Source organism: Ambystoma mexicanum, chromosome 6q (genome assembly GCF_040938575.1).
Source record: "Ambystoma mexicanum isolate Mex_15411 chromosome 6q, UKY_AmexF1_1, whole genome shotgun sequence".
Classification (NCBI taxonomy): domain Eukaryota; kingdom Metazoa; phylum Chordata; class Amphibia; order Caudata; family Ambystomatidae; genus Ambystoma; species Ambystoma mexicanum.
Genome location: NC_090937.1, coordinates 528,841,008 through 528,985,186, shown reverse-complemented (window position 1 = coordinate 528,985,186; position 144,179 = coordinate 528,841,008).

Sequence of the window (144,179 nt, the reverse complement as noted above, 5' to 3'; positions counted from 1 at the left end):
ATTGCCCACGAGGCTGGACTTGAGGCAATTGAATGGATTATACTCAGATCTGACAAATGCCAAGGGGACCGACTGTTTGTTCTCACCCTCTTACAATTGGTACTCAACAATAATTTCTTTTATTCAAACATCAGGAACTAGCATGGGTGCAGCCATGGCTCTGTGCTATGCTAAAGCCTTTATATATTATTTAGAACACAAACATGACTTAACTTCACCAAGATGGATGAGACATCTAGCACTGTATGTAAGATACATTGATGACGTCTTCGGTATATGGACAGGACCCCAAGATGAATCGGAAGAATTCTTTATAATGATGAATGCCATGAATCCGCGTATCAAGTTCACAACAGAGACAAGTATGACAAGCATCCATTTCCTCGATGTAGAAATGTATGTAGCCGAAGCCAAACTGGAGACTTGGATCTACACTAAACAAAATGACAGGAACAGTCTAATACTTGGCAGAAGTTTTCACCCAAAATGAACTATTGATAGTGTTCCTCTGAGCCAATTTTTACGTTATAGAAGGAACATTTCAGAGAATACGTAGTATGAATGCCAAGCGAGTGCATTGGAAACCAAATTTACAGCAAGAGGATACAACGCTACATTAATTTCCGACGTAGCAGGCAAGGTCAGAAATATAAATCGAGATACCCTATTGGTACCCAAACCAACCAAGCTCGGAGAACCACTGGTATACGTCACCACCTACTCGGTACAGAGCATCAGAATGAAGAGAGCTATTAAAAAGAATTGGCCAATGCTACAATTAGAAGAAAAAAGAGCCATCCTGTCGCGCTTCTCAAATAAGGGTATATGTTGGCACAAGTAATAAGTTATGCAGGAAGTAATTTATTTGTAAATTTCAAGTCTCAAAGTATGAACACGTATGTGACAAACAGGTCTTGAATAGGGAAGAAAAAGAAAAAGTGGACAGTTGAACACAAATGAAAAAATAGTCTTATTCAGATTTAAGTCTTATCAGGATTAAGTATTTTGTCCATGCAGGAATGTATTGTCCTTAGTTGGATTGCACTAAGCCAATGATGAATTCCTGATTGATTTATATTCACTTGTACTGCGATGAAAGTCCAATCAATTTCCAGACTTTGATGTCCTTAGTTGTTTGCACTAGGCATTGAAAATATGGTACAAGTTACAGAAAAGAAAGCTTGCAGATTGGTCGAGGCTTGAGATAACCTTAGTTGCTTTCACTAGGTTAGAATGAAGGTTGTGGATTAGCTGAGACTTGGAATATGCTTAGTTGCTGTCACTAAGTCAGGCTTGCAGAAATGGATTCATAAATTTGGCTGTGGCCTGAGTGGTTGATTGATCTTTATTTCCGATATGAGTACAATTGTTTTTTTTTAGTTTAAATATTGCTGTTGAAAGGAGGGTCCTGTGTTGGACTCAGTGTGGAGGGTATAGAGCAGAACTAAATGATATAATTCCTCAACACGTGTTTCCCTGTCGTGTAATTAAGGCGGTTCTTCAAGAGGATTGTTGGATGAGTTGGTACTGTTATAGCCTAAGAGGAAGAAGGAAGAAGTGGAGGTCAAATGAGGGGGAGCATTAAGTCTAGTGCTTCATACGAACAATGTAACCCTATGCGATGACAAGTCTATAACATTAGGTACGTACATGTTTGTGGAATAAATGTTGTCAATATGGTGAATTCTGTTTGATCAAAAGTAATCTGTCATGGTCTTTAGCTCAAAATATGTCTGTAAAAAACATAAGTATTGTTTATAGAAAGAATTTTATATATCAAAATGCTAACAGTCCTAAGTGCTGAGCTGGACATATATGTTCGTTTTGTACATAGAATTTATAGACCAGTTGCTTGTAAAGAAGCATTATAATGCTTGAAAATAATGGCAGAGAAAGGTTGGACTTAGATGAAAGGAGAAGATGAGTTCTAACCGCTATGTCAGAATGAATGTCCTTCCCGTTCGGTTTTCTGCTGCCCTACTGAAGAGGTGCAGTGTTTTTATAGTAGAAATTTTGCGGTAAAACGCATGCGCGACGACGCCACACGCACGCGCGATGACGTCACGCGCACCCATGCTTCCGCGTGATGACGTCACCGTGCACACACACCGCCGCACTATTGTGGTCTTACTAATTAATAGAATGTTATGTTGCTAGACATATGTATATTTGAATAAATTAGTGGATGTGGATGACACATCCACAGGTTTTCCAACTATTAGGTAAGCTGAGCTAAAGGGATGAGTCAGTTGAATTTGAGGCACACAAGATGTATGGCCTGGTGATGGCTGTGATAGCTGTGAATATACTTAAAGGTAGATGATGGCAATAGGTGTAAACAAGGAGTCCAAAAGAAAAGGGGAGAAAATTGTATTGGAATCAAGGTAGATAAAATGATAGGACGCCAATAAATTGTGATTAATAACTGAAGGCACGAGACATGCTCGATATGAGTGAGCTTGGACTGTTACATAAAGGTTCATGTGGGATAAGATAGAGTTGACTACAAAGGTGATTCATAGCATCTTAGCTTTGCTACATATATGAAAAAAGGTCATGTGTTTGAAGGAGAGTGTAGGTGAAACGGAGAGGGTAATGGGGAACAAGTTGAATAGGTATGAACAGTTCTGGTTTAGTGTATATTGTATGTCCCAAGTGGTCTTGTGACTCCAGCCCGTTTGCACCTGAAATAGTATCAATACCCCTTCACTTAATCTGCTATTAGTTGCTCTGTATTTCTTTTACAGTATTCTCTCAGAAACTACACAAATCGCCTTTGATCTAATAAGCTCTGCACTCCCGCCCCTACTTTTCTCATTGACTTCAAAACCATTCTATGCCAAGTGAGGAAGATAAACTGCAAAGTAAGAAGTCTGTGAGAAGTGAAAATCCTCAGAGCTTTGACCACAAATTGTTAGATTTCTTGGTATATGAAGATGATGGAAGTGTACAAGGCTTAGTGACGGAGCTCCCTCCAAAACTAGACATTGAGAATTTAGTCCAGCAGGAACTTTTAGAGGAAACCAAATTGAGAGTAAATCGGTGTAAGTCAACTGCTCACGTCACGGTTCAACGCTTCTAGACTTTTGAAGGGAAAAGATTGGTAAGCTGATACATTATTTAAAAATAGAGAGAGTTCCGACATAAAATACTGGAAAATGTGAGAAAGAGAAATGCTTATGAACGGGTGTGTAATTGCGGGAAGACAACAATCATCTCCACACTGGCTGGTTCGCTAAGAAAAAGGAAAGATCTGCAGAAAGCCCCTTCCAGAACTATCCTGAAAGAGAACCAATGGGCTGGCATAAAATGAACAAGGTCGATTCTACTCTAGCCCCCACGAATCGGGTTGCCATCAAAGGTGGATGAGATAAAGCCCCAACATTAGATGAAAAAAAGTGGGCTAATAGGGTGACTTTGGAAAGAATCTTAGATAGAATCTTGGAAAGAATCTTGTCAGAGGATGGGTTGATGTTAAATCACACTAATGTTCTACAACTATTTCAACATGTACCAAAACTATGTGCAATAGATTCTGGAGACATAGCAGCAGTCAAATTCCCAAGAGCTAATCAATATGATCATGTTTGTTTATATATAAGCTCCTATGTGATCTGTAATCTTTTGTTGGAATCAGCAGAGGCTGTATGGCCTATGGGATTTGACATTAGAGAAAATGGTGATTCTCAGCAGGAGCAATTTGCAGCAAGGGGAGCATCTAATGCCCGGGTGTACCGCTGAAATTATGAGAAGCTAGTGGGTTCTGACAAGCAAGAAGCTGTACACGGTAGCTCAGCCTCTAGTGTTGAAAATGACTACGTCATAGAGGGTGATTGCCTTGAAAACAGGATACCGTTAAAGGTAACATTTAATCAGCAACCAGATTCAAAAAGATTGATAATTGCACAAGACCACTCCAAACAGAATTTAAGTGATGAAGAGAATGGGGGTGGATGTCTAAGGCTTTGAATGCCAATACAAACCATTTATGCTTAGAGTCATCCACTAGGTATCTTATTTGCACTTGCTGATCTCTTGCAACATTATGTGTTCAGTACTGACCTCTGCAACTTGATGTGCTCTCTCCACTTGCTTATGTGCTCTATAACACTGTATTTCACCAGCTTTGCTTCTTCCACTCTTTTACCACACTCACTGCTTCTCAGTATTCTCTTCCTCTACCTGTCTTTCCCCTCTCTCTTCACCCCCCTGCCCTCACTATATTCTATGCACTTACCATATCAGAATTGTTGTCAGACCTAGTATGATAGTCGCTTGTTATATTCCTCTCCCTGCTTTCCCTCAATTTCTGTCATTCCCCTGCACTACCAGAAATGTTGTCAGGCCTAGTACGATAGTCATTTGTTTTTTGTTCCTCCCCTCACCTTTTGTCAATGTGCAGCATTACCAAAAATGTGGTCAGGCCTAGTACGATAGTTGCTTGTTTTGTTCCTCTCCCCCCTCTCCTTCACCTTTTGTCAATCTCCAGCAGTATCAGAAACGTCGTCAGGCCTAGTATGATATTTGCTTGTTTTGACCCTCTCCCCCTAACCTCACATTTTGTCATTCCCCTGCACTACCAGAAAGGTTGTCAGGCCTAGCATGATATTTGTTGTCTGTCTTCTCTCCTACCTCCCCATCCCTCCCCTACTTATCATTGTCAAAGCTCTTGCATTATCTTAAATGGCGTCCGGCCTAGTACGATAGTTAATTTCACATTCTTAATGTCTCAAGGCCTTGTAAGAATGCCATGTATTTTCCCTTGATCCCTCCCTTGCCTTGAAGTGCTTTGAAACATGTGTGAGTGTATAGGCGCTATACAAATAAACTATCAATATCAATATCAATTTTGTTTGGTTGCTGGGAAACCAGAGGATGCACCCATGTTTTCAATAATTTGAAGGGCAATTTACAAAATGATGATATTTTATGCCGCCAAAAAACATGGCTGTCGACCACCCCATTGGTTGATGGTTTTAGTCTTTTCTTAAATCCAGCTAACAAAGGTGTGAAGGGTAGTCCAACCACCTGATTATTAACACTGATAAGGAATGTTGTGGTTATGAGAGTGGTGAAAACAAGAAACCTGAACCCTTATATGCAATTGCTCACTATAGAAATGGAACAGCATAATGATTTAGCTACCAGCTTTCTAGTAATTATTTATTTATACTGGAACCCGTTGGTTTGGAAGGACACATATTTTGTAGACTCTGTAATGTCGTTGATAGACAACGTTAATGTCCATCTCCCAGATCCCTTGATAATTCTCTGCAGAAACTGTAATATAGTATGGGGAAAGAATTGCAAGACTTAGGGTTGCAGTGTGGGGCGAATGCGAAAAAAAAATCAAGGACGATGACTTTGCTGAGGGATTTAGAGGATTGAAATGTCCACTTGCTGAGTAGACAGACATCAAGGGATACACCAAGGACAACCACCTGAGGGAGAAGAAAGCAGCACACCACCTTAGACTACTTCTTTGTCTCATCAAGTGTGCCCTCCTTGATAAAATCTGTAGAAGTCATTCCAATGGAGTACAGTGACCATGATTTAATAAAATTGGTATTGAGGTTATCGACTCAAAGGAATGAGGAATTGTGGGGGAACAAAATCATTGTAGGACAGGGAAGAAATAGGTTGCATTTGAAACTCAGTGATGTGTTGTTACTTAACAATGGATATGTTGTTACTTTGGGTAAACCGAGTAGAGGTTTGGATTATGTACCTTTGCTCAGTGACTTTAAGGAGGTTAAATCATGTGGGTGGAAACATCAATTTAAACCAAAGCACAATTGTGTCTATGAATGCCAACTACATGGTGACATTAGGAAATTGTACCATCTAATAGGGTTAGCTGGAATGGCACAGATTAAAAAGCATAGACAACAGTATAAAAACTAGTTGATCTTGCATAAAAATATTATGCTGCAAGGCGATGCTGGACAAATGTTAAAAACCCTCACTTCTAATGATTCTAGAACCTTGCTGGTGCTGAACAAGGCTGGGGAAATCATAGGGCATTACAATGTACAAGAAGCCAATAGGGTTATTTCTTTTGTGCCCTGTTTGCAAGTCCTCCAGCAATGATGAACATTGTCCTGACCTTCTCTGATGAGAAGCATTGGAACTTGTGATTTGACAGGTAGCAGGTTGCAGACCCGATTAAAAAGGCAAGTAATTCATGGGCCCTGGGTCCAGATGGTCTCTCAAACTATATTCTGAAGGGTGCTCCTGATCAATGGCCGGACCTTTGTATTACCATTTTCACAGAAATGTTGACACGGAAGAAGGTCCTAGACTCATGGAAGATGACTGTAGTGGTCCCGATTTGTATGAAGGTCAATAGGGCAGATCCAAAAAATGATCTCCCTATTGCCCTCCTTGATGTATTGGGAAAAGTGTTTGCACCCCTTATCTTGACCAAATTGAAGAAGTGGGTGGTTGTTTCAGGGCATAACGATCACAGACAAACTGCTATTATAAAATAAGAGGTGTAGTTTGAACCTATTTTGATAAATGTGATCAAGCACAGGGCCTTAATGGAGGGAAAAACAATCTATATTGCATTTACGATCTTGTGACAGCCCACTGTTCCGCATTACATTCACACGTTTCATGATAGCTGCACTCAGAGGGCGATTGCACAGGAGGCAGCTAGACATGTGTAGTAGATTCAGGAAGTGATAGTCAGTAGTCATATATTTAGCATCTGCAGGATGCTACGGTTGTCATCTATGGTTGTCGTTTGTCCGCAAGCAATAATTACTATCCAATGTAATGTCATTGAAGTCGTGGTCCATGGTGATGTAGGGTTTCGACAGCTCTAGATGGTCTTAATCAGGTTTACGGAAAGAGACAGGTTTTTAGAGCTTTGCGGCAGGCCATGTAGTCTTGGGTCTGTCTTATGTGTGGGGGGAGTGAGTTCCACAGAGTTGGAGCCAAGGTTGAGAAGGTGGATCTTCCAATTCTGACTGAATTGGAGATTGAAATCACTAGTAAGAGGGCAGTGCTTGATTTTAGGGTATGTGATGGCAGGTAGGGTTTAATCTTGTCTTGTAGGTACGTTGAGCCGGACTTGTGCATTGCTCGGTGGGTAATGCACAGGGTTTTGATGGTGGCCCTTCATCCAACCGGGAGCCAGTGAAGGGTGCCAAGGGTGGGAGAGATGTGTTCTCTGTGCCCCAGGGTGAGGAGCAGCTTGGCAGCAGCATTTTGGGTTCTTTGGAGTTTGTTAAGTTGCTATGCTGGTGTTCCCAGGTATAAGGAGTTGGCGTAGTCCAGTCTTGACATAACAATGGACATAACAGTAGCATGTCTGTTGGGATAGGGGATGTAAGGGAAAATTCATCTAGGAGTTTGAGGTGGTAGTGACAGGATTTTGATACATTATTGATCTGACGGTAGAGGGTCCATAGTGCAGCCAAGGTTTTTGACTATTTTGGAGGGAGGGGGATGGTGCCGAGGGAGGGGGACCATGGGAGTGGTTGCTGGAGAAGGGCAGTGTCGCTGCACACCATGATTTCAGTTTTATCTGGGTTCAGAAGGAGGTGGTTTCTTGTAATCCATCAATCAATATCACTGACACAAGCTTTAAGGTCGGGACGAGGGTTGCTGCTTGTTTTGGGATTCTTAGGATGATTTGGGTATCGTCAGCGTAGATGTAACAGGAGAGGTTGTGTGTGCCGATGATTCCTGGTAGAGGGGGCAGATAGAGGTTGAAAAGGAGAGCAGAGAGGCAGGTGCCTTGTGGTACTCCAATGTTCAAAGCATGGGCAGTTGAGACAAAAGGGGAGAGGAAAGTGATTTGTTTCCTGTTACTGGGGAAGGAGGTAATCCATGTGTATGCTGAGCTATGGATTCCTATGGAGTGGAGGCGGTCAAGGAGGATAGAATGGTCAACAGTGTCAAGGACTGCTGACAGATCAAGGAGAATTAGTGATGCAGAACCCACAGAGTCTACTATGACCTTAAGATCATCCTATATCAAGATAAGAGTGGCTTCTGTTCCATGGCACAGCCTGAAGCCTGATTGTGCAGGGTCGAGTAGATTGTTGGATTCTACAAAGCAGTTGAGCTGGGAGTATGCAACCCGGTCAATGAGTTTTGCGACAAATCTGGTGTTGGAGATTGGCCTGTAATTCTTACGGTCAAGGGGGTCGAGGGATGCCTTTTTTAGAAGCAGTTTGACATGCACTATTTTAAAGGCCTCTGGAAAGTTGCCAGAGGTAAGGGAGTCATTTAGTATGGACCTTGCATGTTCTACTGTGCCAGTAAAGGAGAATATTTCTTTCAGAAGAGAGGCAGGACAGTGGTCAAGGGGGGATCCGGACGGTCTGCTGTCGGATAGTAGATCTAGGAACTCTTTTCTTGAGATGGGTTGGAAAGAGTGGAAGGTTGGCATTGAGTCGTCGTTGCAATGAGATCAGAGGGTTAGTTGTGGGGCAGGGGGTGAGGGTAGAGAGTTTGGTGTTAGGGTGTTCTGTCCTGTTAAGTGCAGTGTTGTAGAGTGTTGTAGAAATGTAGCCAGAGGAAATAGTAGAGCATTTGCGTGGGGGTGGTTTGTGCAGAGGTGCAAGTAGGTTTCACAAAATCAGAGATGATCATGTGGAGTTCTTTGCTCCTGCTGCCGCAGTTCAGAATTTGTTTATTTTAATAGGCCTTTTTGGCCTTTCGGATCTTGGATTTTTAATTACGGTGGTGGTGGGTGAACATAGATCTGCTGAGAGCTGTTTCAGATGCTTGCCATTTGTGCTCAAGAGAGTTAATTTGACATTTGAAAGTCTTCAAATGGGGCATGAAAAATTTGGGGGATGATCCTCTGTGTGAGGCTGCAGGGCGTGAGGGGGTGAGAGGAATTAGTGATTCTTTAAGCCAGGTGTCACAGGATGTGATGGTTAAGGGTCTACCACTGGTCAGCATTGCAGGGGGACAGAGTAGCAGGGTTTTTGCTAGGGCTCAGAGTACCTTGACTTTGTTCCATCATTTCTGATCAAAAGTGGGGGCAGGGGGAGCTTTGTGAGGGGGGCTGGTATGTGGATAGAGAAAGGGATGGCAGAGTGGTCTGTACAGATAAGTGGTTTGGGACTGGATATAGAGACAAGGTCATAGGTGCTAAAGATCGCATCAAGGGTGTGACCTCCTGAGGGAGTTGGACCAGTGTTATGTCGGGTGAGGTTGAGTGCCTCAAGACTGTCAACCAGGGGTAGTGTCATGGGGTTATTGGGCATATCAAACCAGATATTGTGATCTCTCAATAGTTTTAGAGTTGGGTGATTTACCTGAATGGTAGCTATTAAGCCACAGATATTGTTGGCAAAAAGGCTGTCATATCCAGGGGGTCTGTAGATGAGTAGGAAGCTGTGCGTGAGTGTTGATGATAGCAAGAGTTTTACTAGGAGTGATTCACAGGTAGCGTTGCATGTTTGGGATTCGATATTTGAGATGGATAAATGAGGTTTGTAGTGGATTGATACTCTGCCACCTCTGGAAGGTCTGTTGTGGGCGATAAGCAAGTTGCGGGGGAAGGCCTCCTGCATGACTGGGGCAAAATCGTCGGAGAACCAAGTTTCAGGTCAGGGTTGTCAGATGATAGGAGGTCAAAGATGCTATATCTGTTTCTCGCAACGGAGGGGGCATTAAAAAGGAGGCATGTGACTTCGTGAGGGGAGGTGATTTTCATGACGCTCGTCGCTGGGAGTGCTTGGTGGACATGGGTGCCCAGTGAGATGGGAGGTGTGGTAGAGTGGTTGAGTGATTGAGGGGGCTAGTGGGGGATCTGGATGCATGTACTCTTTGTGGGTCAGGTGAGTGGGATAGGTTGCTGGTGAGCAGGAAGAATAGGCAGGCTGTGGTAGGTATGCGAGAGACGTGGTGGGGAGGATCGGCGGAGGTGAGTGGTGCAAATGTGCTGTGAGAGGTTGGGCAAGTTGGTTTTTGTTCAAGTCTGGAGGGCAGTAGGGGTTTAGGTGTGCTGGGTTAGAAGTCGAGAACAAGGGGGGGAGATGGGGAGAAGGGGAGGGTATGATGGTAGGGTTGGGAGAGATGGGAGGTTGGACCGATGGAGAACTGATAAAGTGTGGAGAGTCAAGGCAGAAGGCTGCTCATCCTTTCTGGGTTTTGTGGGTTTGGCTCCCAGAGAGGTGTGAGAGAGGGTACGAGGGTCAGAGGGAGAATCCAATGAAGCAACTGTTTTGGGAAAGGCGAGACGTGCTACTTACAGGAAAGGGAAGGGGTATGAACATGTGGTTCTGTAGGCGGGGGTCAAGTAACAGCGGGGGGAGCAGATGGTGTGGGATGTAGGGTGAGATGGTTTTGCAGGTGCAGATGGGGGGTGGCAGGCAGTGCGGAGAGGCGGGCTGTGGTTGTCCTCGAGGGATTATGCTGTCAAGGGGACGTTGGCTTTTTTCAAGGTAGAGGTGTTGGGATGAGGAAGTGTCAGACTGAGGTAGGGGGTGTGGATGGACAGGGTGTCAGAGGAGGGGTGATGATGTTGGAGTGACACAGAGCTCTACAAGAGTGGTTGTGTGGTAGTGTGGGTGTCAGAGAGGGATTGGCAGTTGCAGGGAGGGTTGAGGTGGAGGTGTTGGACTGAGGGAGGAGTTCCTGAGAGAGTGCAGAGAAGCCGCGGTAGTGGCTGGGGACTTGTTTTGTTTGCAGCACCAGAGAGCTCCTCTGGCTTGTGAGTTTGAGATTGTGTGGGGTGTATGGACAGGGATAGGGGGTTGTACTTAATAGATGCCAGGGGGTAGAGGGATGATGATATGGGTGGGTTGAGGTGTGTGGGATGACAATTTGGGGCGTGTGTTGGATGGCACGCCAGAGTGCTCCTCTGATTATAGAGTTCGAGGCGGGACGATGATTGGGAGGTGGGCGAGGTGGGTCAGAGCATATTGGTGTTCGGGGGCAAGGGTCATAGGTGGTGACCAGCTGTGGGATATAGAGGGGTTCATGAAGTTCGGTGCTAGAGCAGAGGATATGCACCGGGAGGGGTGAGTTATGGGGGGTGGGTATGGTGCAGAAGGTGAGGGGATGAGGGGTCGGAGAGGTGGACTTTGTTGATGTGGTATCTCCATCCGGGAGAGGTGGTCAGTCACGGATGTGGGATGCATCAGGGCAATGTGGGGCTCAGAGAGTGGCTGCTCGTCTAGAGGGCAGGGATGGACGGTATCTGTGACGTGGTACCAAGATTAAGATTGTAGAGGGTGTATTGAGTGGTAATACAATAGCAGCACCTTGAGTTTGAGTCACCTGGATAGAGGGAGAAAGGGCCTAAAACAGGGGACAACAGAAAATGAGAACAGTAGATGTAATATTAGCGCTAGATTTGGGACACCTGGATAGAGGGAGAAACGTCCTAACAGAGGGGACAACAGTAAATCCAATAACAGTAACTGCAGCAACAGAGGATGTAATACCAACGACCTAGATTTCGGACACTTGAATAGAGGGAGAAAGGGCCTAACAAAGTGGACAACAGTAAAAACAATAACAGAGGGAGAAAGGGCCTAACACAGGGAACAACAGTGCATCCAAAATCAGTAAATGTAATGTCAGTGCCTAGACACCTGGATAGAGGGAGAAAGGGCCTAACAAGGGGGGCGGTACTAAGTACAATATCAGCAGTAAGAAGAACACAGAAGACAGGAGCGCTACATACGTAAGGCTAGGGTTGGAATAGATAGAAGGATAGGACTCAGCAGGTGGGGTTAAATGCTTTTTTCGATGTGCTTGGACAATTTACAGGGGAGCATCAAGTGTTCGTCTCCTACCTGGTCGGATGCTGCTGGTTGACGGGTGCAGGCACCACAGACTAATACAAGCCAACACGGTGTGGAGCTGCTTCATCAGGAGCTGGAGTCCTTGCCTGGGGGTCCTTAGCCGCAGGGTCTGCACGGACAAGGGGCTGCCCTGGGTGAATGTCTTAAGTGGGGTGTCCTCCATCAATCAGGGAAGCCAAAGAGGTTCCACAGTAGCAGCCAATCAGGGGAGGTGGCAGGATGGGAGGGCAGTTGGAAGAGGGATGTTAATTCTGCCTATCAGGACCCGGGGGTGGGTCAAGAGGCAGGAACAGCTTTGGGAATCAAGGAAATGGGTTGGGCAGGAGTGGGGAGGCACGGGGCGAAATCGGCCTGCAAGCGGACTCTCAAGGGGTGAAACAACACAAAATGGGGGCACAGGATGTGGAGGGCAACACTCACCTGTGCAATCAAGACAAAGTGGCAAGTTGGGACACCTGGATGCTGGGTTTAACCCTCAGTGTAGCTGTATGTTAATTCAACCAATCAGGGCACAGGGTGGGTTTAGAGGTGGGAACTGCCTCAGGAATCAAGGAAACGGGGCAGGAAGAAGTGGGGAGGAGCAGAGGTAGAGGGGCCTGCAAGGGGACTCTCAAGGGGTGAAACAACGCAAAATGAGGGCACAGGATACAGAGGGCAAAACTCACCTGCGCAATCAAGACAAAGAGAGTGAGTTCGGACGGCGGCACACTGGGTTTAACCTTCAGTGTAGCTGGGTGTTAATTCAGCCAATCAGGCCCAGGGTGGGTCTAGAGGCGGGAACAGCCTCGGGAATCAAGGAAATGGGTCTGGAGGGAGTTTGGAGACATGGGGTGAAACTAGCCTGCAAGGGGACTCTCAAGGGGTGAAACAACACAAAATGGGGACACAGGATGCGTAGGGCAACACTTACCTGCACAATCAAGCCAAAGTGGTGAGGTGGGACGCCTGGAAATTGGGTTTAACCATTGGTGTAGCTGGATATTAATTCAGCCAATCAGGGCACGGGGTGGGTCTAGAGGTGGGAACTGCCTCAGGAATCAAGGAAATGGGTCAGGAAGGAGTTGGGAGGTGTAGAGCAAAAGCAGCCTACAAGGGTACTCTGAAGGGGTGGAACGGCACAAAATGGGGGCACAGGATGAAGAGGAAAGCATTCACCTGCACAGTCAAGCCAAAGTGGTGAGGTGAGACGTCTGGACACCATGTTTAACCCTCAGTGTAGCTGGATGTTAATTCAGCCATTCAGGACCTGGGTTGGGTTGAGAAGCAGGAGTACAGAATGGGGGCACAGGATGTGGAGGGCAACACTCACCTGCGCAATCAAGCCAAAGTGGTGAGGTGGGATGCCGGGACACCAGGGTTTAATCCTCTGTGTAACTGGATGTTAATTCAGCCAATCAGGGCCGGGGTGGGTCTAGAGGCAGGAACAGCCTTGGGAATCAAGGACATGGGTTGGGAGGGAGTGGGGAAGCGTGGGGCAAAAGTGGCCTGCAAGGAGACCCTCAAAAAGTGAAACAACGCAAAATTGGGTCACAGAATGCAGAGGGCAACACTCACCTGCGCAATCCAGCCAAAGTGGCGAGGTGGGACGCCTGGACACGGGGTTTAACCCTCGGTGTAGCTGGATGTTAATTCAGCCAATCAGGGCACAGGGTGTGTCTAGAGGCGGGAACAGCCTCAGGAATCAAGGAAACAGGTCAGGAGGGAGTGAAGAGGCGCAGGGCGAAAGCAGGCTGAAAGGGGACTCTCATTGGGTGAAACAACCAAAAATGGGTGCACCGGATGCAGAAGGCAAAACTTACCTCTGCAATCAAGCTAAAGTGGCGAGGTGGGATACCTTTACACTGGTTTTAATCCTCAGTGTAGATGGATGTAAATTCAGCCAATCAGGGCACAGGGGTGGGTCTAGAGATGGGAACTGCCTCAGGAATCAAGGAAATGGTTCAGGAGTGAGTGGGGAGGGGTGGGGCAAATGTAGCCTGCACGGGGACTCTCTAGAGGTGAAAGAATGCAAAATGGGGGCACATGATGCAGATGACAACACTCCCCTGTGCTATCAAGCCAAAGTGGTAGGTGGGACCGCTGGACACCAGGTTCATCCCTCGGTGTAGATGGATGTTAATTCAGTCAGTCAGGGCACGGGGGTCGGTCTAGAGGTGGGAACAGGGCAGAAATCAAGGAAATAGGGCAAGAAGGATTTGGGAGGCGTGGGGCGAAAGCAGCCTGCAAGGGGACACTCAAGGGGTGGAACAGCGCAAAATCAGGGCACAGGATGTAGAGGACAACACTCACCTGTACAATCAAGCCAAAATGGTGAGGTTAGACACCTGGACACCGGGTTTAACCCTCAGTGTAGCTGGATGTTAATTCAGCCATTCAGGGCCCGGTTGGGTCGAGAGGCAAGAGCGCAGAATGGGGGCACAGGATGCAGAGGGCAACACTCACCTGCGCAATCAAGCCCAAGTGGCGAGGTGGGATGCCTGGACACCGAGTTTAACCCTCAGTGTAGCTGGATGTTAATTCAGCCAATCAGGGCATGGGGTTGGTGAAGAGGCAGGAACAGCCTCAGGAATCAAGGAAATTGGTTGGGAGGGAGTTGGGAGGCGCAGGGTGAAAGTGGCCTACAAGGGGGCTCCCAAGGGGTGAAACAACGCAAAATGGGGGCACAGGATTTGGACGGAAACACTCACCTGCACAATCAAGCCAAAGTGGCAAGGTGGGACACCTGAACACAGGGTTTAATCCTCAGTGCAGCAGGATGTAACTTCAGCCATTCAGGGCCCGGGTTGGGTCGAGAGGCAAGAGCGCAGAATGGGGGCACAGGATGCGGAGGGCAAAACTCACCTGCGCGATCAAAAGATTCAGATCAGAGAATTTGGCCCAGTCAAGAATCACATCATGGTCATTAGCATTGCAGGGATTTCCAGTGGAAGTTAGATATGGACAGAAAAAAAGAGCCCAGTTGCTCAAGGGATAGTAGATTTACATGATTGTGCAGCCATCTGAAAACTGGAAGAATTAGAAACAAATTTAAATGATTTTGAGCAATTCCCACACAAGCCTTTGAATGAAGAAACGTGCAGGGATCTCCCAACTGTGTATGTAGATGGATCTGCATACCACGTGCAAGGTGATTCTGAAAGAAGAACTAGGGGCAGGAATAGAAAACTGGTGGCCTAAATGCAATGGCATTCCAAGAGTAAGCATGAGGTTAAGTTCTAAAAGCAGTTAAGTTGCAGAATTGGCTGCCATTTATGAGGAGCAGAAAATAAACTTAAAGACATAGATGTAGTCACTGATTCTGATTATGCAGAAAATAGTTTTGTAGTAGAATATTTACCCATCTGGAAATTAAGAGGAATGTTAATAACTTTTGACTCGAGTAGCGCAATTGGCCGAAATTTCAAAAGTTATTATAAGTCTGTGCCACCCCCCTCCAGATTGCAAAGTTCCCTAAAGATTTGTTTAAAAATTTTTTAAAAAGTTATTAAGCTTTGGTTCTTTTTTCCCCCCAAAAGGGCAGCGTACTTCCTATTTATTTTCCCATTGACAGAAAAAATACATTTTTGCCAAGGCGCACAGCCCAAATCGTTGGACGGATTTGGACCAGGTCTGAAACAACTTGGGCACGAAGCATTGACTCACGACCCATGCATGCTTTGAGGTCATTCCATGCCGTAGTTATTTTAAGATTTGACGGAGAAGGGGGTGTCCCTTCCCCAAAAATTATAATTCAGATTGGTGAATTGCAGGATAATGGTTTTAAGAAATGAAATGACCGCCATCTTGTTTTTCTCTCGATGCAAGAGATATTTGCGTCTATAGCTGAGGTTATGAGAAAATGAAATGCAGTAAAAAGCTATTTGCATGTCAAAAAACATACACATGCCATCAAAGTAGAGTTGTGAGGATGGCTAGAGGTCAATGAGTGAAAGCGGGAGTTGGAGGGGGAACGGGACCGAGTTTGCCAACACAAAGATTTCCGTAGAATCGGCTATATCCGTGAATAGCCGACATCTCAAAGCAAACTGTGTCACAGAAGCAGTGTGTGTTGTGGGGGGAATGGGAGAGGGCAGGGGAGGTGAGGAGGCCATCTGGGGATTGGGGGAGCTGGCACAGATAAGGGGACACTTAGTAAGGTGCATCGGGGCAGAAAAAAGTTATTTTTTTTGGCAGTTTTGCCTATATTTGTGGCTATATCCGAGGCTACAAAGAATTACAGATAGCCAAGGGTATGTGTAGTTCGTCATCCGCCGTATATAGTTTGGAGTGTCAGTGATTTATACTACTTTTTTTGGGTATAGTGACATCAGGTGTAAAAAGTGACCTGGTAGATATTAGAGAGTCTTTTTTATGTTGGATGTGTGTTTTCAGACTTTTGAGCATGTCAGACTTTGGAGAAAGATATAAGAAAACAGTTTAACACAATTAATTTAAAACAGAGCAATTGTAGTCTAAGTTTAGATGCACCATACAATGTATTTTAGGTGGTGTGTTCTCACTTATGGTATTATGTTGTGTGGGTGTAGCAATGTTTGCCTATCTAGTTTGCTGTTATGAATTTTTCTATGGTTTCTTATTTTTAAGTTACTGTTTTGCTGTTATGAAGGAACACTGCATTTACCATGTAGAACTGTATGTTGTTGTTCGTAATCAATAATTGGTTGTTGTTTGTCATGAATGTTGAAAGTGCTTTATTAACGTTTCCCTGGGATTTCTCAATTTTACCATTAAATCTAGTGGTCCATCTCTATGTTTGCATCTCTGAGTGTGATACGAAAAGATAATGATGGTTTTAGGAAAAGGTTCCATTAGTTTTCCCATGTCTTGTTTCATCATTAAAGCAAGGGACACCCCTTGTACTTTCCCCAAATCTTTGCATCCACCATGAATTAGTATGACGTCTCGGTGCCCTTTACTTCTCAGATTTAACAATTTTGGAAAAACCTGGAACCAACTCATTCCACACAATCCAAACCATTTAATTGTACTATCTCTCAAACCTAGGTCTATATTAATATTTAGTTTCTCACATAATAGCGAGCAACCAAAACAGCCAACTGTCTGTAATCAGCTACACAGTTTTCAAACCAGCCATGATATCTGCATTATTTCTCAGTTTCTAGGGAAATAACTAGTTTGAATATTTCTAGTAGTTTGTATGAGCAGGTTATGTGTGATGAGTGTGTGTTGTACTTTCGAATTGGACGATGGTGCTGTTGTTATTATTTGCGGCTATCCAAAAACTGCCCAGTGTGCGGCATTGCTATTCACAAGTAGATCCTCACCCCAGCCACTGCCCCCAAACCGTTGCAGCCATGGCTAATTCTGTGTGGGGTGGCATCTTATATGCATTTGAGTGTTTTGGGGGACAGTGAGAGACTAGGGGAGTGGAAGAGGACTAAGAGAAGTGGAGGGGGGCTGGTAGGCATGTGGAGGACAGTTTTTGGGGTATGGTGGAGTGAAAAGGCAATTTTTAATTTTTAGTCTTTGCCAATAGCCACAGTTATCAACAAATGTTTAGGAGGGGATCTTTCATAGCCGAATCTATAAAAAGCATTGTGTGTAGGTGCATCAATATTATTCTGCTTTTCAATTGTTGCGGGTGGAACCATGGGTATTTAATGTTGCATCTATAAATATAAATGTTCTGTGCAATAATCGTATGTTCATATGGATAATACAGTAGAACATTATATTTGTGTGTGTTATTTTATGTACTTAGCTGTTCACTTATTTGATTTGATGGTTTGAAGGCCAATTTAGTTTGCTTTTGGGCTTGCAGAAAACTGTGCGTGTAGCCGCAGATACAAATCAAGATCTGTAGCCATGTCAAACAGCCGCGTCTATGAAAGATGATAGGTGGGGTAAAAATGTGTGTGTGTCAGTTTCATTGTATGTTATTCGTTTTTGTTACTTTTGCATTTGTGTAGGGCTTAGTGATGGGTTGTGCTGAAAATGTGTCAGCAATCTTAGTAGTTTTATTGGTTTAGAGTTCTCTTTATTTGGTGGTGTTTTAGAAGGTATAAACGCCACAATTTTCTGTAGTTTTGTCCTTCTGATTCCTGAACTCTGACTGTGCACATGGCAACAGTGTGGTTGATGTGAAAGTAAGTATTAATCTTTATTTACACATTTGAAGGTTTAGTTGAAGTGTTGTATGTGTTAGTTGTAGTGACCATTGCTATCAGATGGTGTTCATTATTATTTTCTTAACTTGCTGTGTTTGAGTGGCAAGTATTTTTTTAATGTATTTTTTAAGTTTAAAAAATGTGGGCATGTAGCTTTTGTATTTGATATTACGGTTGAAGGTTATTTGATTGTACTTCTTGCACTTTTAAGGTATTTTGAGGTATGCAGTACTTTAAGGTGTTTGGAGTGTTGTTTTGTGAGGTTGTTCAATTGCTGGTGTTGTACGCTACAGGTGTTGTACGCTGTAGAGCATTGACCCACATGGGTACTACGTGCAGATTATTTGTTGACTATATGACGGTGGTCGGGGACTTTGTTGCTTGTGCTGTGTGCTTTTGGGTGTACTACATGCACACTGTTGGTTACAGTTTGTGCACAGCCACAGAGATTAGGGGTGTATCGACCACTTTTGCTCCCTTTAAAAACATGGCAAATACTTGGTGGAAATTAAAATATTGAGTACAAATACCCCCTATTTCCAGTATGAAAGAGACATGTGTAACTTTGCATCCATGCTTTCACACTCACAGTAACATGGATAGGTTTCTGCTACTAGTGCACGCAGTACCACAGGAAGACAATCGTATTTTGACTGCCTGATTGGAAGAGGTTAACATCTAGCATTTGATGGCCATGAATAACTAGGTGCTAAGAAATTAATGTTAATGCATTTTTTCTGTTCAAATGTATTTTTACCGGCTTATGAATTTCTCACCTTTGTGAATTGAAATTGCATTTTTAAAGGTTCTAAAATCATTTTACTCACAATTTTCAAAGTTGTGAGTACAGTACTCCCACTTATGAATTTCATCTGGGTCTCTGTTTGTGCATCTTGTTTTATGTCTAATGGTTGCACAAAATTTGACTCTACCAGAGACACATTTTCAGGGTGTTATTATGGGCACGGAGGATAAGCCCCAATTCATCATTGAATGGCACCTAAGATGTGCCCACAATGAGTGCTCCACAGGGGCAAGTTATGTGAAGTATGATTGTACCAGCTGGGTGCGTGCAGCCTTTGCGTGTGCCCTTTGGCCAACCAAGGGCAAGGGTGGTGCCTGTTGGTGTGGGAGATGTCCCACCTGCATTTCCAATGTTACGCCATGTCGGGTGGCGAAAATTTGCAGTACACATGCTGCCACTATGATTTTACATACTACTGGTGGTGCATATAGCCACTCCCCACCAGAGTGGTCAAGGGGGTGGAACCGTGACTTCAGCACTCCAAATGTGTGCTAAACTGGGAGGAAATGGTGGGTGATGATAAGTCATCTGCCCACTCCCTGACGAGGTGTAGGATTAAATGGTGGGGACCTGTACCTAGCATATACCTGGTCATCCGGCATTCCAAACAGTGTGATGCGTTGTGTGAAGATCCGGGCCATGGGCATCTTCCTCCTCCTGCTGTGTCTGTGCATGTTAGCTCCTACTGGGTTCATTGTATCTCTATATGTTAGTTTGGTGTGCATTGTGTGCTTTATTCAGATTGGTTCCTATGCACATTTAAGTTTACACCTGCTATCATGTGGCGGATAGATCATGGGGTTGGCATGTACCTTTTCAAAACTCAATTTTGAGTGCTGAGATCCATGAAAACATTTGGGTTTCTGTGGGAAATAGCATGCAATTGCTTAGCCGTTGACTTGAGTTGCAGTCGTTGGCCAAGAGACATTTAAGTGATGTCCATTCCACATGTGGAGTATGAAAGGTTCAGTGGTGATGCAAGTGCATACTAGTCATGTCCATGCTGCACTCTCCTCACACATGGTTGAGATGAATCGGCCCAGGGAAATTTGGCAATGGGGATTATTGCAACACATATGCCTCCTTGAATGTTTGGTCAGAAGTAGCATTGATACATATGTATGTTGCAAGTACATACTTGCCAACCCTACCGATTTAGGCGGTAGGATACCGCTTTTTAAGCAGTCCTACCGCCTACCGATTTTTTGACATGAAATACCGATTTTTTTTTGTAAAAAAAAAAAAAAAAAAAAAAAAATTTTTTTACATTTTTTTTTTTTTGACCACGCCAGCTCGGGGAGTCTTTCAAGGGCTCCCCCGAGCTGGCGCACCGGGAGAATGCCCGGAATGCAGGCTTTTAATGTCAAAGGCACCCACGGCGGTGGGCTAAAAGCACCCTTCCGCCGCGGGTGCCTTTGACAAAAGGCGCCATTAGCCCCCCACCACGCCAACTCGGGGAGTCTTTCAAGGACTTCCCCGAGCTGGCGTAGCGGGAGAAGGCGCAGCATGCAGGCTTTTAATGTCAAAGGCACCCACGGCGGTGGGCTAAAAGCGCCCTTCCGCCGCGGGTGCCTTTGGCAAAAGGCGCCATTAGCCCCCCACCACGCCAACTCGGGGAGTCTTTCAAGGACTTCCCCGAGCTGGTGTAGCGGGAGAAGGCGCGGCATGCAGGCTGTTAACGTCAAAGGCACCCACGGCGGTGGGCTAAAAGCACCCTTCCGCTGCGGGTGCCTTTGGCAAAAGGCGCCATTAGCCCCCCACCACGCCAACTCGGGGAGTTTTTCAAGGACTTCCCCGAGCTGGCGTAGCGGGAGAAGGCGCAGCATGCAGGCTTTTAATGTCAAAGGCACCCACGGCGGTGGGCTAAAAGCGCCCTTCCGCCGCGGGTGCCTTTGACAAAAGGCGCCATTAGCCCCCCACCACGCCAACTCGGGGAGTCTTTCAAGGACTTCCCCGAGCTGGCGTAGCGGGAGAAGGCGCAGCATGCAGGCTTTTAATGTCAAAGGCACCCACGGCGGTGGGCTAAAAGCGCCCTTCCGCCGCGGGTGCCTTTGGCAAAAGGCGCCATTAGCCCCCCACCACGCCAACTCGGGGAGTCTTTCAAGGACTTCCCCGAGCTGGTGTAGCGGGAGAAGGCGCGGCATGCAGGCTGTTAACGTCAAAGGCACCCACGGCGGTGGGCTAAAAGCACCCTTCCGCTGCGGGTGCCTTTGGCAAAAGGCGCCATTAGCCCCCCACCACGCCAACTCGGGGAGTTTTTCAAGGACTTCCCCGAGCTGGCGTAGCGGGAGAAGGCGCAGCATGCAGGCTTTTAATGTCAAAGGCACCCACGGCGGTGGGCTAAAAGCGCCCCTCCACCGCGGGTGCCTTTTGGTCAAAGGCGCCATTAGCCCCCCACCACGCCAGCTCGGGGGAGTCTTTCAAGGACTTCCCCGAGCTGGCGTAGCGGGAGAAGGCGCAGCATGCAGGCTTTTAATGTCAAAGGCACCCACGGCGGTGGGCTAAAAGCGCCCCTCCACCGCGGGTGCCTTTTGGTCAAAGGCGCCATTAGCCCCCCACCACGCCAGCTCGGGGGAGTCTTTCAAGGACTTCCCCGAGCTGGCGTAGCGGGAGAAGGCGCAGCATGCAGGCCTTTGATGTAAAAGGCGTCCACGGCGGTGGGCTAAAGGCGCCCCTCCGCCGCGAGTGCCTTTCACAAAAGGCGCCATTAGCCCCCCCACCACGTCAACTCTGGTGAGTCTTTCAAGGGCTCCCCCGAGCTGGCGTGATGGCAGAAGGCGTGGCAGGCGCCTCATTGTCATTGAATGCACCCGCGGCGGCGGGCTCATTCAATGACAATGGGCTGCTGACGCGCCCTATTCCTATCATTACCTCCTCGACTGACTATTTTTGAAACTTTAAGATTCCTACAGATTTTTGGTCACAGAATGTTGGCATGTATGCAAGTAGACAGGGTTGAAATAGAGTAGGGGCTCAGCAATGATGGATGGACCTCCATCTGTCCACTGGTAGCACTTCCACTCTCATACATGTCTGTATGTATGTATGTTCTCTTACTCCTCCAAACTATGGCATGATGCAGGGTCTCATATGCACCAATATGATTGTACAGGTCATCGAATGTCAGGCATCTGTGCCTTTCAAGTTACTGTGTACCCAATTTCAATGTGTAATGTATGTGTGGCTTTCCCTATTGTATCTCTATGCATTGTAATTGACATATGGATGTTCATCCAGGTAGATATTCCTCTGGATATTGTTGTTGTCTGTCTTTGTACAGGTGATGATTCAGTGAATGGGTGGAGGAGGAAAAGGAGGAGGTTTAGGATGATGAACAACCATCCACCAGCACAGCCCAGGACTCTGTGCCCAATGAAAATCCCCTCATGATTCAGAGAATCATCAGCAGGCCTGCAGACTCTTCTGATGATGCTACCAAATCTGATGTGGAGGGCATATTGAGGGACATGGTGGAGGGTCCACCACTGAGTAGTCCATATGCCATGGAGCCTCTTGAGTTCCTTGCAAATGCTGAGTCAGAGGAGTAGAGCCAGGAGATACTGGGGCTGGCTGTTGGAAGCCCTGCATCAATGGTGGATTCAGTGTCTCCAATTTTGCCATCGCCCATATTCGAACCACCACCGGAGGCTGGTGACAACCTGAGGGTTGGAGACTGTCAGCCAATGACAGTGCACTTAATGCAACATGCCTTTTTTTCAGCATCCTGGCTTGATAGGCCCCGCACAGGTGGTGGATGTGTGCTTGCCGGGCACTCACAGTGGGAGGAATAGTTGCTGTGTGCAAGTGCCCAATGAGGCGAGGTCCTGCAGGAGATGGCCCGGGACATTTATTGCCTGACTGAAAATGTCATCTCCTCAACTGCTGTAGAGACGAACAAACTCCACCTACTGTGCCAGAAGGGGAGAGAGGACATGCAACAACTGAGGCAGATAATTCAGAAGGATGATGTGGCTCTCAGGCAATCCCTGCATGATGTGTTTTGGCCTCCAGGGACCACCAGCAGCAGCTGATGGACCCTTGAGGGAAACAGTTCATGTGGATATGTTGGCCTCAAGGGAATTCCACCATCAAGACTCAGGGGCCCAGAGTAAATTCCTGCAGGCAGAGATGATGGCTTTAAGGGAATCCCACCATCAATACACAGACAACTTAAGGCAGTCTCTTCATGATTAAATGTTTGCTACAAGGGGCATCCACCACCGCATCCACCACCAAGAGATGTATTCCTTGAGCCACTCTATCAATATGCTGTTCGAGACATTTAAGGTTAACATGCATGATGGGTTTTTGGCCACTGGCGATGTGCATCACTAGAACCTTGTAGCTATTCGGACCCTCATGCACGCATCCCTCTCATGAGTGGTTGTAGCCAATGAAGACCAGGCTTTGGCACTGCATGGTCAGAGTGCACATATCCGAGTATCCACCACAGGATGTTGTTCCTAGTTAAACTGTGTAGGTGTTTCTATTGTCCACATCCACACACACCTCTATCCTCTAGCCACCACCACCTCTTCTCCATGCACCTTCGTGTCCCTGAGCCTGCAGCTGCAGAAGCAACATGCTTATCTACTTTATGTCTTGCCATTTTTAGCACAGGGTGGACTATTTTTATTTTTTCCCATTAGGAGTGTTGCCCCCTTCCAAATTGGACTACATTTTATTTTTGTGTTCATCAAAGGTGTACTGTATTTGTTTTTCTCCCCCCGTCCAAGGTGGACTATATTTTATTTGTGTCCACGTGCAAGGTATATAGTGTCATTATTATGTTTCCCTCATGTCAGGGCCATTGCCCTTTCAAGGGCATTTCATTCTGGAGGACTGGACATGCGGCCATGACCAGCCGAGTCAACTGACATGGCCCTGTGGACTACTACAGCCTTACACATACAGGTGCAGATTCCATTCCACATTGATGTGTATGTGAAAGTTATGTGTGACTGACACCTGTAGCTGTTACACATGAATGGCCTGTGCTATTTCAGTTTTCTTTCCTCATTCAGTGCCCACATTCCCTGAGAGGATCCCTTAGAACCCTATTTTAACCCAAGTCCACATTCCCTCAGCTGGACATTGGCCCTCCTGAAACCAAAGCCGAGCCTGTTAGGTTGAGGTGGTGAGTGATTCAAAGCACCACAGCTGTACAAGCAGGTCCGTTTGTGCACTGTCAATTTTGTTCCTGCCTGGTGAGATATGCATCCCAATAAAGGCATGTTGTGACACACTTAGGGTTTGCATGGATGATGTGATTTGGTGGTGTTTGGGTGGCCACTGTCACTGAAGATGTGAGTTGACCTACATGGATCAGTGTGTGCATGTCTCCTTGATCAGCTATGCATGTGGTTTGGGTTGCTGGTTGCACATTCATGACTTGCTGCTTAGAAACAGTCTCCTTCTGTTATTCCTGTGCACATTTGAATTTGAATTTGAATTTTGAATTTGAATTTAAATTTGAATTTGAATTTGAATTTCTTCATTTGTAAAGCGTGCCTTGCCCTCGGGCATCTGGGTGCATATCTTAGATAGGTAAAGATACATAAATACAGCATATAGTACAGCAAGGAACTTGAGACATATATAATAACAATTTACAGACATTTTCAGTGGGGGGATATACAAGTCATAAGCATAAAAGTTTTACTTTAGCAGGAAAGTACAGAGATGGAATCAGAATATGGTGGGAAGTAGGGCCGCTGCTTAATTGTCGTTGAACTGAAGCCACAGTTTTGTTTTACATTTAAAGGCATGAGAGGAGGGTTCGGACCTGAGTGTGGAGGGCAATGAGTTCCATAATTTGGTTGCTAGCACCGGTAAGCTGCAACCACCCGCTTTCTGTTGCTTGAAGCTGGGGAGGGTGAGACACTTGGCTTGGGCAGATCGCTGCGGATGAGTGGATGTGTGGGGTGTAAATTGATTGGAAAGGTATGTTGGAGCCCGCTTAGAGAGACACCTATGAGTGAGTAGGGTTTTTAGTGAGATTCTTTGGGCTACAGAGATCCAGCCCAGGTTGTGTCTGCTGTCTGAGATGTGGTTGCTTCTTGGAATATTAAGAGCTGCTCTGATGACGTTGTTTTGGGTGATCTGCAGCTTGTTTAGGTTCCGTTGGCTGGTTCCCAGATAAAGAGCATTGCAGTAGTCGATCTTGAACATAACAAGAGTTCTGGCTAAGATAATGCAGTTAACCGTGGAGAGAAAGGGACGACAAGCGGTAATCAGTTTGCACGTGTAGGCGGAGGCAGATGTAACAGGGTTGGTTTGTCTGGAGAGAGACAGGGTGGAATCAAGATAGATACCGAGGGTTTTGGTGTCATTAGAGACCTTGATGGTGTTGCCATCAATGATGAAAGATTTGAAGGCAGGATCAAGTTTGCTTAGGGGATATTGTGAGTCAAGGATGAGGAGCTCAGTCTTATCATGATTGAGGCATAGCTTATATTGCACCATCCAGGCCTGTATGACCAGGTAGATGTCATTCAATGATTTGGTGTCCGCCAAAACATCTCCCGTGATATGATATGATATGATATGATATTTGTAACGCGCCTATACACAAGTGTTTCAAGGCGCGACGAGGCAGGGGGGGAACAAGGGGAGACAGACAACGATCCTACTAGGCCAGGTGTCATTCAGATCGCGCAAGTAGGGGGACTGGGAAAAGTGCAGGGGAAGGGGAGAGGGGAAGTGCAGTACATGGTTAGTAGAAAACAAGATAAATAAAAGGGCCAACTGGTGGCAGGTGCAAGGAAAGTGCGGTACATGGTTAATAGAATACGAGATAAATAGTAGGGCCAGCTGGTGGCAAGTGCAAGGTAAGTGCCGGGAGAAGGGGCTGTAGGATACAGAACAGTCCCGTAATGCAGGTAGGCAGTGCAGGGAAGAGTGGCTGGGCCAGGACACGAGATCAGTGAGTGGCCCAGTTGCAGATTCAGTGCAGGTTCGGTGATTTTAGCAGGGGAGAGAGGGAGAGAAAGCAGAGGCAAAGAATAAGGTTTTGAGGGCTTCCGGAACTGGAGATGGTTCTCCTCAAGTTTCAGGGAGGCAGGAAGGCTGTTCCAGAGGGACGCCCCAGCTACAGCGAGAGATCTACCCCCAGCTCGTTGCTTGGAGAAGCGGCTGACCCTGAGGTGGTTGGAGGTGGATGAGCGAAGGGCTCGAGAAGGAAGATATTTAGGAAGAGAGAGTGGCAGGTATTTTAGCCCAAGGCCCCAGAAGGCCTTGTGGACAATGCAGAGGGTTTTGAACTTAATACTTGCAGCCACTGGGAGCCAGTGTAGTCATTTCAGTCCTGGAGAGATACGGTCCCTGGGCTTGAGGCCAAGGACAAGTCTCGCAGTCCTGTTCTGGATGAGTTGCAAAGGGCGCGGCGTAGAGGCAGGAAGATTTAGATAGAGGCTGTTACAGTAGTCCAGCCTAGAGAGAACCAGAGCTCTGGAGACAGTGAGCTTCTGGGGGAAGGAGAGGAAAGGAAGGATACCTCTGAAGAGGTGTAGCCGGTAGTGTGACTTCTAAGAGACGTTGGAGATGTGAGGAGAGAAGGAGAGTGTGGAGTCGAATATGACCCTGAGGTTTTTTGCCGTGCATGTAGGAGTAGGAAGAGGGCCAAGGGATGCCAGCCAGAGAGCTGCAGGGAAGGAGGAAGTGGGTGTGCCGATAAGTAGAATCTCAGTCTTACTGGCATTAAATCAGAGGTCGTTGGCGGCACACCATTCCTGGATAGCAGAAAGACAGTCAGAGATGAGGGAAGTGGAAGAGGAGGCCCGAGGGTAGCCTGAAAATGAGCTGGGTATCATCTGCATAGCACTGAAAGTTGGGACAGAGAGCGGCGATGCGGTGAGCAAGAAGTGCCAGATACTGGTTCAACAACCAGGGGGAGAGGTTAGATCACTGGGGGACCACCACAAGTAGACAAAAAGATGTCAGAGAGGAAGGAACCCAGTTGGACCTGGGAGGGTCGATTGGAGAGGAAGGAGGACAGCCACGCCAGAGCTTGACCAGTGATACCCAGGTTATCACGGAGACGGTTGAGCAGGATGGTGTGGTTAACAGTGTCAAAGGCAGAAGAGAGGTCAAGCAAGATGAGAACACAAGGGGTGTTAGAGTCAAGGTTTGAGAGCAGGTTCTCACAGATGTTCAGGAGAGCAGTTTCCGTGCTTCTGGCAGCTCTGAAGCCAGACTGATGGTCATGAAGACTACCAACAGATTCAGCATGGAGATTAAGCTGGGAGATGGCCAGTTTCTCCAGGAGCTTGCCCAGGAAGGGAGTGATAGAGATTGGGCGATAGTTAGCTGGGCAGGAGGGGTCGGAGGAAGGTTTCTTAAGAAGGGGGTGCACAAGGGAGTGCTTGAGGGGGGGTGGGAAGACTCCAGAGGCGAAGGAGTGATTGTAGAAGTCAGCCAGGGCAGGCGCCAGGGAGTCGATGTGGTCCTTGATAGTTTTGGAGGAACAGGTGTGGACCTGCTTTGACGAGACTTTCATAAATCGGACTTGTCTCGAAACCTCGTCAGCAGAAAAAAGGGGAAAGGCAGAGAAGGAGGGAAGAGGGGTGGCTGTAGAAAGGCCAGAGGGAGAGCAGGGAATAGGGGAGGAGAGGTGATAGGAGGAGAGTGAGGACAGGATGTCTTGAGTTTTTGAAATGAAGTGAGAAGCCATTGCCGTGCAGAGGGCCTGGGAGGGGACAGGAGAGGTGGAGACTGCAGCAGGGTTGGCCAGCTCCTTGCAGATTTTAAAGAGTTCGGCCGAATTGTTAGATGCCGCAGAGATGCGGGCTTGGATAAGGGCTCTCTTCTTAGTGAGAACGGAGAGCCGGTATTGCCTTTGGAGCAGGCGGCAGGCCAGTTTGTCAGAGGATGAACATGAAGCACGCCATTTCCTCTCTGCCACCCTGCACTTGCGTTTAAGGGTGACGAGATCCGAGTCATACCAGGAGTTACATTTGGCTTTGGGCTTCAGGCGGATTCTCATGACAGGGGCAAGGATATCAAGGGTATCAGATATAGCAGAGTGGAGAGTGGAGAGGGCTGTGTCAGGGTGGGAGTCAGCCGAAGGGGGAGGGAGGGCGAGAAGGTGGTAGTGAAAGCCTCAACTGACACGCGCTTCATGGGTCGGATGACCGCGAAGGTGGGTGGCAGTGATGAGGGTGGCTTTGTCTGTGGGGTAGGGAGGGTGAGGTGGGAGGATAGGAGAAAGTGATCACTCCAGGAGAGAGGAGTGGAGAGAGAGACAGAGAGGGGAAGGTCAGAAGAGATCAGAGCATCAAGAGTGTGCCCTGCAGAATGGAGATGAGTATCTGGGTGTCATCGGCATAATTTGTGTACGTGACACCCAGATAATCAAGAATATCAAAGAGAGGTTTGGTGAACACGTTGTATAATGTGGGGGATACACATGAGCCCTGAGGACAGATGAAGGTTCGGCGGCTGCGGTGGGGGAGAATCCTCGCATGGATCTATTTTCGAGGAATTATCTAATCCAGTAGCTGGCAGAGTCTAAGAAATTGGCGGCTGACGAGAGGTGTTGACAGAGGATGCGGTGGTTAACAAGGTCGAAGGCTGCAGATAGGTCTAATAGGAGCAAAAGAGCCAGTTTCCCTTTGTCTTTAATGTCCTTGATTTGTGTTTTCAAATCGATAAGGGCAGTTTCTGTCCCGTGCATGGGCCTGAAGCCTGATTGCCTAAGACCAAGGAGTTTGTTCGATTTGAGGTATTCCTGAATCTAGAGGTAAGCCGCGCGATCAAGGCTTTAATTAAGAATGGTACCGTGCTAAAGGGTAATAGTTGGTAGGTGCACACGGGTCAAGAGTGGGCTTTTTAAGTAAGGGGATGACCCAGGCATCTTTTAGATTGTTAGAGAAAATGCCTGTTTTGAAGGATGTGTTGATGAAGGTGGTGATAAAAGGGGCTAGTTCGTGTGCCGCTTCCTTAATGTTAGAGGGCGGGGCAAAGGTCACCTTGGCCGTTGGTCAGTTTAAGCTTGTTGATGATGTTTTCAACCTCAATGGTACTGAGGGCTGTGAAGCTGAAAGGCTTGTGGGTAGTGCCGGGGGAGGTGGTGCGAGTGGGGGGAGGAAGCTGGTTGTCAGTCCGGAGACAAGATAGTTTGCCATTAATTTTGGCCTAGAGAGTGGTATTTTTGCCCAGGAGGGCAGCTTGTATGTTTGTGCACCACAAGCTGTTCTTACTGCATGTGTCTGGGGCGTAGAGGGATGTTCACATTCTTTGAGAATCTTGAAGAGCTCTTTGGTGTTGGATTTGACTTCCATGATGCAGCCATTGTAAGTGTCATTTTTTGCCTGGAAGATAGCTTCTTTGTAGTTGAGGGCGGCAATGGTTAAGTAGTCTTTGTTGGCGTCGGAGTGGTGACTTTTCCATTGGAATTAGGCAGAGCGTTTTACTTTGCGGAGTTCTCTTAGTTGTGGGGTGAACCACGAGTTGAGGTGGGCCCGGGGTTTAGGTTTCCTTAGTTTGATTGGGGCAATGACATTCAGTGCTTTAAGGATGGACTGGATGAAGGTGTCAACTAGAGCAGCAGGATCTGTGCATGAGGACGCAATGTTATTTAATAGGAGAGGAGAATAAGGGGGAGAGGTTTTGCCTTTGTAATGTCTCTTCTGTTTCTAGTCTGTGTTGCTGGGGCGTGTTCTTGTTTGGGGCATTGGCTGGATGCTTTAATATTGAAGATGATTGTGTGATGGTCTGACCATGCACACGGTGTGTTGTCCTGGAGGTTGATGATGCAGTTAGATTCAGCTAGCCAATCGAGGGTTCTCCCTTTGGAGTGAGTGGGTTCCATAATGTGGTGGGTGAAGCCCCGTTCAGTTAACCTGTTAGCCAGGTCTAGCGCTGCAGGGTCATTGGGGTCTTGGAATCCCCGATTGAAGTCACCAAGCAAGATGATTTGTGATTTGGTTTTGGCTTTATCAGCTATGATGGACATGATGTCATCTGAAAAGGTGGAGATGGGTCCAGGTGGTCGGTATATGAGGTGAAGTGTGGCCATTTGATTAGGGGAGATAGGAAGTTTGACCGTAAGTAGTTCTGCAAATGGGATTTGTTGGTTGTTAATGCTTCTGATGCCAATGGAGATTTTGTGGATGACAGCGACACCACCGCCTTTAGATTGGTTGGTATTGCGGTTGCATTGGATAATAGTGTAACCAGCGGGAATGGCGAGAGATAGTAGTGGTCCTGGATGGCATGTAACCAGGTCTCAGTTATGGCCAAGAAGTCAAGGTCTTGTGTTATAATTAGGTCAGCAATATCTAAGGCGTGTGCAGGGAGTGACCTGGCATTGATCAAGGCACCTTTGATAAGCGTTGCTTTAGGGGGGTTATTGGGTGGTGAGTGTATATCGTTACTACGAGGAGATTGTGTGGATGAAGGACTCTGTGGTGGCTGGGAGAGTCTCTGGGGTGTGGGTATGGCGGAGGAATCTTGAACCTAGTCTTGCGTTCCTTAAGGTCACTGAGCAGGGTTGATTGAGTGTTGGTTTGGTGGCAAAGTGTTCCAGCCACAGTGCAGGTGAGTTCAAATAAAGATTGTGCAGAGTCAAGGTGGCATGGGTAGGGGCGGGTCTCTTGTGATCTTGGGGCAGGAGGTGAGTCGGCGTGCCGGATGAGTGTGACATGGTGAGCTTAGATGTCACGCAGAACTTGTGTTGGGTGGGGGGGCCGTATAAACTAGTATAAGCAATAGTGATGAGGAGAGGGAGTAGCCAGATGATGTTAAACAAGAAGAGGTGCTGATGCATAATGAGTAGCAAGCTGAGTCACGATGAGCAAAGGTGCTTGCGTGATAAAATCAGGATGGTATTTAGTCTAGGCAATTTAGATTGATAGCATACAAAATACAAATGAATATGAATTTACATGCAATAAGCATGTGGTCAGACAGTTAAGAAGTCGCGAACATCAGTTGGCAGTGCAGTAATGTCAATATGGCACACTAGGGTAGTATATAGAGAGCATGAGCATAGCAGTAGGGCTGAGGTAGTGCCTTTAATGCAGGTGAGCTATGTAGGATTTAGATGCAAGTATGGGGGCACGGGGTAAAGCAACACAACTCAGATAAAGGCTTTTGCTGATTTGGCAGGTTTCATCACAATACAAGAATCGGAACCAGTGAAGGGCAGAGTAACACTAGAGAGTGGTGAAGGCAGATACAGGCTTGATGGGTTAAGTTAGATACAGCATTTGGAAATCATGAGGGCAGCGCAAGGCTATGCAAAATGATAAAGGTTAGATACATACTTGACGTGTTAAGTTAATGTGTAAAAACATGCGCAATGAGAGGGTATTACTAAATCAGACCACAGGCAATGTAGGGCGAAATGCGAGGCTATTACCAAAACAGTACACAGGCAATGCAGGGCGCAATGGGAGACAAAGGGCGACATGCATTTGGTGAGGGCTGATGCAGTGGCTTCAATTTGTGTCTGGCATTCCATTTGCACTCCTGTCATGTCAGCCTTGCATTCCATCTCCTGCCATGTGTCTTGTCCAGTAGCCACTCCATGTTCAGGGGTGAACTGGCCTATTGGGTACTCTGGTAATTTCACAGTGGTCTCTTGCTCCCTGGGTCTTGATTATGTGTGGTTCCACATGTTCTTATGGGAATCAGTTTGGCCTTGTAGTTGAAGTGTGATATGGGGTCGCTTTGGGTATCATTTCCATGGCCTCTTTATTTCCCAGTCCACCCCTGTCCATGTTGAATGCGATGAAAAACACCTGACTGTCTCATTCAACATAGGTGGATGATCCAGTTGAAACGTATGCATGTGGATGATGCATGTAGTGTGAAGTGCATTGCTGGTGAGGTGCAGGGTTTCAGATGCTGGCATTGCATTTTCATGTGTCATGTGTCATGTTGCTGATGTGTTCCCATTAATATGGTCAAGGACTGTTAAGGGGTGGAGGGGGTGTTACCTTTTTATTTATGTTTTTCTATATTGTGGTTGGCTAGTTTGCTATCAGGTATTTGTGGAGACCATCTTCATGACTGGACATGGGACATGTTGAGGGTATCAGAGACATGAATGCAGAGAGGGTGAGTGGGCAGCTGTTAACTGTCCCCATTGCAGGAGCACATACATTACAGTGGTGTGTGGAGGTGTGCAGGAGCAGCAAGAATTGTGCAGATGGATACATCATCAAAATGGCAGTTAGGTGAGCCATTTCTTGCACTTGGTGCATGCCACTCAGGGGAACACATGGTATGGTGACATTGTGCCTGGGGATGGCTTCACTGTTTAGGATTGTGTGCCTGTGACAAGGATACTTTTATTTCCACTTGCTATGACTGTGTTGGTGCTTTTTGCACTTCATGCGATGGATGTCGATGGGTTGGCATTGTGGTTTTCGTGTTATAGGGCACAAACAGTTTGCGCCTCACAGGCAAACATTCTCATGGTGTTGTTGTTTGCAAGCTGCATTGATCTGATTGCATCATTGAAGGGCATCAGGGATGTGGTGTCAATGGGTGTGCTCCACAGGGAATGCAATTCAGGTGAAGTATGTTTGCAGAACCTGATTGCTTGTGTCCTGTCCCTGTGCCCTTTGGCCTACTTAGGGAATGGGTGGTGCCTGTGGATGAATGTGGTTACCCTCCTGTAACTCTATTGCTATGCCACTATGTGTGATAATATTTTCAGAACACCACATGCCACAATGATCGTGAATACTACAGGGGGTGCATAGAGCAATACCCCACCTGAGTGGTCAAGGGAGCGGAAGCATGACTTCAACACTCTGAATAAGCACTCCAATATGCCCCTAGTGGCTATGTGTGCTATGTTTTTGCTTGCCTCATCTGGGTTGCCTGGATTCCTGATGGCTGTCAACAGGAATGGTAAGAGCAGGTAGGCACTGTTGGCTGCAAAGGGGGAAATGGATGTTGTTTGCATCTATTGTCATTTCTTATGTTCCTGTGTTTCATGTGACTGCTTGTGTGTGTGTGATATTTTAAACTCACCCAGAAGTCAAGTGTTTCCAAATGTTCCTGATGCAAGGGCCTGATATATGGGTGAATGTCAGTAGATGTAGCTGTCATGTGTGCATCCTGGGTAGTTGGCATTTACATGCATGATGTGTCCCTTGGAATCACAGATCACATGGGCATTGATGGAGTGCAAATGTTTCCTGTTGTGATATATGTGCTTGTCTCTTGTGGGAGGCCTGCAGTGCTACATATGTGGAATCAATGGCTCCCGGGACCGACGGAAAGTGTGCGTATAATTCCTGACATACTATCTGCCTTGCCTGCAGTGTGCATGGCATGTATATGTGCTGATGCACACATGCTAGAATGCTGTACAATACCTGGTGGAGGGTCCTTGATTGTGTGGGCTGCAATATGCCCCCGATAATAGCTGTGGTGTGCTGGAATGATCCCGTAGCCAGGAAATGTACGGCGGATAGTACTTTCACCAGGGGTGTCACTGTCCGTGAGCAGATGGTGGGTGATATCAGGTAATTCTCCCAATCCCTGACCATGTCTAGGATGACAACGGGAGCAAATCAGTTTCTTCCATAAACCTCCTCATCTGGCATCACAAATAATGTATTTTGTGGATGGACAATTCTGACCCTCCTCATCATCCTCCTCCTTCTTCTTGCATGTAGTAGGATCACGGCTAGTAATGCAGGTTCCGGCATATGGTCCTATGTTCAATGTGGTTGCATTGCCCTTTTATAAGTCAGATTTGATTGTTCTTTGTGTTTTGCTACATGTAATGAGTGGTGGTAAGATCAAGAGATGTGTGTTCTCCTTTGCGCTCCATACAATTGTGTGATAGCTTCTGTGAATAGGGTTTCCTTAAAGCTTGATAGGTTGTGCTCGTTGTTTGGATGGTGCCTCTGTCACCATGCCCATGTTCTTCCTCATGTTCTGCCTCGAATGGGAATTTTGCATGTTCCACCCCTATGCAGTTGTTTGTGCCTGCCCTTTCCATGTGTTGCGCTCTGTGTCGTGTAAAGCGCGCCAGAACAACGCATACCAGGAAGGACTTCTTTAGGCATAATATTTTGACAGAAAATCGGTAGCTACATTCGATTCATGAGGCCCGTCCATTACGCAGAAAACGTGTATTTTATGTTGCGTGAGAACTGGAATAATTAAGTTTCTAACACAAGGTTTGGGGGGGTTTCGATCACAAACAAAGAATAAACCCATACTCAATAATTTTCCTTTGCCCATACATAAACGTTTTTAGACACATTAATGATTGAAATCACAGAGCTCTCTACCTGCCATAAGCCTGTCTCATATTTGAAAAATGCCTTGTTGTATTCCATGTTCGTGATTTGTCTGATGTTTCGGTGGTCTGCATGATCCTTTTTGGGGCCCCATCAGTCAAAAAAACCAGCCTGAGTGATGTTGTGTATTTCATTATACAGATTTAATTGATCATTTTCAGACTCACTAGAAGTGGTATCTGAAGGAGACACCCGTTTCTTTTTGGTAGTTTGTTTAAAAGTAACTTTGTAGTTCTTTCTCTGCAATTAACTTGCTGAATAATAAAAAACATATCTCTTTTTTTAAACTTGATAAATCTTTCTTCAATGTATCCAACATGAAACCGTGTTCTACACTGCAATTTCTTCGGCTATATTTTTCTGAATCATGGAGTGGTAGTAATCGTCCACATGACCCAATTGTGACTACATGAAGTAGCAACTTGTGCAAAACACATTGTACACATCTAGGAAAAGGCCTGGTTAATTTGTTTTACCTGAAGACCCAGAGGAAAAATGTTTCCTTTTAAATATTATTTAAGTAAGTATCTGCGCTTTTCATTGTGAAATAGCTTATTTTTATATTCAAAGGAACTAATTCACAGTGCATTTTTCAATGGTTGTGCGCCATTATAAAATGTTTCTGTTAATTAGGTCCAAAATAAGGTCAGTTGATACTTTTACTTATCGGTTTTATCAGTATATAAATTGTCCAAAACAGACAGACCACTAATTGCTTCTTCTATTTCTTCATCAGTAATCATCAAAACATCAGAATTAGCTATATTGGATGACTTGCAAAGTGGGAAAACTCATATTATCTGAATGTTTACCAAATTCAATTGTTTTATTCAAAGAACATAATAATCCCAAACTCGCAAAGATCTGTTGTTGGGGAGAAGCTGGACCCCCACCAGGGCTGTGGGGGGCCAGCAGCCATACCCTCACCAGCTATGGGAGACCCCAACACCTCCCATATGGCCCACAGAAATGCAACAGAGACCACAGCAGGCAGCCACATGTTCCAAACTGCGTTTATTTCTGGGCAGCAAAAAAGAAAAAAACATGCAGAGCATCGTGCACATCGAGAGTTCAGGCGCCTTCTCCCCCGGGGCTGGCTTGCAAGCCAGCTTTGTAATCACACTGCAGGCTGACCTCACAGAATTGGATCAGCTCCCAGAAACCTATCTCCTCCTGCTATTGGCTGCTAAGTGATAGGTTACCTATGTAGCCCTTATAGAGAGCCTGACAATTGGATGTTAGCCTTTTGCGTCAGTGGGTTGGTTTAGCTGTGCCAGCCCCCCATTACCTAATTCTAACTTGTTGCATTATGACTTTGTTCCCATAACTTTTTTAGCTGAAGCAAGCATTTTGCACCTGAGCTCTGAGCGCTCATAGGCTGGGCTGAGCCATTCTAGTTACAATTATGTTTCTAATGTTGTGCGAGTCTTTGCGAAAATGTCTTTCTTTCCCAGAAAGAAAAGAAAAAAACACACTGGGTTGCTGTGGCTTACTCGCATTTGTGGAGAATTAAAAATGTTTGTCTGCAGAAAGCAATCTTATCTTGAATGCGCAACCTTGGCTGCTCGTGGGTTTTGCGAGGAGCATTGCTGAAGGCTTCTGCAGCCAGTGTTCAGTGAGAGAAATGAACTTGGCTGTAATTTTCCTGAAACATGGCTTTACACTGTGCAATTAGACCATGTTAATTCATATAGGCATTTGCAAGCCTTTAAGCAGGGATTTTTGTGTTTGTAGATTCTGATATTGCAGCATTGATTCTAATGTAGCATGGAAGTTGCACTGTTGGTGAAGTGGGTGTGTTTCAGTATATTTGTCACCCATGGGTGTGCTGGGGCCTGGTTCAAATGATAAGTGCGCTCCTTGTTCTTCCTGCTGTTCTTCTGTACATGCGCCTGGGGTGAGGGGGCATGGGTTTGATCTCGATTTTCCCTCTTCACTGTACTAACATCACACTAATCATTTTGGACTGCCCCATAATTCGTGTCATACAGGGAAACTAACCAACATAGGAAGACAGGGTAAACAAAACATGATGGAAAACTGTCAGAAAAACTCCTGACAATCAATGCTTCAAAGGCAGCACTGACATAACAATACCACACTCAATCCAGGGTGCTGACCACTGGAGTCACTTTGAAGTCAGCAGGCATGCGGAGGAGGCAGAGTTAGAGTAGCCAGAAGGAAGAGGTGGGCAGAGAGAGGGGTTCCACACTCTTGGTTTCTATTAGTGATCTATCCCTCTTCCGAACCCTCCTCATTTCCACCTCAAAGTTTATTAACCTTATGAAGGTCACTAAACTCCTTCTGACTTGCAAAATGCTTATAATGCGCAGTAGGGTGTACATCATTACTTCATACCGCATATACAATGTGCTAATTGATTTTGTATTAGCTAAAGTACTTAGGGTATTTTGGAAGATAATATACTATTTTCTTTTTCATTGTTGCAGCATTTAATTATAATATAGCAATAGTTGAACAATTACATTTTTGTCAGATGAATAATTACTTTTGTGGAAAATGTTACAGGGATATGCACGGGGTAGTTTTATTTTACTTAATATCATATATTTATTTTTTTTTGTTTAATGAATTTTCTGTTAATGACTGCAAAGGGACCTCTGTCTGTTCCTTAGTATAATGTAAGAGATCTTCCATTTGCTGATCATATAATCAATATAGAACTTTTTTGGGATTTGAAAAAGCAAAAATGCGGCTCATATTATGCCACAGAGAAATAGTTGAAGCAGTTAAATGTATCAAAAAAAAAGTTCATTTTGGTATTTAAAATAGGTAACGTGTGGATTCTTGCTCACGTGAGTTAAACTGCAGCAGTGCACAAATTGAACATTCTTCCATAAACAGTTCCTTGAAATACCAGCTGCAATGTGTTACAGAAAGCTACTCTGCAAGCAAGGAATTTGAAAAGCTTGTCATTGCTTTAATTGACTGTTGCAGTGACAGTTGATGTTCTCTCTACTGGCACACATAGGAGGCATTATGACGTCAAAATGAGCCTGTAATAAGAACATTATTTCAAGGTTTGCATACAGATATTGCAGGTTGCCATGCATTATAAGAATATGATATGCATATAGTTCTACTGATGGAAGGCTTTCGTGCACTGGTTGATGCAGCAAACACAACTAACTCGCTTATCATAAGGCGATCCCTTCACTGCTAAGGGCATATATTGTACTTCTGAATTACAGAGGAAATCATTTTAAGCTGTGCTCACTCTTGCATGTTTAAATATTAGGTATTGTTCTTACCCAAATTAATGGTGTTCAGTTTATCGATCTTAGAAGGATGTGCTGGCTTGTCTGAAAATGTGCATATGTGTGATACATGGGCGTAGGGCATGGGAGGACGGGGGACAAACCCCTCCCACAATTTTAAGTGGAGGGTATAATAGCTTTTATCCCCCCCAGAATTTGTGTCTCTGCAGCATGTAAAATACGACTGGAGCCTGCACTGCAGTCTGCTGTTGTCATGTCAGGTTGTAAAAGTTAAAGCAGACTGTCTGCAAGGAACTTCTGCTGCTCGCTCATGTGTGCCCACCCGCGCCTGCACATAATGAATGTGCCCAGGCCTGGGAACAAACTGCACGTGCCCTGCCTGTGCAGTGCACTGCTGCACAGCCTCAGCCTTTGTTTAACGAAGGAGAAGCCAGGCAGCGACGCATGCTCCAATGACTTTGTGACAGCGTGTGTTATTGAGGGAGACAGACTGAGAAAGACTCCAAGTCCGACTGCGACTTGACCTCCTCCACCTGAGACCTCAGCTACCGTAAGCTAAGTCAGTCAAGTGGCCCCCCTCTCCCAGGTGCAGGGCGGCATGGGGAGGAATGGGAATGTGTGCCAACGTCAGATATACAGTTTCTAAACAGGTGTGGCATGTTGCAAAACAGTTTGCAACACGCTGCACATGTTTAAAAACTGTATATCTGACGTTGGAACACTTTCATGAATTGAAAAACCTGAGGCCCTGCTGCCCTCAGTTTTTTCAATTCTTGAAAATGTGCCCTTGCCAACGAGGAACATCATATTTGGAACGGCTCTTCGTTCCTTACTGATGGGCAGCCAGGGCTTACATTTAAGCTCCAAGCATTGGCCAACAAGGGCTTGCAAGGCCGCACAAACAAAATACGGAGGCCATTTACCGATACAGCAGAGGATCAAGAGGGCACAATGGGAGCCGGTATTGACATGTAAATACAAATGTCACAACACAGTTTCATATATTATGTATTGCCTTTTTTAATGAGAAGGGCTTGATGATTATTTTTGCTGCTTACACTATACTATTGCCACTAAACCGTCAGGTTAATTTGAGATTGTTTCTAGTTTATTTCGTTGACGTTGGATCACGCTGACTGCACCTGACAAGTTTCTCTGCAAAAAAACATAAATATTCTATGAATGTATCTATAACTGCTTCCCAAAATGAAACCTGGTCCCCCAGCTGGAGGTGACATCTATTGGTGTGACACTTTGTCCCTCTTTGCACTCACTCAAAATGCTTAGGATACATGGAGCAACAAGAAACTCTGTTAGAACATTTACGATTGAGGCATTTTGTTATAGTGTACACTGCCAACTGAGTCTCTTTAGGTGATCCCAAGAAAACATATAGAGAAAATAATGCACAGTAAGGGGGTCACATGATTCTCCCAGGATCATACAATCTGGCGAAGACTGGATTTTCTCCAAGATGTCCCTGTACCCAGGCCTGGTTTGCAGAGTGCAGACACTGCCTGAGATATTAGCCTGACATTGTATACGAAATCCTCATGAAACCGTATAAAGTAAAATGAGGATGAGCCAATCTCAAGAAGGGCCGCTAGGTGGGATGTGTGCTCTTTTCCATAGTAATGTCTAAGGTATGCAAGGGAAAACACTTGATGCATACTCTAATATCAGTAGCATCCACTTAAGGCACACCCCTCCACCTCTTCCCACCAATACGCACCTGCTTGAAGTTTGGATGGTACCACACCTAATGCTTGGTCTCTGACAGGAGGGCTACCTGCATTTTGCTAGTTCAAACCCAGCAGCAGGGTCCAATTAACCTTTCAAGAATTCAGTACTGTTCAAATGTGGGTAATAATACCTGCTATTACATTGCCTAGAAGCTGAAAGCATCTAGGATGAAGCGCTATGACCAAAGTGTTATAATCCATAAAATAAACTATTACCAGCAACGACCTGAACTCTGTCTCTGCCCAAAATAAACCAGTTGTTGGTGCCCATCTTGCACATCTCTCAAAAGAAATCAAGCACTAATCTTCTGTTGGTCTTGGCTAAGCTTCACCCTGTTTTTTTCAGCCTAGCTGTTTCTGTCAGCGTACTTGAGAGTGGTTGCAGTGCAATCAGATTTTGGGGGTACAGCCTCTGCAGTACGTGGATTAAGTGACTTTTGTGTCTGTCCCCCCTTCCAAAAATCCATGCTCCTGACTATTTCTTAAGAGTTAATGCTTGCACGTATCAATGATCCCTTTTAAGGTCATGGATCTGGCATGCCTGTTCCAGCTTATTCTGAGAAGTTATATGGAGTGGTTGTTCATGCAAGGAGTGCAAGAGGAAACCTGTGAAATGTAAGCCAGGATATCGAGGGTGCTCTGAAGACTGAGGAGAACGTTCTGAGTAAGTGTAGATGAGAGTTCTGGGGTGCCGTGGGGGAATGGGAAGCGAGGGACTGGGGTGCAGTAGAGTGTGGAACTGCAAAGTGAAAAAGGGTAGAAAGGGTGCAGAGTACAGAAAAAGAGAGGAGCAAGGGAGGGGAGAGTTGGGAACAAGAACAGAGTGCAGATGAAAGATAGGGATGGTTTGCAGCACGGGGTGACCAGTGTGTGCAGGGGAGAGAGGGCTGCAGGAAAGACCAGAACACAGGGTGAGTGGTGTAGGGCAGAAATGGCATAGGAGGTGCTTCGGGTTTTGCAAATGAGAGAGAAGTACAAACAAGTGAGAAAGTGTAGAGGGCAGTGTTCAGAGGAGTGACTTGGTGTCGGGGGCAGGGAAGGGACTTGGGAGAAAAGGGTACAGCAGACGAGAATGTGGAGTAGAGAATGGTACAGGGGTGAGATTTGTACAAGGAAGCATGGTGCCTTGCCTCATGTTCCCAGATAAAGGGTGCAGTCACAAATGCGTCTTCTTCTAATGCATGATCCATGCTCACGAGGCCTGCACTAGGATAATTAGAAGTCGTTTGTTGAAATAATTGCAGATATATACACTACACCACCTCTGTCTGCGCATTGATTGGGCCTGATTATACATATAGTGGCCCCCCTCTCCCGGGTGCAAGCCGGCATGGGGAGGATTTATTGGAGGGACGTGGAAGCTCAGGCTCGGCGCTCTCCCACTGCCCCAGTGTCATCTGGAACAGTCATAGCAGGCTGTTCCTGCATCAACTCCCTTTTCACTCAATCCTACCTGCCCTCTAGGTCTGAAGTCAGGACTAACCTTGAATTAGGTATATATTCACTTCTGACCTGTCCTTTAGTGGGAGCTGGTGCCAGGGTGTGTGGCATCTTGCTTTGCGACACAGCATCATGTTATTTGGGCTATCTTAGCAACTTTCATGAGTTTTTGTTGGATGGATGGCACGCGGGCCGCAGACTCATTTTACATCATAACCTATTCCTTTAAAAAAACAGTAGAATGATCTGTAAAGGCACGTAAAGTGCCAGTTCTGGTTTAGATGAAGCCACTGACTTAGGGATGTTTACTACAAAGCCCTGTGTAGTTAATAACTTAATTGGAGCTGGGAACATACTACTGGTGTAATACAAATGTCTTTTCCAGGGATGCCTTCAGCCACTCTATTAGCACTATGCATTTCCTTCACTGAAGTCCTGCTAAAAACTGGCAATGGCAAGTGTTTGCTTGTGTATACGTATTGGGCATTTGCCAGGCACTGCTATTAAATGTCCAGGTACTAGCACCATTTTGCAGTTATTACCATCAGTGGGTACCTAATACCACTATGGCGATGCCTGGCAAGCGCCTTTTCCATGCCTACGCTGTTTTTAAAATATGGATGCAACTGAATTTTTGGTACCCACCATCAGCTGAATAATGAGTTGTAGACAGGTTTTAATGGAGGCCACCATAAGCCATCTGGGTGACCCAGAAAAAAATAAAGCAGACTCGAGATTCACAACAGCACTTGTTCCGCTATCCATGTAAATCCGAGGTATGATTGCCGCTCATACACTGCTGTAAAGGGGCACACTCATGTTCCATCATGGAGGGTTCAAGTGGAGTAGGATAGGATGGGTTGTCGAAACTGCATAAAGCATCTGCACTTAAAGCACATGTGAGAGTATTATAAAAGATCTCTCTAAAAGTCCATCGCTGGGAGACCTGGAGAAACACAAGAAGTGAAACGGATCATCACACCAACTGAGGTGGAAGAGAAAAACAAGGCCCGTGGGGGGAATATTATTGAGACCAAAGTATTTCCATACATTTGGGTAAGCTCCAGCACAATCATCTGCATATGTCAGTGACGGGGGAAAGAGGTAAAGGAGTATCTGCGAGCAGGCAATTCCTGCCTCTCCCCGCCCACTGTTTTTGTTGTATGAACACATTATAATAATCCAATAAATACATTTAAAAAAGCAAATCCCCAAGGTGTCCCCTGTCACCCCCAGATTTTATGGGTCTCCTACGCCCCTGGTGTGATAGACACATTTCTGTGCAGGAACCCTGCCCACTGAGCTTTCATACAAGCTGTACCTGTTCTCTTCGGACAAGGACCTGACCCCTGTATTAAATGACAAATACAGGAGCTCCGAGTCTTGGACATGGTCTGGTGTGGTTTATCATACGAAGGGTATAATGGTACGTATTTTATATGAGAAATTGAAAACTGCATACCCACAATTGTACATTAGGCATCCAATTATCAATTGCGTGCAGGAACAGTTCTTTGAACCTGCTAATATGTCTCTTTGTGGCAGGGTGGAGAGATGGGCTAGATTGAGATAGAGGGACACGGAAACGTAATCATGTATGCCGCAGCATGTTCCTGAAAATGACCTCACCTAATAAAGATTCATCATCTTTTGGATTCATTTAATTACATTGGTAAAGAAAACAAATAAATAGTGTACCCTTGGGCTTCCAAGTTTAATTTCGAAGCAACCAGTCGTCTTCTGCATGCTAAAAGTGATATTGTTCTTTTGCTACCGTCTTTTCTTTTTTTTCTTTTTTGCTATTTGAAAATTCATCTGCCGTCCACTGTCTTGGTCAGCATCTGGCAGCTCCTGTAATTGCTCATTCTAAGTCGGTAGAGTATATTTATCAGTCTTTCCTTGAGCCCTATCTATATTCAGGGCACTCTGCCGTTTTGCCATTTAGCTTACGGAAGGCTGGATTTAAAGCTGCAATATCACAGAGGTCTAGTGACCTTCACTGTTTCTCACCGTAATTACCAATGCATCACTTGAATTAATCAGCTCAATTGGTCTGTGGATCGCACACTATCCTCCAATAGAATCAGATGGAATGCTGTTATTTTGCGTTTAATATTTAGAGGTTTGCTATGAATACTCATTTGGTGCCACATAAATAAATATATTAGCGCTGACACGCCAAACAGGCTGCTATTGCAAATGTTGTAATAGGTGATCTAAATTTGGCAACCTTCAGTGCTCACCTTGTCACTTCTGCTGTACCTTATTTTAGACTAACTTAAGTACTATGGATTGATGGCAGAGCTGTGATGTAAAATGGTGACATTGGCTGTATGTTTTCCAGCAGAAAGCAATGAACCACACTCCTGACGATTGTATGCATCAGTGTATCCTTTTTAAAATGTCATTGATAGACAACGTATGATTGTGTGGGATCAGCAGAAACCGTCCCATTGCATTGTCTGCACAATTCATATGAAAGGACACTTGACACATAGGCCACATTCCACTACTTTGAGAGAACAGGACTACTGTTGAGTTTGCTCGTTGAGGGAAGAAAAATAATGTAAACACAGTTCATGAGAACTAAGACAAATTCATGTAGACGTAGTCAGCTTTCAAGAGGTCCACGGAAAAGTACATTTCGACATACTCCTCAATGGAACATTTGAATATTATATATATCAAACGTTCTCGTATGAGAGATCTTGAAGGTGCACACAAACTTCATCAGTCTGTCTAAGTTTTCCAGATTGTACAATTTAGTATTTGTTATACATTTGCAATCTCAATTGACATTCTCAAGACTCTCCTCCTGAACACCCAGACAATAACGTTGTCCCTCCTGCCACCTGACTCGCTAGACGAAGCCCACCTCTCTCTTCCACGTCACCCTGCAGAGATGTGCCCCTCCTCTGTGCCCCTCTGTATCCTATCCCCTGCTGAATATCTGTTCTGTTGTTACCTCTCTCTGTTATGCACCTGCAATGCAGTACACATCTGTACAGTGCTCTGCTAGGTATCCATATTAGTGTATACATCTGTAAAGCGCTCTGTTGCTTCTCGAAGCTAGGTTTGCGCTCATTAAGTACCATGATAATAATACCAATAATAATGCATACTACCATATGACAGTATGGACCTCACTACAAATCGCCCAGTATGGAAACAACGGTGGCGGTAAACCCGCCGCCACCGTTGTTTCCATGCTGGGCGATCCCGACTCCTGCAGGCGGGAGGTGATGTTCCCACCAGGTTTGACCTGGCGGGTTTAACACCGCCCGCCTGCAGGCGGACGAGGAAACACCGGCAGCATTACGAGATGCTGCCGGTGTTTCCATGATCCCCATTCCCATCGAGTCCCATAGGACTCAATGGGAATGGGGATTAACACCATTCCGCCTCCGTGATTCCCGGGAAACCGGGGTTGTAATGCCCCGGTAATTCCGTGAATCACGGAGGCGGAATGGTAATACAAGTCCGGCGGTAACCATGCGGTTTTACCGCCTCGGTTACCGCTGGACTCGTAATGAGGCTCTATAAGTTACCCTACATCTTTGTAAGGCACATGATACAAATGTCCTTCTTGTTTGCCTAACGTGTCTGCAGACAACTAACTGGACTATTCTAGTCTCAGCATGCAGAGACGTCTAGCCACTCTTAACAAATCACGCAATCTAATATCATGCAGGGTAGCCCTAGAAAGCCAACCACAATATAGTGCCTGGGGCATAGCGACATACAGTGCTGCCTTTGTAATGTCATGTACTCTTCTACGTGCAACGTATTTAGCATTGTTAATGTCGTTTTTTTTCATTACTCGACTTTGACAGAGAAATTGGTTTCAAACTTTGTGGCAGTGCTATACGTTTTTGTGTGTATGCTCTTCTTTTGTTTTAGGACAGAGAGGCACTGTCTATCAAAAATATGTTGAGACATGTCTTCTGTTTGGAATAGGAATGCACAAGGTCTACATTCCCTCCTCCTTCTGCACCTCTCACACTCTAACCACTGAAGCACGACCTTCAGTTTCATTGCCATAACTCAATTCCCTCATTGATATCCCTTGACCACCTAAGGATCCAAAAGAACCCTACATATTTCATACCTTCTTCTCACTGTCATATGTCTTACTCTCCTCTGAGCAAATGGACATTCTTAAGATTCAAACCATCAGTCGGCCACCCTCCCGTTCTTCTTCCATCAGTCAAAGCTAAGCCGGATGTATCCTTCAATTTGCAACATACCCTTTAAAACCTCATATATTTCAATCGTCACCATCAAAATTCCACCCACTCGTTCTCCATCTCTGTCTAACCATCTGGATGGCAAGATCGCTCTGCAATCTCTCACCAATGACTTGGATGACCAGCACCCCAAACTCTGTGTGCTGGTCATTAGTAAATTCTGTATTCCATGTTTCGACACTGCTGTGGTGTCTGCCCTTCACACTGACTTCATTACCTTCTCCCTCCATCCATCCTCACATTGGAGTTGTCCTGAGTAGCAAGGACACATTTTTAGTCCTCTTTCCCCATATGACTTATCTCATTTTTCCTTTAAACACATCTAATTCCTACATTTTTCCCCAAACTATCTCACTATCCCACTCATCAACTACCCAATCAGCACCACCAATCTCTACTCCCCTGACTTCAAAATGCTACTTAAATCTCTCCAACTAATTTTCCTGCCATCAAGATGGGTGACCACAACCGCCCCCCCCCAACATGAAAAAGACCCATCAAGTACAGATGGAATCCACTGTCTCTGGCCAAACCTTGATCAACTTGCACTACCTTACTACTCATAAACTTGCCAGTTCACCAAATTGTTTCTTCCTTTCCTTCACATATTCACGTCGGTCTCCTGAATCTCTTTGACAACTCATCTATCTTCTTCATCATTTCCATCCCCATCCCCTCTCGCCACCCATTCCTTCATCTATCACTAAAGGAAATTCGAGCCTGACTCCATGTTCCCCAATCTTAACAAAGGCAGGAACTCTTCTAAGCCCTCGCTATCTCCTCACTTTCCAACTCAATCAAATGTGCATTTGTTAAGGTCAATAAATTTCTGTATAGCGTGTTTGACCTTCACTCTGCAGCATGATATTCCAGCCTATACTCACAAACATGGATGTCCCAGTCTAAAATCAAAGAGGGAAGCCATGTGCCTCGACTTGTATCACTGAGAAAAAATGTGTTCTCCCTGTTCTTCTCTTCCTGCTGCTTACAGGAACTCCATACTTCCCTCCTTCAATGCTCGAGCCTCTGACAAATGTTCTTACTATGCTGATCTCATATTCTCTCTCTGAGACTCAATCACATTGAAAATGCTTTGTAAATGTAGACACCTGTGTGTACCTTTGTAGGCTCTCTACTTCCTCATCCGCTTTCTGCTGATGACTTAGCTCACTAATTTACCTCAAATATATCTAAAATTGGTGTCAATGCAGCCCTCTTCTCTCTCCTTCCCGGAACCAACCATTTGTCATCCATCTCCCCCATACCCTTTCAAATCTCTGTTACTCCCTTACATCTCCTATTGATTTAGCCCCCAGCCTCCATATGTGCAACCAATTTCACTCTCCTAGTGACCTGTTTGGTGCTCACCTGTCCTTAACTGTTTGAATTCCTTAATCGCTCCCTTCAGCATAGACTCTTTTTTTACTCCATCAAATCTGCAACTGTCCTAATCCTTTAGAAAAAAAATGCACTGCTGACCAAACTAGACCAGCAAACTATCAGTCCGTTTTTCTAAAGGTACCTTAAGGAAAATGGCCTTGGTGATACACTGCAGTTTGGCATCTGTAGAAAATGTAGGGATGTTTTGACGAAAAGCAAGCATTTAAAGGTCATATCAAAAAGGCTGGAATCATACAGTTTATTTCAGTGGCACCCAGAAATAGTTTTTACAGGGCAGATTATCTGATGAAATTATACAGGGGGATTACCCTAGTCACTAAACTGAGCTAATAAAGAAAATATTCCTCTAATAACATGTTCTTCAATATAAGTGAATAATTCAAACTGTGTACCACATTTATTTGAAATGCATAATGCACTTTTGTTATAAGCGCGTCTTACCTATGCACTTAATAATGTATCATTGTTTCTCTGTGTTCTGTCACAATAATTTCATCAGTATAAAAAATGTGTTAATTGCATAATAGGAGAACATACTAATAACAAAATCATACACTTAGACAAGTGTCATTAAAAATCATCTTAAATACAATACCGCAATATAAAATAAGGACTTAACTCTAACATGTCATTGTCAACATGCAGTGTCTGTCTTGAAATGAATGAAAAAAAATTACCATTTTGTATTTGTTTTGCAAATATCCATTTGTTGGCTATAAACCAAGCACATGTTAATACAATCTTGTTAGTATAGGATTTATTCTGAATCGTTAATGTTTCAGGCATTCTGTAGGATCATATCCCTAAGAAAGCTATCAGTGAATTTAACATGCCTTTATCTACAACATGAATGCATAGGTTGTGTTTGTTTGCCTAAAACTTCACCTGTTTGCTGATGATCAACATTTTTCTACCATTACTCATGAATGTGGACTCTTTTAGGAGAATTGCTGTCATATTGTGCCATCCTGATCATTAGTAGGAAACTATCTGAGAAAAAGTAGCAATATGTTTCCTTTTTCTAGCATCCTATGTATATCTATGCCTTTATGTAATTATGAGATATGCACTGCTGCACAGGTCATGAAGTAGCTGAATGATCTCACACATAGGAAGAAGCACATGCTCAGTGTCAACCTGGCCTCTGCAAGGACAACTTGAGGGGCGTCACCAGAGGAGGAGTAGCTGACACCGCATGAAGGGGCCACAAGCCAGTTCATCACCCTTGAGTAGGTGCAATGTGTGGGATGCCTCGAGAACTATGAGACACATCCTGTGAGCGGGTTCTATTGTGCAACGTATGTTTCACCAATCATGCATGACCCACCATAAATGTGTAGTTGTACATCTGGCTACAGTTGTATAACATCCTTGGGGAATGCATGTTTGCCGATGTTTAGACTCATGTCACAAGGCCTTAATTTTGGGAGTATCCTGTGTGGTGGACATGTGTAGCACATGACTGTGTTATGGTATACATCACCCACAGGATACTCCCCTATTTCATGGGCAGGAAATGACACAACTACATGTACTTTTATCTGCTAGATTATTGTGCAATGTCACTTTGCACTGATTGACAGGTACATGCACTAAATGCTGATCAATCACATAATTTCATGCTGAGTTGCATGTTCAATTTGTCACCTGCTCCTATGAGATGCCTTCTCATGATGCATATCAGAGCTGTCTGCCATCATGCCTGGTGATGTGCCCAGAGTTCAGGTGCATCCGTGCCCACAGACCACAGCCCTGAGTTGCAGGCATGTTGTAGGTGCCATCACACTTGTTTGCTGTAAGGGGTTACGCCATTCACTACATGGTGAACAATAACTGATGGTGGGTGTTCATGCAGAGATAGCCATCCTTGCAATCAGAAAATGACATGCCCATAGACGGACCATGTGAAAGGTTATGGGCATCATGACTTGCAATGAGTGTGTCTGTCTGCATACCATTCTATGTATGTGCATGGTGATTGTTCAAACTTATAAACTTCACATTTGAAGCACCTGTATGTGTCTGCCAGTTGATACTTGACAAGCACATGCTTTGTCACTACCATCACTGTGTTGTGCAGTTGCACAAACATTGGCCTGTCTGTGCACTTGAAACATGCATACTTGTTCATACTCATGTCATCTGTTGGATGAGGTAACACATGCCAGCTACATCGCCCACTCAGATGTAATGCTTCTCCGATACTTGCCTCACTGACTGTGATGATGTCTCCTTACTGCCACCCTTCTACTCCCCCGCCCCATGTTTTCTATGGGGCCTGGCATGTGTATTCCCTGTCCACATTACTCTTTGACCTGTGCCACTGCACACTTCACTCCCTTATCTACTCACATGACCTGCCATTCCCTGCCACTATTCCACAGGTAACACACATGTCCATTGTCAGGTCTACTCATCTTCAGCTGCACCACTTAATGACACAGCCTCTGGTGACACAGTTGTGGGCATTTGTGTATGTTGACTCAACAGGACAGGTTTGTCACACTTGCTGCATGTAGGATTGTACAGATATGCAAATGTGTACCCCTAACGGATTGCTTGTGTGTTACCCAATCAGTTCACTTGTTGTACATTGTTTGTTTCTGTATGTTCTCTACACCAGGATGTATTGCATGAGTTTTGTTTGCATTACTTGTTCATTTTATCTGACACTGTGAGTGACTGTATGGTGTTTCTGCACAATGTGGGCCCATGCACAGGTTACTTCGTCACCTCCCCACAACTTGTCTTCATCTGTTGTCCCTGTGGGAGTTGCAGTTGCACCCTTAGATGCGTTCACACTAACAGGGACAATATCACACAGGGTGTGTGGTCTATTGGAGGGTGAGTGAACAGCTGTATGTTTTCCTGATGTCCATTTACTGCGGTGTCCAACAAGGGAGGTTTGTTGGTTGGTGCAGGTTATGGGTATCTGGCTATAGGCACCTATTTGTGGGTATGTTGTGTACATGGGTCTTTTTCTGCTTTGCATGCCATTGTGGGTGATGCATGTTGTTTCTTTGATATAGAGCTGCTGATTCACATTTTACAGGTGGCCATTCTTTGCAAGTCTGCCCTTTTCCATCTCCCACTTTTGTCCATTGCCAACTACATGTGGTACTTTTCTATCTATGTGCCTTCCAGGTTTTCTGACCAGGCTGCTTCTTGCACAGGTGTTCATGTCTCTGTCTTCCTCTCTTGACCAACTTCTCTCTGCACTCACTGTCTGTGATGTCAGATATATCCATTATCATCTCCACCCAAGCCAGTCTCCTCCATGCACTGCTTTTCACCTATCCCCCTCTCTCTGTCCACTCCACTGCTCGGCAATCATCACTCGCTGTCATCCTTCGACATTGGGAGGTCCATGCCTATTTCCTTGTTAGATACAGGAGTTGTCATGACTGGCCAGTATTTTTATGTAGATGCAAGGCATTTCTTTGTGAGTTTCTAATGTTTTTTTCAGGTGGGATGCAGTGGATGCGAGCCGGTGGGAACCCTGTGCAGGTAAGTGATGGGCAGTCAGGGTGGCACTTGCATTCTCGTTGGTGGCAGGGAGTCGGGCACTGTGTGGGGTTGCTTTTCTTTCACTTGTATTGAGGTGTGCATGTCCAGCATCATGGGTGCATGTGACCCATGGCTACGGTAGGCTGGTGTGTCTATTCATGCTGTTTTCCCATGACAATCAGGGTGGCACTGGTGGGGGGATAGTTGTGAGGGAGGCTGTCACTCTAGGGCCTTTGTTGGTGTGTTGTCATGAGGGTGGCAGGTCCAGCTGTATGTGTGCTGGGACACATGATGATGGCAGCAATGGGGAGTGTTTCCCTGCAGTTTTCACATGTGTCTTGCCTGCCGTGTGGCATCCAGTTCAATGAGTTTTTACTAGTCATGTCTACCCAAGTGTGCAGTCCTATCTTGGTCCTTCTTCCCCTTCTGGGGGTGCTGTCCTGTGGCAATGCCACACACAGGACATCATTTCTGGCCATTTGGGGGATGCCATCTTCACTACAGACACCAGGCACAGACCATTGGCAAGGTGTTGTTGTTTGCCACGGTGAACATTACCATGCACAGTACACCAGCAGTTTTTTGCAGCATGTTTACAGCTGCTCATGGCATATCAACTCTCCCTTCAGTTCCAGGCACATTGGCCCCCATTCAATCCAGTCCCTGTGGACTGCCTTCCCTTCCACTGTGCTGTTGGCTGCTCCCTTTTGTGTGGCAGAGTCCTTGGCCTCTGTTTCTCATTCCTTTCTCATGTCTGCTTGTCTCTTTCATGGCAGTTGCCTCAGTCTCCTGCCTTCCAGTATGACTGCTGCCTTTGTGTACAGCTGCCTTTTGCCGGATCATGTCTTCTATGCATTTAGGGATATTTTTTCATCAAATCATCTGTGACTCTACTCAGCAGCTCTACTGTCAGAGTTTACTGCACTGTTGCACTGCCACGTTAATCAGGGGATGCCATATTGTGGCATGGCATTGAGAGTGCTTCCAAGCTGATCCTAGGTTTCACAGCTCTTTAAGGGAGTCCTCTTAGTGCCATATTGACTGTGGCTGGATCAGAGGCTTAACAATGTTCCATCACAGTGACAAGAGGTAATTGTTGCCTGGTTCTTCACTGCATGGCACTCTGGGGAGCAGGTAGTGTAGGTGTTGTGGGTGGTTAAGGTGTCACTGTGTGGGGTATTCATATTGCATTGCATGAGGTGAGCAGATCTGGCTGCATGGATGCAGGGACACATGTTGATGGGTGGTTGCTGATTTCTTGTTTGCATTTGTTGCATGTCTCTCAGGCAGGCACATGTTGCTCTGTACTTGGGTGCATGGATGTGTTGCCTGCCCTACCATTGTGTTGTTTTACTCAACATTCTGCAGAGGAAGATGGTTGCTGCGATTGAAGGGCATGTTGCTGTTGTATGTGTGTACAGAACACAGCATCAGAATTGGTTGGTTTCCAGGCCTACAGAGGGGGACATCCATAGATTCCAGGGTCCGGCTAATGTAGCCTCACAAGGGATAAGGTGTGAGGTGAGATGTGCATATTTCTTGCAGTGCACTTGCATGTTTCAAATCTGCATGACTTGTTTGATGTGACTGTGTATTGTGAGCATAGTTGTTGTCAGGGAATGGGTTGGCCACTCAACCTGTATATTATTTGTGGAACACGTATAGGGGGTCAGGGTGGCCCTTACACGTGCCTGTTGCTCATTTCTATTTTGTAATGTGCCTTCCTACTTGTGGCCGCATGTGTGTAGTTTGGGGTCTACATGCAGATTAGTTGTTGTCCATGTGATGGTGGTCAGGGATATTGTTGCTTGTGTATGTTCTTTTGTGTGCTCTACATGGACACTGTTGGTTGAAATTGCTTTGACTGTTGGTGATTATTTGTGCACAGCCATACAGATTAGGGGTTTATCAGACACCTTTTGCTCCCTTAGAAGTTGGCAAATACTCACTGGAAATTAAAATACGCAGTAGAAATGCGCCCTATTCACAGTATGAAAAAGACATGTGGAATCTTGCGCCCCTGCTTAGACCGATACAGTGACATGGATAAGTCTGGGCCAGTAGTACACCTAGTACCACAGGAAGACAATAGTAAAACATGTAGCCTGTGATGTGCATGAACAACTAAGTGCTAAAAAATGAATGTTACCAAGTTCATGCATTTTTCCTGTTACAACATATGTTTACTTGCTTATGAATTTCTCACATTTCTGAATTCGACTTACATTTTTGATGCCTCCAAAATCATTTTACTCCCAATTTTGAAAACTAGGGAGTACAATACTCTCACTTACAAATCGTATATGAAGCTCTGTTTGTGCATGTTGTTTTATGTCTAATGGACACACTCAATTTGCATCTCCCAGAGACACATTCTCAGAGTGTTGTTATGGGCACTGAGGATAGGTCACAATTCATCATTGAACGGCACCTGGGATGTGGCCTCACTTTGTGTGCTCCACAGGGGCAGGTTTTTATGTGAAGTATTATTGCACTAGCTGGGTGTGTGCAGCCTCGCTACATGCCCTTTGGTCAGCCAAGGGAAAGGGTGGGTGTGGGCGGTGTCCCACTTGCATTTCCTCTGGTGACATGCCGTGTGGCGACTTTGTGCAGTACACATGCTGCCACTATGATTTTACATACTACTGGTGGTGCATATAGCAACACCCCACCAGAGTGGTCAAGGGAGCGGAACCGTGACTACAGCACTGCGAATGTGTGCTCCACTTGGCCATAGTGGCTACATGTGTGGTATTGCATCTCATCTCAGTTGGTGTTGTAGGATTCAGGATTGGTGTCAACATGTATGTTGACAGCGGGTATGCACTGTCTCCTGAAAATATGTACATGGTTGTTATTGGCATTTATTGTCAGGTTATGCTGTTCAGTGTAACACATGGATGTATGTGCGTGACAGTTGATACTCACTGATGAGTCATGCATTGCCATGTTTTCCAGATGTTGGGCCCGGCACACTGGTGACTGGCGGAAGATAGCTATCATGTGTGCTGCCCTGGAAAATTGGCATACACTTCCATGATAATTCCATTAGCATCAACCACTACCTGCACATTAATAGAGTGTCTATGCATTTGATTCCGGTATATGTGCTCAGTCTATCGGGTGGGACCGTAGCCCAACTGTATGCAATTGTACCTACTACACAGGATAAGTCTGCTGCTGTGTAGAATTCCGTGCCTGGGCACACATGCACGCGCTGTTATGCATGCAGTGGGATTGTGTGGTCTGTGATATCCCCCTAACTATTTCCATAGTTCGATGGAAGGACCCAGTTGCAAATACATGGAGTGCATTCAGCACTTTGTTTAGAGGTGTAAGGACCTTGGAGCAAATGGTGGGAGATTCTAAGATATTTTCCCATTCCCTGACGAGGTCTTGGATCAAATGGGGGGACATGTACATAGCATATGCCTGGTCATCTGGCATCCCTAACAGTGCGGTGCAGTGTGCGACAATCCAGGCCCTGGACATCCTCCTCCTCCTGCGGTGTCCGTGCCCGACCACTCCTCCTATTGCCGGGTTTATCGTGGCTGTATGCATTATTTTAGTGTGCATTGCGTGCTTTATATGCATTGGTCCCTATGCGCGTTGAAGTTTATGCCTGATATCATGTGGCAGATGGGTCACTGTATTTGCGTGAACCTTTTCACACTGCGAGGTTGCGCGTTGAGACCCATGAATACATTTGGGTTTGTGTAGGAATGGGTGCACGCTGGTTTAGCTGTGCACCCTCCCTCAATACCCATATTTTACTGAATTCTTCCTCATTCTGCATATTCCGTCCCCTATTTTCGACTCTGCCTAGGAACAACCCAAACTCTGTGAGGAGTCTCACACAAGTCGCTCAACCGCTCACAGAACCATGCCAGACCTGCACGAAGTCCATACAATTATGCGTGGTTGATTCCATTACCCCGATTTTACACGCAGATAATTTCATGAATCAGGGCCTTAGTGTGTCCAGTGTAGTGGGATGTACTTCGGTTTATGGGACTACATCGTTTGGACTGAACATTTATACCTTAAAGTTTCCATTCCCAACGTTTGTAGAATTGACGTTTTCATCGGTGATAATCTGAACTCTTTAAAAATGTGTTTTTTATATTGCATGTACTATATTTCTATCTGCTGGTCTCCGTGCATTCGTCTATTTGTTCGGATATCAAGTTAGTTGGTTCCTGTAGATTTTCGACATGGGCGAATGCGGCCAAAGTACCTGCGAGCATTAGCCGTCTAGAGTGCACGGTGCCTTGGACATGCACATGGATCCAGTGTCTAGTCTGCGGTACATTTACGAGCAGCACGCGTCAATAACGTGATTTTTGGAGAAGGACGTGCAAGGTAAGGAGGATCTGCTCTGAGCTCTCCCTCGCGAAGGGTGAAAAAAGATGAAGGTAATTATAGACGACCTTGCACTGGTCAGCTGACATCTGCTCGTGCACTGAATCAATATCTTGGCGTGGCAGCGACATGGCGTGGAAGATTTGTATTTCACCAAACTCGTGTCGGGCTCGCAGTAGAGCTGAGCAATGACAATAGAACTTAACTCTGTTGGCGTGACGCGCTCGGCCGAACGCCAATACATTCTGTTAATCCTTCCATTCAAGAGTCGGACGGTTGTGCACCTCATAAGTCGGGAAAAACTGGGAAGATGCGATCAATATTGTAAAATTAGGACATTTAATGAGCGCAGTTGATTCCACATTGAAGCATCATCAGATCTCCAACTGAATGATTGATGTGTTCATTATACCAAAAAAATAACTTCCAGATATTCCTTGATTTTGAAAAAAAAATTTAAAAAATGGCTTTTCACTGTTTTGCCTGTATCACATTATTTATAAATATGAGTAATACTAATTCAAGTAGAAATGCATTTACAATAACATGCAAAGGAAAGGCAAATGTTTCTGTGTGGGCCATGTTATACCATTGTACTACTGATGGGAGCATTCGGCTGGTCACAAATTGCATTTGAATGGGGGCAGAACTTACATATTGGACGGAACATCGGTGAACATATGCACTTCCACTCCAAGTACACACGCTTTTCTATTGTCTTGAAATTAAGGAAAGGGTAATCTGCTAAATGAGGGCATTGGTTCGAAGACAGCATTCAAAAAAGTCATCTTTGATCTAGGGAAAACAGCTTGGTGATAATAGATTTGAAAACAACGAAACGCAGAACACATTAGAGGAACACTCTCAAAATGCCTACAATTTCAGTGGAGCCCATTGTTCACTTGTGTTTTGCCAAAATGCCCGCCTTTGAATAGAAAATACATGTTTACAGAAAATAATGCCTCAGTACCAAAAAATGACCGTTCAGCGTTTATTTCTGATCGTAGGTCTGGTCCATTCCGTGCTTTCAGAAAGCACAGTGCATCTTCGATTTGTGTTTTGAATCTAATGGAACTGTAGAGCTTAGTACAAATAATGTTGGAATGCATCGATTCCCTGTACAGTACTGAAATATTAGAATACTATGCATATCATGAATTGTCTACACCTCTCTTTCAAACAGTTCACAATCCATACTAAATGTACATGTCTGAGGAGCTCATTTTCAGAAAATGTGTACGGCGGATAACCGTTATGTATACACAGCAACAGAACTGGCTCCCTGCAGCCAAATGTGCATCATGTGCACTGCTGGGTGCAAATATAACCTGCAAAAGGCTGCGTACAAGCATGTACGCTGACTTGCTTGCACAACCCCTCTTGCCTTACATTTTCACTCCGGAGTGTAAAGTGAGTGAACGCTAACTGGCATACCAGACAGCACTTACTTTTCATTGTGAGCACCAGTTACCATAATGGCATGGCAAGCAACACTCACAATTACCATTAAATCCTGGGCATTTCAGGGGTGGGATCAATTTCAATTGAGAACACTGCTTACCACGCGGGCATGTTAAGCAGTGTTCACAAATACAATAAAACCCTGCTCAGCATACAAGCATGTTGAGCAGGGTTTAACTGTAGTTGTACATGCAGCATGGCAGGGAGCATGTTTAATAGATACCTAAGGGTTCTGTGTGCCATATTCTGGTGCATAAAGCAGGCAGACACCATAGGGACCTACAGTATTTCATGAAAATCCATGCTGGTGCAGATGCTGGAGCAACTGTAGGGCACAGAGGAAGGTAGCAGCAGAAACACGAGTTCCTCTCCTCCTCTCTGCCATAATAATCCTGGAAAAGGAGCTGTGTCATCAATTCAAGACATTAAAGCCTTACTCAAGGCTTTTACACCTTGCATTCACATGACTTCTCTATTGAACCTGAGCCCCTAAGAGTGATATGGTGAGTGTGATCAAGCTATCTACTGACATAACTGGTTGAGATCATAGTCGTTCAGCAATGCAGGCAGGTCCATTCTAGGCAAAGGTTGTAGTGAGGCTGCTACTCAAGCAGGTCACCTGGCCAAGGGCTAGAGGTCTCACTTGGTTTGTTCATGCTGTTATTCAATGCAGTACTGCTATCCAGATGATTGTCTCCAGGCTGGCCTTCTTTTTCATCTTTATGTGCAAAGTTGGCTACTGAGATTCTTCTTGTGATCTCCCCCATGGCGGGACCTTAGGTCTTTTGAAGTGATGCACCAAGGCGGTCATACGAAAGGCATGTATTTATTCGTTTTTGGTTAGAAGTTCCACACAAAGACCAGGCCTCTGATTCCGCTGTCAGTTTCTCAGGCATGTTGAGCATTTTTCATGGTGCCATAAGCCTTGAGTTGGCAATCGTGAACTTCTTCAGGGTCAAGAATGATGGATGACCAAGAAGGGTGGCTTGTAACAGATGTGGTAATAAGGCAGTTTTACAGTAGTGCTATTGGACTGTACAACATTGACAAATGTGATGTGCAGTAGCTGCTTAAGATTCAATACACTTTATATTTATTGTCATACTCAATGTCTTCGACTCTCGCTTTCTTTGCATATGACCTTGTTCAAGGTGTCTATATTCACTTGTGTAGACAAAAAAAGTGATCAAGGCCTCCATATTACACAATATCCACGAGCAATCGACCTCATTGATAATGTTTTAAAAATCATTAATTGTATTCATATACAAGTTATGCCACTAACACATCTAGTTATAAACCAATGCAATATATACCAGTGTTATATGCATGATCCTCCCTTATGTCTAAGTAGCCCCTGGACTGCTCTCTCATTCAGCTTACCTATAGCATTGCAATCAGCTGCATCCAGATGAATCATAGCTGTAAAATACAGGAGGCCTGCATGGGAAAGCATGTACACAGTGACAGGCTCTACAATACTACCACCCATATAAGAACTCTGCATTGGTTTATAGGTAGAGGTGTTAGTGGCATAACACCAAAGGTAGCAAGTGGTCATTATTCGAGTCCACTAGTCGCTTGACTACTACCATAAGGTAGGAAGTTCTGCTTTACATTAAATGAGAATGGAAACAGCCACTGATAAATGTATACGTCCTATTGAATATACTTGTCACACTCATATTCCACACCTACATAATTCATGTACATATGTTTTCTTTATTTGTAGACAAATGAACACATTTGTTGTTTGAACAAATTGGTCATGTCCTGAGGAAGGCCACAAGTGGCAAGAACATCATTTTATGCTTGTTAGATAGCCGAAACACACTGTGTCGAACTTTTAAGAAAAAATGAAGACACTGCAAACAACTGATGAACCAGGGTGTTTTTTACACGTTATATATGTATGAGGGCCTTTGTTTGGGTCTTAATGTTGAATATTGTAGGTTTTTGTGTTTGTTTGAATTGCGTATTTTTGTAACCATGCTACACGTACAATTGTCCATGTATCGATGTTTTGGAATATGTACATGATGTGATATAATTCTTAACTTGTATATAAATAAAATGGATGTATCTTTGATTTAAAAAAACATTTGTTGATGAGGTAGAGTGCTGCAGGATATTGTGTGACATGGATGCCTTGATAACTTTCTTTTGTATATGTTGATGATAGCCTGGAAGATCAAGGCATACAAGGCACCCTAAGTGTATAAATAGCATATTCAGCTGTGGCCAGCAATTTGCGACCTTCCAATGGTGTACCTCCAGGTGCTTAAACTAGTCCTTAAATGTATTCCCTTAATAGTCGAGATAGTTATCAGTCTTCAATGTGTTTGGGATTCCTTTGGGTGATATTGTATATTATATGATATGGCATTTATAATGTGCATATACAGAAGTGTTTCAAGGCACTAGAATATGTAAACATATTGTATGTAAAATTATTTAGTGAAATTATTACATAAGTAAATTACACATAATCATGAATGGTCATCTATAACTACCAGCTAGTATCTTCCTCTTGAAAGGAGCAAAAATGGGCACTACCTTTGCTAAATTGTTAAATGTCCCACTCCTGTGTTCTGAGCAGTAGAGAGGGGTCTACTCTGGAGGCTTGCCTTATGAGGTATGTGGATATCATTTCCTCAGCTGTCTGCATATATCCAGAAGGTACAACCATTCTCTGAGTCTGGAATTGCTTTTAACAAAACCTTGGTGGTCTTCATGAGCTAGTCGTATAACTCAGCCAGTGAGGGCGTGAGCCACCACAATACAAGTAAATCATAAGAGGAGTCCATCTGAGGATTTGGTCAGCTCTCACTGGATATTCATAATAGTGGCTTGGTATGTTGTCAAAAAAAGTGTTTGATGGTCTTGATCTTTAAGCAAATTCTTCCAATTGCTGGGTCCAGTGGCCTGACCATGACTTGGATGCAGTCCTCCATTAGTCTTTCTTCTGCTATCCTGCAGGTTCCTATGACATTGACAGCAGAAGCGTCAATCACCAGGTGCATATTTTATTCAGTGTTTTCTGCCTCCCTGGCTTCACTGGTGATGGTTTTACAAGGGTGATGTGAGAGGTACTCAGCAGGGTTGCTTTCTCCTGGATTACAGTTGATGGTGAAGTCATAGCCTTGCAGCTGTAGCAGCCAATCTACAATCTAGGGAGGGGTTTGGAGGTCTAGGTGTGGATCTCCAGAGGTAACAAAGCAATTCCTTGTGGTCAGTAACCACCTGCAAGAGGTGCACATACGTGTAGAGTTGGATGTGTTTATACCCCAGGGGATGTTGATGGCTACCTTCACAATCTTGGAGTATCTCTTCTTCATTAGTGTAAATGTGTGGCTGACATATGTGACTGTCTCTGGGTGGCATGTGACATTGATCTGGGTCATGAAAGCTTTGAGTCCACAGGGGCCCATTAAAAGTAATGTTTTCCTCTTGGTGTCATTGTATACCATCTTTGTCTCCTGTGACAGGGCATCTGCGATGTGTTGAAATGTTGCTTGGTGGTGTTCAGCCCATCCCCATTGCATTTCGGACTTGGTCAGATTTCGAAGAGTTCACTCATTGTTGTTAATTGAGAAAAAAAAAACATACACAGTAAAACACAATGCCCATGAAGCTGTGTATTTCAAAGTCCGACTTCAGACCTGAGGAGGTATCAATGTCATTAATCTACTTGTGCACCTTTTTTTCTGCTGTTGGAAAGGTTGAGAATTGATGAGGTTAAAGATTGATACTAGTAACACATTAACGAACAGGCTAGTGTCAATCACTGTCTACACCATCAGGTTGTTTATGTGTACCTTGCACTGTGGAGGTTTGGCCTTCTTGTTCCCTGACTCATGTTGTATTTTATATACATAGAGGACATTATCATCAAAGGACGTATGCTTGTTTGCTGCCATCTCGTCCTAAGTGGATGCTTCCACCATTCCCAATTTGGATCTCTATGTGCTTTTCCTTTGGGTGGTGGTCCATGATCAGAGAAATGGTTGTTTGTTGCAGTTCTGGAATACATATACTCTGGTCAGGCAGTGGGGATTTTACCCCTGAATGAGCATGTGGTCTATGGGATGGATGGTTCTGCTTCTATCTCTGGACCTTGCATGTAGACCTAACATACAGACTACCCTGCTTGAAAGGGAATATGCTCACAGTGAACCTATAAAAAGAGGTGCATACGCATATGTTTATTTGGAATTTCATTATACACTACATGCATACAAAGTTGATAAAGACTTCTGCAATCCCACCGATCTCTGCACTCAAAGATACCACCATCCACTACATACAAACACAAAGATTAATTTGAAACACACGTTTGTCTTACTATGTTTAGATACTGTGACAAATCTGTAGGTTTTGTCCCCTTCTAACCTGTGGGGATCCAGCCACTTGGAGAATAGGGAGGTGAACCCCCTCAGCAAAAACCTCCCTAGGGATTTGGGAAAGCAGGGACCTTACTGCAAGTGACTGCCCTAAAGGGGACAAGGACTCATATTCCCATGTGTAATTTTATATGCCTGAGGCATGTGAACCTTGATGGTCCCCTGGGAGAGTGGGAACCGGATTTATGTTATGATGATGCTATAAAGGCGTATGATAACGAGTGGTCATAAATGTGGGCAAATGATGATGTCGGAGGAGGAGTTTGGGAACAGCATGTGAATGCTTGAAGTGTCTCTCGTTTTATGTATGCCCGCTGGTTTATTTATTTTATTGTTTTTTTGATTTGCAAACTAGCAAAAAATGGCATCTTGCCTTGTTCATTCTCGATAAGACTTCAGTCTTATTGAGTTGAGTTGATAGGAAAACAAAAGAGGGGATAGATGGAAGTTTAGAATTAATCTTAACCTCTGGCATCGTTCTGGGCACCCTCCAAACCATTGTTCTTCACCTGCTAGACCATTACAAACGTGGAAAGACCATATACAAATCAGCCTTGATCCCAAACCAGAAGGGGCAGTCCAGCCCAAACTGCTCTGTCACATCTCATCTGCATGGTTTGAGGGTGTTTGACCGTATCAAAAGTGACAGCGGCAAACTGACCAAAAAAATACAGCTAGCATGCAGTCACTTTTCATATGACCAGACACCATACCCCGACCCCAAATCTCAAACCCCCTTCCCTACTTTCCTGCTCGCTCACAGCCTGATACGCTTCAACCCTGCGCTGTTCGATCCGTCCCACTAACGCAGGCTGGATCTGACACCGCAGGGCCCCCTTTCTTTTTTTTCCTCCCCCCGCCTCCAATATCGAGGAAGCAGGGGACACCCCTGCAACCCCCCAGGCCAATACACACAGCACATGGGGAGAGGAAGACACCCCCACAACCCCGGCTCCACATGTTCAGTATGTATTAGCCTATTTGTTTGCATATATTCAGTCGAATGGTACAGACCAAATTCTATCAAATGTACCATTCGGGCAATTATATTCGAACAAATATACTAATACCATCTGCACGAGACCACAAGCATCCCCAGACGTGTTTCTGCCTCATTGGGTGTCATCTGTGAGGAGTAGCTTGGGTCTCTAGGCCCAGCAGACACAGACCCATGTCTGGGCATATCCATCCCACTCAGGTTGAATATAGCAAAGCATAAGAGGTGAAAGCTGGAAGGTTTAGAATGAATGTTTACATCTGTCATTGCTCTGGAGAACGCTCCAGACTATTGTTCTTTGCCTGCCAAGTCATTTCCAAACAGGTAAGACAATATGCAAATCAGGCCTGGTCCCATTCCAAAAGGGGCAGTCCAGCCCAAACTGCTTGGTCACATCCCTTCTGCACGAGACATCAAGTATCCCTAGACATGTTTCAACCTTATTTGGCTTCACTAGTGAGGAGTAGTTTGGGTCTCTAGGCCCAGCAGGCACAGGACTCACGTCTGGGCATACCCTCCCACAAGGGGTGACAACAGCTACACAAAAGAGGTGATAGCTGGGAGGTTTAGAAGTCACCTTAACCTCTAGATTTTCTCTGGGCATTCCTCCAGACCATCGTTCTTCACCTACTAAGCCCTTACAAAAGGGAAAGACAGTATTCAAACCAGGCTTAGTGCCACCCCAAAAGGGGTAGTCCAGCCCAAATTGCTTGGTCACATCCCTTCTGCACGAGAACATAAAACCAAGGTTTCTGCGACAGGAACACATTATTTCACCTGGGGTAACTGAATATTGTAATCAGTCAAACGACTCACAGAAAGTCATGAGGACCATGAGATGCATATGGATACTGGGGTTACCAATTTACCAATACTCCAGGGAGATAAGTGAGACATTGTGACAAAGAAACCCAAGTGGTGGTAAGGTGGATCACTTATATCCCAGAGAAATAAGTGAAACTTTGAAACTGGGGAACCAAAGGTAGTTCAAGAAAGCTGATTGTTTTAAACTTCCACATAGCTCACAGAAAACCCCCTCAAGCGTTGAGAGAGCCAAACAGACAAAGGGTTTATCCATACACCAGAGAGATAAGTGACACATTGGGACAGAGGAACTCGAGGGTTATTAGAGCCCAAGAAACCTACATTTTTTAATCAGCCTAACGACTCACAAAAACTACAGAGAACCAAAAGGGGCAGATGGAAAAAGAGGATACCAATACCCCTGGGAGATAAGTGAGACATTGGGATAGAGAAACCCAAGGGAGCCACAGTGGCACACTACGACAACTGAAGAAGTGATCTGAAGGGAGCACTAAGGCAACTTGGGCATTTGATCTTTTCAGGAACTTGAGACTTTCAGGGTAATTCATAGAATTTCGCACAAAAGTGGCACACGCGGCTGGCGCACAGTGTGCGCGTGCGAATGTCTGCGCCAGCCGCGTGCGCTAAAATCGATATCTGCGTGGCGCAGAGTGGCGCAGCGACCCTGCAGCAGCGCCAGTTACGCCCCCAAGAACGCCCTCACGCAAGGAAAAGCCATCAAAATTCCCAATTCAGCGCAAAGGGCTGTGCTAACCCTGGACCAGTATACAGGGCTGCCAAACAGCAAACGCCAAGTGGGGAACGTGTATTACTGGGGTGCGGGGAAGTTTAACACACGATTTCAGCAGGGTAAGTGTATTACTGGGGTGCGCGGGAAGTTCCACACGTGATTTCAGCAGGGTATGTGTATTTCTGGCATGCGGGGAAGTTTAACACGCGATTTCAGCAGGGTACGTGTATTACTGGGGTGCGCGGGAAGTTCCACACGTGATTTCAGCAGGGTATGTGTATTTCTGGGGTGCGGGAAGTTTAACACACGATTTCAGCAGATACGTGTATTACTGGGGTGCGCAGGAAGATCCACACGCGATTTCAGCAGGGGACGTGTATTTCTGGGGTGCGGGGAAGTTTAACACGCAATTTCAGCAGGGTACGTGTATTACTGGGGTGCGTGGGAAGTTCCACACGCGATTTCAGCAGGGTACGTGTATTTCTGGGGTGCAGGGAAGTTTAACACGCGATTTCAGCAGGGTACGTGTATTTCTGGTGTGCGCGGGAAGTTCCACATGCAATTTCAGCAGGGTACGTGTATTATTGGGGTGCGCGTGAAGTTTCACACGCGATAGGCCCTGTGTGAGTGGGGTACGTGTATTTCTGGGGTGCAGGGGAGTCCTACACGTGAAGTTGCCAGTGTGGGTCCTCCCAGGTGTTCCCTCTACACCCTCCACGGCCCTTGCAGGCAGCCCACACCACAGGGGACTACCCTGCACCCCTGGTCATGTCCCGCAGGCAGCCCATCCACCATGGGCATGCCCCCCCCAGCCAAGCCACATGTCAGCTTGCACTAGTGATCACCAACACATTACCCCCTTGCACACCCACCCCCCAGCAGTGCAGGGCACCTGCCAGCAGGCCCCCACTCATGATGTCCCACTCATGTCCCCTTGCACCACCCCCCAAGCAGTGCAGGGCACCTGCCAGCAGGCCCCCACTCATGTCCCACAGCATCCCCACCCCCAGCAGTCAGGGGCACCTGACAGCAGGCCCCCACTCATGTCCCACTCATGTCCCCTTGCACCCCCACCCCCCAGCAGTGAGGGGCACCTGCCAGCAGGCCCCCACTCATGTCCCCCAGCACCCCCACCCCCCAGCAGTCAGGGGCACCTGACAGCAGGCCCCCACTCATGTCCCACTCATGTCCCCTTGCACCCCACCCCCCAGCAGTGCACTGCACCTGCCAGCAGGCCCCCACTCATGTCCCACTCATGTCCCCTTGAACCCCCACTCCCCAGCACTGAGGGGCACCTGCCAGAAGGCCCCCACTCATGTCCCCTTGCACCCCCACCCCCCAAGAAGTGCAGGGCACCTGCCAGCAGGCCCCCACTCATGTCCCCCAGCACCCCCACCCCCCAGCAGTGCAGGGCACCTGCCAGCAGGCCCCCACTCATGTCCCCTTGCACCCCCACCCCCTTTCAGTGCAGGGCACCTGCCAGCAGGCCCCCACTCATGTCCCACTCATGTCCCCTTGCACCCCCACCCCCCAGCAGTGTAGGGCACCTGCCAGCAGGCCCCCACTCATGTCCCCTTGCACACCCACCCCCCAAGCAGTGCAGGGCACCTTCCAACAGGCCCCCCACTCATGTCCCCCAGTACCCTCACCCCCCAGCAGTGAAGGGCACCTGCCAGCAGGCCCCCACTCATGTCCCCTTGCACCCCCACCCCCCAAGCAGTGCAGGGCATGTGCCAGCAGGCCCCCACTCATATCCCCCAGCACCCCCACCCCCCAGCAGTGCAGGGCACCTGCCAGCAGGCCCCCACTCATGTCCCACTCATGTCCCCTTGCACCCCATTCCTCAGCAGTTCAGGGCACCTGCCAGCAGGCCCCCACACATGTCCCCTGCACCCCCACCCCCTAGCAGTACAGGGCACCTGCCAGCAGGCCCCCGACACATGTCCTCCAGCCAACACGTCATCACAATCTAGATCCCTGGCCCTTATGGCCAGCCTCCACATGCCAAAGACCCACCCAAGTATTGCATCCACCCACATAGAAATGCCAATTACATGACACAACCCCAATGGCAAGTATGTAAATGAGCACATGTCCATCACACACACACACAATGGGGGCAAGTGAATGTCAAAACCCATATGCATGAAACCAATGAGATAATACCACAAATGGAAGTATGAAAAAATATATATTAAAGATAACATGAACGTAAATCAAATTAAACACACAACAATGGGAATAACAAAAGAAATGGTCCATGTCTGATAAATAATGAAAATCCAGAAAACATAAGCAAAAGAAATCCAAATAGAAATATTGTCGAAAGTCACAGTTCAAAAAATCAAATCCAAGGGAAAATAAAAAGTAAAAACCATTGCTCCATGGTGAATACAAAAAAAATATTAAAAAAAAGATGAATCCAATGTAGAACTATGTACAATTGAAGAATCCAGGGTCCATGAGCCCAACTTAAGAAATGAAACCTACCAAAAACTACTACCTAATAAAAAATGAAAGGAAACCTAATACTAACTAACTAACTATTTACAAGGGCAGCGGGCAAGTCCAACGGCTCACTTGTTGGTGTCCCGGGCCATGGCATCATCGAACTCCTGCTCGATGTCCCGGAGGCGGTCCTCTTCCATGGCCCTGAGGGTTCGCATGGACGATGACATCTGAATCTCCAGATGTCATCCATCGAATGGCCTCGAGGCACCCAGCCCACCTCAGGGCCCTACGCATGGAGTTTTCCGCCCTGACCATCGTGAGCCGTGCCTCTTCCGCCCGCTGCCACTCCGCATCTATCTCATGGTCCAACCGCTGCCACACGGAAGACACTCCCATTCCTGGGTCCTCCTGCCCTATGGCCGATGCATGCCCCTCCGATGTTGATGGCCCCGAGCCATCATTGCTCCCACCTACAGCCTGCTCCTGCTGCTGCTGCTGCTGTCCATGTGCCCTGTCCGATGGTGCCTGCACATCCTCCATCTGCTGGTCTCCAGTTGTGGTGTCCACCACTGCTGGACCGCCAACTCCCGACTGTGGCAGGGATGGGATCTCCACCAAGCTGGCTGTGTTGGTCAGGCCAGGTCCACAGGGGGCCCTGGTGGAATCTGGGCCGGAAGACGATGTGGAGAACGACCGGCGCATAGCCTCCACAGAGGAGGAGAGGTCCGCCAGAGTGAGCGTCACATGTTGGAACCCACCGACCAGGGCCCCCCCAGCAGTGCCACGTCACGACGCTGCTCTTCGTGATGGCGTGCGTTGTCCGCCCAGGAAGAACGCACGTCATCACGAATGTCACGCGTGCGCAACGCGACACCCACCAGGACGGATCCCATACAGTCGCGGGACCCCTCGCCCGCAGGTAGTGGAGAGGCAGGTGATATGGCACTCTCACCTACCTCCGGACAGGCCTGGGATAGGGTCTCCCTGCTGGTGCATGATGGTGTAGTCACAGGGTCAAGGACAGCGACATGCACAGGCCCCTCCGCGGTGACCTGTGCTGCCTCCTGACCCTGGCGCTGGACTGCACCACTTGCACCAGTGGTACTACCCCCACAAGGCCCTATGTGCGGCTCAGTAGCGGGCTCCTCCTCCTTTGTGGAGACCACCAACCTGGATGTCTCCACACCGTCTTCCGCCATTGGAAGCCCCTGTGGGGGCTCACCCGGCCCTTCCGCCATAGCCGTTGTGGCAGACGGGGCACCAGCCCCCTCGCTCCCGGATGATGGTAATTCCTGGGAGGGTGGCTGGGCCATGCATCGCCGCCCGGTGGAGGCATCCCCGCCACTTGGCTCCACAGCGCCGTCTCCGCCCTCTTCTTCACTTGACGCTGCGTAGAGGGAGACATAGAACACAAGCATCAGGGTACAGCACAAAATACCCTAGACAGGAAGCAATAACACATGAGTGGCACTGTCAAATGTCACTTCCATCCTGTCCTTCCACAACACATGGGTCAATGCATGCAACACATGCAGAAACACTCCCGGCGCCTGCAAACAAAATCAACACCCATGTACAAGGGCCCCTGTAAACCAAGATGTTGCCTTCAAAGTCACATGCATCCATGCAGTTTCAAAGTCAAACGCACACTTCTCTGGCACACACACAAACACACGTGCTCCACACATGTATATGACATCAGCACCCATTCCTCGCCCCGCCTCAATGTCCAGGAACAGAGACTGGCATGCTTTCAGGTGTGCATTCTGCATAGAGGTCACCATGTTGCATTAAAACACATGCACCTACCATGTGGTTCACACATAACTGGTCCCACATGCATGACCATGATGTCCCTGCACACACACATCCATACATGGCCTATGTCACACATACAGGCAAGTATCAGACTACCAGCACACTGCAACATGCCCTGTCTCACACAGCAATGCTTGGCCACTTACCGCTCAACTCCAGACGGGTCTGCCTCCGGAGGATCTGGGCGTGGAGCGCTGGGCCTACGCGTTCCAGGACCCTCATCTGGATGTTGCTCAGGCTGACCCGGCCCCCCTCCGCTAGGCGCCGGGCCTTGTTGAGGGTCCTGGACCTGAAGTCCTCCCAGCGCTTCTTGACATGATGGAATTTGCGGACTGCCACCCCCTCCTCGTTGATGGCAGTCACGATGTCCGTCCAGACCCTGGTCCGTCCTTCCTTGTTGGCGCGTCTTGTTCCGAAGAGGGCATCATAATGCCCCAGGACATGCTCCACCAGGACACCAACTTCGGTGGCAGTGAAGCTGGTGGCCCTCTGCCTCTCTGGCTGGGGGTTGCCTGTGGTGCCAGATGGAGATGTGCCCGACATGGCAACCCCAGAGGCAGGAGTGGGTGGGCAACTGGGTCCTGGGGCTGGGCTGTGGAATGATGGAATCCCAGTCGGGAGTCTTCTGTTCCAGCAGGGGTGGACACAGCAACTGGACCCCTGCAGATGGCTGACATGCAGGCACCAAATAGCAGAGCACGTGGGCAGCAGGCAGACAGGCAGCAGCAGATGGCTGGTGGGAGCGTGCTCGGGGCTCTTGGGGGCAGGAAAATGGCCTTCAGGGCAGGAGCGTGTGGCCAGCTTGATACGGAGTGATTTGGCACGTGAAAATCATGCACGTCAGCGTGTAATTCGAGGAAAGGCCCTTAGCGCGTAAGCGCGTAAGCACACATACGCGATATCATTGGACCAAAGGCCCTTAGCCCGTAAGCGCATCTGTGACGTATTGTGCATGGGCGTTGCCCTTTCGCGTGTAAAACTTGCCGCGCACCCCTGAAATTCACTTACTCCCTCGAACAGGGCCCTTTTGCATGTGAAACTTCACGCGAACCCCGTAATACACGTACCCTGCTGAAATCGCGGGTGAAACTTCACGCGAACCCCAGGAATACACGTACCCTGCTGAAATCGCAGGTGAAACTTCACGCGAACCCCGTAATACACGTACCCTGCTGAAATCGCGGGTGAAACTTCACGCGAACCCCAGGAATACACGTACCCTGCTGAAATTGCGGGTGAAACTTCACGCGAACCCTGTAATACACGTACCCTGCTGAAATCGCGGGTGAAACTTCACGTGAACCCCAGGAATACACGTACTCCGCTCAACAGGGCCCTTTCACGTGTAAAACTTCACGCTGTACCCCAGAACTACACGTACCCTGCTCGCTCGCACAGGGCCAATATTCCTGGGGTTCGCGTGAAGTTTCACACGTGATAGGCCCTGTGCAAGTGGGGTACGTGTATTACTGGGGTTTGCAGGAAGTTCCACACGCAATAGGCCCTGTGCGAGTGGGGTATGTGTATTACTGGGGTGCGCTGGAAGTTTCACACACGATTGTGCCTGGGCGAGTGGGGTATGTGTACTTCAGGGGCTCGCTGGAAGTTTTACATGCGATTGTGCCTGGGTGAGCGGGGTACGTGTACTTCAGGGGCTCGCAGGAAGTTTTACACGTGATTGTACCTGGGTGAGCGGGGTACGTGTACTTCAGGGGCTCGCGGGAAGTTTTACACGCAATTGGGCCTGGGGGAGAGGGGTACGTGTATTACTGGGGTGGGCGGGGAAGTACAGGAGGCAAATGCGCGGAACGGCCACACGCACGCGCCAAAAAAGACGCGCTAATCTGGAAACACGTACGCCAGCAGGAAGCAGGCGTACGTGGACCCGCGCAGCATAAAAGTGCGCGCAAACAACAAGCAAGCTCACACGCCAGGATGAAAATACCGTTCCTAGCAGCAGTGGTCGTGGGATACCGCAGGAGGAGGAGGAGGATAGTCAGGCCCAGAATTTTCACACCCAGAACCAGCCTTTTTGGCATGCCTGATGACCAGGTGTATGGGAGGTACAGGTTTCCACCTCACATAATACTCGACCTGGTCAGTGAGTGGGAGGATGACCTTACATCATCCACCCTCTGCTCCCAAGCACTCAGCCCCCTGCAGAAGGTCCTCAATGTACTGCACTTTTTGGCCACTGGATCATTTCAGCGGACAAGTTCCATAGTGGGGGGGGTGTCACAGGCCACGCAGTCACGCTGCCTACACCAGGTCTTGGCCATCATGACTGCACTCCCATCAGTCCGCAGGCACATATACCTGCCCAGAACACCTGCAGAAAGGCAGGCTGCCGTCTAGGATTTCTACAGGGTGGCACAATTCCCCAAAGTCCTAGGTGCCATTGATTGCACCCATGTGGCTCTACGTCCCCCCAGGGCATCAGAGCACATCTATAGAAACCGCAAGCACTGGCATTCCATCAACGTCCAGGTAGTATGTGATGCCAAGGGAATCATCATCTCAGTATATGCCAACTATCCAGGGTCCACCCACGACAGTTTCATTTACAGAATGTCAACCCTAAACCGGGACATAGAAGCTGGGTGGCATGGTGATACATCGCTGCTCGGTGAGTATAAATGCCACAACACATGCATGCATGCCAGATACTGAGTAATGTCACAACCCTACTAATGATACCCATCACCACCTCCCTGGGGGACAGTGCCTACCCTCTGAGCACCCACATGATGATGCCAATTCGGAACACCACCACGCCACCCAAGGTAAGATACAACACAGCCCATATTGCAACCCGGGGCTAGTGGAGCGCACATTCGGAGTGCTCAAGGCACGCTTTCTATCCCTTGACCGTTCTGGCGGGCAGCTGTTATATGCTCCCCCAGTAGTGTGCAGGATCATAGTGGCAGCATGTGTCCTGCACAAAGTTGCAACACACCGGGGCCTGCCGGTGGACATGGTGGTGCCCCCACATCCCCAACCACATGCACGCCCGCTGCGCATGGGAGGGGAAAGGGCACGGAGTGAGGCAGCCCGAACGCAGCTGGTGGCTAATTACTTCACTTAGAATCACACCCCTGTGGAGTGCACACAGCCCTGGCACATACCAACTGACAATCAATGATGATGACTCAAGGGACAATCAACTGTCACTACCATACCAGCCTGAGATTGGTCACCTGGAAGTGTCACAATGTGTGCATACCTACCTACAGAAACACCACCAATGCTGTGTCATCAAAAGACACATATGCTGCTAAATTCATTACCCCCTTGCAAAATACAACATGAGAACAGTGCCATGTCACCCAACCCCTCCCCAGCTCCACCACCCAACACACCATGGCATGTCATGCTATGTTAGAGCAAACAAAGCAATCCCGAAAACCTGACACAAGTGTCACAAAGTACAGTGTCCCTAATGGAAACTGGCCACAAACAATATGCTCCCAGTAAAGTTGAACACACATGACCAAATACTTACCAACAATACAATGCAGCTACACAAGCTCAAACATAACTAAAATATGACAGTACTAAGTTAAAGTAGTCGTAGTCTTACAAACTGAATATGCCACCACATCACCCCCTTCCAACTGTAGTCTTGCAGGCTTCAAAACTTGTCTGTGTACTGCATACAACATGAACTCCATCCCAAAGTAGACAGCCTTGTGAAGACATGAGGAATGAACCTGCAAATTCAGAGGGAGACATGGAAGCAGAAGCATACATAATTCCAACATGCAGTGTACAATACAACTACAATATAGACAAGGAATGTCTACACAGTATTGACTACAGACTGCCCACACAGCTCATGGGAGCCCAACATCACTGTGTACATCACTGTCACTTGGTCACACCCTTTGCAAGCCCATGGAAATGGGAAGCAGGAGTGGTGTGTGTCTCACGAACTCAAGCATTGAACCCAAACTCAGGACAAGCCTGCATGTGCCCAGCCGGAATACAGTGGATGCCCACGGGAGCCACACAAGGCAACACACTGGGCCTCATTACACGGATGGCGGAGAACCATGGCGCTATTAGCGCCATGGTTCATGCCATTAAAATACCGGCACCGCCTTGGCGGAAAGGGGAATTACCGCCCCATTCCAAGGTTGGTGGGGCGGTAATTCCCCCTTCCACCATTGCCCTTCCCCATTCCCATTTTTGCCCCATAGGGCTCAATGGGAATGGGGAAGGCGCTAATTACGGTACCGCAAATTGCGGTACCGTAATTAGCTCCCTGGGTCCCTTTGCGGGTTGGTTTTTAACGCCTGCAAAAAGCAGGCGTTAAATCCCCCAACCTGCAAAGGGACCTCGTAGTAAGGCGGTAAGGATTTACCGGTACCGGTAAATCCTTACCGCCATCCGTGTAATGAGGCCCATTGTCAAAAAATAATCAAAAATCATAAATCAAAAAAGCAAAAATCAAAAATGGCCATGTGGGAGCGAGGGGGGTGGGGGGCTACACAGGAGGTCCGAGGACAGTGTGCTCACCAACAGCCGCCTGTGTGGATGTTGGGAAAAAAAAACACCTCCATGGGCTCATGCTCATGGCCTGCACGTCTATGCCAATGTGGGAGAACTGCTGCTGTCGCTCTGAACACCCTCTGCTGCTGCCACAGGAGGTGGTGGTGCTATGGGCGGCAGCCCACGCAAAGCCCTGGTATGGTACTCCATGGCAGCAAGCATGCGGGTGTGGAAGGTCTCGTTTTGGAGGATTATAGTGCGGAGATCCCCATGAGGCACCTGACGTGATGCCCGGATCTCCTCCCGAGTTACCTGCATCTCAGCTGAGAGTGAACGTGTGAGCTGCTCCAGCTTCTGTTCTGTCTTCAAGTTAGTGGAAGTCTCAAGGTCATCAAGAGTCTCCCTGAGGTGATGCAGTTCTACCCTCAGGGCTTCCCTGTGGCCCTGGGACTCTATTGAAATCGATTGGCGTGGAGTCTCCAGTGCCGCCCGTCTGTCCCTGTTGGACGCCAACATGTCCTCCCTGTGTGATTGGCAAATGGAGTCTGTTGCCTGCTGTAGTAGCTCCATCTCCCTTTCAGGTGGGACAATGGAAGTGGCCACCCTCTCCATTGCTTGAGCCATCATCTCAACTGATGCTGCCTGTTGGGTTGCCATACTGTAAATGGATTGTTCCCATGCGGTATTGCCTGGTGGCGTACGGCCACCGCGTCGGCAGGCACCACACCTGTTTGGGGCAAGGCGATCTGCGCCTTGCTCTGCCGGCACTGCCTGAGGCTGCAGGACTGCATTCCCCCTCTGACCTGCTGGCCCAGGAACAGGATCAGATGTTGTGGAGTGTGACCCTGCACCCGTAACCGCCAAAGGCTGACTAACCAACACTGACATCCCCATAGAGGGTTCTACCCCTGGTGCAGGTGGGTTGGACAGAACAGAACCCCTTCCAGAAACACTTACCTGCGACGCCACATAGGTCTCATCATCCGAATCAACACCTGAATAGAGGTCTGGGGAGGTGCACCCAGAGACACCCCTTGACAGTATCGTCTGCAGCAAGAGTGGGTTCTCACCCACCACCACACCACGTCCCCCACTAGTGGCCGGTTGTGCCTCAGGTTCCTCCTGGGTCTGCACCATCTCCTCAACCTCACCAGCATCAAGTGCGTCATCCCCTGCAAAAACATGAAAGACAAACAATGGAAACAGGCACTAGCACCATAGCACACAAATAGACCTGACAAGCTACAGAACCAGTACATGATTTACACATGTCCCACATGACTATAAGCCTCCCATGCATGCACTGTCACAGAGTTGGAAGGGGAGGCAAATGGCAGACACTGATGACACCAAGATGGAAGAGCAACACATTTGCTGCATGCTGGGTAGCACTGCCATCACACATTGGCCTGTGAGTGGCATGTCCTATACACATAAATTACACATGCCACAGATGGCATGTATCATAGCCATGGTACATTCCACAAGTACATCCATATGTCAGTGAATGAGTACTGTCACCCATCCATGTGAGATGGACAAGAAGAGATGAAAAATGCCACATAGTGTGAAAAGATACGCCATGTGCCACACACTGCAACACATCCAGTGTACAAAAATACAGTGATTGCAGGGCCATGCACACATCAATGGTTGTGTACTTCAACATGACAGGAAACAACTAGCATGTTCCACATTCAAACAGGTCCAAAAAAATCATGTGATCAGGACAATACTCATTCAGCCTGAATGGTCAAATCTTTCAACTACCAAGGTGACACATGTGGGCCTACGTGGGGTTCTTCACTGACAGAAGCATATCACATATGTCACAATAGGGCTCAGAAATGTGTTGCAAAAGTGGGAGAATTGAAACAATCAGCCTGAAAGAACACTGAAAAATACAAACAATGTTGTTGCATGATGCCACCTCAAGGGCAACTGCCGAAATGTTGCGCTAACTTACTACTGTCGGCAGAAGGGATAGTGTCACACCCAAATTCATGGCCGCAGAATGTTTTGGATGAAGCACATGGGTGACCCATACTACTCAGTCACACACACCCTCACCTGCCACTCAATCAGAACCCGTCACCCAAATAACATACACATGCATTACACACACACGCACGGGCACTCACCGGACAATGTTTCATAATCGGGTAGTTCTCCCACACCTTGGATCTGTTCCTCTGTGATGAAGGTCCCAGCAACACACTCATGTTCAGTGAGTTTATTGTCCTCTTGTGGAGACCCACCACCAGTCACCAGAGTAGCGGCATGACTTGAGGCCAGCTTGTCCTTTGCTCTGCGTTTCAGGTCGGTCCACCGCTTGTAGCAATCATCAGCTGAGCGCCTCACAAATCCAAGGGCACTTATGTCGTTGCCGATGGTCTGCCAGTGTGCCTTACGTTGACCAGGTGTGGTCTTGGACCCTGCAGTCACCACCATTTCGTGGCTATGTTGCGACACATAGCTCACAAGTTCATTAAGCTCGGCGTCATTAAAGCAAGGCTTCCTTGACGTGCCAGAGTGTGTAGCCGTGCCTGGGGTCTCAGCCTGTCGTGCCAGAGCACCCTTTTTCCTCTTTTTAGAAGGTGGAGTGGAGCCAGAGTGTCTAACACCGCTCTGGTCAGTAGGGGCAGAATCACCGGTGGACTGGGTTGTTGGAGTGTGCGAATGCACATTGACCATAGGACTTGGTGCAGGCATTGTCTGAAGTGTGATGTTGGCAGGGGGAACATCAGTATGATGGACCAGGACCGACACTGTCCTGGCTGGGAGAGTCAGAGCTGGGACGGATGGAGCTGCAGCTGCCCCTGCAGCCTCACCACCCTGCATACTTGGGGCAGCAGATGACATAGCTGCCACAGATCCACATGCCTTGTTGACAACTTGCACCGCCACACGTGGCCTAGACTTGCTGACCTGGAAGTCAGCCAGGGAGTCATCCTGTGCCAGGTCAGGTACCACAATGGGCTGGTCCAACAGGGGCTGAGCTGGGATGGTCTCAGCCACGTTTCCCTCAACCATGGGGGGGGCTTGGGTGTCCCTGATTGGTCCTCCACACATGGGGGTCTACGGGCACCCTGCAAATCCTGGCCACGTCCCCTACTGCGCCCACCACGTCCACCTTTTGAAGGTCGGCCACCTTTGCCTCCCTTACCGCTTGGTCGCCTCCCAACCATGGCACTGATGTTGTTGTGCGTATGGGAGGAGCAGTAAACTATTGTCCTGGGCAATTGGGGGTCAAAGGGGTAGGGTACTAGATGGAATTCGTACGATAGTGCTCTAACAAGGCTGTCTGTGACCCCTGGGGGAAGATGACGGGTCACGCAATGCACAGGCAGCCCAAAAACAAAAATAAACGTGCACGCAACCCCTCGTAGACCACGTGTGTGGAAAAATGAACCCGCACTATGCTGTGCCACCCAGAAACACAAAAATAAGTGTACGCATAATACATGCAGCCTACAATGACCTCTGAAGGGGTACGCGACACACGGGGCAAGCACAGTTGCTAAGTACGTGCGGAACGCACCGTCTGCCTGGAAAAAGAATGTGAAAAATACACGCGTGTGCGCGTTGACAACACCCCCGCCAAAAGAAGAATTGTACGCTGTCTGAGGAGACAGGACAAAAGGAGAAGTGAACACTGTTTGAGGAAACAGGCCCAAAAAAAGTAGAAAAATGAAAGCTATCAGATGTAACAGGGAGTCCGAACTTGAAACGCTGTGAAGTAATCGCGTGTGAACCGACAAGAAGTACAGAATCCACCCACTCGCTCTCCACAAAAAGCATGTACAAGGAAATGGCGTCCTACACGTACCTTTTAAACTGGCCCACACGTACACATCACTTACGCGTGTACGCACCCTTTCCTCCAATTACACGCGCTAACACTTGGACGTGCAGCTTTTCCACGTGTGCTCTGTCATCACATGCTATGAGGGAAACAACGGCACGTGTCATGTCACAGACGCGCTTACACGCTAAGGGCCTTTGTTCCAATGAAATCGCGTACGTGCGCTGACGCGCTTACACGCTAAGGGCCATTCCTCGAATTACATGCTGACGTGCAAGATTTTCACGTGTCAAATCACTCTGTATCAAGCTGGCCACGCGTAAGCACACGGAAGACCATGCTCCTTCCCAGAAGGCCGAATTACTGCCCCCCATAGCCCCGAACACGCTCCCACCTGCCATCTGCTGCTGCCTGATTGCCTGCTGCCCACGTGCCCTTCCATTTGCTGCCTGCACGTCAGCCAGGGGTGCTGTTGCTGTGACCACCCCTGCTGGAACCAAAGACTCCCGACTGGGATTCCATCACTCCACAGCCCAGCCCCAGGACCCAGTTGCACACCCACTCCTGCCTCTGGGGTTGCCATGTCAGGCACACCACCATCTGAGACCACTGGCAACCCCCAGCCAGAGAGGCAGAGGGCCACCAGCTTCACTGCCACCGAAGTTGGTGTCCTGGTGGAGCAAGTCCTGGGGCAGTATGATGCCCTCTTCAGAAGGTTGCACGCCGACAAGGAAGGACGGACCAGGATCTGGACGGACATTGTGACTGCCATCAACGCGGAGGGGGTGGCAGTCCGTGAATTCCATCATGTCAAGAAGCGCTGGGAGGACTTCAGGTCCAGGACCCTCAACAAGGCCCGGCACCTCTTGAAGGCAGCGGATGCTAAGGGGCACCGGGGTAACCTGTCGGAAGACCAAATGAGGGTACTGGAACGTGTATGCCCAGCGCTCCACATCCAGGTCCTTGAGAGGCAGACCCGTCTGGAGTCGAGCGGTAAGTGTACATGCATACTGATTGGAAGCTGTGCATGTGGTGCTGTGCGAGTAGTGTGCAGGTTGTACATGTGGTTTTGTAGGGCCATGTATGGATGTGTATGTACAGGGCCGTGAGGCTGACACATGCGAGTCTTTTCATGTGTGAGACACATGGATGGTGTATTTGTGGGTAAGCATGCAGGCCAAAAGCAGATGTGTGAGCACACATGTTTGAATGACTGTGTAGGTCAGTTGTCAAGGTTGTGGTGTCACACATGGATGTTGGTTCCAGCTGCATCGATCTGCACTGTGTACATGTGCATGTATGTGTATCTGACAAGTGTGCAACTGTCATGCAAATGGATGCATGTGAGACTGATATGTAGAAGACTGATTGCCAGTTGTGACATGGATGCCGATCTCATCACTGCAACACTTGAATGAGGTGTACACATGCATGTAAGTGTGGTGGCGTGTGTGCATGTCTAGTGCACTCCCTGTGTCTCATGTGATTTATGGCTCACCTTTGCCTGCTCATGCTGTTGTATGTGTATGGATGGTGCTGGCTGTTGCGATATGGCTGTGGAATAGCTCATGTTTGTGATTTGAAATGACATGTGTGTTGGGGATTGTGATGCCATGTCTGAAGTTTGACAATGCCACTCGTGTGCAAATGTCATGTGTGTATGAGTCCATTGTACAGTGCCCTGATGCCTGTGTCCTATCTCTCCCTGTCTGCAGCGTTGACTGATGAAGAGGGCGGAGAGGGTGCTGTGGAGCACAGCGGCAGGGATTGCACCGCCAGCCGGAAACACAAGGCCTGGCTCCCCTCCCAGGTTGTTATCTCGTCGGGGGTGAGGAGTCCGGTGCCACGTCCCAGGTCGCAGCTGCCGAGGGGAGGTCCAAGAGGCGGAGGTTGGAGTTGGACTCCTCGGCAGCCGAAGGGGCAGCTGAGACCCCACAGGGCCCGACGAAGGAAGATGGCACGGAGTCATCCAGGTTGGTGGGGGGTTTGGTGGAGGAGGAGGCTGTGCAAGGGACAGAGACGGGGTCTGGAGGTGGGGATTCCACTGGTGCTAGTGGTGCAGTGCAGGGGCAGGGACAGGAGGCAGCACAGGCCGCCGCGGAGGTGCCTTTGTGTAATCCTGTCCCTGATCCTGTGACTGCATCATCTTGCACCAGCAGGGATTCCTTTGTCCAGACCCGTTCTCAGGGAGGGGATCGGCTTACACCAACTGGCCTTCCTCTCCCTGCAGATGTGGCTATCCGGCACCGGGTTCAGCCTGTCCTGGGTGGGGTGGCGTTGCGTTAACGTGCCATGCGAGCTGACCTGCAGTCTTTTCATGAGGAGACTGCACGTCTTCTCGCATGGCTCGTTGACCCCGTTGACCCACTGGGACAGCTCACCATGGCTGGATTCCTCAGTTTTCTGGACCTTGTTCCGACCCCCTCCTCAACTGAACCCCCTATGCGCCAGTCGTCCTCCGTGCCATCTTCCCACCCATGTGTCACCTGGGTGCCCTGTGGAGCTGCCTCTGACCCTACGGCCAGGCTGGTGGAGGACACATCCCTGCCACAGTCGGGAGTCGGACGTCCAGCAGGGGTGGCCACCTCAACAACTGCACTACAGCTGGAGGAGGATGTGCAGGCAGCAGGAGACAGGGCACAGGCAGCGGCACAGCAGCAGCAGCAACAAGGTGGGAGCCATGATGGCTCGGGGCCTTCATCATTGGAGGGGCAGGCATCGGCCATAGGGCAGGAGGACCCAGGAATGGGAGTGTCTTCCGTGTGGCAGCGGTTGGGCCATGCGATAGATGCGGAGCGGCAGCGGGCGGAAGAGGCACGGCTCACGATGGTGAGGGCGGAGAACTCCATGCGTAGGGCCCTGAGGCGGGCCGAGTGCCTCGAGGCCATTCGCAGGGATCTGGAGATCCAGATGTCATCGTCCCTGCGAACCCTCAGGGCCATGGAAGAGGACTGCCTCCGGGACATTGAGCAGGAGTTCGATGATGCCCTGGCCCGGGACATCAACAAGTGAGCCGTTGGACTTGCCCGCTGCCCTTGTAAATAGTTAGTTAGTTAGTATTAGGTTTCCTTTCATTTTTTCTTTATTTTGGATCACTTGGACAATGCACCACATTTTTGTATATAGTTTTTTTATTAGGTAGTAGTTTTTGGTAGGTTTAATTTCTTAAATTGGGCTCATGGACCCTGGATTCTTCAATTGTACATAGTTCTACGTTGGATTGATCTTTTTTAATATTTTTTTTTGTGTTCACCATGGAGCAATGGTTTTTATTTTTTATTTTCCCTTGGATTTGATTTTTTGAACTGTGACTTTGGACAACATTTCTTTTTGGATTTCTTTTGCTTATGTTTTCTGGATTTTCATTATTTATCGGACATGGACCATTTCTTTTGTTATTCCCATTGTTGTGTGTTTAATTTGATTTACGTTCATGTTATTTTTAATATATATTTTTTTATACTTCCATTTGTGGTATTATCTCATTGGTTTCATGCATGTCATGATATGGGTTTTGACATTCACTTGCACCCATTGTGTGTGTGTGACGGACATGTGTTCATTTACAAACTTGCCATTGGGGTTGTATCATGTAATTGGCATTTCTATGTGGGTGGATGCAATACTTGGGTGGGTCTTTGGCATGTGGAGGCTGGCCATAAGGGCCAGGGATCTAGATTGTGGTGACGTGTTGGCTGGGGGACATGTGTCGGGGCCTGCTGGCAGGTGCCCTGCACTGCTGGGGGTGGGGGTGCAAGGGGACATGAGTGGGGGCCTGCTGGCAGGTGCCCCTCAGAGCTGGGGGGTGGGGGTGCAAGGGGACATGAGTGGGACATGAGTGGGGGCCTGCTGGCAGGTGGCCTGCACTGCTGGGGGGTAGGGGTGCAAGGGGACATGAGTGGGGGCCTGTTGGCAGGTGCCCCTCAGTGCTGGGGGCTGGGGGTGCAATGGGACATGAGTGGGACATGAGTGGGGGCCTGTTGGCAGGTGCACTGCACTGCTGGGCGGTGGGGGTGGAGGGGGTCATGCGTTGGTGATCAGAAGTGCAAGGTGACATGTGGCTTGGCTGGGGGGCATGCCCATGGTGGATGGGCTGCCCGCGGGACATGACCAGGGATGCAGGGTAGTCCCCTGTGGTGTGGGCTGCCTGCAGGGGCCGTGGAGGGTGTAGAGGGAACACCTGGGAGGACACACACTGCCAATTCACGTGTAGGACTCCCCTGCACCCCAGATATACACTTACCCCACTCGCACAAGGCCTGTCGCATGTGAAACTTCCCGCGCACCCCCGAAATACACGTACCCCGCTCACCCAAGGCCAATCGCATTTGAAACTTCCCGCGCACCGCAAATTTACACGTACCCAGGCCAATCGCGTGTGAATACACGCACCCCACTCGCACAGGGCCTATCGCGTGTGAAACTTCACGCAACCCCAGATTTACATGCACCCGCTCGCCCAAGGCCAATCGCGTGTGAAACTTCCCGCGCACCCCCGAAATACACGCACACGCTATTTTTGACACAGCGGGTGTTCGTGTTTGTCGTGTACCCCTTTGCACGTCATTTGTCCTAGTGGGCCACAGAATGGGACAATCATCAGAGCTGTATATACGTGCTTTTTGTTAGTGCAAATTTTGCCGCACATCTTTTTCATGCGCAGGGACGCTACTGCCTGCCTTCATGTGGCGTACATGTTTAGGCCTGTGCGCGTCTTCGCCGGTGCACTGGTTTGCCCTATTCGATTCCATGAATACGTGTTGTAGATGAGCGTGTGGGCGTTCCGCGCACTTGCTTCCTTTACTTCCCCCGTGACACCCACATTTTCACGCGTTGTTCCCCATTCCGCGTGTCACGCCCCCTGTTACGCCTACTTTTGTTATGTGCGCCGCGCTATGTGCGCTTTCGCTGTGACCGTAGCGCACGCCGTTAGATGACCTGTGCGCCGGCATGCGCCACGCAGATTTTCAGCGCACGTCCCACATTTTACTCGCGCACGGACTTCCATGAATCGATGTGCGCGGATTTTGCTGCGATTTTCGCACTTGCACTGTGATTCGCACGGTTTCGCACGCTTGCGCAGGAATTTTCAGCGCACATTAATTCCATGAATCGGGCTGTTTATTTTGTAAACTTAAGAAACTTTTGGAAGTTTGACAGTCAAAATCTGTTAAACAAGGGAGAGTTGTTTTCTACGGATAACTATTGGATCTGAAACAGGAGGGATTCCTGGAAGTCCTGAGAGAGATTGAGGTGAACATCTCTGAAGGCAGCGCCCTCTGCCTAGTTTATATTTTTTTTAAGTGGAGGGTCAGTTTAGAGGATATGTTTGGACTGAGGACTATTTCTTTGTTTTGATTATTGACAAGCACCTTAATATTGTTTGCTAGGAAGGGAACCCCCTTTTTAGCAATAGGGTTAGAAAGGTGTTTTCTATGAATTAAAAAAAAAACTCTTTGACTGGTGCGAGTCCCTCTTCTGGTTTGCACATTACTTGTGGCAATTTGACATAATGTGGACTATTGGTGATGTGTGAAGTACTCCGGGGATTGGTTGAAGGCAGCCCTACTTCTTGCTGCTTTAGGTGGTACATGGGAGATCCAACAAAGGAATACCACCCTGTCCAGCTGTGTTTTGGTAGGCAGAACCATCCAGCTTAACTCCCTTTAGGCTGGTCTTTCCATTAACAAAAACAAAAATTAAAATCGAAAACATCACACTACAGACTAGTACATTTAAATACATTGCCCATTAAAAATGTATGAAAGTCACCCAAAGCCACTCGTAACAATCGAAACACAACCCTTCTACCCCCTGCCCATTTGGCAGTATCCAAACCACTAAACCAAATTTGATTAGGATACCAACTATCTTCCACGGTGAAACAAAGCCTATGTCACATAGTTACACAATTTAAAAATAAAATCCATGTCAGATCAATTCATAATAAAATGCAAGGCCGTCTCGCATACCCGAATGTGGATTTGGATAAAAAAGGGCCTTAGCAGATCCTTCTGCTGGTTCAGATACCCCTTACAGATCAGCAAAACATGGCTCAAATCATCAGGAGCAGCCAAACCACAAAGATACAGTTTCAAAGGATCTCCATTGGCCTGGTTAGTACAAGCCTTCAGGGGCAGGACGCTTAAACAAATCATCAAAATACGTATTCGACTAGTCGGGTGATGGTATTTGACCTATACCTCCCCCAACTGCTGTGCTGCATCTCAATGAGCAAAACACACTCAATGAACCCAATGAGTGAGTTTCTCTCCAGTCCTCCTCCTGGTCCTCGCAGAGTGCACTCCTTGTAAACACAGATTTTAAGCGAAGCAAACTTGAATGAGCCAGTGCACTTGCAACCTCCACCCCAAAGTTCTTCAATAATGCATTGCCTTTGTAAAACCACCAACACTCAGGGCAATGGGGTGATCTACCTAGTTCCTCTAAAATGTATTGCATCTTCAGGTTCTTGGGTTCTGCCTGAAAAATGTTCAGAAAAAAGGAACTAAACCTAATCCAGGACAGTGTCGCACATCTTGGCACCGGCAACTCCAAACACAGAGCACTATTCATCGTGCCTGTTGGAAGATTGGTTAACTTCTTTAGAATCCCGTTCTGACTGGCCTCCAGCCTAACACACTTCAGGTACCCCCAGAGTGCACTACTGTGCAATAAAACAGTCCCTACCTTGCTTTTGTACACTTCTAAACACTTTTTCAACATACGCCCACCATACCTGGAATAATATCTTATCAGGCTGCCCAGCCTTATCCTGGCTTTTCCCCTGATCATATCCAGATTTTTCGTCCATTTCCCACTTCTTTCAAAGACTGCACCCAGATAGCAGAAATAATCCACCACCTCAATGTTCGCCCCGTTTATAAACCAGGAATAGTTTTTTTTATTTTTACCTTTTCCCCAAAAAAATATTTTGTTTTTATTTATATTCATGTGTAACTTGTTATTACTAAAGTATTCACTGGCATAATCAAGGCTAGGCTGCAGCCCCCCAGGGGTCTGATCTATTAGGGCTGTGTCGTCAGCATATAATAGGGTTTCAAAAGGCATCTTTGCAAATAACGGAGAGCAAACCTTCGACCCCGGCAATATAAAGCCTGCTGCAAACAAAATAAATAAAAGTGGGTCAAATGAACAGCCCTGTTCTACTCCTCGGTTTGAGGGGAACTCCTTTGTAGGATGTACTGCATCACTACCCTTGACTACTGACACAGTGTTCATATAACTCTTTAAAATCAGGTAAAGAAGTTCAGGTGGGACCTTCTTGTCCTGTAGTTTCTGCCACATGGCCTCCCCTTTAACCGAGTCAAATGCTTTCTCCAGGTTCTGCAAGGCCATGAATAAACTAACCTCCCCTCAACATACAATGTTTCTCAATAAGAACATTTAAAATAAGAAAGTGATGGAATGAAGCATATGATTAGAGCTTGCCCACTCTTCCACTCTAGATTTCAGGCAAGTGTTAGAAATGTTGCTTGATATGTCTAACAGTGAGATGGGGCGATAACAATTAGTATCATTAAAGGAAACCTTCTTAAAAATCAGCTTTATTATAGCATTTTTCCAGGAGACCGGGATAACAGCGGTACAAGAGATTGCAATAAAAGGTTTGACCAAAATATTTGGCCACCAGTTGGGCCCCCATTTGAAATAATTTTACCGCAGCCCATTAGGTCCGGCAGCCTTACCTGTTTGGAGGGACTTAACACATGCAAGTATCTTCTCTTTGGAGAAATATTGGGCCTCATTATAAGGGTGGCAGTTGCTGTGCCGGTAAATACCGGCACGGGTGCTGCTGGAGTCTGTTTTTTGCTGGCACCCGGCAATGGGGGTGTACCGGGGGCATTCCGGCCCCGCCAGACTCAGTAATTCCCCTTTGTCGGGTACCAGTAAAAATTACTCCCCAATCCCATTTGAGTCCCATAGGACTCAATGGGAATAGGAGGCTGGTAGCGCCGGCACTGTTATTTAACGATGCTGGCGCTACCGTGTAGGTCTGCTCGTGGGTGCCGTTTCGCCCGGCAGGTCAGACCTGCCGGGCTGACCGGCACATGTGAGCAGACCTCGTAGTTTGCCGGTCCGGAAACAACGGTACCAGCAAGCTTACCGGCACCATTGTTACCGGACCGGCAACATTGTAATGAGACCCATTATCTCCTAATCTGCCATCTACCTTGGTGCCTTCTCCCTTAACATCCACATCAAAAAGGATATTGGAAGACACCCACCTTTCATCAGGGATTACTCCTATTTCATTTTCTTTCTTACATTCAAATCCCCTAACTACCAGCCTCTAAAAGATCTTACAATATTTTGAGGCAACAGTTTTCTACAACTGGTCCCATTGATTCAGCGTGTGCTCTCTCCTCTTACGCCTCAACGTTTTTTTTTTTATAATCATACCTGAATGCGTGTAACTGTCTCGCACTTAAACCGCAACCCTTCACAGCATAATATATTACTTCAAATGCCTGCATTTCTGATCTTAGCATACCGCCCTGTTTGATCCTTTTCTAGTGTTATAACTACTGCTACGTTGAAGGCTCTTACTTTCATGTATAATTATCAATACTAACCCTTTATAACTTTTAATTATATCCATGCCACTCTCTGCTCTCTGGCAGAACGCTAAAGTCAACAAGAATTTCCCTTAATCTAGCGGCGGAAAAAGCATTGTCCCACTGCTCATGCCTCAGGCGGCAAAAATACCCTTCTGCAGGGGCCATGCCTTCCGCTTCCTGTGTGGAAGGTAGAGTAGGATGCTGGAACTCTAAGAGAAGTGGGAAGTGATCACTATCCAACCGGGTGCCCACCTCAAAGTAAGTAATCCAAGGGAACATATAGCTATCGCCCAAACAACAGTGAGTAATTGATCTGCTTTTACCACATTAAAAGGGGTTCCTTGGTGGGTAATCCCCAGCGCACCTCCCATTTAGTTCTACAAGTTGAAATCCTTTCATTAGCTGATCCAGCTCCTCACCCCTACCTTTAATTTGTTTATTTAATTGATTCCTAACTGGGATTCCACACTGCTCTTCCAGCAGGAGACTATCAGCGCCACACCCAGGGATCAGCCCCAGTTTGGCATCAAACTTCCTGGCTATTACAATGTTTATTTTTATTTATTTATTTGCATTTTTATGTTGGAATAATCATTCTGTTCTAGCAGCACCTCCCAGCCTTAACTCCATGGGACTCCCCCAAAAAGCAATTTCTTGGAGCAGGTATGCATTCACCACTAAGAGGTCCTTTTTTATCAGATGCCGATTTCAGGCTAACAGCAACAGCAAACTCCTTTCCCCCTCTACTCTTTCTAGCACCCAGTGGAGAGACTAGCTGACCAAAATTAGAACCCCCCACTTAAGCTACCTCAACTAAAAACCTCCCGTCCTACAAGATGATGAATAACCATAGACAGAATATTTAGCCCCTCTGGAGATTACGAGGGTCTGGCATGCCTGGTTCACTGAGTACTCAAGGACATTTGGTGCAATATTGATCAGATGTAAACCTGAGGGCTCTATGCCTGGCACCCGAATATCACGCCACCCCCTCTCTTGTCCACCGGTACAATAGAATGAAGCCAAGCATCATGGCGGTGGCAGATGTTGGCCCCCGAATACAAAAATATCTCTTTGCCCTTACTTGCCAACTTCTCTGTGCACCGTATCAGAAATGCTCTAATATACGGATTGTAAAACCTGATACCAGGATTGCACCCACCCCCCTCTTGAACATAAAATCAAAGAGGATTCAAACTGTCAAAAAGGCCTTAAAGGAAATGTCAACCACACCAAGAATCAACCTCAACTCATTTAAAAAAAGCTCTCCTGTAAGAGTTTTTATTGCCGTGTGTTAATACTTTTAATGTGCAGACCAGGTTCAGTTGTCTCCACCCTTCCAATGGATCCTTCCCGTTGCATTATGTACCTTTAGTTGGGGACTTACACATTGTCTGCAGTGCTTTTTTGCTCACTGCCAATTGTGCTGGGGATGGTGATACAAGTAATGGCACTGGCCTTGCAGCAGCAGTGCTCCTGTGCCCACATTCAAGGTTGGCCCCCATACACCCGGGGGTTGGCCTTTGGTAATACCACACGGGCCACCAGAACCATAACTGCACACTGCTTTTTTGCCGGTGCCACATATGTACTTATAGATAATGTTAGCCCCCTTTGACACCTTCTCCCTCTGGTCAGTGTTTACCGTTAACAGGGGCATTTCCCAATTTCTTGCTGTATCTGTATCCAGCTGGCTGGCCCTTGGGATTCTTTAATTCAAGCTCAACTCCGGAATTGCACATGGGATATCCGTTCCCACTGGAAAATGGCTGATACCTGCACTAATATTTCACACTGCAGTGACCTTCAGCAAAGTATTTGCTGGCATTCCACAGCATTCCTCATTAAGAACCATATCTGAGCTTGTGTGCACACACAGGCCTCTCCTGTCCTGTGCCCCAATTAAATAAACTGGAGCAAGGATAAGACTTTGTCACATAGGAGGCATGCTAAGGAGAGCCCACACTGGAATGCAAATAATGGGAAAAGCTGGTGACTTGCTCAATAACTTGACAACGTTTAGGTGGGTGCATGATGCCCTGGCTCAACCCATCACTCAACAAAGCTGTCTAAAAGCAATCTACCATACATCACTGAGATAATGTAACAATGGTGTGCATAGCTGCTGGGTATTTATATGAAACAATACCAACTCGCAAATGTGTGTCCTCAGATATGTGCCATGCACATTGCCCTACCAGAAACAACACAGTGCAAACAATAGGGTGAGAGCATGTAGAGTTGACAGGATACATCCTGCACAAATACCAAAATATATGATGGCATAAGCACAGCTCTAAATCTTCCACTAGGCCATGCTTGAGGAGGACTGCCAGTGTTACATTAACAATTCAAAATGTAGAACTACAAATCACAGAATAGAAGAAAATATACCTGACTTGATATTCTTCTCAGGAGTGGCATAGGGAGATATGTGAGCCATGAATGAGAACACCTAGACACCTTACCAATCTTAAAGTCTTGGTGTGACAGATGTCCATCTGCTGAGGAGGAATATCACACATTTGTCAACATTGTAGGTGATCCAATAATGGATCCTGTCATGAAAATCAAATCTGTTGAACAAGCCAACTTTCAGACTTTACTGTGAAAGAATAGGTGCACTCTCTGTTGGAACTGTCCCCTGACAAACCCTGCAGAAGCCACATAGTTTGGCAACATGGCATGCATAGATAACATGTGCATTACAACAATCAGCCATTGGAAACCAAGTTCCAACTGACAGTGTTCTGCCTTTACACATGGACAGCTCTGAACTTGCATGGCTGCAGGGAAAGCTGGCAGAGTAATGTATACATAAAAACAATGTGCTTTTACAAGGTGACACCTAGGCCTATACCATAATAAAGACCGTATGTATTTGGTGTCCTATTATTATCTTGGTGAACAGTGACACGTTCCTGGCATGGCCCTATGGGCATTCAGTTGTCTGGGCTGTGTTTCACCCAAAACAACCATTTGGGTTCAAACCAGGGAACCACGTGAGGAGGTGTGACACCTACTTCAGGTAACAGGAAATCTCCCTGTGTCTAGCTGGGAATTAGTGCTTCAAAGGTGATCCTAGCAATACAATGGACATCTCACACCAAGGAGCTGATTACTGGAGACACTTTCATAAAGGAAGATAGAGGAAAAAGGCAGAGTTAGAATAGACTTATAGAGGTCTTTCTAGAGGTACTATAGTTCTACCATCTTGGGATTTCCTATAGCTTCCAAACTTTCTATGCCACTCCCTACTTCCTGCTTATAAAACAGTCACGGTGTGACATTACAAGGTAAAGGACCTTTGTTATAGCAGCATAGATTGGCCCTTTACAGAAGGCTTGTTATGCTACAGCCTGCTGTGTCATTTTGAGGACAGTCCCTTCCCTTATCGGATTCATCTTTGACTACCGAGGAAGAAGGATTCACCTGGAACCTTGTCGAGAGCACTGTCTGATCCACAGACTCTGCCCTAGTTGTTAAGACCCTGGTTTCTACGAAAGGAACACATTATTTCACGCAACCATCCCAGGGGACTATCTGGGGTAACTGATGTGGACAATGGCTATCTTATGTCTGAGCACTGGAACGAAGTTCCTGCTCACTGGAGGTGCAATATATCTGCATGTTCTCTCTGGCAACCATCCTGACATGGAAGTGCAGAACATAGAGCTCCTCATGAACCTGGAGAGTGGGCCACACAGCAACACAGAATCCATACAACAGAATCAATGACCTTTTCATTAGGAAAATTGATAAGATCAGAGTTCCCATTGATACCTCATAATCAGATGGAGCCCCTCTATCTATCTCCTCTGGGTACTGTTCTCCTGGACCAACGTCACCCTCCTCTCTCTGAAGGATGTCTTAGGCATACTTGCTTCCCTTAAACCACCCACATACACACATGACTTCTACATTGTCTCCCTCATTAAGCAACTCAATGGGCCAGCACTCAAAGCACTCCTCGACATTATGAATGTCTACCTCAGTGAAGGTGCAGTCCCAGACTTGAAGAAGAAAGTTCTCATACGACACCTTCTCAAAAAATCCTTGTTTGACCTAGAGGAACGAGATAACTACAAATGCATCACAGGCATTCCATTCGTCGAGAAGCTTATCGAGAAAGTAGTTGCTGCCCAACGACTTGTAAAAATCAAAGAGCATGGCCAAGGCATGATTACCACCCTATATTCTTGCCCAAAAGTAGCACTGTTCTGCAACCATCCAAGTGGTGGGTGATGCACTGCAAATCACCAACAAAGGGCACACATACCTCTGAGTCTTCTTGGAGCTCTCAGCTGCCTTCAATAGAGTTTAACACTTATCACTCCTCTCACTCCTCGCCAAAAGTATGGGCATCTCTGAAGCTGTCCTAAAATGGTTTATGTTCTATCTATCAGACGGAGTCCTGGCTGCACAGATGGGCTAAATCAGTTCTAATCTACTCCCATTCATGTGTGGCATCCCCCAGGGTTCCATAATCATTACAATCATCTTCAATCTATAAATAGAACCCTTGAACACTCTCCTAAATTAGCCCAAAATAAACATCCATCAGTATACTGATGACAGTCAGATGTACATTCAGGGCAGTGGCCCCAGGGACATTGCTTGACTCCGTGAAGGCCTGCCTACCACCTGAACATAGATGTCAAATGCCTGCCTGAAACTGAAGCCCACCAAAACCAAATTTATCCTCATGCGTCTCCTGTCAAACAACAACTATTTCAACATTCACTGGATGACATGTACCTGGAAGGATTTACCCTGCAGCTCTCAAACTCAGCTAAACATCTGGGCTTCATTGTTGACAGTAAACTTTCCCCAAAATCACATAGCCCAAACTGTGTAGCTACAGATCTACACTCTCTTCAAAATCATGCCATTCTTACCCCCTGCATGACATGTTGGCCCAAGCCATTATGACTGCACATATCAACAAGGGAAACACCCTCCTTTTTAGTCTTCCAGTTGCATACCTGACCCCCATAAGAGACTCTCACCACACCACAGCCCACCTGATTGCAGCCATATGTCTCTCACACTCCACATGTCTAATGCATCGCAGCCCGCTGGCATCAGGGCGCAACAGATACAACAGAAACAATTTACAGATTACATGAACAATAGTGTCTTAAAACATTTTCTGAAGGTGGTATTGTTTTCTTCCATACAAATCTCCATGGTAAGCATGTTCCAGGCCAGCCCTGCCTGTACCATAAAGGAGCTTCTGTTGCCTCTAACTCACTTACATCTGGGCCAGGTCAGACCCATAGAGTCCATAGACCAAGTGACTCTGGTATGTTTTTCAATACCAGGCGATATTCCTGTGCTTGTCCATATAGGCATTAATGCACAACAGTGCTCATCTTGAAACCTATTCTGGCCTCAACTGGGAGCCAGTGCAGTTCCCTCCCGTGTGCAGACACTGAGTCCCATCTAGCAGTGCCCTTAATAATCCTGACTGCATCAATCTGGAGTATCTGGATTTTTTTGATGCAGCCCCTACTTGCTCCAGCCAGTAATGCACTACAGTAGTCGACTCTAGGCATTGTAACAGCTCAAACCAGTGTTGTGCAGTTGGGTAGCGATATATATGGCTTCACTAATCTAAGGAGTCTTAAATGATATTGAGCTGTGTTAACTACACTGTGTACATGGGCTTCAGCACCAAGAGATGGTTCCAGGATCACTCCCAATGTTTTCACTTTGGAAGTTGTTTTGATGTAGTGCCCATCTATAGTGAAGCCTTCATACTGAATTTGCAGCTTAGTACATATCTGAGTGGAGCCAACAATGAGGGACTCGGTTTTAGCTGCATTAAGACAGAGTCCATTTGTTGTAATCCAAGTTTGGATTGACTTGTAGATTTGTTAGATGCTCTCCAGATTTTGATCATAGTCCCCATTCAGCTCTATAATGAGCTGAGTATCATCAGCATAATTTGCGAATCGCACACCCAAGTCATCCAGAAGGTCACATAGGGTTCGACAGAATATGTTGAATAATACCGGGGAGAGACAGGGTCCCTGCTCAACACCACAATTAATTAACTCAGGTTTAGAACATGCGTTACCCCCAAACTATCCTTGATTTCCTGTCAAGAAAAATCCTTCTAAGTAGTTTCTCATGGTCTACAAGGTGTGTTGGGTATTTTGTGGATATTTGGGGCTTTGTGGTATTTTCTTACCGCCAAAATACCTTTAGCAATAATCACTCTCTATATTCATATTGGATCACACATAACAATAATACATTGCATTATTTCAGAATTCAGACCTATTTAGATAATGTGCGCGATAATTTGCGTGGTTGGTTTATTTGAGGCCCCAATATCCAACATCCCTTGTTTTTTATCTAGATTGTTCTTGATCACTAGAGAGACCTCAGGCCTACATTTTAGGGATACCACATTTTCAGTGTTAGTGTTGTGTGCCACCATGGGCTATTGTGGTACTTTTGTGGTAATTTCCACTACCTTATATACGGTATGGAACTATGTCCAGAGAGTCTCTCTTCCCGTTGGCTCATGTACCTCCAACAAGCTATGCTACAAACAGTCACTCACAACTGTCCATACTGAATATAATCATGCACACATCTGTTTTAAAATGACAATTGCACTGTTTAAAAATCTACCCACGTTTAAATCTTTTCCCATGCAAAATGAAAGAGAGAAATAATACACACTAGCTATCTGTTTTCAGATATTTTTGTATTATAGAAATGTCCTTTAAACACAGTTTAACCCTTTTTTACAGAAATAAATGAAATGGTACAACATTATTTGTGATAAAATGAACAGAGAACTGCGAGAATATATTCAATTGGTAACATTAAATATGCTGATAAGGGACTGGGACTCCCTCGAATACACTGACTGAACAGTTTCGCACACTTTCGCACAGCTCCCACACTTCTGTAATTACCTTATCTGTTCAGCATGAGTTTTCTCCGGCTATTCTTTTTCTGAATTTGGCTCCCTTGAAGATTAACCCCAGTGAAAACAAGCGTCTGCCGTTCCCAAACCGGGGTTATTGCCTGGAATTCTCAGCTTTTGCAGCAGGAATGCTTCAGCCAGGAAACAGGTCCTTCTCCCAGCTCTGCAAGATCTCGATTGTTCTCACCCTCTCCTCAAGCTTCCCCAGCAAAACTCTAATCACAGCCTCTAGCATGATACTTGCTATGACGCTGCTCCAATCAGAATCAATCATGTCATCTCCTCCCTCACTACACAATGGCTCATTTCTACAGTAAAAATTGTAACAAACTGATTTCCTGTTCCTTCGAGCTCTTTGCTTCCTGTAGTTATGTGGACAGGGCAGCAGAGAAAAAAAAATGAATGTGCGTTTAAAAGTTCACTTTCAGAGTAGGCCTAATTCTGCAGTGGAGACACATTTTTATTAGTGGGTTATGTTAAATGAAGTTTTATTAGTCAGGTTAGCTATTAATAAGGTTAGTTATTAATTTTCAAATGTGTCTCTTGCAACATAGGCATTTCAGGTGAAAAATAGTGTGCATTTTTGAATGTGCACATGTGTGCTTTTAACTGTAAAAATAGATTTGCATCTTATATGTAAAAATCGTTTTTGACTGAATAGCCTGTCTTTACCTATATGTCCATGTTACTCTGGCAACACATATAGCAATGCACCACACCCATGTGGAGGTGCTGCATCAAAAAAAAATGCTACCTGTGCAGTAGTGCTGTACTCTGTGCTGTAACACGCCAAATATCCTTACATACCCTCCTTTTGTTTTTAGAACTTGGCTACGATCCAAGCCAATTCCTAAAAACAGCTTGTTCTTTTTCTTCTTTTCACAATATAGCAATCCAACAAAATGAATATTCATGTGCATCAATGAAAAAGTTGCAATCAACACAGTATTCATCTGAGTTCATTAGTTTACAAAATGTTCTACATTTGCCTTCTCAGTGGAAGTGGCATTACTCTAAGTTTCGATTTTACAAGTCAATTAAAAACAATAAAATAAAACAACTAACTAAAACAAATAATTAATATAACAAATTAAAATAAATAATTAAAATAATAAATACGTGGAACTCCATATGTCAGGACTCTTGTCCGCCTTTGATATGTCCCGACCAGCAACGTCATTTGGTTAATTTGAGTACACTTTCATCTTGGCAATCTTGGATCCATAGGAGTCATCTTTTCTGGCATTCTGGTTATCTTGTCTTCACCTCCACCTGGAGGCAGGCAACTTTTGGTCTTCATCCAGGGGACTCCAGGACTCCATTGTCTCCCGTGGCCTCTGATCCCGGAACCTCCGACCAAATAATGTTAATTTTCTAAATCAAATAGAAAAGAAACAAATTAAGTACATAGCACAAAACTAACTTCACCCTTTTGCCAAAAATGAAACATGCTTGATAAAAACATTTCGTTTTTTTTTTTTTTTTTTTTCCTGAAATTAAACAAAAGTTAAAAAGAAGACAAGCATATATAAAACAGCATTCAATATTTTATACATTTTCTCTCTGCACACCAACCATGAGCTTCCATTATATATATATTTATTTATTTATTTACTTATTTTATATTATATATTTTTACATATATTACAGTGTTTATGTGCAATTATAACAATCAACTTTTTAACTTCTCTGTCACTGCCTCCTGATTGTACCCATTTATTTTCTCTTTTTGTGTTCAAGGGACTTTATCTGTTTCTACATGCTCAAGCTGCCTGATCTCATGTCTGGGATGGCATGGTTTGAATTGATTTACATGGACGAACTGCTCTATTGCCGTTTCACCTTCATTTTTCAAAATTGTATTAACTACAGGAGAGACCTTATCTATAATTCGAAATGGCCCCTGCCAGGATGCTAGAAATTTAGAATTTTTCTGTTTACTTTTTCCAAAATGAAACTTGTACCCCTGATCCCCTACACTGTATTCCTTTACTGATGTCTTTTTGTCATAATAAGACTTTGCACTGTCAGCAGCTCTTTCCAGATTTCTCTGCACAAAAGCAAATGCATGTTGCAAATGCCTCCTCAGTTCATCAATATATTCATGAACTGTGGATGCACTCACAAGTGTCTGCTCATGTGTTCTGTATAGTAGGTGTTGTGGTAACACCATTTTCCTACCTGTCAAGACCTCATGGGGGCTAACACCTGTTGCTTTGGCAAGAGTTGATCTGATTGCCATCAAAACCAACGGTAAACGTAAATCCCAGCTGGAACCTGCTTCTGCCACAAATTTCTTTAAAATATCCACAACAGACCTATTGCTCCTTTCAACTGTACCTGAAGACGCTGCCCGATATGCGATATGTAGTTTCCTTTTCACACCTACTATTTGCCATACCTTACTCATTAGAGTACTTGTGAAATTACTTCCTCTGTCTGACTCAATTCTTTGTGGCAACCCAAACCTTGAGAACACATGGTTCACCAGCAATGTGGCTGCTGTTTGCGCACTACAATCTGGTGCAGGAATGCATTCAATCCACTTCGACATCAAACATACCACACTTAAAATATAACGGTTTCCCCTGCTCAACCTTTTTAAAGGACCTACATAGTCTATTTGCAGATCTGACCATGGGAGAGTTAGGCCTCTTTTCATCAATGGTGCTCTATGCATTGGTGAAGCAGGTTTAAATTGGGCGCATACTAGACATCCTCTAATATATAATTCCACATCTTGGGACATATGTGGCCAGTAAGCATAATCTTTTAGTATTTCTAATGTTTTTTGTGAACCTCTATGGCCTGCAGTTATGGCATCATGTGCATGGTGTAGCATTAGCCCTCTCAATGAAAGGGGTACTACCCACTGTATTTGTCCTGTTATGGACTCTCTAATCATGAGTCCATCCTGTAATCTAATTTGTGTTTTGTTCTTTAATAGCACCCTCAACTCTTCTTTTCCCATACAATCATTTTCTGTTAAAGAATTTTGTTCAGGATCTATCAAATGATTATAATAGATTCCCAAAATGTGATCATTCTTTTGTGCCTCCATCAAATCTTGGTCTGGCGTGTCATGACTCCACTGCACCACCGGTTGATCTACCTCCTTTGTTGCTTTAGAACGTGTCACTGCATCAATTTGTATTTCACCCATTAAATAATCAATAGGTAGCAATTCTCCCATCACAGCCCCAATCTTAGCCAGGTGGTCTGCCTTATCATTTCCCTCCTTATCCTCTCCTGGTGTTTTTAAATGCCCACGAATTTTTCTCCAGTATATTGTTAAATTATTCTCTGACACCAATTTGTCTATGGCTTGTATCATTTTTCCATGTTTAAGTGGCTTTTTGTTGTATGTAACCATGCCTCTTGCTTTCCAAACAGGCAAATACTCCACAAAGCTATTCCGTGCATAGTCAGAATCAGTCGCCAGGACAATTTCACTGAACTTTTTATCAACTGCAGTAGCAATTGCTTTATAAATGGCTGCCAATTCCGCCACCTGACTGCTCCTAGCTCCAATCCTCATCCCTATACTGGGGACGCCTTCACATTTCAACCAGACATTTCCTATTCCTGCCACTAATTGTTTATTACTGTCATTTTCAATGTGAAAAGCACAACCATCCACATATACAGTTGGCAAATCCTTGCATGTTTTTTCATCAAAAGCTTTGTGTGGTGATTGTTCAAATTCCTGCAAACTAGTTTCCACTTCCATTTCATTTGGTATTTGTTCAGCTGCGCAGTCATGTAAGTCAGCTAACCCTTGAGCAATTGGGATCTTTTAATTTTGTCCATATCTCACTTCTACAGGAAAACCTTGTAATGCCAGCGTCCATGACGTGATTCTGGACTGCGCTAGATTACCTGATCTAATTCTTTTACTCTCTAAAAATTGCAAAGGTTGATGATTTGTTTCAATAATCACCTTTTCTCCCTGAACAATGGGGCGGAAATGTTGTAGCGCCCACACAGTGGTTAATAGGGCCTTTTCACATTCATTAAATTTAATTTCAACTTGGGAAAATGCCTTACTTGCATAGGCAATGGTTTTGTGATTCAAATTGTGTTTTTGTGATAACACTGCTGACATACAATGTTCAGAAAAACCTATTTCTATAAAGAAATCCCTGTCCTTTATGGGGTATGCTAAACATGGTGCCTTTACAAGACATTCCTTTAATTTAGCCACTGCATCAGACTGCTCTTTTTCCCATTTCCAGGGAGTATTCAGTTTAAGCAGCTAAGTCAATGGTTGAGTGATTTCTGCATAATTTTCAATGAACTTTCTGTTATAGCCTGTCATCCCTAATAAACTTTTTACTCCTTTCACATTTTTAGGATCTTTTAATCTTTGTATGGCCTCTATTTTCTTCTTTTGTGGATTTAGCCGATGTTCCGTCACTTCATGCCCTAGAAAGTTCACTTTTTTCTTGCACCATTGTGCTTTTTGCAAAGATACTTTGGTGCCTGCTTTCTGCAATTGGCCAAGCACATGTCTTATTTCATCAAAATGGCTTTTCAGGCTTTCATTTTTTATCAGGACATCGTCCACGTAAACTATTGTTCCTCTTTCCGCTGCATCCGGCATGGCCTTTCTCAAAAATATGCCAAATTCACTCCCACTATTGATGTACCCAAACGGAGCTCTAAGCCAGGCGTATTGAGTCCTGTCAAATGTAAAGGAAAATAAATGTTGTATCTCCTCTGCCAATGGCACGCACCAATATCCAGAGGTGAGATCTAATGTGGTAAATACATTTGAACCATGTACCTGAGCTAGGCCCTGATCAATGAATGGCAGTGGCCATCTAGATACTGGTACTCTTTTATTTAACTCTCTCAAGTCTGCACATAGCCGCCATTGACCATTTGGCTTTAACACACCTAAAATAGGTGTATTGGATGTGCTATGGATGGGCCTGATGATTCCCCGCGATTCCAAATTTTTAATAATCTCTGCCAATGATTCTAAACATGCCAGCGGTAGTCTATACTGGCGTACAAACACTGGATTTCTGCTACACCCTTCTGGTAGTGTGGCCACATGTAAATCAGTTAAACCACAATCATAAGCATCTTTTGCAAATACATCCTTAAACTCCATAAATATCTCCCTCAGATTGTCCCTATCCTCATTGCTTTCACAGCATCCGCTAAGGAGATCTGCTCTTCTACCATTTTGGAAAATTCTGGAAAATCTTCTGGTAAGGGAATCTCAGTGCTTTCCTCTAACTGTCTGGCTGTGTCTTTTTGTAAAGCTGCCACTTTTAAATATTTTGGCATATCAGCTTCCACTTCAATGGGCTGATTTTCTGTTTCATTTTCATTTAAATTAAATATTATGCAATCCTCTTGATGGCAGCACACTGTCTCATTTGAATCATAAGGATACACAGAATGAATTTTAAATATTCCTTTGGGCTGAGAATCCAGGTGTTCTGGCAACTCACCCTTGGCATCTACATACTTTTCAGGGATATTTCCAATCACCATGTTATTTAAATCTGCCGTATAATGTGATTTTTGTATGGCCATTCCTAATGGGGAGTTTTCCTCTAAATGAATATCCTGACAACCTTTATTATTTACCATAATTTTTACAGATCCTTCACCAATGCCTACCAATGGAATGTATTCATAATACAGGCCTTGCTGTTTTATGCATTCATTCAGGCATACACATGCATCAGAGCCTTTCATCTGCTGTCCATTTTTGCATTTCAGTGTTATTGCAAACTGTTTTGTAAATGCAGGAATAATAGTATCTTTCCTCATTTGTAGTTCGATTGCATAAGGAACCAGTTGTGCACAATGATAAGCCCTTCTTTTGTCTTCAAATTCAGGTGCCGGACCACCTAGGCGTGACCATATTTTTTGATTAAGGAAATCTAACACCATACACATTCTGTGCATGATGTCATTGCCCATGTAAAATTCATTTTGTGCTCCACTCACTATGCATTATGGTAAATTGTTTTCTGCCCAATGCTAATTTTAAGCATGCATCTGCCTGCAATTCGGTTTTCAAAGTCTGGACTGTCCAACCCAGAAACATATTGGTTTTTAATCCTAAATTTCGGGATTTCTTCCCTCTCCATTATTTTATGCAACAATTTCTCATTAATGAAACTCCTTTCATGTCCAAGCGCTAAAGTGGCTTTTATTGTTTTAAAATAGTCATTTATACCAACATGAACACATGGTTGCTCATCTTCCATGTGTATTTCTGCCAGAGTGGTAATGTGTTTTTCTGAATCTGTTTTCGGAGCAATATTCTGTTTGCATGATTTCTCTTTTAAATAAAAACGTAATGTGTGCTCATCTATGGCAGTCTGCCAATTTTTCCTTGGGTCCAAGTATATTTGTACAGGTAGTTTTTCATTGACGCTCTGCATTTTGTCTTGACACATTAATATAACAGTGACACTAGGTATGCAGCTATTCTGGAGATATACCTCCACAGCATCATTTGTTTTGGCAACGGTGTGACATTCATTTATATTGCTGTTTTGTGATTTTAGTTTCTTAGGCCTCAATGGTTTTTTGGTTAAGGACCACAGCACTCCATTCACCCCATCTATGAGAGGAGACAATCTTTTCAGGCAATCTGTCCCCATCAGAAATGGAATTTCACAAATAGATGTGATCAATACCTCTTGTTTCATTCTGTGCTTTCCTATTTTTATGTCAACCTCAGTTACACCTATGATGGGCACCTCCTCCCCATTAAAGTTATGCACTGGACCTTGATTTTCCTTCACTGTGATCTGACTCTGTGGGGGTCTCCCTTCCTTGGTACTCTTTACCAGTTCCTTAGACATAATAGTGGCCTGTGTGCCAGTGTCAATCATAGCAAAGGTGTGGCATTTTTCTTCTACAGTGATGGGTACATAATATCTGTCCTCAACTTCCTCTAATACACATAAGAAGTGTGAATTCGTACTGATTTCAGGGCTCATCTTTCTCAGGTCTTTTTCACTTTTGGCTAAGCACATTGGTAAATGGAAAGACATGTTTCCCTCCTTTTTACCCATTTCTGCGCGAGAGACTTTATTAATTTCTCCATGATCAGAGGTTTTTTGGAGTGTGGCCACTGTTCGCCCATCCATCTGGGTAACATCAGAGACCACATTACAACCTTCCAACTGAACATGTGTAACAACATCATTCAGCAATTTGTCATTTTTTAATTCTGTGCATTTGTGATCATTTAGTGTGATACCAGCCCTTTCAGCCTCTTCAAAAATATGTGGCTCAAAGAATTCTTCAGGTGATTGACTTTTACCCTCCTTTTGAGTATTTCCTTTTTATGTCTGTGTTTGGTCATTGTTTTGCTTGCCCAGGGAAGGAGCTATAGCATCCCCACTTACTCCCTGTTCACTGGTATTCCCCATGCATGAGTAATTTTTCTTAAATCTGTCCCTTTGTTCTTTTGGAATTCCTAATGTTTCTTTTTCATTTGTGCAAATCTTTACTGTTTTATTTAGTTCTAGGTTAAACCGGACCTCTTTTTTAGAAGTATTTGCACTTTCGGTCACAAGTTCATTTACTGGCACTTTCATTTTTAATCCATTAGGCATCTCAGAGTCGTTATGCAAAATTATATCAGAGCAATCTGTCATTTTGGCACTGCAGTTATCATGAGTACTTAGTCACTTTTCGGAAGCCCCCCGGTCATTGCTATGGCCATCAGCCCCCTCTTTGGAAGGTTGTTTTTGCGCTGTATAGAGCTTTCCTATTTGCTCAGCTAACATTTTCACTTGGGCCTCAAGGCACTGGAACCTTTCCATCTCTCTAGGATCCTCTTTCTGTGGCCTTGGTCGATATTGGTTGTTTTCCCCCTGATTCGATCTATTCTGATACCTCTCATGTGATTGATGTCGGTTGGGATGGTTTCTGGACTCTTGATTCATTTGTGGAGGGGAGCGGGTTACATCCATCCTTTGATTATAGTTCCCTGGTGGGGAATCATTGTACTGACGTGGATTGTAGTTCACGTTTTGCCTCATGTCCTGTCTCTCAGATTGTGGGTTACTTGCCCCTATGTTGATTTCCATTATCAGTAAATCGATCCACATATCGTGGTCTATCCTGATTACCATGTATCATGGTGTTGGGATCAAATCTGCTCTGTGTCCCCAATGACTGGTAGGGACCATAATTTCTTTGATCTTGATTTTGTCTCTTGTTATTGTTCATACCTGCCATATCAGGCCGATATCCTACCCGGGGTCTGTCCCCTAAATACTTAGGGCTGATGTAGCTCTCTCTATTACTAGGATCATGTGATTGGAACATTGGTACAGGAAATGGCGATCTTTGTTGATTACCCCTTTGTTCAGGTGTCACATTATTTTTACCTTGGCTTTGAGCAGACTCAAGGGACATTTTGGCTGACCTGATTTCCATTACTGTTGCTGAGGGTTCTTTAGATTTAGGTCTAGTATCTTTCATTTTATCACTTTCTCTACCCTGACAATAGAGTACCTCATATAGTTTTGTGCTTTGATGTACAATCCATTCAAGGGACTTGTCACGGTCAAATTCACGGACCAATTGGGATATGATGTCTTTCTGTAGCCTATATAAGTATGCAGTTTTAAACTCATTGGAATTTGGGTCAAAAGATACATCAAAGCGAGAAAATGCTCTTTTTAAGTCTTGTAAAAATTGGCGAGGGGATGTATTAGGTACAGCAGTAATTGTAAGCGACTTTCTTTGCCTCCTGCAATGACTGAAAAGGAGAAAAATGACGCCTAATTTCTTTTTCAAACTCCAACCAGGTCATATTCTGCTGTTCATTTAATCCCCTTATGATGCTGGCCGTCGGGGCATCTAAAGTTAAATGAAAATATTGTCTGTACTGTTCCTTAGGTATCTGGAGTGCTTTAAAAATGTCATGCACCGCTTCTAAGTGATCCTCAATGCAGCATTCACCTCCCTTTTTAAATGGTTTGATCAGGGCTTTAATGGATTTCATTATTTTTATGGGGCTACTTGTTGCAATGCATGGAATTGCACTATTTTGTGATTCAATCCTGTTTTCAGGTGTATGAGATTGGTGGCTGCCCCCAATGGAGTATCAAATCCCCCAAGGGCGCTGCAACCAAGTTCAGTCACCGGCCCAGTCACTGGAGCACTAGCTCTTTGGGCAGAGCTAGAATTCACCTCCACTCCATTGAATGTGGTACCCTGCCGCCTCTCCTGGGACCTGGGAATGCACATTTGCTGTTCTAAGTCCTTACACTTTTTAAGGAGTCTGTTTGCTTCATTTTGCAAATAGTTGTTTTCATCACTCATCTTATTAATCACCTCCTGCATGTCGCACATTTGCATTTGGCATTCATTGAACTCTTTATTTCTCTTGTCTCTTTCTTGAATCATTTTAATCATTTCTTGTTCTGCACTCTGGAGATCACATTCTTTTTCACAATGTTCTTTTTGTAAAATCTGCATTTCTGAAACAACCTCATCTTTATCCTGTCTAATGTGGTCCACTAAGGCTTTTAAGTGTACCAATTCTTGCTCACTATCCTCAAATTGTTTCTTGCTTTTGGATAACTGAGCATCAAAGTCTCTGCATTTTAATTGCATGTCTTTTTGGCATATATCCAATTCTGCTCTTAACAATTCCTGATTTTTACTTGCCCCATCTAATTCAGTCTTTAACCTGTTAATTAGCTGGGTATCATTCTCCTGCATTCGCAGGGACTTATTCAAAATAAACCATATTTTGCCGCATAGCCGTATTAAACAGTCTTTCTCTGCACTTTTATCGGCTGCATTCAATAATCTTGTAAGGCAGACCTGAATTATGCTGCCTTCTGCAAAAATATTGTCTAGTTTTTCTTTCTGCACCTCACCCTGAATGCGGTCACGCCATTCTAAGGTGCTGTTCGACGACCACGTCCCATGTGCAAACAACTTTGCCTCTAAATATTGCACTAGGTCTGAAAATGTGGTTTCCCTTTGTGACATTCTGAAATTCGTTTTTAGTGGCACACTGGTATTATAAAATGGGTTCCCTTTAATGTGCAAATGGCAGTGTGAGACACGCTTGCCATGCCCAGTAGGTACTCTATGATCACATTCCCGGCCTGCAACGCACCATAAATATGTTGGGTATTTTGTGGATATTTGGGCTTTGCGGTATTTTCTTACCACCAAAATACCTTTAGCAATAATCACTCTCTATATTCATATTGGATCACACATAACAATAATACATTGCATTATTTCAGAATTCAGACCTATTTAGATAATGTGCGCGATAATTTGCGTGGTTGGTTTATTTGTGGTCCCAATATCCAACATCCCTTGTTTTTTATCTAGATTGTTCTTGATCACTAGAGAGACCTCAGGCCTACATTTTAGGGATACCACATTTTCAGTGTTAGTGTTGTGTGCCACCATGGGCTATTGTGGTACTTTTGTGGTAATTTCCACTACCTTATATACGGTATGGAACTATGTCCAGAGAGTCTCTCTTCCCGTTGGCTCATGTACCTCCAACAAGCTATGCTACAAACAGTCACTCACAACTGTCCATACTGAATATAATCATGCACACATCTGTTTTAAAATGACAATTGCACTGTTTAAAAATCTACCCACGTTTAAATCTTTTCCCATGCAAAATGAAAGAGAGAAATAATACACACTAGCTATCTGTTTTCAGATATTTTTGTATTATAGAAATTTCCTTTAAACACAGTTTAACCCTTTTTTACAGAAATAAATGAAATGGTACAACATTATTTGTGATAAAATGAACAGAGAACTGCGAGAATATATTCAATTGGTAACATTAAATATGCTGATAAGGGACTGGGACTCCCTCGAATACACTGACTGAACAGTTTCACACACTTTCGCACAGCTCCCACACTTCTGTACTTACCTTATCTGTTCAGCATGAGTTTTCTCCGGCTATTCTCTTTCTGAATTTGGTTCCCTTGAAGATTAACCCCAGTGAAAACAACCGTCTGCCGTTCTCAAACCGGGGTTATTGCCTGGAATTCTCAGCTTTTGCAGCAGGAATGCTTCAGCCAGGAAACAGGTCTTTCTCCCAGCTCTGCAAGATCTCGATTGTTCTCCCCCTCTCCTCAAGCTTCCCCAGCAAAACTCTAATCACAGCCTCTAGCATGATACTTGCTATGACGCTGCTCCAATCAGAATCAATCATGTCATCTCCTCCCTCACTACACAATGGCTCATTTCTACAGTAAAAATTGTAACAAACTGATTTCCTGTTTCTTCGAGCTCTTTGCTTCCTGTAGTTATGTGGACAGGGCAGCAGAGAAAAAAAAATGAATGTGCGTTTAAAAGTTCACTTTCAGAGTAGGCCTAATTCTGCAGTGGAGACACATTTTTATTAGTGGGTTATGTTAAATGAAGTTTTATTAGTCAGGTTAGCTATTAATAAGGTTAGTTATTAATTTTCAAATGTGTCTCTTGCAACATAGGCATTTCAGCTGAAAAATAGTGTGCATTTTTGAATGTGCACATGTGTGCTTTTAACTGTAAAAATAGATTTGCATCTTATATGTAAAAATCGTTTTTGACTGAATAGCCTGTCTTTACTTATATGTCCATGTTACTCTGGCAACACATATAGCAATGCACCACACCCATGTGGTGGTGCTGCATCAAAAAAAAATTGCTACCTGTGCAGTAGTGCTGTACTCTGTGCTGTAACACGCCAAATATCCTTACAGGTGGAAGGTTGCTGATAGATCTAATAATATCAGCAGCCCAGCTTTGTTCCTATCCACGATATTAAGCATTTCTGATTGTATGTCCGGAAGCGCGCTTTCAGTACCATGTGCAGGCCTAAAACCTCGCTGCTGAAGGTGGAGGTTCTTTTGTCTTTCTACATAGTCCTGTAGCTGGATTGTCGCCAGCTTATCTTTCAGTTTGAGCAAAAAAGGCACATTTGTTATAGGTCTCAAGTTGCTGCAAATTTTATGATCTTGATCAGGTTTTTTAATCAGTGGGGTGACGATCACCTGTTTTAAAAGTCTTGCACATGGTTAGTTGCAAATGTAGCATTAGTGAAGCACAACAGGAAAGGGATAAATATATCACGGTGCTCTAAAACAATTCTTGAGGGAATCACTTCCTCCATACATGTAGTGGGATGCATTATTTTAAGAACTCTCTCCAGCTAATCTCTAGAGACAGCTTCAAAGGCAAACAAAGGGGCATTAATATGCCGTGATATCCTGATGGCTAAGGGTGCCAAGACAAGTGGAAGCATATCCAGATTATTTGCAATGCTAGCCTGCGCTGTCCTAATTGTATTCGCAAAAATGCTCTCTGGACTACCTCACAATCTTCAACCGTGTGGTCCACTTTTTTTTACTTGCACTTGAGGTTTTTCCAAATTCTTAAGGATTTTGAAGAGCTTCTTTGATTCATTTTTTTAAATTCAATATTTGTGTATTAAAATAATCCTGCTTTGCTTTAAAGATTTCTTTCCAATAGATTTTCTCTAAAACTTTCCAGCTATTTCTGCTCTTGTGTGTCTGAAGTTCCACTCAATTTCTTTCTGCTTTCCTTTTCTCTTGTTTTGTGTTATCACATCAATCGATCACATCAAAACTGGAACTATGAGCTATAAAACTGTCCCAAATTGAACAACTACATACTTGGTGGCTGATCCCCACATCTCTGGAGGTTGTCATGACTCATGTAGAAAACCGATCAAAAGGTTTAAGTCTATGTTAGGCTTTAAAGAGAAGACTTGCCAGCTGTCTTTCTACTGCCACACTCTGACCATCTGGATTTGAATCCCAGCAGAGGCTTGAAATTCCCCACAATTATCCATTTCAGCAAAACACTAAAAATGTTGTTCTTATTCCTGCTGGATGAATACAAATCCCTTTCCCACAAACAGTACTGCGATACTGTATAAAAAGCCAATCCCAATGCAGGCTCTCTCCCAGTGTGAAAGTGTTCTGCTGCTCTTGAGCCAGGTTAAATCAAAAGTCATAAAATAAAATAATAAACCTTTAAAGCCCTGTCGCCCACCTCAAAAAGATTTTCAAGCTGATTTGACCTTGCTTTATTCTGCTGCTTTTGGCATTACAAGTGGTACAATTTGCATTTACTCACTTTGAGCCATCTTGATACTGATGGGACCTGTTGAAGCTGTTTCAACTGCCAACTCGTCCCTTTAGAACTCATTGAGGGGTCATTATATTTTTGCCGGTCCCTGAAAGGTGTCCCTAAAACAGCCGGTAATTCTATGGCTGGCACTTTTCCTAAACCGGAAAACAACAAGTTTGCAAGTGGGGGTCACTGATTTACCTCTAGCAAAGAGCTGGAGCTAAATCAGTTCCCCACCAGCAAAAACAGCCGTTATTTCCAGCACCGGTATTACTGGTGTCGGAAATACCAGCAATACCCTCCATGGAGTCCGATATGGAATGGGGATTTACCGCCCTTTCGGCCACCAGGAGCGGAAACGTTAGGTCAGTTTTCCAGTATCAATGCCGAATTACCAGTTGGATACCGGCAAACTCATAATGAGGCCCATTGTTTCACCTCGCCTGTACAGCTGACTCAACTTCTTGGGAACCTCAACTCAACGTGTCTGAATACGTCTCCATTTGAAGAAATAAAAAAAAAAAAACTCTTAGAAGCCTGGCTCAATGTGCTTGAGCCCACAAGATCAATAATTAAAGGTATTTTTAGTGGTCTGTCTGCTTGGCTAACTTTAAAGGACCCTATACCCCACTCCTTACCTTTTGAATTTGACATTGCTGAAGAAAATCTTGCCTGTTGGCTCCTCTCTTCCAGAATCAAACTGTCACCTTTCAGTACAAAATCTTCATTATATGAATTATCTCTTAAAGGGGTGGACTGTATTAGCTGGATGAACTATTATTCTGATTAAAGATTTGCATTTTTATAGGACCTTGGTTGGACATTTCTTTTATTTTGGTCCCCCATTACTATCGTTTTGTGGATTGCTTTTGTGCCAATTCACATACCTCTCTAAGAGATTAGCCTACTCTCAGCCTGCTCTACATTGAAAGGTGAAGCAGGTATACTGTTCAGATTGTGTGAATTAAGCTTTACAGCTGTGATCACTTCTGTTTTAGTAGTATTGTGGTGCTATGTAGTCACTTTAGTTACTACCAAGCCCTCTATACGCCTGCAAATTGATAGTCATCTCGTCCATTTGAAAGCAGCTGAAGCACATAAAACACCTCACTGGCAATCACCATACTTCAAAAAATTCAAAATGCATTTTCATGTGGGTGGAAATATAATGGTGATGTTCCTCCCTGACAAACACATGAGTCTCGCCTAAGCACTATGCTCTGCAGATAAGCATGTGTACACGTATATTGCATGCCTAAAACCTCGGAAATGCTGGAACGTTCAATACTACCGAATGAACTCACCATTATCTACCCTCCACAAGGGATGCTGGATAAAAAGTCCACCCTTGGATCATGATTCAACTATACGAGACAATGAACCACAATGGCAGTGTTACAGTGCTACCCACACATCAACCTTGAACATGCATTTGTGTTCTAAAGCAGAACTTCAAATAATTTCACAGGACAGGTGGTAATTTCATGCACTGACCAGACAAAGCCTATCTCACTGTTACAATGTATATCATTATGCAAACCATCAACCTCTTGCTTCCAGTGTACATGCTGTTCTATAAGACACAGAGGACTCATTTTCAATGGGATATACCGTAAGGAAAACATACACCAAGATAATCAAAACATTTAACTTGGGCCAATTGTGTTGCCTCCACCTCTAACACCAAGGAAGTATATTTCGCAAAACAGGGCCTAAAAACCCAAACTTTAGATTGTTCAATGTTAAGTTCCAATTGTAACTCCCTACATTTCTGGCTGAATATTTCCAGGGCTTCCTTCAAGACTTGTTGGTTGGTGGACAAAAGAATTGCATCATCTGCATAAAGTAAAGCTGGGTATTTGTTAGGGGACATTTTCAGGCAATCCCGACATCCCATTGCTAAAGCATCTAGACCTCCAGAATATAGAAATGAAATAGTAAAGGAGCTAGCTAGAGAGCACCCTTGCCTTACCCCCTTGCTAACCAGGAATTACTTTGTAGATTCCCCTCCCAGGCCAAAACGAACAGAGGCACTATTTTCTGAGTACAGTAAACCGATCTTTTCAATCAGATCAGGGGGAACATTCCGACGGGCAAGGATGTTCCACAGTGTTTCCCTGGATACTGAATCGAAAGCGGTTTTAAGATCCAGAAATACTGAATATAATTTCATCTTATTTAACACAACATACTTCTGGAACAGCAAATACAACACAAACATTGGACTAACGAACCCTTTTTCCTCCTAAATCCCGCCTTAAGGTCTGTGATGACCTCGTTGTTATCAGCCCAGTCCTGGAGAAGAGACAACAACACCTTGCCAAATAATTTACACGCACTATCCAGGAGGGGAATTGGTTGGTAATTTACTGATTGGCCCCGCCCACCCTTTTTATACAGCGGGATTATTTCGGCCTTCCTCCATGATTCAGGTATCTGACCCCTCCTGATGATAGAATGAAAAACTCTACAGAGGATTGGTGCACATATTTCACCCTCATCGCTAAAAATAATCAACAGGAATAAGAGCTGGGCCTGCGGCTTTGGCGCATTCTGAGCCCTGCGGCTTTGCCGCATTCTGAGCATAAAGAACATGTTCCACATCCCCCAAGGTAGGGGCACATGGCAAAGATTATGGGACTTCACAGATCCAGTGGGCATAAAGAGTCGAAAAATGCTGCCACCAGTCATCGGCTGTAATACAACAATCAGATTTTGAATCGCCCTGTAGTCCTTTGTCCGTAACCAATTTCCAAAATAATACATTGTTTAAGGCATCGTACAAAGCCCTCCATTTATCTGACACATATTCCTTCTTCTTTACTTTATTTGTTTTTTGTACTCTAGCCATGCTTGGCGCAAAGCCACTTTATTCACCACCTCCTTTACTGTGGCACAATTAATACTCTTTCTTTTGGTCTTGCGACAAACCTTGTTGAACCATCCCTCTTTATATGATACTTTGGATCTTATATTACCCACAGAAGTAGAAATAAAGGGAACTATTTTGTTATTTAGGTTCCCATAGGATTCTAAAAATTAATTAATCATTAGCCTCACTACCGCAGATATCTGCAATGTTACCTACTATAGCAGCATAACGTGAGGGGTTTGAGTCTTTTTCTAGGACTTTTACCCTTTTTAAGGATTTGTGAGTGTGGCCAACTATTTCCAGGGCTTGATTTAGATGGGTCCCATAATCACCCTGATCACCCAAAGCAGAGGTCAATACTCACCTAAGGTGAAGTGCTGTTGTGTAATGCTGAATTTCTGTTCTGTTTAGTACCTCAAAATAGCTTACCCTCGCCCAGTCTGCTGCAGAGATCATTATATAATCTTTTAAAGTGGACCCATTGTGCCCTTCAAATGTTTTCTTTGCAGGTTGGTCCTCTTGAGTACTCCCATTGCATGCCCTTAAGTTGAGATTAGATAAGAGGCAGGCAGATACGATTGCAAACTTGTGCGTACACACAAGGGCTACTACCACTGCTTCTGTGATATCCCAATCTAGGTCCTGATCCTCCCACGGTCCTGCTAGGAAATCCATGGGTTCTGTTCGGAAATTCAGGTCCCCTGCCACCAAAATATTTTGTCTGTATGCCCAGGCTCATGATCTTGGTCTAAGAAGTTCTTGAGAAGGGTTAGGGTCTTCATTCCCTTGAGATTGGAAGGCCTATTGTAAATGTTCATGAAGAGAATTTCAACCCCCTCTCCAGTGGTAATACTTAAGGATTGGAGGTTGTGAGTGCCCATATCGATTTGCACTACCTTCCATCCTAGGAGAGCATCCACCAGACTATCAAGCCTCCACTGGGTCTCCCCTTCGGATTCTTTAAAGCTGGGACACAATATGATATGATATGGCATTTGTAACGCGCCTATACACAAGTGTTTCAATAGGACTGGAACCCTTGGAGTGAAACAGGAGCGAATGCCTAGGTCTCCTGGAATGCTATAACATTGAAAACTCTTAAAAACAAGTCCAATAACGGATCTGACAACACTCAATTTAGTCCTGCTATATTCCAGGACAGAAGCTTCACAGTCCCACTGTCCGCTTTCCAGCGGTACCTATCTATGCCCAGTCACACAAAATCTTGAAGTTCACCAATCTCGTGGAAAATTAATATTACTTTCAGATGTTACCACAGAATGTAATACTTGCGCATGATAATTCAGCGCCCCTTGATTTGTAGTTATAGTTGGGCCTCTCAAACATAGGAATTCCAGTGATCTTAGCATGATTCTTGAGTCATTGGAAGAGTGAAATCTACGGTCAATACTCAATAACCCCTCAACCAGATCCCAAGACTGCAGATTGATTCTAATGTAATGCCATTGTGAGTTTAATGTATTAGCCCTCTGACAAGACTGAATGTCATCATGCACAACTGAGAGGCACATGTCTGATCCAATGGGAACATTTATTTTTCAGGCACACAGGATCTTCAAACTGACAGCTATTAATCTTGCAACATTGGTCATTACCACACTAGGGCAGCAGTCACTTGCCTCAGTGTGATTTTTCGGTACATTTGGGCCTCCAATAATGGCATTCCTTATTGGCGTCAAGTTAGGGCATGTCAGTGGAAAACCCTTCCTTAAATCATGTGATTGATGTGCCAGGAGTCTGTGAACAGGGTCACGACCCGTATAGCCATGTGATTGAGTAGGTACTAGAGGTTTGTGAACCCAGCTCATATAGCCCTGAGTTTCAGGGCCCAAGGCCCTCCTCTGAATAGAATCAGAGGCCCATGCCATTCCTACCGGGTTACCCAAAGAACTAGCCTTGGTAAGCTACACAGTCTGCCTAGTTGTGGTGGGCTAACACAGTGCATCTGTATTCAAGCTTTAGGGTTAAGTAAGAGTAATAAGAGAGGTGGGGCAGTTTGTGGGAAGCAGTGATTGCTGTGCCCCCTGTCTGCACTACACGAATGGTCAGTCACTGCTGGTTGCAGCTGCTGGCTTCTTGCTTCTCTGGCTGACACTGGCATACACGGTCTGGAGCTGCTTCTGTAGGAGCTGCCCTTTGCCTTGGGGCCCTTAGTCGAGGGCTGCCTGGACAAGGATGCCCTGTGGAGGTCAGAAATTGCCTTTCCTGTTCAATCAGGGAGTAGTGGTAGGCGAAGGGAGGAGGAGAAAGGAAGAGCTAGCAAGCTGGTTGCTTTACAAATTCTTGGGGGCAGAGTTACAATTTAACAAATCAGAATGGTGGTTGTCGCATTATGTGTTTCTGCCCTCATAAGGGCAGAAGCAAGGCAAAACTGGGCAATTGGGGAGGATGGAGGTGGGGGTAAGAAGAAGCAGAGCAAGAAAGCTGGTGAAAATAGTGAGACAGTGAAAAGAGAGAAAACAAAGACAGAGATAGAGACAGGATGGAGGAAGGGGGGTCAGTGAGCAGAGGATCGGAGTGAGAAAACAGGTGACAAGAGTACGAAAGAGTGAATGGGAGAAAGCAAAGACAGAGATTGAAACAAGATAGACAAGGGGGCAGTGGGGGACAGAGGGACACTCACCTTGCCAAATGCCAGGATGGAATGCACAGGACTCGCTCACACTCGCCTGTGGCTGGAAATACCATCCTGGTCGCAGGTGGAGCATCCAATCATGGGCAAGGGAGTCAGGAGGGGAGCTGGGAGAGGGAGTGCAAGGGTCACAGAGCAGAGGATCAGAGCGAGAAAGCTGTCCAACAAAGTGAGAGAGTGAAAAGAGAAACAAAAGACAGAGATGGAGACATGATGGAGGGGGGTCAGTAAGCAGATGATTGGAGCGAGAAAGCAGGGGACACAATTGAGAAAGAGTTAAATGGAGAAAGCAAAGACAGAGATTGAAACAAGATGGAGGAGGGGTCAGGAAGGGAGAGAAGGGCACTCCCCTTGCCAAACTCCAGGATGTAATGCAAAGATTCTACTCAAATGGGCCTTCTGCTGGAACTACCATCCTGGTCGCAAGTGAAACAGGTGGAGCATTCAATCACGGGTGTGGGAGGCTGGAGACGGGCTGGGAGAGGGAGGGCAAGGGTCACAGAGCAGAGGACCAGTGTGATAAAACAGGAGATAAAAGTCAGAAAGAGTGAAAGGGAGAATGCAAAGACAGAGATGGAAAAATGATGGAGGAGGGGGCATACGGAGGCCGAGGGGCACTCACCTTGCCAAAGGCCAGGACGGAATGCACCAGATTCCTCATGTGGGCCTGCTGTTGGGAATACCATCCTAGTCACAGGTGAAACAGGTGGAGCATCCAATCTAGGGTGAGGGAGGCGGGGTAGACTGGGAGAGGGAGGGCAGGGGTCACAGAGCAGAGAATCAGAACGAGAAATCTGGCAAGAATATTGAGAGAGTGAAAAGAGAGAAAACAAAGACAGAGATGAAGACAAGAGGGAGGAGTGGGGCCAGTGAGCATAGAATACGAATGAGAAAGCCGCAAATACGCACATAAGTCATTGCTGAGCTTAGCGGCTCCTCAAACATCACCACATAATTGGCTGGTGCAGTAGCCGCGGTTATGGATTAATGTTTAATATATATATATATATATATATATATATATATATATATATATATATATATATATATATATATATATATATATATATTCAGTAAAAAAAAAATTTAAAGTGATGTTATGGTTAAGTCAAGCTACTAAAAACCTATGAAATTCAGTAAAAAAACGTTGTTAAAGGGACGTTATAGTTCAAAGTAAAACCGAAACCCCCCTGAAATTCGCTAGTTATGGTAAGCTAAGTAACCATAACTCGCGCCACCAACGTACATTGTTAAGACTAACAACCTGGACATCAAAGATGACATCACAAATGTCATTGATGCCATTACTGATGAAATCACTTGTCCGGTTCCCTCTTTTTTCCTTTACTGACATATCTTACCCAGTAATAATTAGGAACAAAGAAATCAAAAGGTACTATTTTGTAGATTTATACTTCAATATGTTCTTAAAGTAATTTGTTTGGGGTTCACTCACAGCATATGAAACATATAAATAAGGAGAATACATGTTTTCTATGTATGAAGACAATCAATAGGTTATCAACACTTTGTTATTGTTCTGCTGTTTTTTTATTACTGCACTTTCTCTGGATATGCTCATATTTGTATTCGCATTACTCTCTTTAGGGTGCAGTCACATCATGTGATAGGTATACATAGGGAAGTAGTAGGTTTGAAGCAGAACAATCATTAACTGGCCAGTGCACGCAATCAACCCATCTGCAGGCCAACAGATGGCAGTTTCTCCTTGTTGTCAGCCTCTTTCTTGCAGACTCACGTGAGCACCGGGGGACTGCCCCAGTGGTGGTAACGGTGTGTGGTATAAGACAACATAACATACAAAATGGAGTGAAATATGGACTGGCACGGGTGGGCTGTTCACAGGGTCTAATCAGGCCATAGAGCCTGCAGTATGATCTGCTCCCATGGGTTTGCAGATGGAAGGGGACCCTCTAGCCTCGGTGTTGAGGCAGTTTTGTTTATTGCATTCACGGGTCAGGGAGGTGGGATGAGGATGTGGAGAGATAACTTGGTGGGCTATGGAAGGAAGTGTGGGCAGGACAACAGAAAAGTTATTAAAAAAAATGGAGATAGAAAAGTGGACGGGCCAGAATTCCCAGTCTTAAGTTTATCCTCCAAGTCTTTCTCTGTGCCCCACATGTCTAGTCTGTCACAGCAATTGCAGATTCCCTCTGCATGCATACCCACTTCCCTGGTGGTGTTATGGAAACTCTATATCCTGCAGCAGGTTATTCACTGTCATTGAGTGCTCTGACATAAGTGGTAGAGCAGGCCCCTTATTGGTGGAATCCTGTGGTGGGGGGGTTCCAGCTTGCCACAACCACTTGGCTCTTGTAGCCATATTCTAGTGTGGCTACTGGATAACTCCCGGCCTTGGCTTGACAGCAACGCCATTCTCCGGCTGGATAAGATGGAACTTTTACAGTTCATCTGAGGCCGGTAGTGAAGAGAAACCTCACCCTTGAGAGAGTATCCAAACTATAAGTGAAGTATGTAGATGAATTCTACATGGGTAGTACAAACTATATATGTGAATGGAATTGATCACATATATGGATGGAACGGGTGACGTACGTTGATGGAACGGCTGACATATGTGGATAGAACGGGTGCCGTATATGGATGGATCGGGTGCCGTAGGTGGATGGATCGGGTGCCGTAAGTGGATGAAACAGGTGACATAAGTGGATGAAACAGGTGAACTAGGTGGATGGAACGGATGAATTATGAAGATGTTACAGGCAAAATTTGTAGACGAAGTGCATAAAACAACTCAGAATACACTAAACGGATTGGAATAAATAGAGCGGCTTTGAGTGCGAGTGGCGGACAGAAGTGCGAGTGGTTGACATCAGTGCAAGTGGCGGCAGGAGTGCAAGTGGTGGACAGGAGTACATGCATAACGCTGACAGGAGTGCATGCATGAGGCTGACAGGAATGCATGCGTGAGTCAGACACGAGTACATGCGTGTGGCAGACACGAGGACATGCATGGGGCAGACACGTGTGAATGCGCGGGGCAGACAAGAGTGCAGGCGCGGGGCAGGCAAGAGTGCAGGCACAGGGCAGACAAGAGTGCATGCGTGGGGCAGACAAGAGTGCATGCGTGGGGCAGACAAGAGTGCATGCGTGGGGCAGACTGGAGCACGCAGGGTGGACTGGAGTACATGAGTGCATCGTGCAGACCGGAGTGTGTGGAGCAGACTCGGGTGCATGGAATGAATATGAGTGCATGGAACAGACTGGAGCACATAGAATTGTGTGACGTACATAGTATGGTTTGGAATGCAGGGAACGTTTGAAGAGCATATAACCCATCATATAACACCACCATGCTTACTCTCTTCTTTACACTGCCACTCAATTAGAACACAGAGATACTATGACACCATTCGGTATAACTGTTCTCATACCAAGATCCGCCGCTCACTTCTCATCATTCTAAGTAAACACTGCTGGTTACACACCCCCCAGCCAGGCGTTCTCCTCAGGCCTAACGCAGCCACACTCGGTCTGGATTAATCCAGCCAGAACTAACACATACTACTGATCTCTCAACCACCACACCTACCGCTAATAAGCAGCTGTTACATGAATACCGCACCAGCTGCACACATACCCGGTGCTCACATGCACCTTTGACTCTCTCTACTCTCTCTACTGACCTGAACTTCAGTTCCCAAGGGGGTTCAACCTACCAGCGCCTTCAGACCATAACAATGGTATATAAGGCGTATATAAATTATAAATGCAAAATAACATAACTTAACATAACATAAAGATAATCAGGGAGGTTATGAACAATTTCTGGTTCTACTGCTGCTTTTTTGCGTACTTCACTTTCCCTGTATATACTCATATTTGTATGTGTTGTTGTGTTTCTGTGTTTTCTATGTAATAATGAAATTATATAGGAAGTGGGTTTCATTAGGTACTTATAACATGCTGCACAGTACACAAAACTCTAATAAGAAAGCATTTAGCATTTCACTATTTAACATGAGAAGATTATGAATATTGCACCTCCATCATGTATGCTGCACACAATGTTTATGTTTATACAAGAGTACATTATTATTCTGTAAAGAACTTCATAACAGAATGCTATTTTTATCAATGCATTGCTTAATGCACTACATAGCTCATGACATCTATTCCAATGACCTTTAATACTTTGTTGTCAACATTATAATAAGAATCCCTTGTACAGACTTTTCATGAAAAGTGCATGCACATGTGATGTCATCTTTGATGTCCTGGGTGCATTAAGAATGCATGTTGGTGGCACGAGTTATGGTTGCTTAGCTTACCGTAACTAGAGAATTTCAGGGGGTTTTCAGTTTTACTTTGAAATGTAACATCCCTTTAACAACATTTTTTTTTACTGAATTTCATAGGTTTTTGGTAGCGCAATTTAACCATAAAGTCCCTTTAACAAAGTTCTTTTACTGAATATCATAGGTTTTTGGTAGCGCAACTTAACCATAACGTCCCTTTAACAAAGTTTTTTACTGAATTTCATAGGTTTTTAGTAGCACAATTTAACCATAATCTCCTTTTATCAAAGTTGTTTTTACTGAATATACATATACATAGTGTGAATGTGATAGATGTTTACTAGGATTCCATTACTTTATATACATGTAACATAGAACATACCAAACCCCCTTCTAGTGATTTTGATGTCCGCGAACTGTGCCTATGTCCGTGGACGGACGCGGACAAGCCTACCCAAAAACGTAGGTGGTAGCTTAGATTGTTCTATCATGCTATATAAACACTGAACAAGTTCAAAAAGCAGCATATAAACATATTATATGTAATAATAAATAAGAAGTGGAACCTATATATGTAACACATCAACCATCCATTTAAATACCACATGTACTAAAATGGAATATACCAAAAAAAAAAGATATGCTTCCAACATAATTACCTCACAGAAACTGCAAAGCTAGGAGCAACAGCAGACCTACACAACAGCAAGAACACAACTTACCAGAAACTAGTAAGTAAACTTCATTGTTCTTGTATATTTCTAAACTTTCTGTATTAGGTATACTAAAAGTAATATTTTCTTTTTTTTACACTCCACAAGAGGAAATGTCTGAAGACAGTGATACTAATGGAAGACACTTCTCTATATAAGCAAATTAATAATCATTACTTTATGTGCACTTAACATATATATTTTGTTTAACATCCATACAAACATTGAAAATAATACACCAAAAGAGACATTAGAAAATACTCTGCAGCGCATGGAACAAAAACTTGACATGCTTATGGAAAATGTCAATCTTTTGAAACATTTTGCGGAGGACCACATAAAAGAAAAAATTAAATATAATTTTCCCACATACACCTGTTCTACCTCTCCATGTCTCAGTCAACTATCCCCAAACGCTCAACATCAAGAAAAACGTTTTGATGAGACTTCCATCCCTTCATCCCCTCCAATCCATCCTCTGCAAACCCCTAATTCCTCTGTATTTGTGTCATTTTCTGCTTCGCCGTCTCTTTCATAAATTTTGTATCTGTATATAACAAAAAGAAAATATTATGTGTGTTTTATCCAGTCCTTTGTGTCTTATTTTTTTTAAAAAAAGGCAGTTAAGGAGTCCGCGGACAGTGCGGGTGTCCTTGATGTCCATAATTTACTGAAATGGGGGTGTCCTAAGGACACTATACCTGTGAAGTGGGAGAATGGAAGAACAGGCTCCCGCCCTTCCCCTCTCGCGCGTGGCCCAGAGGATCACGGCCTAGACACCCGCCACGAGAGGAGTTTGCCTATCTACCAGATGACCAAATACCCTGGTACAGGAACATACGGATGTGCCCATCTACCTGCCCAGCAGCCCGCCCTGTCCATGCCGACACCTGCGGCACGGATCAACTCGACTAAACCTACACGTCGTTAGAGATGCCATGACAACCTAGCCAACGGTCAGCACACCTGTGCAAACATGCACACCGGACCCTCCCACACCAATCCACACGAAGAATATACTCAGTGCTATGACGTAGGCGACAGACATACTCACGGACATGCATCTTTAATATTTTCCACATAGGCTCTCAAAATGCAGAAACGCAAGACGCATCATGAACTTATCTAAAAAGGCTTGCTCATGCTTCTTCTAAGAACCATGTACCATAATGAAGAATATAACGGAGACACGATACTGAGGATAGAGCAATATGATACCGTAACCTAAAGCGCTCTGCATCAAACGGTTCCACCTATGCACCAGGCCCAAGTAGGCCGCAAGCAAAAGCTTCCATGAACATTGAATGAGCAAGAACTGGGTTGCTGACCCTGCAAAATGAGCCCGGCGAAAGCACACCGCCAAGGGCACGATGTTGCAATCTCGCACGCTGCAAGCCAACGCCAAGGTCGCACCTGCAAGATAAACCAGGCACACAGTAGGAAAAACAATATTAATTGTGTTGAATTTTGCCTCAAACACGGTCCCACCTCACGTGACAAAGCCAAACCTGACAAGATGCCAAGCCCAGGAGGAAGGAGACGCCTGAATCCCACGTTTCAAGACACAGGCAGATACAATTAAAAGACTCATTGGACATCTGCAGCAGTGGGAGTAGTCGACCTCCCAACATATAAATAAATCCTCAACCACTAACATCGTTCTCTATATGTATGCTATACTAACCCTACCACTCGAGTAACCAATCCAGAGTGGAGATAGGTTTTTTTGCTAAACTTTCCAAGTGACGCAAGTAGCGCGTCATACTAAGGTAAAAAGGGCCTGCGAGCCCCACGATTGTGTGTGTGTCAGGACGGACGCGTACGCTCCTTGACCCATCCCTGCCGTTTGTCTAATAAACAGCAGAGTCAACTTGCTTCTTGCGTGTGTCTCATACTCTATCTCTTTTGGCATATACGGGAGGAGTTGGGGCCTCCCTGCCCGGAGGTCTGCGGACGGCCCGGCCGACCCCGGCAGAATTTCCCCCCGACAAGTTGGAGGCACTGCTGAGATCTGTTTAAGATCGCAGAACTGCGAGAAGACCGGACAGCGCAATCCGGATATTGGCCTTCGGGAGCCAGTTGAGAAGTATCCCGCCCGCGGTTGGCGAGTGTCCGGACATGGTCCAGACGAGGGGAGGTGGCGAGCCGCTTGGAGGGGTGCACGCAGTCGAGCGGCCCCGCATCGAGAGAACTTGGTGAGCATGCCACGCACAACAAGCAATGTGAAATTGTGAGGGAGGGGGGAGGATTTAAATACGGGAGGTGGGTGGTGTTGCACAGGTGCGCGGCGAAAGTTTGACAATTTAGTGTAGGCAATGAAATGAATGGTAGCCGAACGAGTGCGAGAGCAGTCGGTTACGTTACACGAGAGAAGGGGGCGGAGCACGAAAACATCACGTGCGGCCGCTCGTAGACACTGATTGGCCTAGGTCGCGACTACGTGTAAGGGTGTGTGTGTGGTTTCCTACGATTTGGCATTTATTGATCAAAGAGTAGATGAGGATCCCTATTGTTCGAGCAAGAAACTCGATAGGTAGATGACGTTTCCCTGTAGGCGGTAGCTAGTTAGTTGCCCAATACGGAAGATAATTGGCTGGTTAAGCCCTCCTGTCGAGGGGCGTATCACATGCGAGGCGACGCAGCGTGCGCAGTCCGATTATATTATTGATTACCTTGTTCCAGGAGTGACAGGAAGACAGCTGTGAGGTTAACTGGGGTAGATTGCAAGTGTATTTTGGACTTAAAGAATACATAAAGAACTTACCAGTAGTTTGAAGCGATCGGTGACGTCACAGTAGGGCTTTCATAGGATATCCCGAGCACAAGGCATCTTTCTTTCTGAGAGTGGTGGGGAAGAGAACTGTTGTAAGGGAGTGGAAACGGAGATAAACGGTAATGAATTGATCAAGGAAAGGCGAAACGGGGGACGTGGCGGCGCACGGAGAACGCCGGCCATGGCAAGTGTAGAAAAAGGAGGAGGAGCAAGTGAAAATAGGACGACTGTATAAGAAAGTCACAAGGGGTACACAGCCGCAGGGGGCTGCGTGCGCCTCGGCCGCAGGGGGCCGTAAGGGTGTCGTGTAAAGGAAGAAAGACAGAAGAAAATATACAAATGTAAATACTATATTTTAATAATTTTCCTCAGCGGACTATCGCAAGTCCCCAAACTTACGGGGCCAGGTAACGATATAAGGCTGCATATTGTAAACTGCTAGTGAGATAACCGCTACCAAATAGGGGAAGGGTAACAAGTGGAGCGCTACTATGTCACACGGGACAGGATCGGGAGGGTGGGGGAACACCCTCACTACCCCACTACAACACATATGTACAACACTGTCACCCCATAGGGAGAAACTGATCAAGTATAGCATAGAATGGACACAGGGGACGGACAACAAAATGATAACACCATGGCCGCCTAATGGTAGCTTTGATCCATATGCCCAACATTCACTATTAAACCATCTGCATAATACATACAAAGGGAAGAAGTTGGCAAACCACGTGGAGGTGTTTAACTTATGGAGGATGTTCCAAGGGTCCCGACCAGGACCAAATGGAATGTTCACTGTGGGGGAAATACCGGAAGAAAAAGAGATTAAGGAGGAAGGAGAGGATGGGAAAAAGGGGAGTGAAGACCCAAAGAACACGGGGAACGGACAAGAGGGAAGAGAAAAGAATAATAAATCAAATGAAATAAAAAAGGAACCGAGCAACGATATACCCCTAGCAAAGGTAGTGAAAACAGAGGGAGGGGGGTTGTACCCTTTAAGAGAATTAGGAGAAATAGAAAGAGGACAGTTAAGGGTGGCTGAGGGGTACTCGAACCCGGCATACAGCCCTCCACCATATGTGGCTCATAGGAAGATGCCAGCAGGGGAGGGGAGGACTGGAGAAGAACAAACTGTGGAAATAGGAAATGATGAGTGGGTAGCTGCACAGATACTATTAAAATTACGAGGTTCATTAACAGGAGAAGAGAAGGAGGTAGTAAGGAAAACAGGCGAGGATAATACCAGGGAGAGTGGAATGAGAGGGGAAGAGCTGTTACGACAAAAGGAAGAGATTTTGGAGGAACGACTAGCAGAGTTAAGGGATGAGCAGAATGAACTGATCAAACAGCTCGAGAGGGAGGAAAGAGAGAGAGCGAGGGAAAGGAAAGAAGGTAAGAACGAATTGGAAAAAATAAGGGAACGAACTGAGGAGCAAAGGAGAGAAGCTGAAAGGGTAAAAGCAGCCGCAGAAAGGGTATCAAGAGCAGTGCTGCGAGAGAGGAAAAGGGAAGAAGAAGAGAAAGAAAGAGAAATGGCAATGTGGAAGAAGAGATTACTATCAGAAACGACTAAGAAATACGAAGAAGGGAGGGTGATAGAGAGTATATTAGAAAGGGAGAGGGTGAGATGGGAAAGGAAGAAAGAGGATGAAAGGATATTGGAAAAGGTGAGTAGTGAAGTAATGGAGGAATTAAAAAGGAAAAGGGAGGAAAATGGTAGGGAGATGGAGGAGAGAAATGAAGGAGAAAGAGAAGATAGGAGAAGGGAGAGTGAAGTAAAGGGGGATGTATATAGAGACACAGAAGTAGCAACAACATCAGCGCAAAGGGGAGTGGTTGATAAAGGAGAAAAGGGAGAACTGGACCTAATAGACTTAAAAACAGTAACCATCAAGGGGAAAAAGACTGAGTGGGGGATGCCGTTTATGACTGACTTTTGTAGTGAGGAAGAAGAAGGAGTGGAGAAGGAAGGAAGAAATAGTGAAAGGGAAAGCCTAGATAAACTATACATCACCCGGTCCAACACAGACTCACCATGGATCCGTGGGAGAAAGGATGAACTGGAGAGAAGTGAGGAGGAAGAGCAAGGAATAGCGGAAAGACAGACACATGAGGCCACACCGTCCCCATCACGCCCTCTCCCATCCCACCCTACATGCTCAACCACCTCACGCTCATTACGTACAATAAAACTTGCGCCCTTCACAAATGAACTGACACCCTATGCATGTCGGCTTAGAGACCTCCCTAGACGCAGGCAGGAAGGACGAATACACACGCCCACATTAAATACAGGAAATGATGGAAGAAGGGGAAAGGATGGAGAAGAAAGAGTTACGAGCAGGGGAAATACGGACGAAATTGACGATGTAGAAGAGAGGGAAGAAGAGGAAGGGTGTGAGGACTCGATTTCATGGAACCCAAAGGGTAAAACGAGACACAACTTAATGCCACTTCTGGAGAGGGGAGGGGTTAGACCACAGTATGTCCCTTGGAAGCATACAGAAAAAGAAAATATAAAGTGCAGGCTCCCATCATTAAGTGTAGGTGCGGGTAAATGGATATATGAAATGGAAAAACAAACCGCAGGACAGAAACTGGTAGTGGGAGATGTAAAGGGCCTTCTAATATCGATATTAGGGGATGCAGCGGATGACATTTGGAAGAGAGCGGGATTCCCTGGGGTAACAATAGTAAACACATCGCACGATGGGGCACCATTCGCAAACTGCAGACATGCACTATGGCAGGCACTGAGGCTACAGTACCCAGACACATCAGACATAGGAGCAATTACCTCACGCAAGATGCGTGAGAACGAAGATCCTGTTGATTATATCCAGGAAATCCAAGAGAAGTGGCGCATGGAAACTAGAGAACAATGGGATAAAACACCAGCAATATTTTATCATATACTAGTACAAGGGCTCCCAGAAGGAGTTCAGAAACAACTAAAGAAAGTAGTGGGAATGGAAGCAAAAGCATGGCCAGAAATACAACTGACAATAGTGCATCATTGCAGGACCTGGCAAGGAAAAATGAAACAAAAGGAAGAGGACAGGAAAACGGAAGAGGCTAAACTAGTACAGAAAAAACGTACTAAATACACAATGGAAGGGGCACTAATAACTACACCTACAACAATGACCCAAAGCCCCACACAAGTAGTGGCTGCACAAGATCCCTCCCAAATACCACCCTCACAGACTATAACACAACAGGTGCCGCCACTCCAACCATACACGACCAACATGGGAGGAGGATACTCAATGCCAGGAGCTGGGTATTATAATTACAACAGGGGAAGAGGAGGAATTATGAGAGGGAGAGGATACGGATATAACACACAACAGCAGGTGGGAGGACTTAGAAATTCAAACCCCACAGGGCAACCAGTATACCAGGACAACACAGGGAGCTTGCCATGGCAGAGTAGGGAACCACCGGTGTGTTGGAGTTGTGGATTATTAGGGCACATGTCACGCACGTGTAGAGTAAGACCAGGAACACCATCATGGAGTGAACAGGGACAACCAAGGCCCACACAGGAACAGCAGGGCATACAGCAACAGCAGACGTTGCAACAGGGAAATGAACAGCAACAACTAATAACACAACAACAGCCACAGACATATTCACTGCCACAACAACAGGTAGCGATAACACAACAACCCCAAGCACAACAAACACAACTGGGTAGGGTGACGGTCCTGGGACACAACCCTTACACAGGAAATGGTCAATCGTTGTACCCTCAATAGGACAGCCCACAGACGGCCTTGGTGTGTCCCATCCTGTCAGTAACACCTAATAGTGCGGAGGAACCACGCATAGAGGTAACGATAGGTGACAAAAAATTATCATTCCTTGTTGACACCGGGGCGACCCGGTCTTGCATAAGGGAAGGTAAATTTAAGATGTCAGGCGAAGCCATGAACACCCAAGGATTCTCTGGGGCTAGAGGGTTGGTTCCTTTTACTGATAACATTCCCTTATCTATAGGAGATTATGACATGTCAGTTCCACTTTTATATTATAGTGCCTCACCAGTAAATATACTGTGGAGAGACATAATGAACAGGTTGAATATGACGATCTCCTTCACTGAAGACGGCATAATTTGCTCTACTCCAGGGATTAACATGCTCACAGCACGACAGATTATGCAAGCATACTGTGGACAGACAGCGATTAGGGCGGAGCCAATAGATGGCAAACTCTTCCAGTACGGGACAGACATGGCATTTGCATGGATGCCAAGGATAGAGGGAAAGATCTGGAGGAGGCCAGCAGCCTATTTGTTCAGACCAGAAACACCAGTCAATGAACCAGAAGGAAAGGTGGTTCCAGTGGACATTGAGAGCATTATAGCAACAGCTGATTATATTGCTGTACATGCCCAAGACAGAGAAGGAAGAGCATGGAGGGCAGTGATAGCACTAGCAGAAGGATGTAGACTGACCCAGGTGTCAGATGAGGAGCTGTTCTCAGAAGAAAAGGAGGAAGGTGAAATGGTGTTTATGATGAGTGTGGAAATATGGCTAAGAGTGGCGTACAAACAAGTAGCACAGAAAATTGCAATGGCACTTGAGGCACCTACATCCACCCCAGTTCCCTTCTTTAAGGAGGATATGACAAAGGTACCCACATCATTGTGGACTACTAAACCCTATGACGTGGGGTGCATAAAAAGTATAGGGAGAGTAAGGATAAAATTGAAAAAAGGTGCAATACTCCCCAGAGTGAAACAGTACCCACTATCAAAAGAGGCAGATGAGGGCATATATGAAACCATAACGGCCCTTATAGATAATGGCATATTAGTTCCCTCAGAATCACCATGTAACACGGCTGTATACCCAGTGCGCAAGGCTAAAGGGGGGTCTTGGCGCTTCATACAGGATCTCAGGCCCTTGAACAACATAGTAGAAGCAGAATACCCCATAGCCGCAAACCCGGCCACAATATTGTGTGGCATTCCAGCAGAAGCATCACGATTTACAGTAATCGTCCTTAAAAATGCTTTCTTCTCAATACCATTGCACCCAGACTCACAAGATCTGACAAGCTTCACTTACAGAAACACCAAGTGGAAACACACCAGATTGCCACAAGGGTATTGCGAATCACCCTCAATTTTCAACAGAGTAATACAGATGGATTTGGGTAACATTGAAGTGGAAAGCACAGTGTTGCAGTATGTCGACGACATAATGATTTGCAGTACAAACGAAAGAACATGCAGAGAGGACTCATTAAAGATGTTGACAATATTGGCTGAAAAAGGTTACAAGGTAGACATGGAAAAGTTACAGTACTGTCAAGAACAGGTACTTTACATTGGTCAGCTCATATCCCAACATGGAAGAAAGATTGCACCACAAAGAGCACAGGCCATTTCAAACACACCAGTGCCGCAAACAGTGAGGGAACTGCAGCAGTTCCTGGGTCTGTGCAACTACTGTAGAGCATGGGTATTTGATTACAGTTCATACATAGGACCCCTGCTTGAGGCATTAAAGGAAGCTAATAAAGGGGAGAAAAAGTTGGGATGGACAATGGAAATGAAAGAGGCTTTTGATGAATTGAAAGATGCAATATCAACTGCTCTGGTACTGGCATCCCCAGACTATGAGCGACGATTCTTTATATTCTCACATTGCGACTCAGCAGTAATGAAAGCAGTGTTGGCTCAAAAAACAAGCATGGGCTACAAACCAGTAGCATTTTACAGCGGCCACTTAGATCCTGTGATGTTAGGTCATTTCCCTTGCGAACAAGCTCTCGCCGCAGCTGCTTTTGCGGTAGAGAAAGCATCAGCAATCACCATGGGGTGCCCAACTACACTGTTTGTGGAACATGCACTATTTGCGATATTGAATAAACCTAAGTCCACCCTAACCACGCAAAGGGCATCAGGTTATGAGATCATTTTATCCAGAGCTGAACTATCAATTGTTAGATGTAGCACGGTCAACCCTGCAAGGTTCCTAGCAGAAGTAATTGAGGAGGGAGACTATGCCCACGACTGTACGCAAATAACTGAAATATACTCATGTACTAGAAAGGTTGAAGAGAACGCACTAGAGGGAGGTGAGCTCCTGTTCATTGATGGGTCATCAACTATCGACCAAAGGGATGGTATAAGGAGGACTGGGGCAGCAGTGGTAAAAATGATGGAGGTACCGGCGTGTGTGGCAATGAGATGTGTACAACTACCACAGCATTATTCCGCTCAAGCAGCAGAGTTGATTGCACTGATCTTGGCGTTGAAGGAAAGCTTTGACAAACGAGTGACCATATATTCCGACAGCGCATATGTTACGTCCACTGTCCACTCAGGGCTGTCAAAATGGAGGAGAAGAGGGTTTAGGAGAGCTGATGGCACTCCAGTGCAACATGCCCTCCTATTGGCTGAACTAATTGAAGTAATAAATGACCCCCAAGAATTAGCTTTGGTCAAATGCACCGCACACACCAATGGTGAAGACCACATCTCAAAAGGGAATGCAGCAGCGGACGCACATGCGAAGTATGCTGCGTACTTTGGTGAGATATGGAACCCCCCAGAGTCACAGAGAGGGAGAGGGAGGGGAATGGCTAAGGAGATGTTGATAAGAGAAGGTTACACCCATCTCCCAGCCACACAGATAATGGAGCTACAAGCGGCTGCACCAATGGCAGAAAAAGAAATATGGCTAAAAAGAGGATGCACAATGTCACCAACCGACGCACTATGGCGCCAGGGTGACACTGGAAAGATTGTAATACCACTGGCACTATTGAACACCGCCCTGAGCCAACTACATCACCCAGCCCACACGGGCAAGGAAGTAATTGCAGCACGAATTAGGGAAGACTGGTTCTGCCCCGAGTTAAATTCTCATGTGTCAAATTTTATCAGCAATTGTCTCACATGTCAACAGTTTACGGCCGGTCACACTCTGAAGGTGATAAGAGGTACTACACCCCGGCCAGAGAGACCTTTCCGACATCTCCATATTGACTATGTTGATATGATCAACGTATGTCAAGGAAATAGGTATATGATTGTAGTAGTATGCCCATTCTCGAGGTGGATTGAAGCAGGGCCCTGTTCACACCCAGATGCCTTTAGAGCAGCTAAATTCCTAGTGAGGGAGGTCTTCCCCAGGTGGGGAGTGTGCGAGGTACTGAGGTCAGACAATGGCCCACATTTCGCAAACGAAATGTTCCAGCACATCACATCCTTGCTGAACATCAAGCATAAATTTGCGTGTGCATACCACCCACAGGCCAACGGTATATGTGAACGCCTGAATGGCCTATTAAAGGAGGCAATTGCAAAAATACAGCAAACAAAGAAGAGTTGGTTGTATTGCCTTCCACTAGCCCTATTTGAGCTAAGGAATAGACCAGGTTCCGACCACCACCTCACCCCTCACGAGGAGGTTACCGGACGTCAAATGCGCCTTGCCCTAACGCCAACGTCAAGAGCATTTACCGACCACGAGAGTACTGCAGATGTCCTTGGTGATGAAATGTACCAATATGTGTCTTCTTTGATTACTAGTGTAGTGTTTGTGTCTCAACAGCTCGAGCGCACGCGGGACGGGTCTAACAGCGATCAACAAGAAGACGTGGATAAAGAATTGGAAAAGGAAAGACTGTGCAAAGTTGCTAAAGGTGACCACCTACTACTTCGCAATTTCAACAGAAAGTGTAACAGTCCACGATTCACTGCCCCCCATCTGGTAGAGGAGGTATCAACGAGAGCAGTAAAGCTACAGGACAAACGTGCCTGGAACCACCTACATGACGTAAAGATCTACAAACTCCAGACCCGCCCCAGCGCCATCGACAGGGCCACTGGAAGAACAACAACAGCGTCACCAACGGAGGAAGAGACTTCTACCACAACTAACGGCCTAAGTGTCCCCATACCCTGCCACCCCCCAGATTCCCCAGAGACAATTACTAGAAAAGAAAGGGGTGATCCCCATACCGCCCACCCCATGGTTACACGATCAAAGGGTAAAGAGTCTTCCGCCAGTTGAGCACCAAACCCTCTGCCCATTGACCCCCTACCCACTGTAGTAATAACTGAACTGAAGGACATTGTTTTGCACAAACACACATGTAAACACCTGAATGTTCTCTTTCTTTTCTCTCGCACATGCAGGTACAGCGTATTATTGTACTATTAAGAAAGTAGATAACTAACCAATTCACTGCCCAGGAGTAGATGGTACCCTCAGATGATAATTACCTGGAAGAATTGTCACACCAATTTGTGTATGAAATAAAACGGCCAACGTACCTGAAAAGAAGGAGGGTACGTGTCTACTACACAGCCTTCCTCTTGGCCATAGAACATTCAATGCCCCACCTCCAACCATACTTGCCCGCCCTAAGAGATAGATCACTTAGATTGGCGTGGGAACAGCTCTTCGCCTGGGCACTGAATGACTACCTGATAGGGAGAGCTTAAAAAACGACAACTAACACCAATAATAAGCATATTAAGAATTTTCAGGCGGGCAACTGTAACGTCGCAAGAATAAGCTGCCGGACTGCAGCAAGGTAAGAGCAAAATGCCGGTGAAATTAGCATCTGTAATAAAATTGATAGGGATTTTAATGATCACCGGGTTCTTGGCTGCCTCTGCATGGCAGTACAGCTATGCTATTGATATTATTGCTGTACCCAAACCTAATGCACCCCCACCCCCAGCTGCAACAGGTGTTACGTCAGGTGGTACTAGTAAAATCCCACACAAGGAAAATAGAGTTAAACGCAGCACATATTCAGATAATAAAGGCATTAACAACTACATACAAGATTCAGCACACATCTCAAACAACATATGGTACCAACACATGACCCACATAGGTAAGCAGACAACAGACGACAGCTGCTACGTTTGCTCATTGATCCCATACGCCATGAGCGCTTCTCGAACATTTGTTGCCATGGAGATAGATGGAAAAATAGCACGATGTATAATATACCTGGCACTGTTCCAGACGAAAGAAAGATTTCAAGGGACAGTGGTGCAACTGGTGTGGAAAACACGAGATACATATCCATATGAAAACAACTTCCTCAAGACTTATTTGAGTTACCACAAGAGCAGTTTATATGCTGAAGGATTCAGATACATAACAAGTGGTCCTGAAAAAGGAGAAACAAAGAAAGTAACACTGCAGTACCTACCATGTGATTGGTACGCCACTGAAGTCCCTGGTAAAAACGGATGTTGGGAAAGACCACTGATGATAATAACAGGGAAGGTGTACATGAACAACAAATGGGACATAGGAGTGGTTGGCAGCAACATGGTAACAAGAGAAAATATTTCAACTATTGATGGACATAACCATAGATGTTGGATGACTTGGATCAAGTACGTACCCATGCTCACGTGGATGGAGAAGGATGAAGACCCAATAACAATACTGCCGCTAACTGCGCCTAAGGTATGCTACCAACATAAAGGAGAGGTGGATGTAGGTTACAACACCAACTGTGAAAGCGTGACGGAGTTACCTGAGGGGGGAGCAGGAACAGCAGTAGTAATGGACCATTACTGGGCCTGTGGAGACTAGGCGTACCACACACTGCCCCCTTTGTGGAATGGTGTATGCACTATAGTACACGTTAATGTACCATCACTTGTGGTACCCCAGAAGCATGTGAATCTGGCGAATTTCCCCAAGATGGATGAAGGGAACAAAAGGAAGAGGAGATCTGCACAGCCTCGGAAAAGGCCAGAGAACAGACGCAACGGCAACTACACTGTCCTCAACAGAAGAAAAAGACAAGGAGAACCTCTGAAAGGAAATTACCTGTGGAGAAGGTCGGAAACAGCAGTCACCTCAATTTCGCCGGAACACAGACTATTCAGCAGAGCAGCTATGTTCTTCTCCTCAAAAATACATCCTGGACTGCAGGCCTACGCAAACGCAAAATGGCTCCAGATAACTAGGTGGGAACTAATGATGACAATTAACTCTACAGTAAATGGATTCAACGCAATAAAAGAGGAATTGCGAGCAGTAAGAATGGTTGCACTACAGAACAGATATGTACTGGACCTCCTCACAGCAATGGAAGGAGGAGTTTGCGCAAAGATAGGACAATCATGCTGCACATTCATTCCTGCTAATGATGCTGACAATGGTACACTCACGGAAGCTGTATCACAATTGGCCCAGATGCACTCAAAAATGATGGATGAAAGTAAAGGTGTGAAAAAGGATGAGAGCTGGTTTTCAATATTATGGTCATGGATGCCATCTTGGCTGTCAGATGGACTGAAGATTATAGTTGGATGTACTATTTTGGCTGGAGCTACACTGATCATAATAAGATTTTGTAAGGCCCGGAAGGCACGCACCACAGACGAGATGATCGAAATGGTTGGTATACACCTCTTGATGCCAACAGATGACGGCCAACACACAGGCACAATCATAAAAGAGAGAGAGAAGTTGCGCAACCAGATCATCACCAACCACCTGGACCCACCATCTGTGAAGCTCGAAAACCCAAGAAACCCAAGGAGCTACATAGGGAAATGGATATACTGCACTCCTGGAGGAACCTGTGAATATATGTATTGGTCATGTGAAGACCATGTTAACCACTATGGACATTTGGGAGGAATAACTAAAATATGGAGAGTAAGAGGAGATAAAGAAAAGGATATGTTTGTGGTCGACAAGTCGACCAGAGGGGGGACTGAAGTGGGAGAATGGAAGAACAGGCTCCCGCCCTTCCCCTCTCGCGCGTGGCCCAGAGGATCACGGCCTAGACACCCGCCACGAGAGGAGTTTGCCTATCTACCAGACGACCAAATACCCTGGTACAGGAACATACGGATGTGCCCATCTACCTGCCCAGCAGCCCGCCCTGTCCATGCCGACACCTGCGGCACGGATCAACTCGACTAAACCTACACGTCGTTAGAGATGCCATGACGACCTAGCCAACGGTCAGCACACCTGTGCAAACATGCACACCGGACACTCCCACACCAATCCACACGAAGAATATACTCAGTGCTATGACGTAGGCGACAGACATACTCACGGACGTGCATCTTTATTATTTTCCACATAGGCTCTCAAAATGCAGAAACGCAAGACGCATCATGAACTTATCTAAAAAGGCTTGCTCACGCTTCTTCTAAGAACCATGTACCATAATGAAGAATATAACGGAGACACGATACTGAGGATAGAGCAATATGATACCGTAACCTAAAGCACTCTGCATCAAACGGTTCCACCTATGCACCAGGCCCAAGTAGGCCGCAAGCAAAAGCTTCCATGAACATTGAATGAGCAAGAACTGGGTTGCTGACCCTGCAAAATGAGCCCGGCGAAAGCACACCGCCAAGGGCACGATGTTGCAATCTCGCACGCTGCAAGCCAAGGTCGCACCTGCAAGATAAACCAGGCACACAGTAGGAAAAACAATATTAATTGTGTTGAATTTTGCCTCAAACACGGTCCCACCTCACGTGACAAAGCCAAACCTGACAAGATGCCAAGCCCAGGAGGAAGGAGACGCCTGAATCCCACGTTTCAAGACACAGGCAGATACAATTAAAAGACTCATTGGACATCTGCAGCAGTGGGAGTAGTCGACCTCCCAACATATAAATAAATCCTCACATTGTTTACACCTACCCGTAGTAAAACATTGTTGCAAATTACAGGTGCACCGCGAGCTGGGAACAGCGATAGTCCCAGACTGGGAGGCTCGCGAGCGGACCAATCAGAACATGGGGCTCCTATCACTGACGCCATTAACATTGACCAATCCTCAGAGGTCTTCATGTAACAACTTTCATGTATCAAATTGAAGGGACAGCCCAGGTATACCACCTGACTAACCCTCAACCACTAACATCGTTCTCTATATGTATGCTATACTAACCCTACCACTCGAGTAACCAATCCAGAGTGGAGATAGGTTTTTTTGCTAAACTTTCCAAGTGACGCAAGTAGCGCGTCATACTAAGGTAAAAAGGGCCTGCGAGCCCCACGATTGTGTGTGTGTCAGGACGGACGCGTACGCTCCTTGACCCATCCCTGCCGTTTGTCTAATAAACAGCAGAGTCACCTTGCTTCTTGCGTGTGTCTCATACTCTATCTCTTTTGGGATATACAGGAGGAGTTGGGGCCTCCCTGCCCGGAGGTCTGCGGACGGCCCGGCCGACCCCGGCAGAATTTCCCCCCGACACCTGTTTGTATTGTCCACAAGCACCATGGAACTGTTCTTAGAACACACCCAGTGTCCGGGATGTCTGTAATTGCCCAAAATGGAGGTGTCCTAAGGACACTATACCTGTCTGTACCGTTTGCAAGCAAGATGGAACTGTTCTTAGAACACACTTGGTGTCCGGAATGTTCGCAATTAACCAAAATGAGGGTGTTCTAAGGACACTGTACCAGTCCGTACAGTCTGTAGAACATCTACGCACATGCGCACCACACTCATAATTCCTACAAACATCATGCCTGTCCATAACTGTCCGTCTCACTTGTGTCACACTTTTAATTAGTTTGAGGACCCGAACACTGTCCGTAGAACACCCGCACGCATGCGCACAACCGTTCCTGTGCATTTGGTGTCCTGCGGGCACCCGTTGCCTTAACAGACATGTTCGCGACGTCATCGTGTGACCGCACCCACTCTGAGCGTGTGTCCTGATTTGCGGACACTGTCCGGGTCCCTGAACATTTTAAAAGTACTTTTTCAGACAATCCAAAGTATTTTATAGTTAAAATTCACCAGTGCACATGTCCCAGACAATGACCCTGGCTTTCTACATACTTTTTGGAACTTTATGAGCCTTTTTTGGGTGTTCGATCTGTCTGCGGACAGCGCGGCTGTGCGGGGAGTGCACCCCTGCACCCCTATAAAAGGCCACACCCCAGAGCTCATTCTCATTTTGCTTCCGGCTACCTGACTAAGCACAGTCTATACTAACTTTTGCTAATCGACCTGATTTTGCTGCTCTTGCTGCTTCCCATCAGACCTGATGGCATCTATGCTTGCTGCTCCAGCTGGTGCTACTAGTGCCTCAGCACCACCCCAAACCCTCCACCACCACCAACACCTCCCCAAGGGCCTGCAGAGGGGAACAGGCATGAGGATGTAGAGAACGAGGATGAAGAGGATGAAGAGAATGAGGTCGAGAAACTCCCTACTACCAGCACTTGCCATGAGTCTTGGGTGTGGCAGTTGTTTACCATTCATGGTAACGTACCAAAAGCATGTGCGAACAAGGTCACCTGCAACCAGTGCAAAATAATGCTGAGTCGTGGTAGGCCTGGTTCGCAGAGCTTTGGTACAACATCCATGAAGCGACGACTAAGGTCGTTCCACAGTGGGACCGTTCGCAAGGTTGTACCTTGTGATCAACGTAGTAGGTTGAGTTCCTCTACCACATCCTCTGTTTCCTCTCCTCTCACCACAAGAGACACTCCTGTGGAAGAGTGCATCCCTCCAGCTGCCTCACAGGCCATTCATGATGCTGTTGACCCTTACCTTTCGAGTGTCAGAATATTGTGTATGTACTGCGACACAGTACTCTGCAGGAGGGAGAGTCTTCGAAGTGCTTTCGAGACTGCGGTCACAGAGCACCAGAAGACCTGCTACCTACCTAAGTAAGTCCCACCCTACATCTTCCTCTCTCCACCTGCCCTTTCTTATCCCCGTGGTTGGTGTCCCTTCCTTACCCTCCTTTCCCCTCCTCTCCTAGTGTGTCATGTGTAAAAAAACAAAACAAATATAAAACAGCAAAAAAAAAAAAAAGGCTCTTTTCAGAGCCCCCTTTCACAGTTTAAAAATAGAAGTGGCAAATAAATGGAGCGGAATTTTGGGATGCTGTGTTAGCAAAACCATTGCACTTTTCTCTGGGAGGAAGTGGTGGCTCTGAAAAGAGCCTATTGGTGGTGTTTTTGTGTGTTTGAGAAACTTAAAATGGTCAACACCTACTGCAAAATGGATGGCTGTAATTCCAAAAAAGGTTACAATGCATTAGGTACATTTCTCAGAAAAATCTGATTGCCAGCATAAGTAAGATGGACTCCATCTCTGTGAAAAATGTATGTACTACGAAACATAATATTTTCATTCTGAAAAGAGGACATGCCAACATCTCTTAGAAAGGCACAAACAGCCTTATTGACATTGCACCTTGCTTTCTCCATTTGTGGACCAAATGAAGAAGAATGCAGCCACATTTGTCTTTGCGCACTACGAGAAAAAATTACTTAAGAATTTGGAAACATGTCTATGACCTTCCCAAATCCTCCTTTCATTGCAAATTGCAATGAAATTCCCGACACATGTCCTAAACTGTTCCCTCCACAATGAATTATAATTATGTCTGGATGATGCTCTGTCTCCAAAGTAGCACAGAACGGTACCAAGTCCAGCCGCTTCATACCACGCACTCCATGCCAGTGCACTTCCACATGAGGGAATCCAAGTTCTGCAGCTACTCCACAGCGTTCTGCATGCGCCTCCAACCATGAGACTCCCAAAACCCAGACATTCTGTTTTCTGAAACACACAGCCATAGCTATCTGTTCTTCTCTCAGGATAAAGACTTTCTGACAAACTCTCTCCTTACAAAACACACCGAGTAAACTTTACTGACCCATCCCTTGCTCTGCTCATTCTCATTTGCATGCCTGTCCACCCCATAATCCCCATTTGTAATATGCGATGTCCGCGGACTACCACCATGTCCGCAGACACAGCGAAAATCTGAGCGTGGTGAATGTAAATTTAAATAGTGTACCCCAATTTCCCTTTGAGGTTGGCTCTGAAAAGAGCTGTTTTTTTGGGGGGTTTTGCAGATGCTTGACAGACACCTGTTATTTTATATTTGTTTTTATTTTTTTTCTTACTTTACTCCTAAAATCTTCACATAACCTTCTCCAAAGCAACCCTTACATTCCAAAACAGAATAGCATTTCCCATAAAAGATAAGGAAATGCCATCTTCTTTAAAATAAACAGCATTACTGGAATCAATATTCGCAATATTACAGAAGAACATACCAGCTCTAAGAATGAAAGCACACATGCCTCGGTTGATTGCACACCTAGCAATGTTTTGCTGAGGACAAACAACAAAACTATTGTCCCATATTGCCCTAGGTATTATTCCAGAAAAACATATTTTGGCATTTGGAAGGATGTTCATTACTGCTAGAACCAAGTGTTCCAAATATGCCAACAAAGTAGGAGCACTGACATAGCCCAAATGGAAAGCACCATAGTGCAAAACTACCACATGGGGACTGTTCATCCTGCCCATATCTACAAAAACTTGTACAATTCCGTGTACATTGCAATCAGGCACAGTGCTCCACACCACCTCCACTCCTTTAACATCAAAATTGTTTGCCACATGCCTGCATTGAGCATACTGTTGTAAACAATGCACAAACATATCTCCAAGCACCAACACCCTGGGCCTCATTACACGTTATGCGGTAAACCATGGTGCTATTAGCACCATGGTTGCCACCAGTACCATACCGGTACCACCCTGGAGAAAAGGGGGATTACCATCCCATTCCAAGGTTGACGCTGCGGTAATTCCCCCTTTCTCCATGGTCCTTCCCCATTCCCATTTTTGCCCCATAGGGCTCAATGGGGAATGAGCTAATTACGGTATCGCAAATTGCGGTACCGTAATTAGCACCAAGGTCCCTTTGCGGGTCCCAACTTTAACGGCTGGTCTACACTAGCCGTTAAGGTCGGGACCTGCAATGGGACCTCGTAGTAAGGCGGTAAGGGTTTCCCTGTACTGGTGCCCTTACCGGTACCGGTAAACCCTTACTGCCTACCGTGTAATGAGGCCCCGTGACTTTCTCCACCTCTGCCATCTTCACTACACACAGTCTCTTTCACACAAATCCACAAACTCAGCATCTGATTGGCTGATCCCTGCAGTCCCCTTTCCATGCTGGATTTGCTGGAAAACCCGGATGTGTAACGCCCTGTCCGTGGACATCCGCGGGTGTCTGCAGTCCGCGTAACTCTTAGGCAGCCCTTCTACACTTTCCACATCACTTTCTGTGCTATTCCCTCATTGGATACAGCTAAGCAGTCACACAACCATCCACCAATCACATCTAAGACCTAAGACTCTACATCTAACTCCATCATCAGCACTTAAAATGTACTGTTGATCACTTTGAGTACAAGTCTCATATCATTGGAAAGCACCTACTACAAAAACTACTGTACAAGCCTCCAAGATTTCTACTTGCAGCTGCATGCATATCCACATGCCTTAATACAAACTACAGGTATGCATATTTTCTGCTCAGTACATGTACGACTCTTATGAATGCATCATATAAACAGAACAACTGTCACTTAACCTGTATAACCTATAAAATGAATTTACTTTCATGTTTCCCATCTGCTATAATCAACTGTCACTTCCAAACCTGTCTTCTATCTCATTTTATTTTTAAACACACAGCTATCTAAAAAAACGATAATATTAGAAGATGGGAGAAATAACAGTATAATTGTAGAAAACACTTAGTAGTGTATTATCAAATTACGCACAGCCAGGATAAGGTCATGCATCTTCATACACTCACACATATAGACACTTTCATTGAAAAGCTCGCAGCTGCAATAACACAACTGCCTGTAAATCACATCCTTATGATTTATTACCCACACCTTCACAAATACATACATTCCATGCTTTTCTATACAGCATCTGCCATTTACTTATAAAAATTGCAAAATAAGTATATTGTTATTTCTTCTTTCTCCTAACATTCAATAACACAGCCTTAAAAAACCAAGTGAGTTTCATACACTTAGTATTCTACTCATTTGGAAAGCATGTTGAACTAACATATTGTAAGTAAAATATAGAGGCTGCACATAGGTAAAGGAAACTGCATGCACATACTATGTTCAGATATCAAACAAGAATACTACTACAAAAACATAAAAATCAATGTCTAAATTAACATCAGTGCTATAAACACACAAAATGACTAACTCTATCTTTTACAATTGCAGTGAAGACCACTCTCCTGAAAAGCAGCAGCATCTGAAGTGCAAACAACAACTGAGTAGAAACCTGCTCATTCCACACAAAAAGAGTAAGTACAATACTATCATAATATTCTTACTGTTACTCAAACACACTGTGGGGTTGATACATGGAATTTGTGCACCGAAAAACGGAAATGTGTGCACCATTCTGCCCACAAATCCCCATTGGTTAAACAGGGATTAGCAGGCAGAATGTCACACAAATCCCCGTTTTTCAGCGCACAAATGATATAACTCAGCCCCTAGAAAATTAGTATTACAGAACAAAAAACTGTTTTGATTCTATACCATTAGATTTAGTATTATTGCTTCTCCTCACCACAAGCTTACGTTCAACTGTCATCTGAACCCCAGTATAGTAACACAAAAATAGAAGAATAGCATTCCCAACTAGTTGTAGCAGCACAATGCACAATCACACACCACCACATACATCCTTACCATAATACTCAGAAACTCATGCACACGGCACACATACATTGCAGAACAGCCCAACCCATAACTTCTTTTTTTTTTCAACATACCCCAAAGAATGCCTACCAAAAAGTAGGTCCATAGAAAACAAGGCAGAAGCAGAGAAAATGAAAATAAAAGTTTCCAAAATAAGCATCCATCTCTAGCAGAATTTGTACAAAAAGATCAAACAAAACAGCTAATACAGTCATTAAGCGAAACAAAACAAGCTTTTGGTACAGAAACTTTGCCTCCTCTATCAAAATATAAAACGAAACAGAAAGTGATTAACTAGAATTCAGCTACCACTACTGCTAACACTGCTCCTATAAATCTTGATGTAGTGGCAAGTAACCAAACCAAAAAAAGTATTTTAGCAAAAATGTTCTGCCACAGAGTCCTTCAGAATCTTATAAAGTCAGGAGACAAATCATGCACAACCCTTAAAACCTACTGTAGGAAATTAATCTTAGAAGCTTTGATAGACAGTGCAATCCTTCTCAAAAGGAAGTTATTTATTTTAGTGTTAAACAGAATGAAGCCACTAACAAAACTAACTACTAAATTACAAAATAGACTTCTCAATAAACAGAATGTAAATAAAAATAACTTCTTAAATATCTGTGGAGGTGAATGGAGTCACACCACGAGTACAGAACCATATTTCAATGAAGAAGCATACAAACAAAAGCAAACAAAGACAATTGCTATACCTAGCATTGGACAAGGGTATGAAAAACTTAATAATACCATAATGCAACAAGAAATACTGCTTACAAAAATAAACCCAGAAAACTCAGTATCAACTCTCCATTCGACTGAACCAGAACGTCCAGTACACAAATGGCCATGCCCGTCAATGTGCAACATTGCCAAAAAATCTCTCAAATCTTTATCCCAGTTCCTCAATCAGTATGTGAAAGGCAGAGACAACATCAACATGAAACTACTACAAAATATGGATACCTGTCCAGTGCGCAAATACACAGGACTACAAGGACATTCATTAGCCTGCATTTCAGGATCTATTTGCGAAAGCACCTTCCATTATATCAAAATGATATCTATACATCATTCAACTATAAGAAATCTAGTCTATAAACGGTACTATGCTAAAAGTACTGCTTTAGCACTAGCCAATTTAAATAACAATCTTCTACATGGTACAGCCAAAGACCTACTTGAAGAAATAGAGCATATCCAGAGAAAATATGTTTTAAGTGAAAGACACTTACACAATGCAATAGCTTTACAACAGACTAGCAACAATTGTACAGATGGCAACCTTCTACTACACACATAGACAAAAGAAATACTAAAGTACATCCGCTGAAGTACCAAACCATGTGTGTGTGTGTGTTGCCGCAGAACTTTTTATAAAAGTAACACAAAAACGGTAGATGTAACATACAAAATAGAAGACAGTGAAGATTCCAAATGGTTTGAATTAGCTCTCTACCTCTACAGAAAACAAATGCGAAATAACTGATCCCTTAATACTTTGCAGTTACTGCACTACAAAACTTGACAACAACCAAATTCCTTCATGTGTTATCACAAATAACTTGGAATTATTCCCACTACCAAAACCCTGCAACAACTCTATTTATTTGAGAGCATCATAATTCAAACAGTGCAAGCAATAATACGCCTTCAACCAAAAACATCAAAATGACCTCCCTCTGAATTAGTGAAAGGTTTTTGTGGCAAAGTAGTTTATTTACCAGTAGATCTAAAAGAAAATGTGCACATTCTGGGAGTGCAAAGTCCAATGGAGCAATTGTTAATTGTCTTAGTAAATGGTGTACCTACAAAGGACAAAACAATGTGGCAACGACTCGTAGACTTACATAAAGTTAGACAAGCCTTGCAATATCTAAAAGACAATAATGAATACTACACAAAAAGAATATTGAAGAAAACTTAAGGTAAAGAACTGAAATAATTCAAGAGTCACCAGAAACTGGTCAATTTGAACTTCTATATCCTGCTACAGTATCCGATATTTCAGACCATTATACAATGCATCCATTACACTCCAATGACACCATAGATGATGCACCTGAACCGTACCAAATGCGACAAACCAAAGGATCCCCAATCAGCATATGGCAAAAAAAAGTATAGAAGCACATCCTTTTCCTCTCCTCTTTCCAACTGGGAAAGGAAGAAAGTACGATGATAGACCCATTCAGATAACAGCATCAGAATACCGCTCGTTATGAATGTATTCTGAAGATCCCAGATTTAGACAAAATGTGTAATACATATTCCACCTGCTCTTTGAAAGTGAACTAGCAACTCTATGTTACGGAGTTGCACACACATTGAAATCAGGAACCCATTTTCAAAATATGTCAGCTACGCAATTACTACAAAAAGTGCAAGAAAAAGATGAGGTTTTACAATCAAGCATTACAAATCTTTCAGCAAACATGCGTGGTACTAAAGAGTACTGGTTCCGACGTCACAACGATGTACGTTTTTTGATAAGAAATCTTGGCCCACTCGCTTGGTTTGTTACATTAAGTTGTGCAGAATATGCATGGGAAGATTTTCATGATTTCCTACGCATATCAAACAAAAACAAAACAAAAATGGATTTACTAACACCTGGAGAACTTGGCTCTCTAGATCCTGTTAATGTTTCAAGATATTTCATCATCGCTTCATTGCTATGCTACACTTTATTTGTAATAAAACTCTTCCTCCCCTCGTAGAAGTGCAACACTTATTTTGGAGAAAAGAATACCAAGCCAGAGGAGCACCACATATCCACATGCTTTTATGGATTAAAGATGCTCCTAAATTTGGTCAAGACAGTGATGCCACTGTTTTACAGTTTATCGAAAAATATGTCACTTGTGAAATGCCATCAAAAGCAACAAATAGCGATCTTCATGCACAAATTGTACAATTTCAAAGATGCAAATGTGGGGAATATTGTCGTCGCAAATACAAAAACAAAGGGAAATACTACACCAAATGTCGCTTTGGTTTCCCTAGACCAGTTACAGAAGCAGGTGAAGTGAGCAACTTCATGTCTTTAGTCAGACATAGTGTTAAAGGTAAATCACCTAAGAACACATATTACATAAAAAGTACAGAAAAAGCAAAACATATCAATGATTAAAATGCAATCATTGCCCTCTTATGGAATGCAAACATAGATGTGCAGTTCATTTCAGACAATTCCACTGTTGTTGCACGATATGTTACAGCCTACTTAACCAAAGCAGAAAAAACAGAGCTTCAAGACCTCTGGAATGACCTATCATCAGAAAAAACACTGTCTCAGAAATTATACAGCTTAGGCATAAAAATGCTCTCTCATAGAGAATGTGGCTGCTATGAAGCTGCAGATCGTTTAACCAGTATTACTTTGTATGGAAAAAATGAAAATTTAGTATGGCAAAGTCTTGGTCGTGCTAAATCTAGAAAAAGAGTTCTCAAATCATACGACGACATAGACACAATAGCCAAAAATGATCCCAACAGCCAAGACATTATGAAAAACAATTTACTGGACTCATACTACCCAAACAGGAGTAAACCTTTGGAAACCATGTGTCTATACCACATAGCCCAAAACTTCACATACAAAAATAATATAAAACCCGATGAAAACAAAGGTAGATACAGAGTGACAAACTGTGAAGGGAGCTTAGTGAAACTTACCAAACAAAGCTTAATTAATCATATCAAATTGTCATTAAAAACTCCTCAACATAAAGAACTATATTACATGTCCCTGCTACAACTTTTTAAAAAATGGAGAAAAGAAGAAGAGATACTAGATATATATGACTCCTATGAAGACGCTTTCAAAGCAAATTAAAGCACTATAACCGATGTAAACTTTATACAGTAAAAAACAATGTTGCACAATGAACAGCAACACGAAGAAGAACTCCAGGCCCAACTAGATAAGGACACTCCCGACAGCAGCCAACCTTCTGTAAAAGAAAGCCAAGAACCACTGGGACAGCCACGAATAGCAAATGAGGCAGAATTAACTATGACAGAAGTAGAACACACCATGTGTCACTATGAAGAAGATACAGAAGACTTAACTGTACTACAATAAAAACTGAACAAAGAGCAGCGTACCATTTTTCAATAAGTAACAAAAGAAATTGCACATGGTGTAGAACATGAAAATAAAAAAATGCACCTGCCAAAATTACAAACCTATACTAATATACGTCAGTGGTGAAGCTGGTTCAGGCAAAACATTCTTAATCAAAATCATCAGCAAATTCCTTCAACAATTGACAAACAACAAACTGTCAGCGATTGTAACTGCCCCCACAGGTTTAGCTGCCTACAACATAGGTGGTGTCACTTTACACCAATTTCTACTCTTTCCAGTAGAACACCAAAACAAATTAGAATATTACAAACTTTCTACAGAAGCTGCAATGGAACTACGCAGAGTGTGAAAACAAATGAAAATGCTACTAATAGATGAAGTGAGCATGGTCTCCAACCTAATGTTGGCTTTGATTCACCTCAGATTACAAGAAGTACTCAAAACAATCTATGAAGAGCTCTTTGGAAGAAAACACATTATTGTTTTTAGAGATCTTCTTCAATTGACACCAGTGAAATATGAACCTATTTTTAAAATCTTAGGACACAAACTCTGCTGTAAAACTGTTGGCAGCATAGGAAATGTTAACCTTTGGCAACATTTCCAAAACAGAGAATTAACAGAAAACATGCGCCAGTCTGCAAACCTCACCTATGCCAACATTTTAAAAAATATTAGAGTTGGTGTACTATCTCAAGAAGCACAAGGAATATTAAAAACCCGGCACATCCATGCACTTTATGGCCATAACTCATTTGCTACTGATGTCATGGAACAATTAACACACAAAAATGTCAATTGTATGTCCTTGATGCCAACTCTTGCAAGCTGTTCAAAATTCTATGAAACAATGTTGAAAAAAGAAATGTAACCAATAATTGAAATTTGATACACAGACAAACTGGGCGTACATGGCATGACACTACCCATGTGTCAAAAAGCCACAACAAGACTAAATACCTTAGAAAGCTCTATCTCCAACACAGCTGGTTTGGAGAAAATATTAAAATGATCTTTAAATTGTGGAGTAATGCTTAAACGTATCCTTGATGTGGAGCAAGGACTAGTTAATGGAGCACTTGGTACAGTTGTTGGTTTACAAACATACCCACGTGACAACAACATTCAGTTTGTCAATATTCTCTTTGAAAAACTATCAGAAGTAAAAAGGATAGGATGCTCAACAGTATGATTCCTTCTTTTCAAAGACATGTATATACGCAGAGAACAATTTCCTTTAACTCTAGCATATGCAGTCACCATTCATAGATCACAAGGTCTTACCCTAGATAAAGCATTGATAGATATTGGGAACACAGTCTTTAATAAAGGCATGAGCTACGTAGAACTATCACGCTTACGTAAACTTGACGGTCTATTTCTAATCAACTTTGATGCAAGTAAAGTAAACGCTGATATTCCTTGAATTTTAGAATACAATAGACTATGTACACTATACACCCCATCTAAAAACCTATCCTGTTCCACAAAAAGCAAAACGTTGTAAAAGAAAACTACTTCAAACAGAAATGCAACTGGATCTCACTGCAAATCTTTCAAAGAGAATAAAATAAGCTAATACGGCATCAATTTCTACAGCCAAAGAAAAATGTACTACTCAAAGTAACTCAGGTACTTCTTCAAAGAAGCAACACACACTCATAAGAAATTACTTGGACACAGAACTATCTGGACCATTCAAACTTTCAAATATAACTGGTGTAAATTGCTACGCAAATGTAGCAATAAACATTCTGTTTCAATTGCCACCGATTGTTGACAACATTTACTTACACAATATAGACCAATTGAGTTTGCAAATGTTAGTCCTTCATAGAAATGCAAGCAACAATCCTTACAACACATATAGTGTTAATGGAATAAAACAAGAATTGGACTACTGTGCTTGAATGGTGAAATTCACTATAAACTCATAAGAAGGTCCAAAAAAAACAAAAACATACCAGGGGGGGCAAAGTTATATGGGGGTCCCAAAATGTCTTTTTTTTCCCTTAGACTGAATCGGGAAAAAACTTTGCTTACGCCTACAGCCCAAACCGCTGGTATTTTCACCAGATTTGCGGCAGGAGCAGCAGCTTGGTCCCGAAAGCGTGCTTTTGTGAATTTGGTGAAAATCCGTTCAGCATTTTTTTATAAAAATTACCAAAAAGTAGGTCACAACAAATTAGTGATATCTATGTCCGGTCCGCAGACACACTTCCCTGTTCGGTCCGCGGACAGTGTCGTGATTGGCTAATCGGCTTGCGTCATGCACGCAGACATGCAACATGTTCGCTGATTGGATGGTGAGGAGCGTGAAGTGTGTCAGATTTTCGGAAACGCCTGCAATCTTGGATTTGCGGACAGCGGCCGATGTCCGCGGACATCGCAGTAAAAACATATGAAAAAACACAGCATTCCACTTGTCAAACTTATCAAATAATCTCTGGGGAGGTGAGGGGTGATGAGGATGGGATGGGATATGGCTGCAAGAAGCAAAAAAAACGGTGTTTTTTACCGTGAAAGTCCTCAAACCGTTCGGATGTTCGCGAACAGTCCTGTGAAAGTTTGCGAACACCTTAGCTTTACAGGGTTGGTGAAATGCAATTCTTGGATGGCTTATAACTTTGGCAACATTTAATAGAACTGCATGCAATTTTGCATGCATATTCCAGGGCTGATTCCGAGTGGCTATGCACAGTTTGGTGGGATTCTGTCGAGAGCAAGCAAAATTAGAGTGGGGGTCCCAAAATATTGTAAAGGCTTATAAATGTGGTGCCATTTGACAAATCTACACAAAGGTTTGCAAAAAGATTATAGATCTAGATTTAGATGGTTTCATAAAGTCTGAATAGATTTTGTCAAGTGGGGGCTAGGTTATATGACAATTGTATGTGCATACATTTGACACTTTTGAAAAAATAAAACATGGGTGGATTTCCAGCAAACTTGTGTAAGGAGCATTGGCAAGGACCTACAAGCATGGTTTTGCAAATGTACCAGTGTTTTATTATATGACAAGTGTCATAATGTAGCTACAAAAAATAGTGGTATACCTTTAGTGACTGAGGGGTAGCCTGTGGCCATGGGCAGTGACCAGATTGTCTGGGTCATGGAATAAGGTCATGATCCGGACAATCTGGCTACTGGCTTTGATCACAAGGGACAAAACATAGGATTAAAGTGGCCATGTCCACCTGGGTCTGGCTTTGTGGTAAAGTTATTAGAAATTAGGATAGATTTGAAAGGGAAGACAAATGTGCTCGTGGTAATATGGTCATAGGGTTCTCTCTTTGCCTTCTGAAGGCTGCTATGGAAAGCAAAGAGGGGCCCTGTATGGAACCCTCACCTTCCCTTTACATGGTGGCCATCCTGGAAAAGGATTTTCCTGCCTACACCGGCACACCGCAGGCTTCCCGGTGTTGGAAGAAAAATCCTATTTTTTAGCACCCCGCGTTCCCGCTTTGGGAACCTAGGGTGCTAATGGCCTTCATCCAGCATTTCAGGGGCTGGAATAGGGGGACAATGGTCCAGAGACCTTTTTATCCACCCTCGCTTCACTTGGGCTGATTCCTTGGGCTGCTGGGCCAGTATCCACGTTCCAGTCCCTGGAACATAGGATGAACGCCACAACATTAGCACAACACAAAATACAAATGGAAATGTTGGAAAATGTTATTTAGTCTATGTACTTTACTGAGAAATATAAAGTAGATGGAGCCTATACATTTTTTTTTTTAGTTCTATTTTTTAACTTTGAAAGGTGGTTCCTGAAGGAATTTGTCATTTGTTGTTTTTGGATGTATTTTTTTTGGCAGGAGAGCTGAGAACGAAAGGTGGGGAGTGAAATGAGGGAAGAGCAACCAAACACTAATATGGAGGGGTAGGTGGACAAGGGAAAATGTTGCGCATGTGTTATTTCTAAGTTAGGGGGCACTGTTTCTCATGCTCCTTGATTACAAGAGTGGTGGTGGCTCTTGGGGAGGAGGGATGGCATTAGCTGATGCCATTATAAGATAAATAGCAGTTTTGCTAAAAGTATGCACTGTGTACTAGATTGTTAATGGATAATGAGTAGGAATAGGTGTTGGAGCTGTGCAAGGGAAATTTTGAAGTTGGAAGTTCCTAGATTAGTAGAAAATGCAGTTCCGAACTGTACTCCAAGCAGCGATCTTATCGTGAAGTGCGGGCGGGTTGTCAGACACGTCATCATGCCGCGCGCCAGCGTATGGTCATGTGGCACTGTCCGGAAGGTTCGCTATGAAGTCAGATGTTCGTAGACATCTACGGATGCAAAACTAGTTGAAATAGTTGCAAGAAGTGTATAGACGTGTTAAAAATTAGTCCAGATGGTGTGAAATGGCGAATTGGTGAAATGGTGAATTAAGGTGAAAATGTGGAAACTGGACACAAATATTGCTATATTGGGTAAGTATGATAATAGTAGTTGTAGGAAAATAATGTGCACTGGTAATAACCTATGAAATTGAATGAAAAAATTTGATAAAAGGATGTTATGGTTAAGTTGCACTAATAAAAACCTATGAAATTCAATGAAAAAACTTTGTTAAAGGGACATTATGGTTTAGTTGCACTAATAAAAACCTTTGAAATTCACTGAAAAAACTTTGTTAAAGGGATGTTATTGTTAAGTTGGACTAATAAAAACCTATGAAATTCAAAGAACACACTTTGTTAAAGGGACGTTATAGTTAAGTTGCACTAATAAAAATCTTTGAAATACACTGAAAAATCTTTGTTAAATGGACGTTATGGTTAAGTTGGACTAATAAAAACCTATGAAATTCAAAGAAAAAACTTTGTTAAAGGTACGTTATGGTTAAGTTGGACTAATAAAAAACCTATGAAATTTATAGAAAAAACTTTGTTAAAGGGACGTTATAGTTAAGTTGCACTAATAAAAATCTTTGAAATTCACTGAAAAATCTTTGTTAAAGGGACGTTATGGTTAAGTTGGACTAATAAAAACCTATGAAATTCAAAGAAAAAACTTTGTTAAAGGGGCATTAAGGTTAAGTTGCACTAATAAAAACCTATGAAATTCAATGAAAAAACTTTGTTAAAGGGACGTTATGGTTAATTGTACTAATAAAAACCTTTGAAATTCACTGAAAAACTATGTTAAAGGGACGTTACGGTTAAGTTGGACTAATAAAAACCTATGAAATTCAAAGAAAAACGTTGTTAAAGGGATGTTATGATTAAGTTGCACTAATAAAAACCTATGAAATTCAATGAAAAAACTTTGTTAATGGGATGTTATGGTTAAGTTGCGCTAATAAAAACCTTTGAAAGTCACTGAAAAACTTTTTTAATGGGACGTTATGGTTAACTTGCACTAATAAAAACCTTTGACATTCACTGAAAAAATGTTGTTAAAGGGACGTTATGGTTAAGTTGGACTAATAAAAACCTATGAAATTCAAAGAAAAAACATTGTTAAAGGGACGTTATTGTTAAGTTGCACTAATAAAAACCTATGAAATTCAATGAAAAAACTTTGTTAAAGGGACGTTATGGTTAATTGCACTAATAAAAACTTTTGAAATTCACTGAAAAAACTATGTTAAAGGGACGTTATGGTTAAGTTGGACTGATAAAAACCTATGAAATTCAAAGAACAAACTTTGTTAAAGTGACGTTATAGTTAAGTTGCACTAATACA